The following is a 144,179-nucleotide window of genomic DNA, read 5'->3' as shown; positions in this document are numbered from 1 at the left end:
ATCCCACCCACTCGCAGCCCTGTGCTGAGGCTGCTGGCGGCCTAGGCTTGCTCAGGCCTGACAGCCTGTCCTCAACAGCCTGTTCCTGAGGCCAGCAGCAGGCGCACTGGGCTGGATGTCCGAGCTGGGTCCTTCTGGGAAGCCCAGGCACTGAGGCTGAGCTGCTGCCCCTGGCCCTAAACCTCGGTGGCAGGAAGGTGAGCCATCCAAGTATTCAGCACTGGGTCACTGCACACACTGGCCTGCAGGTATCCCCACCATAGGACATCTGTCTCCTGCAACAAGGACATCCAGCAGAGAAGTAGGGCTTGAAGAGGGAGGGGGCGGGCGGCAGAGGACGGCACAGGCCTGGGGCTGGCAGTCTCTGGAGGGCCCTGCTGGGAGAGGGAGCCCTACTCCCAGAGAGAGGTCCCACCCAGGAGATTTCCCGAAGGGTCAGGCGTGTGCTCCTGACTTGTAGCTGGAACAAAGGGCGTGGGCTGTTAAAGAGTAAATATTTTTTTTACTGTGGTGTTGATTAAAGATAGGATAAAGTTTTGTGTTCTGAAAATGTACCTGATGTTTGCACTCATGCTCTAATGGCCTTGTGCCCGCCCCTGGCTGGTCAGTCTGGCCATGTGGCTCAGCCATGACTGCATGGCCATCCAGTGGGTCCTGGTGACCCCTGGGTGGACTTTGTAGGAGACAGTGACCTGGCTGGGTGGCTCTACTTTCTAGGGCCTGGGAGACTAGAAAAATGAAGTGCCCACAAGTAGCCCCTGGCCTCCCCACGGTCCCCGTGCCTCTTCCTCTCCCGAGGAGGCCTTCCCTGCAGGTCTGAGCAGAGTCGAAGACAGCCCTGCCTCCGCTCCTCCAGGTGCTTCCAGCCTCCCCAGAGGCTTGCACGGCCAGGGGCCCACTGTGGCATCTGCCGGCTTTGCAAGGTGAGATGATGGTTAGAACTACCTGGACTTCTCCAGCAGACGGTTTCTGGCTCTAGGATGACCATCACTGGAGTCTGGTAAGTATCCCCTGGACCTGGCCTTTGTTCTGCCAGCCAGAGGACACTTTCTGAGAGCATCGTTCATAGGAGGCTCACATTTAGGTGTGCAGGTATGAACTTGCATGTCCCCTTTGCACTTGTGGAAAGCTACAGAAAGTTCTTTATAATCCTTGCCTGGAAAAGTACATTGTTCATTGACCTAAACCATTGCACTTGAGTTTTTGTTTCCCCTTTAAAATAATACCCCAGTGTGTAAATCCCTCAGCTCTACAACGGATTAAAAGCCATGGTATTCTTAGTTTTTCTGGATAGCTGATTTATAACAAAATCCATTTTCTCAAAGTATAACTTTTTCTGTTTTTAGTACATGCAAATATTTATACTGTAATGTTTAACTCTACTAAATAAAATTGGAATTATTTCCCTTTTCCTTGTCCATTGAAGTCCAAACCAAAAATAGCAGCCAACCTATTCAAAAGAATTTACAAACAGAAAAACTGAAGCAACCTTTTCCAAATTTCATGTTTGTTTTGTCATGATAGAACTAAAAAGGCTTAACTGTATCTTTCATTATAGAAAAACCCTGAAATGAAGGAAGGAGTCTAATCCTTTTTTTTCTGGAAGGCACTTCTTGACTTATGTACTTTATCTCATCGTCATGACAAGGAGAAGAATGAGATGAAAGATTATAATGAGACCCATTTCCTTGTTGAAACAACAGAGGGATAAAGCCAGGAGGAACCCGGAAGACCGAAGAGTCTCGCAGAGCCGGTGAGGCCAGAATGAGGAGCGTGGGAGCAGGGGGCACTCATAGCGTCTCCCAGGTCCCAAGGCAGGGATTCTGCACCCCAAAAAACACAACGTGATCACCACAGCAACCACGGCTCTGTGGGATTCTTACATTTTCCTGGTCTTGCCATATAGTTTGTTAGACATTACACAGTTATTTCTTTCCTTAGCTGTGAATGGGAAGTGATCGCGGATGATCTTCAACTTTCATCAGGAAACGGTAAGAAAACAAAAAACAAAAGCGGAGCCCCTGGCTGCCCGGCAGGCCCTCCCTGGGGCCTCTGCCGCCTGCTTCCCACCTGCCTTTGGTGGAGTCCACAACCATCCCCTTCGATCACCTTGAACGAAATATTATGCACAAAATTTAATAGCTTCAGGACAGGTCCTTTCATATATGCCTTGAAATTCTTCTTTCATTTTCTGCATCAGTATATTTCCTTAAAAGCCATGTCGGCAGAAACGAACTGAAATATGAAAAAAAACCAAACCACATACACGCATCTATTTTGCTGTTAACAACAAGGTAAGATTATCAGTTTCTTTTCTATTTAGAAAATGGATTTTATTTAACATATAAATATTTAGAATGCCCTTGGTTTAGTTCATTTAAGGAACAGCTAAATATATATATATATATTTTTTATTTGTCATGTATTTTAATCTTTGTTTTGTTTCCTTCTTTATGCGTATGTGAAGTGTATCTCACTATATTACACAGTATTACTGTATAGCATAATATTACTCTATTATTTACAATGTAGGTACATGTCACTGCAATTCTGCTTCTTTGTCAGTGTGCTCAGCTGTACTAGGACAAAAATCTCATTGTACCAAAAAGCTTACACTGTTCCAAGAAGATCTGCTGGAAATTTTATTTTTTCAGATGTGCCCCCCAATTCTCATCCCAGTTGTAGTTTTTGGCTTACACCTCCCCACCGCCATTTAACTTCTCTGGGAACCCCATTACTTTTGTCCAAACTCACGCTATGACCTGTGCTACTCAGAAATTTTTGAGATGAAGTCATTGCTGGTTTGAGTTACTGGAGAGACTTTAATTCGTCCAGCTGGGCTGGCTCAAGGCAGTCCCAGTGTTAGGCCCTGACAGCCACCCTCAGTGAGAAATCTGAGCAGGGACGGGAAGGAAGGGGCATGCAGAAAGATGCGTACTAGACGGGTGAATGTTGCAGAAACAGTGGATGCAAGTGCGGCCAGGAGGAATGAGATAAACTCATTAGCCTGGCAAGATCTTTGTGAAAAACACCTTTCTTTTAGCCTAGTGTTTTAATGAGAAATCCTGGGAGACGATCGTTTACTATAGTACCAAACGGATAACATAGATGTGTTAGTATATATGTATGTTTTAAGGGCTTGTCACTTTAAGACGGGTAAGGCATTTTCTTTGATAAAAGAGTGGCCTGGGTATATATTGTTTCATTGTTGGACTATGGGAATCCACACACCCTCAAATTTGTGGAGCACTTTATACGTTACAAAGCAGTTTCTGTGCATGAATTCCCACGAGTCTGCAGGCCTGTACCCTAGAGGGGGGAGGCGGAGGGGAGGAGGAGGAGGTGTGACCCCTCCCCACCCCCAGGTTCTAACATGCCTGTGACCCACACACTTTACAACATAACATCCAGATGTCCAAAAACATTTTTTGTTAACTCTATGAAATTTGATAGAATGTGAAACGTGATAGTACATGAACTCAGTGACATAAATTGTAAAACAGAGCCCCAAGTTCTATATGTAAAAATGCAGCCGTTTTTCCTGAAGGCTGAAACCCCCAACAAAGACCTGAGGGGTCTGGCGTGGGGTCTACACCGCCACCTCCCGGCTCTCCTCTCCTTTCCTCACCTGAGGGGTCTGGCGTGGGGTCTACACCGCCACCTCCCGGCTCTCCTCTCCTTTCCTCACCTGAGGGGTCTGGCGGGGGGTCTACACCGCCACCTCCCGGCTCTCCTCTCCTTTCCTCACCTGAGGGGTCTGGCATGGGGGTCTACACCGCCACCTCCCGGCTCTCCTCTCCTTTCCTCACCTGAGGGGTCCGGCGGGGGGTCTACACCGCCACCTCCCGGCTCTCCTCTCCTTTCCTCACCTGAGGGGTCTGGCGGGGGGTCTACACCGCCACCTCCCGGCTCTCCTCTCCTTTCCTCACCTGAGGGGTCTGGCGGGGGGTCTACACCGCCACCTCCCGGCTCTCCTCTCCTTTCCTCACCTGAGGGGTCTGGCATGGGGGTCTACACCGCCACCTCCCGGCTCTCCTCTCCTTTCCTCACCTGAGGGGTCCGGCGGGGGGTCTACACCGCCACCTCCCGGCTCTCCTCTCCTTTCCTCACCTGAGGGGTCTGGCGGGGGGTCTACACCGCCACCTCCCGGCTCTCCTCTCCTTTCCTCACCTGAGGGGTCTGGCGGGGGGTCTACACCTCCACCTCCTGGCTCTCCTCTCCTTTGCTCAAAGCATTCCCCCACCCAGGAGGCGCCTTTCTCCCCAAACTTCGTATTACTCACCATGAAAATCGAGGTTCCTATGACTCTTTCACGGGCACAGAATTCATAAGTGATAGAATGCTCTCGCAAACGCATGTCTTCTGCTGTTTAAAACAAGTGCTTTTTCTGCTACGTGACAGGAAGAAGCGTCCCTGTGGCCCACACCTGGCCAGACTCACCTGAACTCCCCCTCCGCGGCTCAGGGGGGAAGGCAGGGAGAGGTTGGAGGTGGGAGGCTATTTGTTGCACTCCCTGTACCCACAGGCTGGGAGCTGCTGGTGGGTAGGTCTAAGCTGGGTAACCTCTGTGTGTCTCTTACTGGAGGCTGTGTTCATTTTTGCTGAAAAGCTACAGCTGTTCATACTCTGTAAAGTGTACAAATCCAGAGGAATGCAGAAGTTTGGGTGATAGTACCAATGAAACTCTCTCCTGTGAGACGATAGGGGATACGGACGCCTGTGCTCCTGAGAGACGGCGGGGTTTGGGGAGAGGGAAGGCCAGGCCTCAGGGTCTCTTGCGCTGGTATTTGATGACAGAGCCAAAGCACAGGACCCAGGAGCAGCCAGCGGGAGCGTGCTTCTTTTCCTCACCAGACTGGGCAAAGTTGCAGAGGCCAGCCAGGCTTGCACCAAAGTGACGGCTGTGAACACGGAGGCCTGGCTCCACCTTGTACCTCGGTTTTCTCACCAGGGACAGGGGAGAGCTAAACGAAGGCAGCCCTTTCCAGTCTAACAGCCCCTGATGTTCGCCCGGCTCATGAGAGAAAACGGAGAGGGTTTGCTGGCAGCTTAGCAGCATCACTGCGACGGGGCTTTTCCCGCCCTGTTCCACTAAAAAATGGCTTCCAAAATAACATCAAAATCAAAACCACAATGAGATACCATCTCACACCAGTTAGAATGGCGATCATTAAAAAGTCAGGAAACAACAGGTGCTGGAGAGGATGTGGAGAAATAGGAACACTTTTACACTGTTGGTGGGATTGTAAACTAGTTCAACCATTATGGAAAATAGTATGGCGATTCCTCAAGGATCTAGAACTAGATGTACCATATGACCCAGCCATCCCATTACTGGGTATATACCCAAAGGATTATAAATTATGCTGCTATAAAGACACATGCACACATATGTTCATTGCAGCACTATTCACAATAGCAAAGACTTGGAATCAACCCAAATGTCCATCAGTGACAGATTGGATTAAGAAAATGTGGCACATATACACCATGGAATACTATGCAGCCATCAAAAAGGATGAATTTGTGTCCTTTGTAGGGACATGGATGCAGCTGGAAACCATCATTCTTAGCAAACTATCACAAGAACAGAAAACCAAACACCGCATGTTCTCACTCATAGGTGGGAACTGAACAATGAGATCACTTGGACTCAGGAAGGGGAACATCACACACCGGGGCCTATCATGGGGAGGGGGGAGGGGGGAGGGGGGAGGGATTGCATTGGGAGTTATACCTGATGTAAATGACGAGTTGATGGGTGCAGCACACCAACATGGCACAAGTATACATATGTAACAAACCTGCACGTTGTGCACATGTACCCTACAACTTAAAGTATAATAAATAATAAATAAATAAATAAAAAGAAAACTTGGCAAATAAAGCTTTGGACTGGAATTGGCCAAAAAAAAAAAAAAATTACAAGACTAGTACGTGCCCATGACAGAACTTTTTAAAAATGTAGAAAATTATCAGAAACATTATAATCGGCCATAAACTCACCTCCTTTTGTTAATGTTTTGGTAAAGTAGCCTTTTTCATCTGGACGTTGAATTATTGACACTATTCTGCACATAGGCTTTTGTGCGCTGTCTTTTTCGCTTAATATTCAGTCACAGCTCTTCCCTATTTTGTGTAAAAACATCCTTTGCAAATGGCAAGTACTATGGCAAATGCATTGAACATAATTTGTTAAGCTGATTGGATATTTTGCTTATTTGGCTCTTAGATACACCCCTGCAGGGAGCCTCTCTGTGTGAGCAGCGTACCTCATATTTATGACTGTTTATTTGGGGTAGAGTTCAAAAAAGTAGAATTTCTGTGGAGGAGGTTTGGAAGCATTGCTTTCCAAAAGAATCTGCCTGATTCATCTCCCACCAAAGCCTGGGAGAAGGCGAGCCTCACGTTCAGTGTGGAGAATTTCTTTTATTTTTCTTCTTATCTATCAAGAATAGCAGATACTTGAAAATAATATTTGTTGTTGAACTTACAATCTTTTTGTTAGTTGTGGCATCAGACTTTTTTTTTTTAACATATGTGAATCATTTGTTTTTCTTTCAGGATTTGGTATACATGCTTCTATTTCAGAATGTATCACTTGCTACGTTCTTCTAACGGTCAGCTGTTACTATTAAATAGAGTTGCAAAAGTTCCCGCTTGAGAGCCCCACAGAAGTTAGAATTTGGCAAACGTTTTCCCTTTTCTTCCTGCTTTTTGTTTCCACTAAATTGCTTCCATCTCTTCTGCTTATGAAAAAGGCATTAAGAATGCACCATCACCCTTACGATTACAAGCTGAATAAAGAGAAACAATATTCAGTCTCACCAAATATTCCCATTTTTCCACAGTAGACTAGCCTAATTATTACCATTTATATGTTAACATCATTAACCACTTCACTGCCAAACCCCATTGAGGTAATATTCTAAACTTCGTTATTTTAGCTACCATGTTCTCTGTCACTTAAAAATGGTGTAACACAGAAACACACCTTAAATTCTGAGCTGTGACGATGGTCAGTTGAAGAATTAAGACACTTCTGAGGATGCTTAAAAATAAAGGTGAAAGTGTTATTTGTCATGTTGCCAGTTAGAAGTGTTAGTCTTCTATAATGGGATTTGTGGAACTTGTTGGGTTTCTATAAAATGTTATAATGGTGACAGACTCTGAAAATCTGATCTTGGCAGTAACTATGTTCGGTGCCCATGTTATCATCCTAGGATATGAAATATAAAACAGCAGAACTAAGAAGATTGAAAAAAAGTTTCCTCCCACTGCTGCCCAGACCTTCCTTTTCTCAGCAGTGAGTAAATATGGGTTTCAAACTGGATTTTTCAGCTCATGAACGAGACCTACCTAAGTTACCATTACTGTTCACTGTCAGATTCACTATTTTTCTATGATGAAGATATTTAACTAAGGAATTAAGGTACAACCATGTCTGAATTAAGAACATAAATAACCTTTCATCCATAGCAGTCACAGCGTTTCAGAAGACATTGCAGATGAACTAGCCTCTGCCTCGCTCCGCAGTGGAGAGCGGGTTAAAGGCTTGGAACTCAAGCTTTGGTGGTCAAGAATCATTTTCATTTTCACTCTTTGTTGATATTTTGTGTCCTTCCCAGACCAAGAGATTAAGAATAATGGGAAGAGCCAGGAGAGCAGGTGACAAATGCCAATTAACTTCATATATACAGATTCCAAACGTGAAATTCTCAGAGATAGCAGCTCACATGGTTAATACATCTTATTGGGTCCCAGAATATCCAAATTGACATCTATAAAGGAAAAAATTTCTGTTTTTATATGATCCCATCCTAAGCAACATTCAATTATTGTCATTTTAATTTGGAGTTTTGGACATAAGTCTGTGAGGTGTTTCACATAGACGAAGTTTGCAGCTGAATAATAAATAAATGAGTTGCCAATAACTTCGAAACGATGCAACGACACCTCTTTTCTATTGTCAATCATCTTTAGCACAAACTTCTGTGGTTCGAATCTCATAATGAGAACATTCTGACTGTGTGGAGAGCTTGAAGTTCTTGTAGTGAAGCCTTAAATGAGAAGATGCCCATTTCAGGAGTTATGTTGAAGGACTCTGAGCTTAGCAGACTTCTAGTTGTCATATGGCACTCAATACAAGCACACACACAAGCACACGTACACCTCACACACATATACCGCAACCGAAGGAAGAAAAGCAACTACAAAGCAACCTGTGAAATCCGTGATGACCCAAACAATAATGCTTTAAAAATCTCTTATTTTATACATATTTATATGTAAGTTTTAAAGAAAATTTTCTCCACATTGGCTTTACAGCCCTTATTGAAATCGTGGCCTTGATTAAAATTACGGTGTTAATTTGAAGCCTTTACAATTACATTTTAATATATAAGTGACAAGTGAAGGCTCACCCCTTTCCCACTCACTCCCCGCAAGTTTTTTTCTTATGAATTTAAGAAAAGCATTATTTTCCAATATTCCTCCAGCTGTCTTTCTTTCTTGTTATGAGTCTCTAGTTCTGTTTTGATTATGGAACTGCAAATTATTTACTCTAATTTTACATTAAAGAAGCAGACAAGTAATCTGGTGTAAAAAGCACAGTTCCAACTTCAGGAGAAAAAATGAGTATGTGTTTAATTTCTCTTTAGGCACAGTGCTGCACAGCCCCTGTGTAATGGAAGGGTTGAGATAGAGTGGCCCCCTCCACCTTGCCGCTGTGTAATGCAATTTAGCTTCATTAAATTACTGGAGGGCCAGTTACTTAAGCAGAATATTGATTTTCAGTCTGGCCTGTGTTTAACATAATTCTGCGTAGGCAACAGCTAATTCTGCATTTGAATCTAACACCCTAATAGAATTACAAGATGCCGCTTGACCACAGGCGACCACTCAGCTGTCTCAGGCTACATCTCTTAGCAGCCTCTTTTATACCCAGGGGCTGACTTTACCTGAACCCCTCCCTGAGATTTGGGTCTCTTTGCTTCCAGGGTCCCCCAATGCAACTGCTATATTTTTGCCAAGAAAATGGTTTGGGGGACTAGAAAGTATCTTCAGTGGCATCGTTTTTAAAGCAGCTTCTACCTCTTGACCTTAATAGATACTTACAGATAAGACTTAGACTTAACTAGCTTTTTTCCTGCTTACAAAATATAAAAATGAGGTAAGTCTTCAAGTTCAATCTTGCTTCAAACAGGCTTTAGACTTCCATATTTGGATGACAAATTTTAGGTGAAAATCAAACATTGCTTAGCTACATAAGATATTTATTGGTCATGATGAAGAGATACTTTTTTTAATGTAAACATTTAAGTACATATTTTATTTTTGGTGAATCACAGTTTCAAAACTGAATTTTTTAAAATAAGGAAACAAAAATACACAGGATTTTTGGTTGTCCTTTCAGCCTAGGAGACACTTACTAGCTGAAAGGACTTCCATCCAATGCAGGCTGCATTACCTGTTCAGGAGGTAAGTGATCGCACAGGACAAGGATAAAAGAGAGAGACCAAGGGGCCAGGATCATCTGACAGGCAGCCTCAGCAGAAGCTGGTTGTCCCTGCTCTCATTTCAAGAAAGGGACAATCCTTGGGTCAGAGACTGCACCAGGACCCCCCACATCACCCTTTACTGACACACCTTGGCCGTAAAGAGGATTGGCACACTCACGTCTGACTTTGGTAGACTTCTCTCCAACCAAATCTCTACCTACCATACAGGACTTGTGGCAGTACTGGCAAGAAAGCTAAACAGGCTCTTCAGGTGACTGTGGGGAGTGAGGGCCGGGTCACCTGTATCCCCAGAGTCTATATGGGACCTGGGCTATGGCCATGCTTGAACAGCAGGGATGAGAGGCAGAGGTCCCAGGAGAGATGCCTAGTGCTGCAGAAGAGTTATGTTCAAACAACGTCATCTGCACCTGATCAGAGGTCACCAGAACTTCTTTCTCCCAGTTTTTGTTAAGCTTAACCCGACCTGGAGTTTTTCCACAAGTATCTGTGGCTCTCTACATCTTCCCTGTCTTAGCATGAAAATATACAAAATGACAAATCATGGGGCTGAAAATTTCAGATGTCCACCTGGTTCTTTACCACATGTGGAGAGACTTAAGTGCTCAGTGGAGTAATGCAAGGCACATGGCCCCATATAGTGGACCTTGGGTGGTTTTGTACAGCCCTGTGATTCTGGGTGAGCTCTGAAGCCCATGACCCCACCTTACTTTCCATAGGCTGGCCAATCAGATTATCCCTCCTCTTGGGCTGACCAATCAGATCTTCCTGGGCTGGCCAATCAGACGACCTCACTCATGGACGCCAGTACTGGTTTGCCTGGCTGGGTTCCACACTCCGCTGGGTGGGAGATCTACTCTGAGGTTGGCCGGAAGGCCACAGCAGGACAGAAGGCCACAGTAGGACAGGTCTCTTCCATTTCTTTGGGACCTAACCTTGCAGCAACTGCAGCCCACCTGAGGGTGGACCTAACCTGAGAAAAACAGTTTCTAAGATACGCACAAAGAAAAAAAGAGCCATTCTTTCTCAGATTTCTCGGGTCTGGGCCATAATAAATCTACCTCTTTGCTTGAATTAAGGTTGTGTTTTCGTACTTAAAATTAACTAATCCCTGGCGGAAATGCCTCCCATCTGCCTCTCAGGATGAATTAAGTTTTTCACATGAAACTTTATTCTTTCTCCCTGGATCCATATCAGGTCAGCACTGCACTTCAGGCTAAAGAATCAGACTGAAGCTTGAAAGAGAAAGCAATGATAAAACAAACACACCCAAATGCAGACGCAAACACACACACAAGCACACTACCAAACACACAAGCAGACACACATGCAAACACGCAAACACACACACACATACACACAAGCACACTACAAACCATACAAGCAAACACAGACACACAGGCAAACACACAGGCAAGCACACTACAAAACACATAAGCAGACACACACATAAGCACACTACAAAACACAAACACACAAGCAGACACACATACACACACTCAAAGAAACATACATGTAAACATACAACAAAACAGGCAAACACACACAAACATATACATACAAGCACACTCCAAAACACACACACAAACACACAGACAAACTACGAAACTAAATACTGAGGGCAACAATTAACAAATGCCTTCATGTTTATGTCTATGGAAAGCATCCCTTTGTAATTAAGGATGTTTGTGTAGAGCTTGTTGATTGAATTTATTTCCTAACTTTATTCCTAAAACAACTTTTGCTATGCATTCGATTCCTATTCTTATTATACGGGTGATAGGATTGCAGTGCTAAGAGAGTGACACAACACATCAGAGCAGAGCTGGGATTTGAACTGGAGTTCTCTGTTAGTGAAATAAATTCTTTCTTTCTTTCTTTCTTTCTTTCTTTCTTTCTTTCTTTCTTTCTTTCTTTCTTTCTTTCTTTCTTTCTTATACTTTAAGTTCTAGGGTACATGTGCACAACGTGCAGGTTTGATACATAGGTATACATGTGCCATGTTGGTTTGCTGCACCCATCAACTCATCATTTACATTAGGTATTTCTGCTAATGCTATCCCTCCTCCAGCCCCCACCCACTGACAGGCCCCAGTGTGTGATGTTCCCCACCCTGTGTCCAAGTGATCTCATTGTTTAGTTCCCACCTATGAGTGAAAACATGTGGTGTTCGGTTTTCTGTACTTGTGATAGTTTGCTGAGAATGATGGTTTCCAGCTTTATCCACATCCTTGCAAGGGACGTGAACTCATCCTTTTTTTATGGCTGCATAGTATTCCATGGTGTATATGTGCCACATTTTCTTTATCCAGTCTATCATTGATGGACATTTGGGTTGGTTCCAAGTCTTTGCTATTGTCAGTAGTGCCACAATAAACATACGTGTGCATGTGTCTTTATAGTAGCATAATTTCTAATCCTTTCGGTACATACCCAATAATAGGATTGCTGGGTCAAATGGTAATTCTAGCGCTAGATCCTTGAGGAATCACCACACTGTCTTCCACAATGGTTGAACTAATTTACACTCCCACCAACAGTAAAAGCATTCCTATTTTCCACATCCTCTCCAGCATCTGTTGTTTCCTGACTTTTTAATGATTGCCATTCTAACTGGTGTGAGATGGTATCTCACTGTAGTTTTGATTTGCATTTCTCTGATGACAAGTGATGATGAGCATTTTGTCTGTTGGCTGCATAGATGTCTTTTTTTGAGAAGTGTCTGTTCATATCCTTTATCCACTTTTTAATGAGGTTGTTTGTTTTTTCCTTGTGTATTTGTTTGAGTTCTTTGTAGATTCTGGATTTTAGCCCTTTGTCAGATGGGTAGATTGCAAAAATTTTCTCCCATTCTGTAGGTTGCCTGTTCACTCTGATGGTAGTTTCTTTTGCTGTGCAGAAGCTCTTTAGTTTAATTAGATCCCATTTGTCCATTTTGGCTTTTGTTGCCATTGCTTTTGGTGTTTTAGTCATGAAGTCCTTGTTGCTTCAAGCTTTGTCTTTCCTTACGGAGTACCATGTATTCCTGTTTTGGATGTTTTAACTGTGATCCAGATGAGTGGTAAGTTTTACCTTCTTTAAGTCATTTTTCAATCGGGATCACAAATCCATGGACATTTTAATTAATACAACGTAGCTTCTTACCAGCAGTGACTGTGCTCCATTATTCATTAGAAAGCATGTTTCTGTAAGTGAGGAGGAGTGAGTGGTTGGTGAGGAGGTGGAGACAGGGGCAGAAGACTTGAGTTTGCTTGTTTACAGGAGAAGAGAGAGAAGGCAGGAGTAGGAAGGGGGGTAGACTGAGGAAGGAGTTTTTTAGGAACAGGGAGATGTGACCACAATGATGAGAGAGAAGTGGTAACAGTCTAGAAAGACAATTCTAAAAGACTAGGAGAAATTACAAAAATGTAGGCTGCTGCCACACTTGGGGAGACTTGCACAGAATATTTACAAGTAATTGTGAACTTGAACTGGAAATTGTAGGCAGCATATTGAGAAGCAATTAACAGAAGAAAGATCAGATGAGAGGGCCTCGGTTCTGTAGGCCCACCCTCAAAGATCAAGTAGAGAAATGGCAATTAAAACAAAACAGTTAGGTTACATGTATATGCATGTATGTGTATGTGTGTGTGTGTATATATACACACATATACAAGTAAGTGCATATTTACTGTATCATAATATATGCTAATTTTACAAATAATACTTATTATGATAAATACTTAATCCTCACTTTAACTGTCTCTGTTGATCAACCAGCCGATATCCATTCTGGGGTGCACTGGCTTGGGGAGTGGGGACTGTCTACTAAACTACTGCAAGTTGTAGAAGGCAATCAGGGGAGGGCTACTTGAGGGAATGGCTCTTTCCTCCAAGGGGCTGGGGCAGAGGACACTGATTGGAGGGTCCATGGCACCCTCAATGGCTGGACTCAGGAAGGAGGCCATGGTAGTTAGTTGCTTTATGGTTGTCTGGGGACTTTGGCTGACTCCTAAGCCAGAAGATTCAGGCCTTCTGCATGGCCCAGCCTGGTCTACCACTATCTTTCAAGGAGCTCAGTCTCTGAACTCCTGGGACCTGCATCCAGCCAGCTGCCTGCTCACTGCCACCACCACGGCCCAGGCCATGTGGACGGTGGGCCGTCACCAGCAGGGCTGAATCTCCCTGCAGTTCAGGTCTGCAAACCTCTTGCTTCACTGTGAGTCCAGACACCCTGCAGCCTCTGGGGCTTTCTCTGCAGGTCCAGTCTGGTGTTGGAGAGCAGCAGGCTGGAGGTCTCCCTTGAGCACCATCCAATGAGCATGGCCAGGTGTTTCAAGGTCTGGAGTTGACCCTTTGGGCAGCGCTCAGCTGGGATGGTTTGTCTTTGCTCCACATGGTGTGGGCTGGACTCCTTTCTGTGTTGACAGCAGTTAGTGAGTCAGATTGAGGCTGTCTGGTCCTGGAAGACCTCACTTATGGACTGAGCTCTGGGACAGCTGGGCCCATCTCCCTCCACATGGTTTCCATCCCCAGGCTCTTTATGGGGCATGGCCTTCCAGGAGGGATAGAGCAGAAGCTGCAAGATCTCTGGAGGCTGAGGCGTGGAAGCTACACAGCACCACCTCTAGTGGGATTACCCAGCAGTCCCAGATTTGAGGGGAGGGTAGGCTTTGTGGCCATAGTTAACTTATGACACAAGGCAGTTGTCTCAGGCCCGAGGTACTGGGGAGGAGACCAAGTCATGGGGGCTCCTGATGCCTGGCAAAGAGGGCACCTGGAAAGCAGGGATGCGGGGGCAAGGGCAGCATTCTAGATGAGGGTGTGAGGAGAGGTTCCTCTGGCAACCCCCATGCTCTTGCCCCAGAGGTGGGATTTTCCTGATCCCCAAGGTCCTTCTCTTCTGTGCTTAGAGGAGTAAAGCTGGATAATGCATTTGAGTAAATGCTCAAAATCCTGGTATTAATTTTCCATCTTCTTCCTCTGCCAACTCTCCATTTCCCAATGAGAACAGGCCTTTTCAGAAGAGAGTACAATTTATGGAGGAAAAATCAGGTAAACACCTTTTGAATGTATATTTAGATACAACCCATTTTCACCACACTGTTTGCCACTTCATGGCTATCTTTTTTATTCCTAAGTATTTAGGCATCATGCTGGATGTTCTTAGTCCATTCTCAATTTATTTATTTGTTAAATTGATGGAAAAACCTATATATTGACTATATGACTATGTCTTTCTGTGTGTTTAGAATGAACAAAAGACCTTAGATCAGCTATAGTTAAAAATACAGTTTAAAAAAAAAAATCCCCTGTGGGAGATTAACTTCAAGGAAGTTTTATTTGATATTTGGAAAATATCCTAGAGAGTTCACACTAGGAACCAGTATAAATGTTTATCTTAAATGTCACAACATTAAATATCACTGAATGATAGATGTGTAAGATTCATAGTATGTCAATATGACACTAAACATCAAAATAACAACAGTTTTCATTTTTCTCTTTTGCTTTCTATGAAACCTATTTTACATAGAGGAAGGCACAAAGGCCAATGTGCCTCATTTTATTCTTTTCCAGAATACTGTTTCCAAACTACCTATGGGGGCAGTGCCACGGCCAGCACAGGCTGACCCCGTTGAATACCCCCAGGGTCTCTGTCTGCTGCGCTGGGGTGGAGAGAGCATCTTGAAGTTGTCCCCTTTGGAAAAGTCCTGCACCCTCTTCACTGGGGGCCTTCTGGTGATTCAGGGCTTTAGGGCTGAGTTTAAAGGAATCAGTGTAGCTGGGGCCGTGTTCTCAGATGACCACACTTGGCTGAATGTAGACATCAACACTTTGATTGAGGGCAACGTAGGAATGAAGTAAAGAGTAAGTAGCCACCCAGACAGGGACATGGCAGTCTGAACACCAGCTCATGACATAAAAAGTAAAGTCTAGCCCCTCACTGTGTTCACTGGGTTCCCCTTATGCGGGGCATGGGGTGTATATCTGGGGCCAGACAGGCCTTTCTCCCTGGGGACAGTGGGCTCTGGCCTCACGAGTTAACACTGAGAGTCATCTTAGTTAGCTGGGAGAGGATTCTTCTGTGACCCGTGCTTTGGTTCTGTGCACAGGTGACTAGTCAGTCACTAAAGTCGGCCTTCCCTTCTTCCTGGTCTCACGTTTCATTTCACTTCCATTTTCCTACTTCCCTTGCAGTTGGAGGTGGCCAAGGCCTTTCTGGTAGAGGCTGACATGAGTGATGTGTGGCATTTCCGGGCCAAAGCCATGCCCTCCTTCCATCACAGAGGCTGAGGAATGGTAGGGTGCACCATGCAGGAGTCGCCATCCTTCCATCCCCATGTGGAGGATCCATCCATACCTAGCTTGGTCAGAGTGGTCATGACCATGTTGTGGGTCTGTGGGAATCCCTGGGGACAATGGTTAAAAATAAGGAGTCCCCTGGGAAGTTTGATTCACTTGGTCTGAATTGGGCGTGGCCTAGTCATTCTTTATCTCCTGGTAGTTGACTCAGTTCAGGAGCACGGCTATCAGTCATCCTTCTCTTTTAAAGGAAAATAGGAAACAAAGACCATACAGACTTTGATGGGAGCAGAAATTATGGAGCCAGTTATTCGAAGTTCAGGTTTGGATATGGCATTAAAATCAGACCTTTTAGACTGTTGTTTATTTCCTTTTATAAATTACAACATTTCTTTTACAAAAGATAATTTCTAAACTCTTTTTGGAAAAGGATATTACTAATGTGACAGGGACTAAAAAAATCACAATCTGGATAGTTTCGTAATGAAAAGAACTTCTCCCGCTGCTTTCCTTCCCTCTTGTCCCTACTCCTACAGTCCGTGGGGACTCACTCTTAATTTTTTGTAAATTTTGTTTTTGCTTCATAGATATAAGCTGCACACATCTATTTTTATTTCGGGATTTTCCAGTTTTAAATGCTGCTTTTAAAATGATAGCTCTGGAAGAAGAAGATTTAGCTAAATTTTTTCCGACATCTCTTTCTTCCAAGTTGGTTAATTCACAATTTTATGTTCCTCAACTGGTGATTTTTGAAAATTCAAATAACATGATTAACTTTTTTTCCCATTGAAAGTCCTACTTACTGAGTACCCACTTAACCTTCCCTCAACCCTTTCATCCACTCATCCACCTCTCTTTTCTCCTACTTCTCAATTTAGTCATCTGTCCTTTTCTTTTATATTATCAAGGTTCTAGCTTTTATATTCTTATATGTATTCAGTTAGTCTTTAGTGAATGTCATCTAAAAGTTTGTTTCAAGGTTTCAAAACCAATGAATACCATTTACATTGCTATGATTTTGGAAATAATGTTCACTGCAGAAATAAGTGCTCTGCTGTAATTGCATTTTCTTTTCTGAATTGGCCCTGAGCAGCTGTGTAAAATATTCCTGACATTAAGTTAAAATTGATTCTCCTCTTATACCCTGCATAAATTCTCAACTTTTATCCAAGCTCTCGATTACATCATCTTGCCTATAGATTTTGTTTTTTCATGGAGACCTCCTAAAGCCCTCTTTCTAACCTGCACTGTTTGATCTTTAGACCTATTATGCAGCTGTCATTTTTGAATTTTGCTTTATTCTCTCCTGGATTTAATCTAATGATTTTTGGTCTCAGGGTCTCTCCTTTTTGTGGTTCATTTCCTTATTACATAACTGAACAAATCCTTAAAAACTGACTTGGGAGCCAGGATTTCTATATTCTTGCACGCCTCAAGACGTTCTTATTCTGCATTCCTGTTGACTGATAGTTTGACTGGGTATAGAATTGAAGGTTTAAAATACAACAAAACTTTGAAGGTGGCTGGACAAGGTGGTTCATGCCTGTAATCCCAGCACTTTGGGAGGCCGAGGAGGGTGAATCACTTGAGGCTAGGAGTTCAAGAGCCAACGTGGCCAACATGGCGAAACCTTGTCTCTTCTAAAAATACAAAAATTAGCTGGGCATGGTGGCACACGCCTATAATCCCAGCTACTCAGGAGGCTGATACATGAGAACTGCTTGAGCCTGGGAGGCAGAGGTTGCAGTGAGATCACACCACTGTACTCCAGCTTTGGCAAGAGAGGGAGACTCTGTTTAAAAGCAAGCAAGCAAGCAAACAAACAAACAAACAAACAAAAAACTTTTGAAGATATTGTTCCATTGGCTTCTAACAAGCAACATAGCTTTGAAAATCTTGTGCCTGATCAAAGACCTCAGAGATGACACAAATTGAAAAATACCTCATGCTCATAGATAGAAGAATCAATATTAGTAAAATGGCCATATTGTCCAAAGCAATTTATAGATTCAATGCTATTACCATCAAACTACCAATGACGTTCTTCACAGAATTAGAAAAAGCTATTTTAAAATTCGTATGGACCCAAAAAACAGCCCAAATAGCCAAGGCAATCCTAAGCAAAAAGAACAAAGCTGGAGGCATCACATTACTTGACTTTAAACTATACTACAAGGCTACAGTAACCAAAACAGTCAGCATAGTATTGGTACAAAAACAGACATATATCACCGTTGAATAGAATAGAGAGCCCAGAAATAATGCCACACACCTACAACCATCTGATCTTCGACAAAGCTGACAAAAACAAGCAATGGAGAAAGGACTCCCTATTCAGTAAATGGTGCTGGGGTAGCTGGCTAACCATAAGCAGAAGATTGAAACTGGACCCCTTCTTCATAACATATACAAAAACAAACTCAAGATGAATTAAAGACATAAATGTAAAACCTAAAACTATGAAAACCCTGGAAGATAACCTAGGAAATACCATTCCTACACATAGAAACTAGCAAAGATATTATGACAAAGATGCCAAAAGCAATTGCAACAAAAACAGAAAGTGATAAATGAGGCCTCATTAAACTAAAGAGTTTCTGCACAGCAAAATGAACTGTCAACAAAATAAACAGACAACCTACAGAACAGGAGAAAAATTTTGCAAACTATGCATCTAACAAAGATCTAATATCCAGAATCGTTAAGGAACTTAAGCAAATTTATAAGCAAAAAACAAACAATCTCATTAAAAAGTGGGCAAAGGGTATGAACAGACACTTTTCAAAAGAAGAAATTCATGTGGGTAACAAGTGTATGAAAACATGCTCAACATCACTGATCATTAGAGAAATGAAAATCAAAACCACAATGAGATATCATCTCACACCAGTCAGAATGGCCATTATTAAAAAGTCAAAAAAATAACAGATGCTGGTGAGGTTGCTGAGAAAAGAGAATGCTTATACCCTGTTGGTGGGAGTGTAAATTAGTTCAGCCATGGTGGAAAGCAGTGTTGTGATTCCTCAAATAACTTAAAACAGAGTTAACATTTGACCCAGCCATTCCATTACTGGGTATATACCCAAAGGATTATAAATAGTTCTACCATAAAGACACATTGCAGGACTATTCACAATAGCAAAGACATGGAATCAACCTCAATGTCCATTTCTGATAGATTGGATAAAGAACATGTGGTACATATACACTATGAAATACTATGCAGCCATAAAAAAGAATGAGATAATATCCTTTGCAGCAACATGGATGGAGCTGGAGCAAACTAATGCAGGAATAGAAAACCAAATATCACATGTTCTCACTTATAAGAGGAAGCTAAATGATGAGAACACATGGACACGTAGAGGGGAACAGCAGACATTGGGGCCTCCTTGAGGATGGAGGGTGGGAGGAAGGAAAGGATCATAAAAATACGTATTGGATACTATACTTATTACCTGGGTGATGAAATATTCTGTACACCAAACCCCTATGACACGCAGTTTACCTATATAACAAACCTGCACATATACCCCTGAACATAAAATAAAAGTAAAAAAAAAAATTTGATGTCAATCTGATTTTTTTCCTTTGTAGGCAACCTAAATGTTTTCCCTTTTATAGCCATTAATATCTTTTCTTCATTATTGTTGTTCTGATTTCATGATGATGATTTTTGTATTTGATGACAATAGTTGTGGTTGACACACTTTCAATCTTAAGATGCGTCTTTAGTTTTGGAGAATTCCTTCCATTATTTCTTTCCTTTCCTCTGTTTTCTATGTTCTTCTTTCCTGAAACTCTTGTTAGAAGGAAGCCTAATTTTATATTATTCTTGTATTTTGGCCTTATTTCCTTTCTCTGTCATTTTTTTTTCTTGGAAAAAATATTTACCTTTACATTCCAATAAATTTATTTTTTATTTATTAAATATGGTTTAAATGTTCTAGAAATGTCTTTTTTATTGTCCCTTTCCCTTCCTACCCTGTCCTTGCTTTGTAGATGCAAGCTATCTCTCTGAGAATATTGATTAATACCTATACCTGACTTTATTTTACAGGAAATATTTATGCTTTTTCTGGAATCATGGTTTCTGTTTATCTGGTCCTTCATCTTTGTATTGTACTGCAGGATTTCCTGTGGTGATTGTGTTTGTTATGCTGAATGATAGAATGATCTTTCTGGCAGTTCTGGGTTGTCTAATCATATTTAAGGGCAGGATGCAGCAAGGCTGACCAGGAGCTCATTGCTTGGTGTCTGGCAGACTTGTTGAATGTTAATTGGGTGGCAGGTCAGATACTGACTGAAGAATCTATCCAGAATTTTAAGGTTTTGGGGGGATCTCTAATATCTGCATAATTGCCTAGTTCTCGCTAGGTTCATTTTCATTCTTGAGAGAAATATCCTCAGGTGTCAGTAGATAAATGCCTGCTGCTAGCTCTGCTCTTCAAGGTGAGTATTTGGAAACTAATCCTCTTGTTTTCAAGCCCAAGGGTCATTCATGCCTTTTGTTGCCTGTGTTGTCTCAGGGCCCCCTTCCGGTACCCTGGTCCCCTTGGGGCTGATTCTCTCTGCGGGTGCCCTCTCAGCTTTGGTTTGGCTCTGTTTTCCCAGTGACCATGTCTTGTTTCACCTTTTGTCTTCCAGAAACTTTGTTGAAATATTTTCTTGCTGATGGCCCCCTACATGTCTTCTCGTTGTTGAGCTTTATAAAATTATTAACAATTAGCACTTTCTCAGGAGGAAGAGATGTACATGCCACCATTTGGAATGGGAAGCTCTCAGTTCTTCTTCTTCTTCTTTTTTTTTTTTTTTCAGATGAAGTCTTACTCTGTCGCCCAGGCTGGAATGCAGTGGCGCCATCTTGGCTCACTGCAACCTCCACCTCCCAGGTTCAAGCGATTCTCCTGCCTCAGCCTCCCGAGTAGCTGGGACTACAGGCATGTGCCACCATGCCCCACTACTTTTTTGTATTTTTAGTAGAGATGGGGTTTAACCATGTTAGCCAGGACGGTCTCAATCTCCTGACCTCATGATCTGCCTGCCTTGGCCTCCCAAAGTGCTAGGATTACAGGTGTGAGCCACTGCACCCAGCCTCAGTTCTTTTTACATGATCTCTTTATTTATGCCATATTTTCAGTGTTGTTGGTTTGCAATTATGAGTGGCAACAAGTCAAAAATATATCATCAGACACTGTGTGTTTATTTTGGAAGAATTTGTCTGACTAGCTAAATGGGAGGTATACCACAGTGAATCCCAAACATAAAAATTGCTACTGTCCATTTTGAGCTAGGGCTCAGGCTTGGGAGACCTGAGCTCAGTTCTGGAATGCAGAGTCCTCTCGAGAGGGCAGAGCATCGACCCTGCTTCTTGGCTCGCAGTCATGACCTGAGGATTAGGGTTCTCCTGGGAGACAGCTGGACTCAGAGGGGAGTGTTATCTTTACTTCAGGTGATTGGGAGAAACACAGCTTTGCTGGGTTCGTGTCCAGACTCACAGGCCCAGCCTGTTTCCTGCCTGACACCTGACATGTGGGTGTGAAGAAAGGGAAGTCCTCATCGCTCTGGGAGCAGTTTCAAAGCAGCCAAGTGACAGGTCTCACTGCTTTGTCCTGTGTGCTTGGTGTGTCGCCCCTGACTGAAGCCTCACGCTCTGTCTCTATTTCCCGGCGTTCCACTTTCCTAGGTCATTTGTCTGGTGTCTGTAATCTTGGGCAGCCACAGACGGTCAATTGACCCAGTTTAATGGACCAGAAAGAAGGGTGGGAGTCTTTCCCCTTCTTCAGAACGCTTGTGTGTTCACTGGGGATCAGTAAGTTTCGTTTCCTCCAGTTTGTATTCTGCATGGGGGAGGGTGTCCATACCGGACAGGGAGGACGGGGAGGACGATGGCCTCTGCTTCTGTCCTCAGGAGGCGGGCAGCTCACGACTGCATGTTTGGTGATGTCAGCCCTTCAGCTCTCTGCTTCATGCCTTCCCTTTACACATCTCCTCTGAGATCAAACCATGTTGTTTAAAATGCCACAGAGGTTCAGTCGATTAGCAGAAATGCAATATGCAGAGCGGACGTGTCATTGGCAATCAATGAATGGCTTCAGGTGCCTCCCGCAGCATGCTGTCAGGTCTCCTGTGTTGGGTGATTGATAGCTGGGTGCATTCTCGAGACGCTGAACATAACTTGTCTCCTACCATGTTGGTAGCACTTGGGCCGGGGCCCTTTATCATTTAGGGAACATGGCTTTGATTTTCTAGAATCGTCTTGGGATAATAACCTCATTTGTAGAATAGTGCAAATCTCAGAAATACTACACAACCTAAACTGTGAGGGTTTGAGGAGAAGATTCAGCGTACCTCTTGATAGATAGAAATTTAGAAACTAGCTAAAGTTCTTTTTAAAGTTGCACATCTTTGTCATCTTTTAATTAAATAATTACATTTGTACATAATTTTATGCCTTAAATTATTCAATAATTGTGAAGTTGTAGGTCCAAGAAGAAAAAACACAGAGACATTATGTGAGTGAAATTAATTATATTAATTACGCCTACAACAGTCAATGTGAACCATGAGAAATGATTAAGTCCAGAGTCATGTGAGGAGATTTGCACTCTGTGGAGCCAACTAGGAAATACTTGGCATTTGTTTACAACACTGACGACATGGTTGCCTTGCAAAATATCATAGAATGAATGAGCCTACAGATCCTGATATTTAAATAAATAAAAATAAATATGTTCAAATAAATGTAAATGGTGATATCTAGAAATAAGCTGAAATCAGATCAGCTGACAGGTGAACAGCACCTTGAAGGGCTGTTGGATTTGAAAATTATGCTTTTAATATCAATTGTCTGTATGTAATATAGCTATCAGCCAAGTTAGCCGTGGGATACTGTGGGCCATTCACAAAGGTGACCTATGACTGGAGAAAATGAACCCAAAGACAGTGCCTTCGTGAGGGTGATGAGGACCCTAGAGTGAGCTTATAGGCTGGAACATTCTGGAATGAAGGAGAGGAGTGTCTGGGAGCTGCCTGTGCACTTGTCTTGTTGAAGAGAGTTGGTGCGGACAGCATGGGTTAGGCTCAGGTGTCTGCCACTCTATTGGTTTCCTTGAGCACAAACTTCAGATAGAATGAGGGAAGGCTGGTGATGAGATGGAGCCTGAGGTCTAAGCAGACATAGCAGGAAGGAGGTGTGGGCACTCAGCCTTATTGCAAATCATCGAATTCTCCTCAAGACCTCAGAAGACTAGCCTTGGAGCCTGAAAGGGATTTATCCACCCCAGAGTGCAGTCCCCCTTTTAGTGTCCCGCTTGCTCTCAACTGTCGCAACCAAGGGGCTGGGCTTGAATGCCGCCCTCCAGTCCCAGGATGATCACTCTTGATCAAGAAGGCCCATTGACTGTTTAGTCAGCACTATCACTATTGGCTCTAGCCCCCTTGGCATTGTCCCCAAGCATCCCTGAGTAGGCCAGTGTGACATGCCAGGGCAAGTCAGCTGGGAGGGTCCCCAGTAAGGGACAAGAAGAGCCCAAAAAAGAGGCAAAGACACTCCTGCCCATGGGACAATCAGCAGCAAAGCACCAGCCTCTGCTGTTAGGGGAGTCTTCTTTTTAGAAAGGAAATTAAGTAAGGTTTTGTTAACAAACTAATACTGTTTGACCCAAAGTCAGGATGGAGGTTGAGAACCTTGAAACTAAAGAATCTGGAGCAACGCATTAAAATTACACTTGGAAACGGAGCTTTCTTTGTTTTTGCTTTTGTTTTTGTTTTACTTAGAGACGGAGTCTCGATTCTAGCTCACTGCAGACTCAAACTCCTGGACTCAAATCATCCTCACGCCTCAGCCTCCGAAAGTACTCGGATTACAGGTGTGAGTCACTGAACTCCGCCAGATATGGGGGTCTTCAAAATGCAACGTGGAAATAGGCCTGTTGTCTGTCAATAACAGCGTGCTGTCATTTGATGGCCAATGCCTATCTTCTATGTCAAGCTCCTTTTGCTGATCTAAAATTCTGTTAGATGTTCCAGCTTGCTGCTGTGATCATCATCCAAACACACTATACAGGGACCTGAGTTCAACACCTCCAGTCTCATTAAAGGAACGCCTGCACATGTTAGCAACTAGATACGTGTTTTTTTCTTTTCTTCCTTTTTGTATTTCATCCTCTTTTGGTTGTGATCCATTGTCTACTTCTCTCTTTCTGTGTAGTGACCGTGCCTCACCCCCTGCTGCAGTGGACTTCATTGCTTTGCCTTAGAACTGGCTGATATCTGATATTTAGAAATACAACAGAATGAGAGGAACTATTCTGTACAAATATATAAGACATCGCAGGCTCGAAAGAACAGATTTGAGCTATCTCAGCAGTGATGACCTACATTGCTTGTCTAACTTCAACTTCCTATTTCCAAGACCTCAGGCAGGGACAGTTCATTGGGTCACCACTCCCGTTACTTCAGAACACTTCAGGCTAATTCTGGTTGAGATGCTGCTCCATGGTGGGGCACAACATTGACCACAAAAGCTTAACAAATACAATTGTGGCTCAAGATGACAAATGTCAGGGGCATGCACAGTAGGCTGAACTGCAACGAGAGCACTTGGCAATCTGTCACGTGATATGTGGCAAGGACACAGTCAGGTGGCTCAGTGTCTGTCCTGCCAGGTCAACAGAGGGCCTTTCCGGTTCCTGTGCAGGGCATGTCTTTCTGTGATGATAACTCAAAACACATCGTGCCTCTAAGAATTAGACACGCTTTAAAATTGAAGTCTTGTTATCTGTGCTAAAAAGAAAGATTATTACCTGAATAGAAACTTAGAGCCACTGAACGCTATCAAGACTTTTCCATGTATATAAACCTTAATTTATGATGGTGTAATGTAGCTGATGATTGTAAATTACAAGGAATTAGAATAAACATTTGATTGCATGAATACTGAGGGTAATCTATGTGCCTGTTAATGTGCCAGGCACTTGGGCTACAGGGTGAATGGAGAGAGCTCGTCGTCCTCTAGAGTTTGAGTCTATTGGGGAGATCTGTGCAAACGCCTGGACAGGCTCCAGGGGGGCAGAAATGGGGGGCAGTCCTGCAGGTCAGGCTCTTCTTGGAGAGCTGCTTCTAAGTCTTTGGGCTGAAAGAAGACTTGGAACAGTACACTTCCCAAGAACAAAGCCTTCATCTCTTGTGTATTCATGTTTCAATAATAAAAACTATTAAACCAAAAATCTACATAATTCTGCACTTTTTTTGAGGGAGGGTCTCACTCTGTGGAGTGCAGTGACATGATCATGGGTCACTGCCGCTCAGTGACCCGGGCTCAGGTGACCCTTCTACCTCAGTGTCCCAAGTAGCTGGGATGACAGGTGCATGCCACCATGCCTGGATATTTTTTGTAGTTTTTGTAGAGACAGGGTCTCACTGTGTTGCCCAGGCTGGCCTCAAACTCCTTCGCTCAAGTGATTCTTCTGCCTTGGCCTCCCAAAGTGCGGAGATGACAGGTGTGAACCACTGTGCCCGGCCCAATTCTGCATTTTTATATTGTCTGCCTAGCAGCCCTTCATTCTGTTAGTTATAATATCAATTCTTATTTTTTTGGATTGGGGTCTTCTCATACCTCTTTCCTCCTTCCCTCGACCTGACACCACTGTCTGGCCTTTTGCTTTGAGGACAGGAACTACCACATCCTTCCAAGACCCCTGGAATTGGTCTGTGGATCTGCAGATGCGGGTGCTGGGTTTTTGTTGTTGTTGTTGTTGTTGTGTGTTTGCATGCTTTTTGTCTGCTCATCTCTTCTCACTTTATGTAAGCTCCTTCAGAGTAAGATCTGTCTGCTCACTCCATGTCCCTCATACCTGGAATGTGTCTGGCATGTTGGGGATGATCAGTCAATATTTGTTCTAATAAATGGCTGGTTTGACTTACTGATTGAACGAATGAATAGATATGTGGCCCAAACTGAGAACTTCCCTGAGGCTGTTCGGATAGCCTTGGTGTGAGAGACCTCTCTTCTATTGGTAGAGTTGGAAGGAGGATAGCACTGAGCTTCCGGTGGCCACACATCCTGCCAAAACCAAGATGGAGGGGGGAAAGTCAGAACACAGAGAGAGAGCAGCTGTCCCCGTCCAGGGTGATGACCAGGGTCCTGCAGGCAGGGTGGAGGTGCACGGGGGCATTGGGGGTTCTCCATGAGAATTCAACCCGTGAAGTCAGGAACAAAAAGGATCTATCTATGGTGACATATACTCAGGGTTTTGTTTTGTTTTTTTTTAAATCTGCAAACTCTTTTTTTTTTTTCTGGTTTATTTATTTATTTATTTATTTATTATTATTATACTTTAAGTTCTAGGGTACATGTGCATAACGTGCAGGTTTGTTACATATGTGTACTTGTGCCATGTTGCTGTGCTGCACCCATCAACTCGTCGGCACCCAACAACTCATCATTTACATCAGGTATAACTCCCAATGCAATCCCTCCCTGCTCCCCCCTCCCCATGATAGGCCCCGGTGTGTGATGTCCCCCTTCCCGAGTTCAAGTGATCTCATTGTTCTACTGGGGATATACCCAAAGGATTATAAATCTGCAAACTCTTTAGAGGTATGTGAGTGTAGATTCCTACTCTGTGACCTTAGAACATCACTCAGGTTTCATCTGTATGTAACTTTTCATCTGTGAAACGGGAACAACTTGAACAAATGGGTGCTTTGGCCATCTGAGGCCTTTGCCCTCTTCCCCTGTAACTTCCCCACTTTTTCTTTTAGAGGTCCCCATCTTCTCACATCAATGCTATCTCCAGTCACTGAACAGGGGTCTGGCACTTACTCTGCCTTCTCTCCCCGTGTGTTAGTCCATTCTCACATGATATAAAGGCATATCTGAGACTGGGGAATTCACAAAGGAAAGAGGTTTAATTGACTCATAGTTCAGCATGGCTGGGGAGGCCTCAGAAAACTTACAATCATGGTGGGAGGGGAAGCAGGCACGTCTTACATGGCAGCAGGTGAGAGAGAGAAAGTGCAAGAGAGCAGTGAACAGTGCCTTATAAAATCATCAGATCTTGTGAGAACTCACTGTCATGAGAACAGCATGGGAGAAACTACCCCCATGATCCAATCACCTCCCACCAGGCCTCTCCCTCAACACCCCAGGATTACAATTCAAGACGAGATTTGGGTGGGGACACAAAGCCTGCCCATGTCATCCCATTTGTCCTGCCTTGATTCCATGCCATCCTTGCTCCTGCTGGATCTTGGATGGTCTCTTGGCCTTGATCATTCCTTCCCAGGGCCCAGAGTCACAGATACTTGTCCATGGCCTCTGTCCAGCCCTCCTGATGTAGGAACCTCATTAAGTCTCTCCCAGTCTCCATATAACCTTCTTTGTATCCTGCTTTCTTCTCTAGTGACCACTGTTTTATTTCTTTTTACCAGCCAACTTCCTCACTTTCATTCTTCCTCTTCTCTTCCCACCTTGCGCTGTTGCAGTCAGACTTCCACCCCTACAGCACCACCAGGACCTAAAAGAATGCCAGTGGTCTGCTAATAGACAGTACGTGTGCATTGGCGTATGTGTGCAAGTATGTTTGTGTGCATGTGTTTAGGGATATGTCTGTGTGCTTGTGCCTGTCACTGCTACTGGCTCCGTCACACACACCCTTCCATGCTGAGCTGGGTTCTGCCATCTCTGTGGGGTCCCCATTGCCCACCCAGGCCCCTGACCTCCCCTCCTCCAGCCCTCCACTTACCCGTGGGTTCCTTACTCAGACACACTTCTGCCCTTGTTAGTTCTCCATTGGTCCTGTATACTTGGCTCTTCACATGTAATGTTTAATGCCTGAAACCAGGCTTCTGAGAAGCAGCTTAAAAACAAATGCTCACTTTGTGTTTACCCTGTCCTCAGGCCGTGTTGATGTCTTGCATTTTCACGAAGCTTTAGCACTTGCAGCTGAGGCATCCAGGAAAATGTTTCCTTCTTTCCATCAAAACCAGAGAAATAACTGGCCTAGCTGATCCCCTTCCCAGGAGGCTCACACAAGGGCCTCGATGTTAATTGCATTTAACCTACTGGAGTCCCTCGTTTTTTTTCTTTCTGCAATAACTAATATGTAAACTATGATTGCACTTGGAAATTACTTTCACTTAAATTCTATTATTGAGGCCCAGCACGTGAGAGAGCTATAACCCATTTCATTAAAAGACCAATCACGCCAGGTGTTGGCCTGGCCGGTTCTTTTCTGTGAGTCACACTGGCAAATGTGACATATTATCGGCTGGTTTTGAGGCACATGATAAGAACAATGGTGAGTATATAATTAGATGGAAATTCAATTCTGGTCCAATGGAGAAGAGTAGAACTTTTAAACTATAATAATAAAAATTTACCTACCTATAAAATTTACCCCCGATTAATCTTGTACAATGGCACCGATGTCTGTGCAAGTACACACTGGTATGGGGTAATGACTTTGTTTTTTCTGGAGGGATTTTGACACGTGTCTGCTCAAGTTCATTAACGTTTCTATCTCTATGGACTCATTTGACAGCACAACAAGGACAAAGGTCAGTGCTGGATGCTAACTCGTGTGGGTTAGCCCTGCTCGGCGCTTGTGTTGTTGCACTAACGAGCCTGGAGTAGAGGCCAGCTATTCTCTGTCTTTTAAGAAGAAGCCAGCTTTCCCATAGTGACTTCCTTGACCTATACCTGACACCATGGAATTGCAACAACAGAAAGAAGAGCAGCTCAGAGACAACGGTGTGCCGGGTTCCAGGAGAACTTCAGGGCTGGAGAAGAGGCCTGGCCTGACCTACCCACACACAGAAAATGCCGGCCCCTCACCACCCAAAGCCCTGCTCTGTAGCTCTGTAGGCAGGGCCAACTCAGCATCTCTGGTGGGGCCACAGACCTTCTGCATGGCTGACCAGCCTTCTGCTGAGCAGGACACGCTTGGGAAAGGCATCTGCTTCTGTGGCCCTTCCCTTCCTACATCACTTCCAGCTCCACTTCCAAATCCACTGCCTGCCCCTGGACACACTCACATATTCAGCGTCCCCTCCTTACCTGTTCCCAGGCTTCGGGGAGGCAGACAGTAACCCTCCCATAGCTGCCCTATATGCAGTTCCTTGGATAAGGGCTCCTGGGCAATGTTGGGCTGTTTGATTGCTGTGGTTTCATGGCTCAAGAACTGGTCCTAAGGATGGGGATATCCTTTGCCCTCTCTGAGTCCCTGAGAAAGGGGGTGCCCTTTGCCCTCCCTGAGTCTCTAAGGAAAGGAGTGCCTTTTGCTCTCCCTGAATCCCTAAGGATGGGGATACGCTTTGTCTTCCCCAAGTCCCTAAGGATGGAGGTGCCCTTTGCCCTCCCCGAGTCCCTAAGGATGGGAGTACCTTTTGCCCTCCCGGAGTCCCTAAAGATAGGGGTGCCCTTTGCCTTCCCTGAGTCCTAACGATGGGGGTAACTTTGCCCTCCCCAAGTCCCTAAAGATGGGGATGCCCTTTGCCCTCCCTGAGTCCCTAAGTTCCTTTGCAGGCCCTGATCCTGGCTTCTGTCACGGGAGCTCCAACTTCCAGGCAGCTGAGGTGGGGCCACCTCCTCCTTGGCTTTTTAAGGTTCAAGGTTGGGAGAGTGGTGACCCCATGGGGGACGCTGAGCTGCTGCCAGATTCCAGCGTGGAACCTGAGAGGAGCAGAGAGATGACCTTCCTCTCTGCAGGCTTATCCTCCCAAGGCTGGGACTTGCTGGCGGCGTCTCCATCACTCACCATAGAGGCCAAGGTCGGGAAGCTTCTGGTCTTGCCCTGACCCACTCTAGCATGGAGGGGTGAAATGTTGAGATTCAAGTCAGACATGGAGCTCTGGCTCAGGAACTATCCTGGGAGCCGAATCTGGAGGAAGAGACCTATTTAATCAGCCACCCATGGCACCCCAGCCTTCTCTACTCACTGACAGCAGACACAGGAGGATGGGGATGGGGCATGCGGCTGAGACAGCGCCCAGGTGGGGGTGCCCGGAAACAGTGCCTCCCCCGTGAAGCCCCTCCAATTGCTCGCAGCTTGGGCCGTCCAATGGCCGCTGCAACTCTTGACACTAATTCCACACCTCAATGCGATCCTTGAGCTGCGTGTGCCTGATGTCTTTGCGAGCACGGGTGGTATCTAATGGGCTTTCCTAGAAGGCCTGTGCCGACTTGGTGGCCCTGCACTGTTGAAGAACGCGGGGTCACGGGCTTTGTAGTCACCCATTGTTGGACTTGAATTTAGCTCTCCCAGGAAGTAGTTCTGTAAACAGCTTCATCTCTCCGAGCCAGTTTCCTTCTCTGCAGAGTGCCATGTCAGCCCTGGCGCCTCAGGGATGTTGTCGGAATGTCCCCATGCACCACCATGACAGCACCAACATCCCCAGGCATGCCAGAGCTTCCAGTTCAATGCCGTGCCCCTGCCATGAATTGGAAGAGGCTGGGGTTCCTGGGCTGGGTCCCCAGGCTGGCTGGCTGAGAGCAGCTTGAACCAGTAAGTAGTGTGTCCAGAGAGGAGGCTCTCTGCTGCTCCCCACACTGTCTGCCTGGGCCCTGGGCCTCCAGCCTGTGTCCTGCAGGAGGCCCATTATAAATGTGCTTTGCTCTGGGGAGGGGCCATCCTGGGGACAACAAAGAAACTGACCCTGCTGTGCATGGCTTGCCTTTCCCGAAGGCACTGGAGCCCACAGAGGAAGCCAGAGGTGGTGGATAGGGGCTCTTCTGGCCTCCAGGATGGCCTGCAGCAGGTCAGGGCATCCTGACTTTTCCGTCATTCCCAGGTTCCAGGACGACTCTCAGCAGCCCACAGTCCTTCAGCCGTCTATGGGTCTCCGTCTTTCTTATCAGCCTTCCCATTTTCCAGATGGGAACACTGAGGCCCAGGAGGGTAGCAGCAATATCTCAGATCCGGCAGGAGGAGGGTGGGAGGCTGAGGCAAGCTTGGCTCTTGTCACCAGGCCATGTGGCTACCTTCCACTTGGCATACTTGGCTGAGGACGTGCCTGCGGCAGAAGAGATTCTGTCCTCCGAGGTAACCGCGGGGTAGGGTGCCAGCCGTGGTTAGATTGGGAAAATGTGGTGGGAGAAGACAGGGAGTCTTATCATTCCTTAGCTGTGTGACCTCAGGAAGTCACTTCCCACATTAAGACCTCAGAAGCATAGTTTTTGTTTCCTATTTTATAGGTAAAATGAATACATTGGAGCTATTACTTTATAATAGTCTTTATGACTAAAATTAAAAGACCTATTAGTGTTTCCCTGAGTAGTGTTTCATTACGGTCCCTCTGGGATTGTGAAGGTATGGGTGTTCACCCCAGGTCCTGAAACCCAACTTTGTTGGGCTGGTCTCCTGGGCCCATTGGATCACCCACTCCTGTCTCTTTGGGGGGTCAAAGCTGTTCTCTGTAGCCCAAGGAGAGACCTGGTATCACTGGGGAGGCCAGCCCAGTGCAACATCTGTGTCCCCACAGCCACCTTTCCTGGAGGGCTCTGCAGACACAGCTAGCTTGCTCTTCTTTCTCTTTTCATTTCTTTCATTTCTTTCCCTTCTTTCCCTCCCTCCCTCCCTCCCTCCCTCCCTTCCTTCTTTCCTTCTTTCCTTTCTCTTTCCCGCTCTCCCTCTCCTTCCTTCTGTCCTTCCTTCCTTCCTTCCTCTCTGTCTCTCTTTCTTTTCTCTCTCTCTTTCTCTCTCTCTTTCTTTTCTTTTTTCTCCCTCTCCCTCTCCTTCCTTCCTTCCTTCTTCCTCCCACCCTCCCTCTCTCCTCCTCTCTCTCCCTTCCTCCCTCTATTCTTTCCTTCCATTTTTCTTTCCCTTCCTTTTTGTTCTTTCCCTCCCTCCCTTCTGTGCTTCCTCTCTCCTTCCCTCCTTCTTTTTTTCCTCCTTTCCCTCCTTCTTTCCTTCCTCTTGTCTCCTTCTTTCCTTTCTCCTGTGCCTCCTCCTGCTTCTGAAGGAGCTTGTAGAAATGCTTAAATTCATCCCCTTCAATTGTAAACGCCCTGCTGGGTCCCAGGACTGGAGCTTCAAGTGCAGAAATGTGGCTCCTGGTGAGGGAGTGGAGAGAAGGGGTTGGTCTTCTAGAGTCTTTTTCTGGGTTGATCATGGTAGGTTCAATACAAGTGGACTCCCTCTTTGTATCCCCTGAAGGATAAGGAAGAGAGATCAGGATTGGCACAGGTGGTCAAGGATGCCTCCCAGGGGCAAGCTCCTCCACCCAGATCCTAGAGCTTCCCGGTGGGAAGGCTGCACCCTCTCCGCCCAGCCATGCTGCACAGATGTCGAGCTCTCCTGCTTATTGCATCCCAGGCGCAACACCAGCACCCTTGAACTTGGTTTAGAAATAAAATGCTTCAGCCCGTCAATATTCTTCAAGAGCTCTTCAAAAGATGTGATCAAAGGGTCAGTGGCCTGCTCCCTGCCGGGGCCCTTACACATCTGGGGAGACCCCTCGGCTCGCCTGCTTTGACCCCCTCCGTCTCCCTTGCTCCCAGAGCTGCCACCTGACAATTACTTATTACAATCGAGTGTTTTCAATTGTGCATGTGGGGGAGGGCATCAAAACAGAGGAGCTAAAAATAGGATGTCTTACAGAAACCACTGTTAAGCCAGATTCTCCTAATCTGAGTTTAAAGAAAATAGTCAAGATTTGAATTTTTTCCAAACATAATGATGCAGATAGATGACCAAGACACATCCCTGGGCAGGTTAAACCCGCCACCCTGGGCAGAGTGGCCAATGGATCAGCTTCACTCAGTGGAGCAAGCCTCGCTGGATCCAGAGGGGCTGGAGCAGGCTGCCCCGCCCCCACACATGTAAGCAAAGACAGGAACAGACCAGCCCTGTAGCCACAGGGCTCCTCCCTCCCAGGCCTACATGCAAATGGAAGGTTTACCTTCCAGGCATCTCTTCCTTCCATGGCCTCCAGGCTCCTCGGAGATGGTCTAGGTGAGAGCCCCTCCCAACCTGTTCCTGGCTCCCGTTCTCTCATTTTATTGTCCCTCTGTCCTGCAGAGGCCGCTCAAACTTCTGTGTCTTTGCACACTCGGAGCGCCTTGCCAGCAATGCCCACTCACCATGCCCTCCTGCACCCCCTCCCCAGCTAAGCCTGCTTGCCTGGAATGTACTCTGCTCTGCCCTGGTATTTTCTTCTCCCAGAAGCATTTCTAAGCCCTTCTGTCTCACAGTTAGATGACTGCCTTCACTGGCCCCATAAGATACCCTTCGGATATATTCTTCTACCCTTGAACTTGACCGTGAGTTCTTCGGTAGGGACTGTGACTTGTTCATCTCTGAATCTGTCGGTGTAGAGACAGGCACAGATTAAGGCTCCATCTGTGTTTGCTCTCAGCATTTGTGGGCCACAGACTTATTCTTCGAAGGGGGCTTCCATGTTCCAGGTTCTTTGTCTCTGCAGGCTCTTGATTCCCCTGCAGCCAAGAGCTGACTGGGGGCTGCCAACTGGACTGTGCTTCCTAACAAGTGTTGAAGTGGGATCAGCAGCTCCAGGTCAGGCTCGCCTTGGTCTGGAATCCACTGGTGGGATCAGCAGCTCCCTGGCTGAGAGCACAGGGTGACCCTGTCCCAGTCGGGCATCTCAGGAGAGGAGCATGACTGCAGTTGGAGGGGCCACATTCCCGCTTAACAATGAATAGTTCCCATGGCCAGGGCTTTTATCTGCAGAAACAAAATCTTGTGTGTGATTTTCTTCTTTGAGAAAGTGGATAAGAGCTGGTTGTCCTGTTTATTCCCTTGGACAAACCATGCAAAAATCCCTAAACTCACAATGGAGCAACTTCCATTTCAGATCAGTTTCTCCTCCTCTAACATGGTCTATTTATTTTTATTGGTTTGTTTCTCATTAAATCCTTCAATTACTCTGCAGTGTAAAACGGTGAAATTATTGGCATGTGCCACCTTCATCATGTATCTGAGTTTGCTTATTACACTTGCAGAAAATGCCTGAGTGGTGTTTGGTTCTGTTGTGAATTGAGACAGAGTTCATAAATATTATTTGGTGTTTTTTTCCCTGAGAAGCACTGCTTTTCTTGATTGTTTTTTACAGTTGGATTGGGAATATTGATTTATTCACCACTGTTACAATAATTGTATACAAGGAACAAAAAATGCAGAGGTAACATTTCATCAGCTCCAGTAGATTAATTAGTTGTAGTAGATTAGGCACAGTGTTACAGGGAAAATTTGCATTTAGAGAAAGAAAAAGTTTCTTCTTCTTTTTTCCTATCTTAAAAAAGCCAAGAGAATTTAATAGAGATGTTTTACCCTAAGCTGCTTCACTCATTAGTCAATCAGTCTTTCCAGATGAAGCCTCAAGGATAAGCGTAAAATAAAATATTGGATGAAATTATTGGGGGAAATGTCTAAGGAACTTGGAGAGAGTAGAGTAATTCTCTCTTAAAGGAGAAGTTTAAGAAAACTGAGAGAATTTGAATATGCGGATGTTCAAACAAAAGTTTCTTCCACGGATTTCAGGAGGGCTCGTGCACTCAAGAACTATTAGGTCTCCTTTCGTATTTTTATAATCAAAGCATACGCATTGTGGTTTTGTTTGCATTTATTCTGTTACCAGAATGTAAAACAGCTTGAAGAGCAGAAGAGTCACTTTCTTTTTCAGTTGGGCCACGTGACGGGAAAATATTTAAGCCCCCTAAACACAAATATTGTACAGTTTTTCCCGGGTAAGACCAGGCACGACTGAGCAACGTGCAGACGGCTAGGCGCGTCGTTCATGTTTGCTGATCCAGGCTAATCCAACTGAACAAGAGATCGGACTTGAGGTATTGAAAGAAATGCCACACCTCTTTCCTCCCCCGCCTCTAAACAGAAGGCAATACTCTTTTCTCGAACCGCTTCAGGACTCCCACATGGCTGCACTACCCAGTGTCACTGTTTGGTGGGATTTTTGTTGTTATTGTTGTTACTAAGGGTTTGGGCCATTGCAGGATGCATGAGAAATTAGAAGCTGTTTTGGCTCTAATATACATGGGAAAGTGTTGCAAAGGTGACAACTGCAAAATTAGATGAGGGAAAAGCTCAGGGAATAAAAGCTAAAGTGAGGAAAAAGAGGCAGGATGAGCAAATGGAAGGGAGGTAGGCCCAGACTGTGCAAATGCAGAGAGGAGAATATTCTTCTAGGGTCACCGGGAACCCGCAGACAGGGATCCAAAGCTTTCTTTGTGACCAGGCTGCTAGGTTCCAAGCGTGGAACCGGAGGGATCTACAGGTAAATTAGACCCAGTCCCAGCTCTCACGCTGCAGACTCTGAGGGCATGGGCCTCTGCTGTGCTGCCCGCAGGAGGAGCTCTGGGCTGCCCAGGCTTGCTTGGTGGCGTGTGGGAATGCAGGGTGACTGACACTCAGCCATGATCTCTGGTCTCCACTCGTGGGGTGCACACTCCTCTCACTCTTTGTATGAGCTCATATGGGAGTTCAAGCCTGGTGGGAAGCAGTGGGTGAATTTGGAATCATAAAGGAAACCACTTATCAAATTGCCTTGGTTATTTTAACCTGGCTCTCCAGCCTCGGTATTTCCCCAAGATTAAAAAAAAACAGTGTCTTAGTGTCTGACTTGTTTATTCTTCCTGTATGTATGTTAGTTTATTGGGTTTTATTTAGCTCCATGCTGAATATGTGGTGAGGATATTTTATTTATTTTATTTTTTTACACTTATTTTATTTTTTACATGTATCTTGATTTTTTCAGCTTTATTGAGGTATGCTTGACAAATACAATTGTATACATTTAAAGTGCACAACCTGATGGTTTGATACATGCATACACTGTCAAAATCATGACACCAATCAAGTTAATTTACATGGCCATCACCTCATCTAGTTACTGTATTGTTTTTTTTTCTTTTATCTTTTTTGGTGAGAATGTTTAGGATCCACTCTCGCAGCAAATTTTGAATGAACACTAGAGTAGTAGTATCTAGAGTTCCTTCCCATGTTGCTTATAAGATTTCCAGAACTTATTCATTTCATAAATAAACACTTTACCCTTTGACCAACACTTCCTGATTTATTTTCTTTGTTTTTTTTTTTTTTTTTTTTTTTGAGACCAAGTCTCACTCTGTTGCCCAGGCAGGAGTGCAGAGCCGTGATTTCAGCTCACTGCAACCTCTGTCTCCCGGGTTCAAGCAATTCTCGTGTCTCAGCCTCCTGAGTAGCTAGGACTACAGGCATGAGCCTCCAGGTCTGGCTAATTTTTTTTTTCAGTAGAAACGGGGTTCACCTTGTTAGCCAGGATGATCTTGATCTCCTGACCTCATGATCTGCCCACCTCGCCCTCCCAAAGCGCTGGGATTACAGGTGTGAGCCACTGCGCCCGGCCAACATTTCCTGATTTCCCCCCAAGCACAACCCCGGTCACCATCCTTCTAGTCTACACCCTGTTTCTGAGTTTACTTTTCTGCTTTTTGTTTTTAGATTATACATATAAGTGGTAGCATAGGTTTTTTTTAAACTAAGTTTGTGAAGAGCATATAGTTATATCTAGGCAAATTAATAGGGTGACTTTCTTCCTCATTGGCAAATTTCTGAAGAAATAGGTTCACAAATACATGAGATGTCCCCACTCTGCATTTTCCCTGTTCACTGCAGACACTGCTAATTTCTAATTTGCTCTTTATTCTTGAGTTTTTCAGTCTGACTTTGTAGACAGTCATTATCATTGTAATCACAGTCAACAAGACAGGTGCAATCGGTTACCATCCTGTTTTATTTTTAATGTTTATTTTTTATTGCAGATCCTCAAGGTGTACAACATCATGCCTTGATATATCACAGTGAAATGATTGCTTCAATCAAACAGATTAACATACCCCACATACCCATCTTCTCACACAGCTGCCTTTGGTGTGCTTGTGGTAAGAGAATCTAAGATCTAAAAACAAAATTTAGAGTTGGAAAGTTTATAAGCACGGGTTGTAAAGTTCTGTTCTGTGTTTGTGACCTTGGTAATGTTACCCTGAGAGTCTGGAGCTTCCTAGGGCTCTGCTAGGCCACTGTACAACTGCTGGTGTCTTCAGGAAGATCACCTGGGCTGCTGGGAATCTTGTCGTGCTGTCCTAGAATGATGTCAAATGTGATTAAGGTCAGTCAGGATGGAAAGTGGCCATCCCAGCACATTTCAGGTGCTACTGGGAAAAGGACACATGGTCATCTACTGAGTAGCTCATTTTTTGTTTTGTTGTTTTTGGGTTTTTGAGATGGAGTTTCTGTCTTGTCGCTCAGGCTGGAGTGCAGTGGCACCATATCAGCTCGTTGCAACTTCCACCTCCTGGGTTCAAGCAATCCTCCTGCCTCAGCCTCCTGAGTAGCTGGGATTACAGGCATGTGCCACCATGCCCAGGTAACTTTTGCAATTTTAGTAGCGACATGGTTTCGCCATGTTGGCCAGGCTGGTCTCGAACTCCAAACCTCAGGTGATCCTCCCACCTTGGCCTCCCAAAGTGCTGGGATTACAGACATGAGCCACGGTGCCCAGCCTGACTAGCCCAATTTGAAGACACCTGAAGAGGAGCGAGAACCTTGATTCCTAAATGTGACCACTTGACACAGTACAGCTTTCCTTTGAACCAATTGGTCACTCCAAAGTTTTCTTCTAATTCTCAATTGTATAACTTTCTCCAACTTTTTATTTAAAAAAATTTCAAACCCACAGGAAACATTAAAGAATAGAACAGTGTACAGCCTTTTCCTCTGTCTTCTATTTTGGTGTGTGGCTCTGTATGTGAGCTTTGCGAACCATTTAAAGTAAGTGGCAAATATGTTGCTTCACCACTAAAGACTTGACCTTACATCTCCTGACAGGAAGGACACTTTCCTACATAAGCATAATACCATTATCTAACTCAAGAAATTTAACATTGGTATAATAGTATCTAAGATCCCGTTGATATTCAGCTTTCCCCAGTTGACCCACTAATGTGATTTATAGAACCAGCTATCCCCATATTTCATGAAGGTAAACAGTGCATGTCCTTGTTTTACAAATTTTATAATTTTTAAAGAAATAAACATCTTGTTACATTTAATTATAAACTATAACTAGCTAATGTTTAATAGGTATTTCCAGGTTGGTTATCACTTAATGCTTACATATAATATATTTGTCCTTCACTTTTCCCCTTTGAGACTATTTTGGGGCAGCTTTATGTCATAAGTGGGTTAAATCTATTCTGCAAGCCTATTCACATGGTGCTATGGTTTAAATGTGTTTCCCAAAGTTCGTGTGTTGGGAACTGAATTGCCAACGCAACAGTATTGAGAGATAATTAGGACATGAGGGCTCTGCTCTCATGAATGCATTAATGTTACTGAGGCAGGGGGTTAGTTATCAGGAGAATGGGCTTGTTATAGTAGCAAGTTTGTCCATCTCTTGCTTCTTGCTCTCTCACATGCACCCTCTTGCTGCCCCACCTTCTTCCGTGGGATGATGCAGCATGAGGACCCATACCAGATGCCAGCACCATGTTCTTGAACTTCCCTGCCTCCAGAACTGTGAGCCAAATCAATTCCTGTTTATCATAAATTACCCAGTCTGTGGTATTCTATTATAGCAACATAAAATGGACTAAAACACAAAGCCCCTATGGAGAAAAAGGGTCCAGTTGTCATACAAACTTGGGAAGATAGTTTATTATGCTTCCCTCTTGGAGATAGAAACATTATCGTATCAAAGGTAATGAAAAGTGAGGCAGGAAAGAAACCTCTTGTACCCTGGCCAGCTTGTCTTCCCACACTCATTCCATAATGGAACCCCTTTACTTTGCAATCTCTCTAGTTCAAAGAGACACAGTTGCTGAATGAATTTGTACCTTGTGCAGTGCAAAACTGAGGGTTATCTCAGAGCACTTTCCCATAACTTTGCTAGAATGATGCAACAGGAGGGCTAACACCTAGGAATTTCTCTAGTTAATCCAAAGATCCCCATGGCTGGGACATTGTGGGATCTCTTCAGGAATGGCTTTATTTTGGAACTGTATGTATGCTCCGGAGTGTGGGGTATGCGTGGCCTGGGCTTGCAACCGAGTCATGGGTGGGAGCTAGGTCATGGGAATACTGCAACTGGAAGAGTTAGCCAAGGCAATCTGACCTTGGATTTTGTGCTAATAAATGTTGTGAATTAATTCTTGTGCATGTGTCCAAAAGTTTTCACAATGGCCATGAAGAACAGAATACAAGGTCAAACAAATTCCACTGTGGAAAAAAAAACAGACCCTATTTCACCAGGCAGATCTTTCCAGTGCATTTCATTTATTGATGCCAATTGACATCCTTCCTCTTCTGTCATATACTTGCATACATAAAATATTTGGAAATCCTCTATCATATATACAGATTCAATGTGTTACAAAACACAAAGGAATGCATCCCGCATAAAAGCAAGCTGGTGGTCTGTTCACTGTGCTGTCATCCAGAAGAGGAGCATGAAGCAGAAGGAATGGAGGCCAGCTCTGCTAGACGGGCTGTGGTCGGGGGACCATTGATTGCACCATGACTTGGTGCAGGCTTGTTGCTAGGCAGCCTCACCACTTGCTCACCATTGTGACCTTGAACAAGAAACTTGGCTTCTTAGAGGCTACATTTCTTCAAAACAGAGAAAAACGGCCTGGTGCGGTGGCTCACACCTGTAATTCCAGCACTTTGGGAGGCTGAAGCAGGTGGATCATGAGGTCAGGAGATGGAGACCATCCTGGCCAAGACGGTGAAACCCTATCTCTACTAAAATACAAACAATTAGCTGGGTGTGGTAGCGTGCACCTGTAGTCCCAGCTACTCAGGAGGCTGAGGTAAGGGAATTGCTTGAGCCTGGTGGGGAGAGGTTGCAGTGAGCCAAGACCATGCCACTGCACTCCAGTCTGGTGACAGAGTGAGACTCCGTTTCGAAAAATAAAAATAAAAAAAGTAAAAAAAATACTATCTCAGTGTTGCCAAAATTTAGGCATATATGCAATGATCTTAGCATTGCAGCTGGCTGCCAAGGCCTTAATTCACAGCTGCCACACACCCAGGCTAGTGGTCAGAATAATCTGGCCAGGATATTGCAGGCCTGGGTTATGGCGGAGGGTCCCTTGCTGATCACTGATCATGCTTCTCTCTGGGTTCAGTGCCCCTCGGAGTTGTTAAGGGCCCCCTTGGCGTTGTTATTCTACACAATTCTATGAAAAGTGGCTTGAGGACAATGTTGACTCTTGTGTGCATTGGTTTTCATGTGAGAACACCAGCAATGACTGTGCACACGGACCTTTCAGCTGCCACTGATCAGCCCAGCTCAGGGCTGATAGCTGGCGGGGCAGGGCCTGCCTAGTGTTGTGGCTGCACTCCCGACACATTCAGTTTCCCTCTGGAAGTTCTGAACCATCTCAGAGCTTAACAGTTTTTGGATTTAGAGCTTTCTTCTGGACAATGGAATAAAGAATGCCCAAATATCTTTCTGATGCTTTGGGTAAAATGAACAGGGCTGATTAAAGCATTCTTTGCTGACATGAAGAGTCGCTTGCATACACCCTGTACCTCTCTGCAGAGCCAAATAAAATAATTCCAGATCTCCCTCACACAGAAGAGAATGTTCAGTGTCTTCCTTTAGGAAAAGCCCTCTGGAAAGCATTGCCTCTCCCCCCACTTCAGCCACACAGTGCATCCTCGTGTGAGGCTGCCTGTAGGAGGCTACCACAATGTCCTGCCCAACAAAGCAGCCTCCCAATCATCTTTGACAACTTGGTCAATACATCAGTGGTCATCAATAGTCATCCAGTGCTCTATGGATTGGGCCTCTTAATCTAGACCTTGGGGGAGGGCGTGTTGGTTTATTAATGTAAATGTGTAGGGCTCTCTGCTGGGTGCTGTGGTGAGGAATGGGTGAGATCTCTGATCACATCTCTATGGTTTGTCTACCATTATCTGTGACAGCAAGCCAGGAAGGGTAGGGTCTTTGGAGCTACATAGCCCAGGGCTTCAATCCTGGCTGCAGCCACTTGGTAGCATTGAATTTTTGCTAAAATTTTTCTTCGGTAACTCTCAGTGTTCTCATGTGTTAAATGGGAAGAAACCAATCCTTACAAAACTACGATTGGTTTAAGTGAAATTATGTAAAGTTCTTGGCTATTACTTGTAGCTCGAATGCTCATGGATTAGAGGGAGCCAGTGTGAGAGGACATTCTTCCCCTGAATGAGTCGTGGATCCCACAGCCCTAGGGTTGGCTGACACCTCTGGCAAAGGGCACAGAGCCTCAGCCCTGGCTAGAAAATCCAGCCCTGGTGCCTGCCCTCCCATCAGGATTGGCCTATGCAGAGTGACTCAGAGAAGCCACTGTCTCCCTGTGGGCTGAGCACATTGTCTTCACTTCTTATTTGCAGAGGGGACACTGCCAATCTCTGTCCTTGGGATTCCTACATGGCTCCCCACTTCCCAGGATGATTTGGGAGCCCTTCTGCTCAGTGGCAGAAAGAGTAGGAGTCCTCTCATAACTCCTCAGTTTCACAGAGGGTCTGGAGTGCACTGTTAGTCTGTTTTGTGTTGCTGTAAAGGAATACCTGAGTCTGGGCAATTTATGGAGAAAAGAGGTTTATTTGGGCTCATGGTTCTGCAGGCTATACAGGAAGCATGGCACCAGCATCTGCCTCTGAAGAAGCCTCAGGAAGCTTCCACTCATGGCAAAAGGCAAAGTGGGAGCAGGTGTCATGTGGCAAGAGAGGAGCAAGAGAGATGACAAACTCTTTTCAACAACCAGCTCTTGCGTGAACTAATAGAGCAAGAACTAACTCATTCCCAAGGAGAGGGCACGAAACTCTTCATGAGACATCCGCCCCCGTGACCCAAACACCTTCACTTAGGCCCTACCTCCGACACTGGGGATCACTTTCAACATGAGATTTCGAGAGGACAAATATTTAAACTATATCAAGTGCTTGAGTACATACCTCAGCCAGGGGCTGCTCTGTGGGCACATGCAGGAAGAAGGGATAAGCATGAATCCGGGGAGCCCCTTACCCACAGCCCCAGTGCAGCCAAGTTGGAGCCTACATGGGGCCTGTCCAGCTGGGGAAGTGCGGTTTTGAGAAGCTGCGGTAAGGGGCCCACCCCAGAAAGGGATTTAAATTCAAATTTCCTGCCAGGTTTCGAAGCACTGGTTAATTTCCTTTCCTTGCTATTTGGTACTAAATTCAGAGTCTTTGCTAGCACGAGGTGTGCATGGATGCTGTCGAGGATTCGGCGATCGATGATCTAATGGGGAACTTCACAGCGTATTTCCGATGAAGTAAAACCCATTTTGACAGAGCCAGATGGGGACTGGAGGGAGGAAGCTTAGAGAAAACATTCTGGAAAGTAGCTGTGGTAGAATCACATTCTGCCTCTAATTGATCTTCTGCTTTGTCAAGGAAGGAAATTAACATCCAGTATGTGGTTTTCCTAAGAAAACCCATGATTTCCCACTCAGATGCTGTGTGTGAAGATCAGCAGACCCTGGGCTTGCACTCAGTGAAAGACCCACTGACGTTTAATGGCAGTGGATTTCCAAAAGAACACCTGTACCTGTAGAACTGCCTTGGAGGTGCTAGGAATGCAGCCCTGCAAGTCTCTGGCCTCCCTTTTACTCAGAGAGGCCAGTTTGCTCCGGAGAGTGGGGCCCTGTCCACTGGCAGCACAGGAGCCCCCAGCACGGTGGACTAAGGGGAAGACCTCTGGACAGCAAGGAGACTGAAGCCACAGGCTCGATTTGGACCTGTAGAATCCGCAGCACCGCCCTAGTCCTGGGGCCTTCCACTATGCATAAACACAAAGTGAATTGTTTAAAAATATATATGCGTGCTGAAATTAAGCTGTATATTTTCTGACAGAAGCTTCTAGACCAGTCCTCGTGTGTGTGTATGTGTGTATGTGTGTGTACATGCATGTACACATGCTCACTACAGCTTTTCTGAGCATATGGTCCATGCACCTGTTTATTGACCTGTGCTGTGAAGATGGGGCCTGGGGGCTTCGGGGAAGGGGCTGCTGACATAGAACTTGCTGGAACTCTGGATAAGGAGATTAAAAGCTCTCCAGCGCATTCCCAGGCAGGAGCTAAATACACTTCTGATAAGTAAATGTATGAAGACCTCACCACTCCGAAGGCCCTGGTGATGGCAGTAGGTGGCCGAGCATCCTTGCTGCTGTGGGAGAAGATCGACCCGGACTGCTGAGGCTTGGAACTCCTGGCATGAACAGTGTGTACTTGTTCCTTGCAGTGGTCCTGAGAGGGCTGTCATCAGCCTCAATTTTCAGATGCAGAGGCTGGAGGGGCACAGACCTGGGTGGGAGCACAGCCCCGAGTCACACAGCCCACCCCACCTCTCGGAGCCTTCCTTTTCCCACCTGTGAAATGGAGATAAAGCAAGAACCCCCCCCACACACACATCACGGGGTTATCGGGTGAAATTGGACCTGGGGCAGAGCCCACAATATATGCACACGAGCTGCTGTTGCTTTTGTCTTTGGGAAGGTTGCTAGACGATTTGACAGAAGCACCGGTGTCAGTCCACATGACTCGATTCAAGGTCATCATGTTCTGACATAGCCACACGTAGCACTGAGGACCAGAGGGAGAAGTGGCAGGTTGGGGAGAAGATTCTGAGGGCTGCCCAGGTGCCCAGAAGGAGCCAGACTCAATGAGCACACCCTGCCCAGTCTGCCTGTCTCAGCCTGGGCATCCAGAGCCATCCTCTGGGAAGGCAGCCAAGGATCCCAGGTGCCTGCTATTTCTGTTGTGCAGTTGGTGGCCTCCATGGGACTGCCAGGCATGACATCCAGCATCAAGGGGTCATGGCTGAGGCAGAGACCAGGGCACTAGGAGGTGTCATCAGTCTCAGCCTTTCTTGGGAAGCTACTCTTTACTCACTCTTCCTTGCAACTGCAGTTTAGCAAAAGGTGAGGCTCTCTTGTCCAACAGATGGGAAACTACAGGTACTGGAGGAGCGAGAGGCCCTGCAGGGCACAGCCTCTGTCTGGAAGCCTCTGTAGTTTGGAAGAGTCAAGGGCTCTAGTGAGACTTGCAGGCAGTGCTCCCCCCACCTTCAGGTCACAGGAGCAGCCCAGCTGCAGAGCAAGGCACCCCCTGGCCCACAGAAGGCCTGTAGTGACTGCTGTGACACCGGGCCTGCACCATGGTTGTGTCCATCTGTCCGTCTCCTGTGCTGCAGGACCCAGCTGCCTTTGGGATCTGATTTGCTAATAGCTTCGAGCTTCCCTTTCTTGCTGATAGATGGGAAAATGGGGTCTTAAAAGATACTTAAATCTACAGGAAGAATCTGAGGGAAACAAAATGGGCTGGGGAGAGGATAAACAGGAACCGACAAATCCTACATTTCATGTAACTGTCATGAAAAGGGTGTTAAAAATGTAGGAATTTTGGACAGCTGTGTTGGGGAGAAGTGTACGTTCAGCAGAACTCAGCAATGCTGCCGTGGAATAGTTTTAAATGTCTTTTCCCTCATAACTAGATTATTCAGTACAATGTCATTTGCCGCCACTGACATTTTCTTTAAAGTCATAAAGGCCTGCATGGTAATAAAAGGGCTCGGAATAAAATTAGGAATATCATGTATAAATTATCTTTAACCTTAGCTTCATTTGGACTGTGACTTTTTAGACCTGATCAATTTTCATGAAACTATCCACATAAAACTGTGAAAAAATATTTGATCCCTGGCTCTCGTAAAGGCAGCAGGAACAGGCAGCGACTTTACCTCCACTTAACAGTGCTGTTGGTGCCAGTCTCTGTGGGCAACACGGGAAAGCAGGGGATCATTTGGAAATTTAATGTAATTTCCCAGAGCATTGTTAGGGAAAACATCTTTGCTGATGTGCATATTTTACAGAAGTGCTGTGGAGTCAAGGACAGTCAGCCACTCACTACATTTTCTGCTTAGTTGGAAAGGCATTCACTCACACAACGTGAGCATTTCCCCCGCTTTGCAAGAGGAAATTGATTGGGTGCAGTTGTCACACTTTTTCTTCTTAGATGATTTGCATCGTGGGCTTCCCTGTAAATGTGGAAGGGAGCACCCCCATCCCATCCGCGTGAGCCTGGGGAGGAGCCGGGAAGCAGGGCCAGAAGTTCCTCCTAGGGGAGTGGGGCAGGGCCTGGGCTGGCCCGGTGTGGACAGGTGGAGAATGCAGCGGCCATGCATGAGGTCCTGGGAACCTCCAGCGGGCTCCTGAAGGCATCTCGGTTCCTAGAGCAAAGCTGGCTAAAGTGCCTTCTCAACTCTGGTTGGAAATACCAGCTTAGAAAAACTCCCAGGCGGGGAGGAAGTGCTCCTGAGCCCACAGAGAAGAGCTTGTTTGATGGTTAATTCCTTGATTTCTGGAGGGTGACTTGGCCCTTCCAGGACTCTTTCTTCGTGTTCCAGAATTGGGTAAGTCCTCTGTCTCATTCCAGAGCTTCCTTCTGCACTTGGGGGACTTTGCAGTGCTGGGGACCCCGGTAGTAAAATCCGTGCAGCTCCCCTACCTTCCACCCCTGGAGGCTGCAGCCTGCACACAGCAGTGGTACCTGATGCTGGTAGATCTCATTCATCCCCTCCCCAGATAAGACGGTGACTGGAGCCAGGGGAGTCCGAGGTCAGTGGGTATGAAGCGGACAGAATATCAGCCTTTACTCCCCTCGTAATCCGGACATTACGTTTACAGACCTTTCCTCCCAATGATTCCTAAAGGGCATTTGCAAATTTAACAAACTGTGGCCGAGAAGTCCAGCAGCCCCTCAGGTGTAGCATCGTAACTGCTGAGCCACGTAACCTCCCAAGACCCCGCATAAGACGCTGAAGCCCAAGTTCAACGTGGGGTCTCCCACCAGCCAGCGGCATCTGGCACTCACTGGTGTTCTTCCCAAAGGACCAGCCTGAGCCCGCTGCAGGTGCAGCCTTGCTGCTGTCACCAGTCAGCCCCTTTGCCTACTACGGAGCCACTGTCCTGCTTATCCGTGGTGTGAAAGCAGAGTGGAGTCCACCCGCTCCAGGCAGTTCAGCCACGTGTCCACCCCCGCTGGGCATGGGTGCTCTCCTCTGTGCCCATGTCTCTCCTGTGGTACCTATCCGGCCTGATTCCAGTGTGCCCCCCCACTGCAGAGTGTGGGCAGGTACCACGTTCCTCTGTGGCTACGAACATTGCTTAACATGATGGGCGACCCCCTCCCCTAAGTGGAACTAGCCTATAGGGCGACATGTGTTCACCTGCCCTGAGAAGACAGGTACACCGGAAGAACGTCCCAGGCTGTGAATGCTGTGTGCGCCACGCTCAGAGTGCGGGAGGAGGGGTGGCTGGAAGACCACTGGTGACTGTCCTCAGCACCCTGTCTCCCCAAGTCTGCTTGGATCTTTTGTGGCTGGGTGTTTTCTCCGGGACTCCCCACTGAATCCACAGAACTCTGGTGGGGGCTCTTCATCAAAAGATACCAGAGTGCAGAAACCAACAACTTACCCCACCCTTGGGTGCCGAGAGGACACCCACCGGCCACGCTCCAATCCACAGGGAGGAGATGGGCCCCGGGCTCCCCTCCCCCTTCCCTGCTGTTCTCTGGGGCTGAGATGCTATTGCCTCCACCTGACTTCATTGTCTCAGCCTATACAAGGCCCTGCAGAACACTCAGGCCCCGCCCCCTGCGCAGCTGACACCCCCATTACTGGAAGTCCCGACAGAAGAGCTGGCATACACTGAGCAGAAATATCATCATGCAAGTCCACGGAAGGGGTCAGTCCCTGGACCAAAAGCCCAGAGGACAGTGAGATGAGGCCTCCAGGCCTGGACCATGCCAGGGCTGGGAGTCTTTCCTCCAGGCATGTCCCAGGCTGGATGGCTCATTCCCAAGAAGCGCCCAGACACAGGCCCCTGAAGACGCCCCAGGGTTGGCTGCACAGCTCACCTCTAGCACCGACCTGCAGCCTGGCAGAAGGTTGGCTATGGCCTGGGAGTTGGCAGCTGGCTGGGCCCTGAACCCTTAAAACCCTATTTTGTCCTGGTAACGGTGAAGGAAACTGAGGCCAGAGGGGGTGTGGTTTCCAAGGACCTGGAGTTTCCAGGGTGGGGAGGGCAGCACAGGGTTTGGAGTTCAATGCGTTTCTCAAGGCAGTAGCCCACATGGAGTGTGGGGAGGGGCCACCACCCCATAGCCAGAACCGCCCATGGCGCGGGCACCCTTCCAGTGGAGTCCTCTGGAATACCGCCTGCAAGGCAGGCCTGCTCTCTGCAGGGGCTTCCCCTCATCCAGCTGTGCTGTACAGCTCCTGTGAGATGCGGGCCCAGCAGATGCAGTTATGGGAATCCAACCAGGCCTCCATGCGCCCCACCTTTGTCTCTGATCACACGACTAAGATCCAAGGACTCCACCTCCTTATGAAACGGAAAGACAGTTTTTCCTGGGACCTTGCGTGAATCAACAGCACAGGCAACAGGGGGTCATCACAGCAACAATTTCCGCTCGCGGGGTTACTCAGGCAGGTCACTGACTCATTCATTGCAACTTCCCATTTGACAAACGAATCTGATCATTGCTGCCCAGTGGGGACAGGGACCACACTGGGGCACCCCTGTCCTGGGACAGGTGCAGGGAGGGCTGGGTGTTGGCTGCCATGCTGGACGGTGCCGAACAGAAGTCTGCAGATGGCTTCAGCTGGATGCAGGCTCCTGGAATGCCAGAGGGCGCAAGCGACCTGGGTGGTGGTTTACTTTCTGGATTTCATTGTCCTTGAAATTGTTACATTCTGGGGAGGCATTTCTCTAGATTTGGGCTGTCCTTGAAAGGGGACCCCCACAACTCCACATCTCTGTGATTAATAAAAGATGCGGCCCTCTGCAGAAATCCCTGTGCCTCCACATGCTGCAGACCTAGTCTTATGAGAGAGAGGAAGCCATCAGCCTAGATGCTGCCTCCTCCCGGCTCTGAGTTCTTTCTTCTCTCCCCAGTGATTGGTCAAACCTCCAGGAGCCCAGGTGCACTGTCCCCCGTGGGCCCACAGTAGCCTGTGGATGTCCTTCGCTCCAAAGCCACATCAAGCCCACTGCCTTTGCCACTCACTGCGCTCCCACTTTGCCTGGGCTCCCTCTTCTCCAAGCAGGAAGCCTCAGGCTGGGTGCCCTGGACTCTGTGGCCCTCTAGTTAGGAGGCCAGACCAGTAGGCCAGGGCTTGAGGGCTTGAGTGGATGACGAGGAGCATGTTTGAGGATGCAAGCTCACCTCCTGCTCCAGCGGGGCCTGGGGACTCTGTGCTCTCTGGCAATGGCGGCTTCTCTTACTGCTAATTCCACTGGAAGCTCCCAGCTGGCTGCCCCATCTCCACGCCTGCCTTCTCTGTTCATTCCTTTGTTTGCTCAGACACAGCCTGTCCCTATGTATCAGTGAAGACTGGCCAGACCCTTCCAGGGGTCTGGATAGTGGGACAGCTCCAGGGGGACTCTGCCTGCACGCAGATGGGGTCGGTATCTAAGACATGGGGAGGTCAGTGTGTGACAGGCTGGTAAGGGAGGAGTTACCTGGAAGCAGGGACCTGAAGCTGCATAGGGTTGGCCTGGCAGGTTGGGGGTGAGTGAGGATGGCATGGTCAAGGTATAGGGAGAGTGATCTGGCAGAGTCTCCAGACATCTAAGGAGAGAAAACACAGCAGGTCTAGGGAGCGGCAAAGGGGTCAGAGGTGGGACCTGGCATGGCGGGGAGTGGAGACTGAGGAGGTGGAAACAGCAGCCACTGGGCCAGGGAGGGCTTTCCTGCGAGGTAAAAAGGTTGGTTTTTGTCCATGGAACGTGGGCTCCCTCCAGAATCTTCCCTGGATTTTCTTCCTTTCCTTCTTGAGTCCTGCAGCTGCAGACTCCTCCACTAGGCCCTGCCTTCCCTTCCTGATCAGCAGAAGACCCTCTCCTTCTCCCCACAGGCCCATGGCCTTAATAACCATGGCAGGAGACCTCGAGTCGCCCACTCTTGCAGTCAGCTTCCCACGGCCCGTGGCCCCTCCACACTGTGCCCCCTGCTTGGGGCTGGGAGCGACTGGCTCTGGCAGTTCTGCTCAGGTGCAGCGTCTGTCCTGGACTTTGCCTCCACTTATTTCCCATCGTCATCCAGAGAGGGCCACCAATCAGCATCCACTAAGTGCACGTGAAGTCTGATAAGCTGTGTATGGAATGTGCCGGAAACAGATAGTGACAAATCCCGCCACAGATTAGAAATATTTGATTTGGTGCTTTTGAAAAATGCAAATGTCCTGGCCACATCTTGGACTCCAGGCTGAGATTTAAGGCTGTTTTGTGAGAGAATCATGCTAACTTGGTTTAGAAAGAGTTTCCATTATTGTCACCCAACTATATCTCCTTCCTTCCTTCCTTCCTTCCTTCCTTCCTTCCTTCCTTCCTTCCTTCCTTCCTTCCTTCCTTCCTTCCTTCCTTCCTTTCTCTCTCTCTCCCTTTCTTTCTTTTCCTTCCCTTCCCTCCCTCCTTCCCTCCCTCCCTCCCTCCTTCCTTCCTTCCTTCCTTTCTCTCTCTCTCCCTTTCTTTCTTTTCCTTCCCTTCCCTCCCTCCTTCCCTCCCTCCCTCCCTCCTTCCTTCCTTCCTTTCTCTCTCTCTCCCTTTCTTTCTTTTCCTTCCCTTCCCTCCCTCCCTCCCTCCCTCCCTCCCTCCCTCCCTCCCTCCCTCCCTCCCTCCCTCCTTCCTTCCTTCCTTCCTTCCTTCCTTCCTTCCTTCCTTCCTTCCTTCCTTCCTTCCTTCCTTCCTTTTTCTTTCAAGACAGAGTCTAGCTCTGTCACCAGGCTGGAGTTCAGTGGCATGATCTCGGCTCACTGCTACCTCTGCCTCCCAGGTTCGAGCGATTCTCCTCCTGTCTCAGCCTCCCAAGTAGCCGGGACTACAGGCACATGCCACTACGCCCAGCTAATTTTTGTATTTTTAGTTCAGGCGGGGTTTCACCATCTTGGCCAGGATAGTCTCAATCTCTTGACCTTGTGATCTACCCGCCTCGGCCTCCCAAAGTGCTGTGATTACAGGGGTGAGCCACTGCGCCTGGCCCCAACTATTTCTTTGAGACAGGATAATTCCTTTAGGGTAGGAGGAACCATGTATGAGCAAATACAGTAATGTTGATTTCTCCCTAGTGCCTAGACTCTAAATGCCAGCCATTGGCCAATGATGTTGCTGGGAGACACAGTGACATCATCAGTGATGATGGTGTTATAGCAAAGAAATAAAAGCCATGTTAATTTCAAGGTCCATTAAAACTCCAGTTTAAAAAAAAATCAATATTTCCTGAACATAAATGGGAAAAAATTGGTAGAAGACGAAATTCTATTTCAAGCTTTTAAGTCTATGACCAGCAAGGGATGAAAATATTGGGGAAAAAAAAGAAAACTTGGAGTATTTGATCATCTCCCACAGAAATGCTATGTACAAGTGCAGCTTATTTAAGATAATTGTTTGTAGAAGAAAATTGATGTCACGGGCATTGGATTTTGACGGAAAGTCAACTTTTGCCAGTGGAAATGTCTAATATTATAGAAACTGTAAGCAAATTAGGAGACGTTATCTCTGCTGGCTTAACCTGTTCTTTAGAGAGGAGAAAATGGTCTTCTGCCCAAGTACCTCGTTTGAGCTTTGCTGTTCTTCCCACAGCAGTCAAATAACACCATCTTCAGTGGGTAGGAAAATCAATGAGGGACCAGAAAAAAAGAGTTTGGTGTCCTAGAGGATTTCATCTTTATAGATGAAAACTGTTGTAAAACTCTTCTGAACTGTTTGAAAAGTATGTTATTGCATCCCTTGGTTGGTTATTGGAGGTTTTCCTTGTGTGACACCAGCATGAGGCTGTGTACAGGACCGTGCATTATTTTGGTGGGGGGACAGAGCACTTAGGTCTGGATTGGGTCGCACATATGCACAACGGACAGGCCATGTACATCTCTGGGCAGGTCATCCATCTCCACAAAGCCATTGGACCTACAGATAAGCTGAGTCTCTCCTTTACGGAGGCAGCCCAGCCTGAATCCCCAGAGACCAGGTAAGAACTCAGTCCAGACTCAGCCATGCGTTAGTGTTGGCAAACAAAGGAAATATTAACTTCTCTGTACTGTCCACAACTAAGAGTTAAGAGTTGGGGCTCAAAATCCCTCCCGGAAAAAAAAAAAAGAAAAGAAATTAAAAGAAAAAAAACCTCTTTTTCATCATCCAAATTTTCTTCCCTTGTGAAATGGAAGCAGACATGCTTACTTAAATAAATCTAAAAGCTCACATAGGTGTTTAGCAATTTAGATAATTAATACGCAATCTTAAAGTGATTCTTTTTTTTTTTTTTTTTTTTTTTTGAGACGGAGTCTCGCTCTGTCGCCCAGACTGGAGTACAGTGGCCGGATCTCAGCTCACTGCAAGCTCCGCCTCCCGGGTTTACGCCATTCTCCTGCCTCAGCCTCCCGAGTAGCTGGGACTACAGGCGCCCGCCACCTCGCCCGGCTAGTTTTTTGTATTTTTTAGTAGAGACGGGGTTTCACCGTGTTAGCCAGGATGGTCTCGATCTCCTGACCTCGTGATCCGCCCGTCTCGGCCTCCCAAAGTGCTGGGATTACAGGCGTGAGCCACCGCGCCCGGCCTAAAGTGATTCTTAAAGTATGTCCCGGCAGTGGCCACATTGTGTCAGTGGAATGAAGAGACAGCAGTGCCAAGGAAGGTTGACTTCGTCCTTGTTGGTCACATGGGGCTTGGGCTTGTTAGGCGTGGGCTTGTTGAACCCTTGCAGTGTTCAGACGTCAAAAAGCCCTTTCTGGTGTCTGAGTTTGCAGCTGACTCCAGGAGTCTCCATCCTCTGATAGGGGACCTGCCATGAGAAACTGGTCTGCTTTCAACAAACCATCCTACCACTTCTGAGACTAGACTTTTCCTTTTTCTAAAGAGACTCAGCTTCATGCAATTTGCCTCCAGAAGACTGAACCACCAATTTCTTGCCAATCTGGGGGCAAGCATTGCCATGTCTTTTGAGTACCTTTTCCTTCCTTTGTTTTGGCACACATCTTGTTGTCATGTGCCGTGGGAAGTCCTTCCGGGACCTAATGGATTTAGGCTGAGTTGCCCAGGTAGGTACTCAGGCTTAGGGAGGCCTGGCTTCACTGGCTGCTCTTGTCTTTCTTGAGAAAAGCACCTCTGCTGAGATGGAAATTCCTTTGGCAGCTATTGGTGAGCCCTGACCTTCTTGTCTCTTAAAGGGATGCCAGGTCCAGACCCTCAGTCATGACTGACATGTGATCTGGTAGAAATGGGCTCATTCTCCTTCTTTGAATCTCCTGCCTTTTCTGCCAGGGTCAGTCTGGCTTTCCTTTTCCACTGATTATTCCCGTCTCCAAGTCCCGAGGCAGATGCCTGATTCCTCTGTGTCTGTTTCAGTTGCTATTGCCTCTTTAAATAGCATTTGCACAGGTCAGAACTCGAAACCTTTAGCGAGTCGCCCACACATCTTTTCAATCAGAAGAATTTGATTTGGTTTTCTTTGGAATTTTGTGTTTGTCACCAACAGTTTCAACAGCCGAACGTCCAAGGCGAGGCTGGGCTGTGTCAGCCCTGGTGCTGGGGATGGTTGCCGACAACAGGCAAGAGACAGACAAGCCTAATTGATCCAATCCCTCTCCAGCTCCCCCACCATCAAGGAAAGAGACGTCTCCCCATTTTCTTAAGTTTTGTGAAAGGCTTGCCTTAGAAATTCTGGGAAAGGGAAATTTTAGCAATGCTTGTGTTTTGAAGAGCAGATGTTTTTGAACAATTCCCTCCAAATGGTAATCCTGAACTTTGATAATTAGGTGCAGATGATAAAATTCGGCATAAGAAACCCGTATATTTTGCTATCCTTGGATTTCGGTGAGGGCTAATCCTTGCATTTCTCTACCAGATTGTCTCTGAAGTCACTGGCACAACAGAGGCAACAGAGAAGAGAATAAAGATACAAAGAAAAGGTCAATTTCAAAGCTGTTCTATGTCTGTGTCTATGGAACACAAACCAAAGTTTGGAGAGAAAATAAGGAGTGTGTGTGGGTGTGGACGGGATTTTCTTAATCTGGGAAACCGGTTCAGGCCCATGAAACATTTCATCAAACGTTAATGTGAAACCGATGTGCTCATCAATATTTATGAGCGGTTCTCTGACCAAATCCTCCCAACTGACTGTGGTTCCCTCTCCTCTCTCCCTTCTCTCACCAGTGCAGTCAGATAATACAGCAAAGGAAAATAGTGGAGCCAAGTAATACAGGATGACTTAGACCTGTTTTTTTTTTTTTTTTCCTCTGTAAACCTGCTTTCTATCTTCATTTTCTCTATTTATTTTTCACTTGAAAGATTTGCATTCTCCCAAAACCTGGAAACACTTAGCAAATATTTACAATTCGTGTTACAGCCCATCCATGTTCCCTATCCCCCAAGTGAACGAAGTTCAGAAGAAGGAAATTCGGAAGAGACAGAGAGTGCTGTGTTCCACGCACCTTCTCTAATGTCACAACTACCTTGAGAGGTGGGTAGGATGCCGACAGTTGTCCTTTCACAAACACGGAAGTGCAGGTTTTGAGAGCAGCAGTAATTCTTGTAGTAACTGGCAGAGCCAGATCTGGACTCGGGTTGGAAGCCATCAGAGCCTTATTTAACCCCAGACCAGCTTGTTCACGGTAGGACTGTGCTGATCTTGGGTGGCTCAGCCTGCCTGACTGCAGAGAACACAATTCCTCTCTCTTTTAGTCCATAGTGGCTAGAAACCTCCTGGAGGCATGGGAGTTTTCTCACACTGCGCAGAATAAACGGGGTTATTTAGGCATCTTCCCTGGAGATCTTATGTCCCCAGAGAGCAGAGTGGAGTTGGGTCTGAGAGGTAACTATGCCTGGATATTTTCTCTCTTTCCCAACACAGAGGAGTCACTTGGAAAATGTTAACTGCCTGGATAAGGGCCATGGAGAGGAGCAAAGCAGCAGCAAGACCCCCACCCTCCTCACTCCAGCCCCACCCTCCCGTCCCTCCCAGCGACAGTGCTGAGGCAGGCCCAGAGCATGTGCAGCTCAGGTGCCCCGAGTCAATGACTTCTTGCACACGAGCAGGAGTCAGATGTCTGTGTTGTCCTGAGTATGTCCCCAGGAGTGAACTGCTGCCTTGGAAGTCAGTGCCTGCACCTCGTTTTATACCATCTCTGTGATCCCAGAACTTCTGAACTTGATTTTATAAACCTGGTAGAGGAGGAGGGAAGCACAGCCAAACCTGAGGCTCATTACTCATAAAAACTAATTTTTAAATACACAATTCTAGCATAAATTTACATATAAAGAAGGATCTTGGTTGGAAAAAAATTCCTGTTATCATAACATTGTGGTTGTCATACAAAACCACAGGAGGCACATATGCAAAAGTTATGGTTGCTCAGCAACCATAATTGCCCAGTTTAATGCCTAAGCAGATAGACTGATGGTTGGAATAAAGTGTGGGGAAGATCCCACGTCTCCTACCAACAGAGTGGATAGGTGATCGCTCAGCCCTCCCAGACAACACACACAAGGAAGATAATTATTAAATGGATGAAAATATATTCTGAGCTCTCTAACTCTGCACTGCACTTGTGGCAGTTATTTGTGCCCTAAATAAGGATGTTTCCATCTTGCCCACCCTTGTTATGATACATGTTAACTCAGAAGCATCAACGCACACAATGCTTGTATAGCCCTAAGTGCGGGGGGCAGGACAGGGGGCTGCGACTCTCTGACAGCCACTATGGTGTGCGCTGTCATGTCTCTGGCAGGAAGGCCAAGAAGGTCTCTCTGACAAGGTTACTGGGATGAGACGAGGAGAATGGCCTTCATTATCTGTTGGGGACAAACTCTGGGAAGCAGGGACCAGCAAAACTAGCAATTGATACCAGGGAAAAAAAAAAAAAGAGAGAGAAAACCCAGTATTTACCCCATCAGTCCTCCCCACATGCCCTCTCATTCAAAGTTCTTCAGGCGTTCCTTAAGCCTTGGAGATAAAATCTGAAAAACACTCAACACTTTGACCATCTATTCCTGAAAGGACGCTGTAGGTGAGGAGTGGCACATGTTAATGACTGCACTCTTCCTCGTGGACTTGACAAACTGCCTCTGCTCTCCTGCTATGTGTGATTTCCTGGGACAGTGTCCAAATAACCCCTTCATTACAGGGAAGTGTGAGAAGCTGCTGCTGGTCTCCAGGGCATTTCCAGTCCCCATGCACTGGAAGGGAGAGAGAAGGGGTGTGTCCCCTGCACTTCAGGTGGGCAAAGTCACCTAAGATCAGCACAGTCTTGCCAGGAACTAGCTGGAGGCCTAAGGTTAAGGGTAGGCCTCTGACGTTCCTCCAATTCAAGTTGAGATCTGACTCTGCTAGTTAGTAGGAGAATTATTGATGCTCTTGGAAGATGCTCTTCCTCATCTATGTTTGAACATCTCCTACTAAGGATCAAGCACAGAAGATGAAGAATGGGGAAAAAACAGAGAAATGTAAAGAGAAGTCTTGCTTCAGTATGCTTATATACAAACTAATACACATCCTGAACTTCACCGGTAAAGATGATAATGTTTCATTTCTAATTCCATCCTTGGATTTCTGCAGGGCTTCCCCAAAATAAGTGCCACAAAAGACAGATGGCTTCATCTTGGGGAGTATTGATCAGTGGTTGCACCACTCTCTATCTTTCCCGTGGCTGGCCCTTGTGACCGGGTGGTGTGGTCTGTGTTTATTATGACATTTACTCACTTCCACCTTCTTTTGCTACAGAAGGTATTTCCTGCTGGGGAGGAAAGGCAACCGAGGGCTTTGTCTCATCCTGAATGTGGCTGAGATAGAATAAATGGAATAAGCTATGCAATTTGACTCACCACAGTGCAAAGTAGCGGCACCATTGTGCAATGGGTCAAGGTGGATGTGGAGGCTGTATAGGAAACTGCTGTGTTCTTGCTATCCACCCTACCCTTAAAAACAGCGCTGCTTTTGGCGGCAGGTGGACTGCTCCGTAGACAGCATATCTTGGAAAGGAACTAGTAGAGCATCCTTGAAGAATCATTTCCATGCTTAGGTAATGGAAACTTTATTTGTAATAGGCAGACTCTTAAAAATTAAACCCAATATCTGATTGGGTTCCCTATTAGGAATGAGGAAGGATCCCTGAAGTATTGCATTTACCAGGGGGGACTTTAATGTTCTCAGACAGAATGAACAGCTCCTTTCTTAGCTTCACTAAAACACTCCGTTCATGTGTTTTTTTAATAGACAGCCTATCACATTATACTGTTAAATGGATTTTTTTCTAGGTCTGAAATAATGGAACATTTTAGAAAGTCTAAAAAAGTGAAAAGAAATGAATTTAAATCACCCACTAACATTGTACTTCCGAAATTCAGTTATAACACTATAATACTTGCCAACGTGGATTTTTCATCATATACTTTAAAAATGTGCCTTTTTTGTGTGTGACACACGAAATGTTGTAATGGCACAGGCCTTCTCTGTATAGATGTTCAGTAAATAAATACTCTGTTAGAGGAATCTTATTTAACATAAATATTATGTTAGAGGAATGAGTGAAGGTACCCATTAGTTTTTATCAGTGATCTCTTCCATTCTTTTGCTAAGATTTTCAGTATTTCAGCTTTAGAAAAACACACATAGCTACGATGTCAGTCAGGAATCATACATTGATATGCTTCTCATAACCAGAGTGATAAGTATTATCTAAATAGTGTGCTTAGCTTACTGGACACATTACTTTTCTTCTTTTATGTCAAAGAAACTTAGTATGCAGCCCAAGTTGAAGTCCACTTATCAGCAGCGCTGCTCCGTCACCCCATGGAATGGTTACATTTATTATGAAAACATTGTTCAACTTTATCACAAGTTAAAATTCATGTACATTCCGCCCAGAGGGTGCAGGCAGAAAAGCGGACGATTTCCCCTATCACAACTCTCTCACTATGTAGGAGCGTATTTTGATAACTTTGCATTTGAGCGTCGTCCCTGGTCCTGTGAGTTTGAGGTTCTCAAATTCCTTCTTGAAATGAGATGGAATACAAATGAAGAGATGCATAAACAGCCTTGGAAGCATTTTCCCTCCAATTTGATGAGGGTTGCCACAAAAACCGCTGGTCTAACGCACTCCTATTTACATGCCTTTGTTGTGGAACAATTACAAGTAAAGCATCCATGATTGATGTAATGAATCCTATGGCGGTTGCTTCCAATGTTCACATCTTGTATCTCCCTTTCAAATCTGCACTCATCATGGAGATAGAAATGAGCCCACATGATCGTGCTCCCCTCCTCGATGAAGAAATGTAGGCCGTGTGGGTAATGCTGACTTCGTGGAAATCCCTGGCATCCTGGACAAATGACTTCCCCATTGTCTGCTCCATCTGTCCTGGGCCACTGTTAGACTACGGGTGCTTGCCGCCTTTGCTTCCCTACCTCCTTCCTGACATTCTTTTCCTTCTGGTTGATCGCCGAGTCTCACCTGTGCTGCCTCCCCCAACTTTCCTGCACCGCCCCTCCCGCACAAGGCTGCAGGAGAGGGTGGATATCAGTGCACTCTCTGGGGAGCGGGGCTGCCTCTCTCTTTGCTCAGGCTGGCTGTAGAGGTACTCATGCCTCTCCTCTGCCCCCCTTCTTTTGTAAATCAGAATCCCCAGGACTTTAACTCACCAGGACCCTTAGAGACTAGCCAGGAGCTTCTGCATTTTTCAGAAGAGAAAATTGTCAGTCCATTGGTTCATTCATAAGCATTTACTGAGTGTGTACCACGTGCTAAGACTAGTTCCAAAATCTATCTGGATAAACTAAATATAACAACTGATGGGGTGAAAGCTGGTGGGAGAGGATTAGACCTATTTGTTGAGGTCCATCCAGGAGTCTGTCACAAATATCTACTTTTGCATAAGTGAGTTTACTTTCCTTTATCTTCACATACAAGACTTGTGTCCATGAAGATCCATCCAGGGATGCTTATCCCTAACATGAGACTTCTACCTTCCCCCAGCTTATAGATCTGTTCCTGACTGCTTCAGTCTCCAAGGCCAGCTGCCTCAAGAAATAATATCCATTTCCCTGTGGACCTCATAAGTCATACTCAGGGAAGAGGTGAGTCATTTAAATATGTTTTCTTCTGAATTTTAAGTTTTCCTATTGCTTTTGAAGAATGCAAAAAGAGCCAGGAGGTAGGTAGAAAGCGTGCGGGTTGCATCAAATCCAAATTCGTCCAGCAGCTATGGTTCAAAGCGGAGACTATCTGGGTTGGGAGAGAAAATAAAAGGAAACTTATGAGATAATGCTTGAGACAGATCGTCAATAGTCTGTGGAAAGGCCACTTCACTTGATCAGCTGGGCCATTTGGAGCAGAATTTTTATTAAAGAAGACATTTCGGCCAGGGCTGGTGCGGACAGGCCGTCTGTACAACACATTGCTCAAAATGAATAAATGTGAGTCTCAGTGTCTGAGGCTGGCGATGAAGTGGAGCTGTCAGGCGGAGGGAGAGCCATGCTTTCTCCCTGCTAGACCAGCCCCCTGGTTTATCTGGACTTGCATATCCCAAGTGATCAACAGAGCCTACCAATGCAGGGAAAAACACAAAACTTGGCCAATCTCATGACACGGGAAAGCCTCGGGTCAGAGACCGAGGCTGCCTCCCTTCGACCACCCCGGGCTGGTACTGATGCCCTCGCCATGTCACCATGATGGTCTTCCCAGGCGCTGGGACCAGCTGTGCCAGGGATGTGGGGCTGGCTGTTCTCCTCAGACCCCTCCCATTGCCAGCTGACTCCCAAACACAGACAACTGAAGAACTCCAATGGAAGAAATGTTTGCACATATTTGAGTCAGAAAACCATGACTTTTGATACTATGATATGAAAACTTTTAGAAAAAAATATCTTCTAGGGTCTGGGTTCAGGAAAGATTAGCTGATGCAGATTCCATTCTCCCTGTGGCCTACTGCACTCTGGAAAATGGAAGTCGCCTCTGTAAAGGGATGCAGCCCTCATCACAGGTAATCCCTCCCCACGCAGGTGCACCTGTGATGAGAGCTACTTGTTCCTCCCAGCTTCTCACTGAGACCCCCGTAGCCCCTCTCACTGTCCCTCTCCCAGAAATTTCCCTTGCTCCTTGTTGTCTTACCCAAGAAGATAAACATTTCAAAAACCATCTATGTAAAGAGATATGCTGAGAAATCCCTTGACTTGGAACCCTGTTGCAACTGCCTGGGCAGCCTGCATTAGCCACAGGCTGGATTTGGGGCTTGTGGCTTTCTGCATGGGAAGAGCATTTGCATCCATGAACAAAGGCTGCTGTTTGCTGGGGAGGCTCTGGATGGCCCCTACTGAACACAGCAGTGGCACCTCATGGTGATGAAGACTAGACTCTCCAGTCTGCAACCTGCAGGCTGTGTTGGGTGGGCAGCCTGGCTGAACCGCTGGGTCATGACTTTCAGTAACTAGACGGCTTCTCACTGGGTGTGGCTGTACTGGGGTATGGGTCTGGGTGGAGCAATGCCTTTTCATGGTCCCTGACTTGTGCCACATCCTGGCTCACCGCAGGTCAGTCTTCACCTTTCTTTTGTCCCCCACAATTCCTATCAAAGCTTGCTCACTCTCTGTTCTTCCTCTGGGCTAGCTCGGGTAGCAGGTAAGGAACCTGGGGCTAATTCATTCTCTGGAGGCACAAAGGGGTCATTGCATTGATCTCTCCAGGGATGTCCTTGCCCTTTACCCAGAACCCCCTAGAGAACCATCCAAGGGGAACAGGCATCATGGGCATTTCTAGAAGATGCACGCAGTGGTGGCTTTAGAGTGCCTTCAGAATGACGCTGCTAAAACTGACTGATGCTCTGAAGATGTTGGAGCTTACAAGGAAACAGCAAGGCAGGTCTCGGTTTATTTCTGCCCACAATGATCCTGGCCCTGTGTCTGATGGGGCTTAGCTGTGTGACCCAAGAACCCAGCTTTGTGTTTTGGGGCAGGCATTCAATAAGAACTTGCAGGTTCAAGATTTTTCTTGGGATGACCTTCCAAAGGGCCAGGTGCATGTGTGGATTATGGCTCAAAGGAGTCTTCAGGCAGCGAAAGAGATGCTGCCTCCTGGCTTGGGCACTCCAGGGCATGCTGGGCCTATGTAAGTCCCATTCACGGCCCTGGTCCCAAGTCTCCTTTATCAGCTCTCCCACCCACCAACCACCAGCAGCCCCCTCAGAAGTATACACCTTGGCTGAAGAATGCTAACACAGCTGCTGGAGCCCACGGGGCACCACTGGAAACGTTTCCTCCAAGTGCGTCTGGGGGCTCACTCAGTGCCTGGGCAACAGACTGACCCCAGTGGGGTCGCTGGGAGGGAAGGCAAGAGGCAGCCACTTCTGGGGCCAGGAAGGAAAACTAGGACAATTTATTATTTCCCTGTTGCACTGAGTAAATAGACTTCAAGATAAATTATTGGTGCCTGCAGCCTCCTTGATGCAAAACCCTTAAGTGAAAGCAGACTTTAATGAACATATGCTAGCTTGCCCTCCCCTTCTCACTTCAAGTCTGCTATTAACTTCCTACGCACTTGGGAACCTTTGGCTCTTGGCCCAAATAATAGAAGAATAATTAGAATAATTACTGGAGAAGGCCGGGTCAAATTTCCAAGGATCTTCTCTTAACTACTTGGTTATCCTTATTTTATTTGCTTTTAAGAAATTCATAAAGCTGACCAAACATTGTTACTTTGCACCTAGAGGATTTATTTTATATAAAATAAAATCATTGCTTTGTATTGTGACTCTGTCATTGAAACTAATCACAGTAATTAGTGACTTCTGTGCTAATCCAAGTGTAGATGAAGTTTTCATGCCAATTTTTATATTTCGTGTTTCTAAGTCAGGCTTCTATGGAATTACCTGGAAGAGGAACTCAGATTAATCCAACTCACCTGAGCAGCTCGTGAGGCCATAGGAATTTTCGCCACTTTTGCTGTTCTTCACTTAGTTGTTTTTAAAGGAGAGAAGCAAGAAAAACTCAAAACCAGATGGAAGCTCCCTCATTGAGCCCATGTTCCATGGCAAGGGCCACAGGTGGGGATACAAGTATGGGAGTGATATGGTTTGGCTGTGTCCTCACCCAAATCTCATCTTGAACTCCCACATATTATGGGAGGGACCTAGCGGGAGGTGACTGATTCATGGGGGCAGGTCTTTCCCATGCTGCTCTCATGATAGTGAGTGAGTCTCATGAGATCTGATGGTTATTATAAGGAGGAGTTTTCTTTTACAAGCTCTCTCTTTGCCTGCTGCCATCCATGTAAGACGTGACTTGCTCCTCCTTGCCTTCTGCCATGATTGTGAGGCTTCCCCAGCGATGTGGAACTGTAAGTCCAATTAAACCTTTCCTTTGTAAATTGCCCAGTCTCGGGTATGTCTTTATCAGCAGTGTGAAAATGGACTAATACAAGGAGTCATCGCACCAGCCCTAAGTTCCTCTCGCCATGAGCTGACCTTCTGTGCCATATGTGGTAAAGGAGCTTCTTGGATGCTGCCCTGAACACACATAACGTTGTCATTCTCATGCAGTTTCCTAAGTGCCACTAAAACCTCTAATGTTTCCATTCCAGCGTCTCTTCCCTGAGACCCCATGGCTGCACAGAAAGAACCCAGGTCTTGGCAGAGTCAGGGCTGGGCTCAAATCCCAGCTCTAGACTTATTAAGGCTGATACCTTGGGCCTAGGCATCACTTGACTTCTTGGTGACTCTGTTTCCTTCTGCACAGAATGGTAATAATAATAGCACTCACTTCATGCAGGGTTCCAGGAGACAACGTATTTACTAATGCACCCTGTGTTGTTTTGATGCCATCTCTTCATATCACAACTATTAAACAAAAGCAAAACAAAACAAAAACTGGACAGGGCATCTATGCGCCTCACCAGTGCGACCCTTTGTCTCTCATTGCACCCTGGCATGATGGCGTGATGGCGTGTACCCAAGGCTGTATCTATTTCCTCCCAGTCCAAGTTTAAATATCTGAAGATAATTCTGTTAACAGCAGATATAGGAGGGGAGGGAAGACGGTGATTGCAAATGCCCTAAAACAAGGCAGGCTTATTGAAAGCAGCCATTTGAAGATCAACGTTGTATCAAATCAACAGATATCCTGATACACATCTGAGCCCCAGAAAGGGGCCACAGACAGGTCCCTCTGTGCTTGTCCTCAAGAAGTCAGACTCTGGGAGAGACACAGAAACTATGGGAGAACCATGGGTGGCAGGTGTTCAGGCCAGAAGGTTACAGAGCCCAGTGTGAGCAGAAGGTTCCAGACCAGAGGGAGCTCTCTGCACACCTCTACCCAACTGGCCACGTTGCCATCAGCATAGTCTGTGGTTGAGGGTCACCCTGTAGCTGAGGGTGAGGGGGTGGTGCTCAGAGGGGCTCCTTGATGGCTAATGCTGGGGTTCTGGAGGAGCAGCCATCCCTGTGGATAGAGGAGCCCCAGGGCTTCCTTCCAATGCCAAAGTGCCACACGGAATGAGACTCCGGCTCCCCTGTGTGCTCAGGAGTGAGTGACGGCTAATGGAACCTGCTTCAGCACAACCAGGCACTCATCCAGCATGTCACTGCGGATTTTAAATATTCCTCCTCCCTCATTTTTTGATGATTAATAATATGCATCAATAATGCCAAGCTCCAAACCTGAATCGACTATAAACTTGACAGACTCCCACGGTCTCCCTGTTGAGTTTGTTTCTACCTTAAAAACACCCGGGACCCTGGCAAAGCGCTGCTCCCAGGAAAAGGATCACCCACGAGGCTTTAGCTGCATGGTGGGCACCAGACCAGCTAAACTGGTGTGGTTTCATCCTTCTGGTCACAGAGCTAGGGCAGGCAAGAGCAGCTCACACATGCCTTCCCCACCGTTGCAGATGGGATGCATCTTCATGTCTCACTAAGATGCTGATTAGTTTTCAAGGTTAATAAAATTATGGGTTTCGAGTCTGAAATCTTCATGTGCAGTTCCCCCAAATTCCTTTCTCGAGACCTGCTTACTCATGCAGATGGCAGTGCAACTCCAGAATCACGGCGCGCAAGCCGTCCCTGCGCCTCCCGAGTGCGAGAGATTCCTAAATGAGAACTTATTACCAACCTGTCATTCTTCCGTAATTATCCACAGCCAGGATGCTTTCCGTTGTTTCCATATCATTTGGAATGACACAGAGAAGATATTACCCTTGTCTGTGTATCGCACACAGCAAGCTTTGCAGCCGGCACTCAGCCATTTGCATTTCGAAAGAGGCAGAGGTCTGACAGAGATCTTTTTGAGCTATTATGAAGCACTTATTAGTAGAAATTGAACCAATCCACCCGCCCCCCCATCACTTCCTTCCTCATAATCATTATTTCTACAAATTCTCTGCACTTTCCAAAAATTCTAGGGCACGCTGTCTAAAAAGATCACCTGCCACTGAAAGCACTATTCATTTGGGTTAATATAGCTCCAAATGCAAATAGTTCCTTCCTTCCTATTTTCCATAGATCATGGAAGGATCACCTAGAGGGAAAATCACTCTATATGTTGTTAAAAGGTATACTCACGTATGTATATATGTGTGTGTGTAAGTGGTGCACACGTAAAATGGAAAAGATTATGTGTCTGCACACACAAAACAAATGATACGTTTATGTATGAACGTGCTTCTGTGTGTACGTATACGTGCACAGGTGTGTGTAGTTTTGTTTATACGTCTATGTTAAACAATTAGGCAGGGAGTCAGGGAAGGCCTGCTGTTCATCCTGGGTTTAAACGTGCCTTCTAAAGAAAATTACGTACTAAAAAAGGCTCAATTGTGGTCACAGAAAATGTCGGGTTTGGAATGTTCTCTGCTACTCTATACTAAAACCCTTGCACTTATAATGCGTCATTTTGGTGCTGTTTAAAAATACCTCAGTGTCAGCTGGAGGAGCAGATTCTCCACTCACTCTCAGAGCAGGGATAGCACAAAGAGTGGCTTTGTGCAGTGTCCCCGGCCCCTCATTTTGGCTTCATTCCAGTCCACTTAGCTGTCCTGCCTCTCCCATTTTCCCCGGGTCCCGTCTCCTCCTGTGGGGACACATGGCTGTTTCCAAGCTCACCCTGGCAGACCCAGATGGGCCTGGCTGCAGTGGCTTTCTTTGGTTTTCCCCAGGCCCCTGAGCGGCCCCATCTCCTCTGAGGGTCCCATCTGGTTTGGCTCCAGGGACACGCACGAGGTCTGGAAATGTCCACCTTCAAGTTGGAAGCAATTCCTAGCTGTCTCCCTGCACCTCGACTCAGACTCCTCGTTCCCCGCCTGTCTCTGGAGTTCTCCCTGCATGGGGCAGCTCCCGCCCCGCCCTGCTGCACTGGCTATTGGCACAGGCTCCTTTCCACATGGGGCCCTGGGAGGTCTGGGGCTGCCCCTCCTGTCCTGTTCCCTCACCAGGGACAGCGCAGAGGACAGAGGCTGCTCAGCAGTGGAGTGGTCCCTGTGGCATTGCCTTCTGCGGGCCTCCCGGTGGAGCAGGCATGGCTGGCCAGTGATACAAACGTTCCTGCTTCCCCACCGGATAAAAGCAGCGGGCGCAGGGACTCATAAGGATGTTTCCAGCGATGCCCTGGGGAACTTCCCATGGAACATGGAATTAAATTTGAGTATCCTCATTATTATCAATTATTATTTATTGCATGCCCACCAGTGGCCCTGGCACGCTCCGGGCTTAATGTTTCACTAAGACCTTATTTGTACAGTTTCCACCAGGGCCCCGAATTTCAGTCCTCATCCCAATTACCTTCTATGTGACGCTTTAGTGATTTTTAGATTCTCAGATGAAACCTTTCTCGTCTCTCATCTTCCTGTCTTTGTACTTCTCCTGCAGGTGATCTCAGTATCTTTTGACCTTTTTATGCAATGCCCACCATGTTTGGGGCTTCTTCGCTTTCTCACATTTCTTCTTCTGCGCTGCCCATCCCCTCCTCTAGTGGGTTAAATTCAGAGCCTTTCTTCTGCTCTATGCAATCCTTGTGGCTGAAAATTTGTCTCCACCTCCACACAGGTGCTGGTGGCCTGGGTCCTGCCTTGGCGAGAGTCCTGCTGGGCTTCCTTGGTATTCCGAGGAGTGTCTCTGGGCTGTGAGGAGCCGGGCTTGGGAAAAAGCAGCAGAGGCTGGGATGAGAGTGAGCAGAGCTTCAGGGAAGCCACCCAGGGCAGTGCTGCCTACACAGACAGAAGGGCTCCCGGCCACCCTTGACTCCGGCTTACCCTCTAGCTTCCTGGGCATCACTTTCTGATACCACGTGCAAAATTTTGCATTGAATTTAAGCAAATTAGACTTAATGTGGATCAATAACCATTTCCAAGTTCATTAACGAGTTCCCAGGCCCTGTTTTATGAACCTTTATTGTTTAAGGGAATCCTGACTGTCTCTCTCTGAGGGGTCCGGAAATATGCATGCTTTTAACAGTAAGACCCAAATGTGCACATTTATTCGAGTTTAGCTGTGGACTAGTGCTGCGATGTGTTTTTAGACAGAGTTTCTTCATTATTAAAAACAAAAAAAACCTGGCATTGGAAAAGGAGAGTGTGGAGCTCCAGCCCCATCCTTCAGCTTCTGTCTTTGGAAAACTTAGTCTAAATCAACTAAAGACAAGCTGACTGCAAATTACGCTGAGCTGCAGTGAGGTAAGGTCGGCACAGCCCCGTTCCAAGGACCGTTTATCAAACACCACAGACTGACATCCGCTTTCTTCAGATCTAATAGATCACACGAGATAAGCAGGAAGAAAAGTGGCATCAAACAAACACCCCCCCCCCCCATCACTTTTTGGAATGAAATGCAGAAGAGGAACCCTTCTCTGCCCTAGTTCTCTAATCCCCCTAAACTACAGCCGCCCTTGGGAGCAGAACACTCCGGCTTCAGAGAAAAAGAATTAGTGTTTCATTTTCCAAGGCTGTCACGCCCCTACCTTAATGAGCACTTAAAAGAGATGAATGTGCTGGGAATGAAAAGATTTATTTGAGATATTTAAATAATCTCTCTCAGCTATAACTAAGCTGACACCCTGGGCTCTCACAATGATCTTTTTCTGTTATTTTTGATACTATCCAATAGAAGTTTGTTGCCTGCCTTTGTGTGGAGCGTATCTTGTGTGTCGGAACTTACAAGGAAACTGACCGAAATAATGCGACTCGAGATGCTTTTACTCTGTCATGACAATCAGGCCAATTAAGATACGTCATTACATTTCCCAAAGTAAACAGCTAAATAAATAACTCGTTAATTTTTGTTAAAAAAATTAATCGTGCAACAGATCTTCCATACTTTACAGCACACTAAAATTCCTTTGGAGAGTTATGGTGCCGTCCGTTACAATCAGCCATGAAGTACATTACAAAGGTAATGTGGGTTTAAGAAGGAACTACTGCAGAATGTATATTTTCATTATCAAAAACGTTAAGCCATTTATCCTGAGGAGTCAGAATAATCATTAATGGCTGGGAATTTATGGTGCCAGATCTTAAACTAATGTGAATGATTCCAGGTGTTACTAATGGCTTCAGTGAAATGTGCCAGTATCTAAGACTTCTACTAAATCTGAGGTAATAGTCGGACGCTTAATCTCGACAGATGAGTAGCAATTTAACTGACACATTGATTGGATTCTGTAGGCTTAAATGGCACCCATTGTGAAGGTGCACGGTCACACAGAAATCCGGAGGGCGACTTAGAAGTCATTCTCTCTCTAGGTACCCCGGCCCCAGAGCTGCAAAGGTCTCATTACTCCTACTTGCAAACAGTGATATTTTTATATGTGTGGTTATTTTTTTGTGGTGAATGTGATAACAAAGTTTAAGACTCTCCCGCCAGCTTTTAACCCTTCTCTGTAATATTTGCAGATAATTCTTTGAGGCAGTGGCACGGACAGTGTAGGAGCAAGTGGCTATGTAGAAGATGTCAAGCCAGGTAAAGATTTTAATCAGACCCAACCCGCACTAGTTTAGTGCAGCCACATGAAGCTCTGGGCCCCGATATGTGCAGCACAGCTTGCACCATCCCTGCCCTCTGGGTGACACCTGCCCACATCCTGGGGGATGTTTCAGGTGAGTGGCTTTAGCTGAGTCTGAGTCAGAATCTCATGGACGGAACCAGATCTTGCTGGTACTGGGCCCAGGCTGCACGCGCGGGTCTGGAGGCCCGTGGAGCTGGACACCCTTGCAGCCGCCACCCCTCCTGCTCATTAACGGTGACCGCTGGCGCTGCGAGACCCACTCCCCTGAACACGGACGTTCCTGACTGTTGTCAACATCCTTTGAAAGCACATAAAAATAAATTATCCATAGGTTTACCTGTCGGGAAGATAGATTTGGTGCATCCGACTGTTGCAGGCATTTCAAATGACAGGGGTGCCTATCATGTTCCTGTAATAGGGTCAAACAGCTGGACGGGGATTTAACGCTCAGCAAGGCCAGAAGGGCCGAGCACTTGTAGGGGAGGATGAATGGAGTGAGAGGAGGCAGCGGGGCCTGTTTATTACGGCGTTTTTCTGCTTCACTGCAGACCTGTAATGATCGCCGCGGCGCTGGATTGACGGTTGCCCTCTCTTGTCTGGCGCTGCGTGGAAAGCGGGTGAAGGCAGAGAAGCCTGCCTGCTGACCCATCGCTCTGCCCCATCAGGAGTTCAATTTACTTCTCCTGACACGCGGCGATGAGGCGGTGTGGGTTGCATTTGATTGGTCCATGTAGGTTAAATAAAAATTGGTTTAATGAATATTTCAAAATGCCTTGTCTGGATCAGATATTTTAATTAAGGGACTTGCATTCCGTATGTGTGCGGGGCCCCCTCTCCTCCAGTGCCTTTCACGGGTGTCTATAGGGTCTTCAGCTTCAGTGGAAAACAGGAATGTAAAATGGGCCAGGTGTCGATGTTTGTGTGGGTTCTGAAAAGCTGTGATCTTGGTACTGCCAAGAAGGAGAAATGTGGTCGGGAAGCAGGGCTGCCTGCAGAGAATGATGTCTGGACGTCAACGCCTCCCGTCTGGGGCACACGGGAATCACGTGTGGCCACTCAGGGGCGCCTTCTTTCTCCAGCCTGAGGAGCACCCTGGCCAGGCCACCATTCAGCGGTCCTAAGGGGCTGACTCGCACGCTCTGAGAAGGGCATGGGATTTGCTATAGGCCCTCGACAAGTGCTCGAAGTGGACAGAGGCTGGCGTGAGCGGGAATTGGCCTGTTGTCCCTTCACTGCCTGAATGTAAACCCCCAGAGACCACAGACTAGTTCTGATTTATGCCTGCACTTCTGTAATGTCGTGTTTGGCACTGTTTTGTTCCGCTCCACGAACATATGTAGTCCATCTCTTGTATCCAGAACAGAGGATCCACAGAAGAACCAGGCCAGGCGCTGCCCTCATGGAGCTTACAAACCCACGGGTGAGGCCGGTGGAAAACAAGCTGTGTCCAGTTGGACGTGTTGGGCAGTGATGGCAAGAAGAGCAAGGCCCCATGTGTGCTCTCCTCACTCGCCGTTCTGTGGTTGTGGTGCTGACACCTTGATGCTTGTAGCCTTGCCTCAGTTTCCTTCTTGGGAAGTGGCTTCCCAGAGACCACACAGATAAACTGTGAAAGGTGTCACCAGCTCAGAAACAAAGCTGGGGGAGAGCTCCACCACCTGGCCTTAAATCCCCCGGGAGTGCAACCTGAGGCTCCCCACAGAGCCACACACCCTCGAGATTGGACAGTCTTCCTTTCCTCTGCTGTGGGAAAATATGAGATGCGCCCTAGAGCACTGGTCAGAGAGTCCGACACATTCAAAGCCAAGGAGAAGGTGGGCATTGAACCTTCATGTTGCAGGCAGAAAGGGGATCGTACAGTGCAGGGGAATCATATTATTTATATGGCAAAGAACTAGAATTATATTTTCAAGTAATAAAATAGTTCATTTTCAGCCTTTATTGCAAATGCTTAATTTTTTCTGTGCCCTCATCCTCTGTTATTGCTAACATCAACATAAACAGGTGCTGATTGAAATGGGATGTTGCAAAAACCACACATGAAAGGCCCCCAAATGCTTTTACCCTGGGGGAAGAATTTTCTGAATCTGGACTTTTCAGGCAGGGAGCCCAGGAGTTGCTGGAAAATCCTCTTGTTACCTCAAGGCATAGTGCTGGGAGCAAGTCCCTTCCAACATCGCCCATGCTGAGCCCCTGTAGGCTTCAGAGGCACTGGGTTGCAACCACTGCCTAAGATGGTGGAGATCTTGTCCCTCTGAACATGGAGGCCCCCAGACTGGTGGTCTTCCTTAGTTCCCAAAAGTGACAGATTCCTTGGCCAAATCCAATGGCTCAGATTTTATATGAAATTATAAGTCACGTTCTCCAGCCAGTACTAAATGCTGTTCATAAATTGAACTCCCCGAACCCTCATGTATCCTTGGTAGAAGTTTAAATTAGTGCAAATATTCAGGGGGGTGAAGTAACAATATTTAGGGAAATTAGATGTGTGTATCTTATGGCTTAATATTGCCCCATTTGCAATAATGGTACACATTTCTTGCAGGCTATTTGCTATAGCAAGAGTGCAGGTCAGACAAGCATTGCTAGGATGAATGCCACCTGGCTTAGGCACACAAGGGTATTCTGTTCTGCAGATGAAAGGAGTGGACAGATTCACAAAGAGAAAACATGGACAAATCTTTAAAATGCACCACTCAGTGGAAAATGTAAGATGTAGGCTGCAATTTATTATACAATACTGCATATGTAAGTTAAAAGCATTTTTTTCTGGGCCAGACATGGTGCCACCCACCCGTAATCCTAGTACTTTGGGAGGCTTAGGTGGAAGAATCCCTTGAGGCCAGGTGTTTGAGACCAGCCTGGGCAACATAGTGAGATCCCCTGTCTCTACAAAATAAACAAACAAATAAATAAATAAATAAATAAATAGCTGGGCTTGTAGGTGCATGCCTGTAGTCCCAACTACTTGAGAGCTGAGGCAGGAAAATCACGGGAGCCGACGAGTTGGAGGCTGCAGTGAGCTATGATTGTGTCACTGGAATGCAGCCTGGGTGACAGAGGATGACCCCATCTCTAAAAAAATAAAAAATACAAAAGCATATCCCCACATAAGACAATGTTTAAAGATATTAAGGATATGTACTTATGTGATATTCATAGATGCATTACGCAGAATGGGCACTTCTGGGACTGGGGGCACCACAGAAGTAGAAATGAAAGAAAAAGAGACAAACTGTTAATTACTATGACATAAAAATGGGGTTTTGAACAATGGTGATATTGTGCACGAACTGAGTGATGTGATTAACTCAATTCTACCCAGCTGAGGAATAAAATAAAGACAAGTGAATACATGGGGGCGTGAAGGTTCCCACCCGTTGTTTTCGGTACCGGAGAGGCCAGGCGGAGCTGGCGCTCCTGTTTCTGCAGGAGCGTCGGCGTCACACGGAGCTGAGGCTTCTTGTTTGTTGGTTTGTTTGTTTGTTTGTTTTTGAGACGGAGTCTCCCTCTGTCACCCAGGCCGGAGTGCAGTGGCGCGATCTTGGCTCACTGCAAGCTCCGCCTCCCGGGTTCACATCATTTTCCTGGGAGCCGAGGCTTCTTAAGGACGGGCCCCATCTGCCTCCCTTGCTGCGGTTTCAGGATCCTAACATACTGCTCGGTACCTAGTTAAAGTCCAGTCAACATTTTCAAATGAATGATATCTAATTGCTTACTTATGATGTATTCTTTCTCTTTATTAGTATAAAAATAAATATATTGGGTAAAACCTTTCAAATATTGTGAACGAATATACCATGCGGGTTGTCCAACTCCTATCCCCCAGAGGCTTCCCCAGAATTCACCACCACCACAAGTTTTGCATTTGCTTTCAAAAATTTCCATATGCACCCGTGCAGGATGACATCATCCTAATAATAGCTGCAAACTGATTATTAGCAATTTACCTTTGGGCAGCACTGGGTCCAATCATCCCTTACTATCTGTGGTGGATGCTTCCAGGAGCCCCCGATGAATAGCAAATTCTGTGAATGTTCAAGTCCGTGATATGAAATGGCGTAGTATTTGCACATAACCTATGCACATCTTCCTATGTGCTTTAAGTCATCTCTAGATTACTTAAATGACTTAACAGAATGCCTACGCATCACTTCACTCACGTGGATTCAATGTCATGTGGCAAATTGACATTTCATTTTTTGGAACTTTGTGGAATATTTTTTCCAAATATTTTCGATCTTTGGTTGGTTGAATCCATGGGTGTGGGAGTGTAGGACCGACTGTGATTGGTAGAGAATGTTCCCTCCACAGTGCTGTAAGCGGGACGGAGGTCGTTCTTTAATTTTATGCCCAAAGATGCTGTGACTCAGAGATTAAGCATCATGCATCCTGAAGGGCAAGGCCCAGTCCTCAGCGTGACGCTTGGCCCAGAATGTAACCGTGTCCAAGGCCTCCCAGAGGCAGTGTCAGCAAGTTTCAGGGGATGTCTGCTCTGTCTAGAGGCAGCGCTTGTCCTGAAGGGTCAGGCTTCCCTCCCTCCTTCCCGTTCCCAAGCTGCAGCTCTCAGTTTCTTCATCTTTCAAAGAAATTAATTGGAACAGATGATGCCTACGTCTGCCATCCTGTGATCAGGGTGTAGGTCCAAGATGTCAAGCAGGCTTTTGCAAGGGCTCCATGTTTCCCAGTGAACACAGAGAGTGCCTTCAGGAGGCCGGTGTGGTTATTCCAAATGTAATGTGGTTACAAAGAAAAGATGTGAAATCAACTTTTCCGACTTGATGCTTTGAGATGATAGCGCCATGTGACAACCCCTGGGCCAGTCATGTCCAAACACGTTATGATTCAACAGCACAAGCAAAACTATTTTAGGTGTGCACCCGTTCATCCCGTTCATCCTGCACAGAGCTCCATTACACATCAATGCATCCGTTATCTCTCCGTGAGTACTAATGGTGTACTACCCTTTATAAAACAAACGGAAAAACACAAATTCAAACAGATGACCCCAAAAAACTACCATGTCAAAGGGAAACAGGCACGAATGAAAGAGCTCTCAGAGGCCAAAGCTACAAAATAAATACAGTTGTATCCGATCATAATCAAAGTATAAAGTAAATACCCATGGGAGTCCATACTGATGTAAATAAATAATGAAAGAATAAACAAAGAGGGTAGGACAGACAAAATTTCCAATGAGAACAACTCCAAATGATCTATGTAGCTGTTCCACCTTCAAGTATAACTCCTCATCCTTCAGCCTGGGCTACTACACACAGTGACTTCCAAAAATTACAGTACGGTAAAGGGAGAGAAAGAGTCATTTTAGTAATTTTACAGTTGAGACACCTGTCAAATCCACCTCCGCTGGGCCATTGAGGTCAACATGAACCATGCTAAGACACGCTGATGGCATGTAGCATTGATATGAAGTCAGGAGAAGGGCACTTTACGTCTGTGGCCTTTCCCTCCAAAACACGTAACTGCAGTTTAATCATGAGAAGAAATCAGACAGATTTCAACTGAGGGACCGTCTACACCATATCCAACCAGCTTTCCTCCACACTGTCAAGGTCATCCCAACAAGGGACGTCTGAGAAACCGCTGCAGCCGAGAGGAATCTCCGGAGACATAGGAACTAAATGTGATGTGGCTCACCTGGGACGGAAAAAGGACCTTCAGTCACCACTACGGAAATCTGAGTATACTATGGACTTCAGTTAATAATAATGGGTCTAGGACACTGGTTCATGCATGAGCTGTAACAAATGCACCATCCCATTGGGAAATGCTAATAATAGGGGAGTGGATGTGGGGCTTATGGAAACCATACAGTCTACCTAATTTTTCTGTGATTCTAAGGCGGTTCTAAAGTTTTAAAAAAATGAATAAAATGAAAAAGATCCCGCTCCAATGGAAGTCCTAACAGTTCCTTCACATAATGCAGTGAAGTGCCTCACACACCTTGTGCTATGTGTACAACAGCATGAAAGCCTCTTCTTTAAGCAGGTAAGAAAACTAGCTGTTTTGGGGCTGGGTGTGGCGGCTCACACCTGTAATCCTGGCACATTGGGAGGCCAAGGCAGGAGGACAGCTTGAGCCAGACCAGTCTGGGCAACATAGTGAGACAGACATTGACCAGATAGTATAATTTTTAATGCAAAAAAAAATTTTAAAATGCCCAATGTGGTGGCACGTGTCTATAGTCCCAGCTACTCAGGAGGCTGAGGTGGGAGGATCCCTTGAGCCCTGGAAGTTAAAGCTACAGTGATCTGTGATGACCCTACTGCACTCCAGCCTGGGCAGCAGTGTGAGGCCTTGTCTCAATAGAGAAAGAAAAAAGACAAAGAAAATGAATTGTTCTCAGGAAGGTTCAGATGAGGTTTTAGAAGACCCAGCCTTACGTTCCTCACAGCGAGAATGAATCTTCTCATTGCCCTGGCTGGGTCCACTCAGTACACTGAGTTCATCCCCAGGCCAGCACAGGTCACTTCAGGGACTAAAGGTTTAAAGACTTTAGGATGTTATAAAGAAAAATATCACTTTCTTTTTGTACAGACGAAGAGCCTGAGACTCAATGTATAAATTACTTTTCCAAGACCTCTGTAATGAAATGCCAGAAACTAGTGGCTTAAAACCAGAGATATTTGCTCTGTCACAATTCTGGAGGCTGGAAGTCTGAGGTCCAGGTGTCTGCAGAGCCGTCCTCCTTCTAAGCCTGTAGGGAGACTCTCCTTTGCTTCTTCCTGCTCTGGGGTTGCCGGTAATCATTGGAGTTCCTTAGCTGGCAGCCTCCCGGCTCCGTTCCCTCCCTCCACCATCACAGGCCATCTTTCTTCGCCCGTGTCTGTCTTCATGTAGCATTTTCCCCTGTGTGTCTCTTTCCTTCTTCTCAGAAGGAAACCAGTCGGATTGGATTGGGGCCCGCCCTGATAACTTTGTCTTAAGCTGATTACATCTGCAAAGACCGTATTTCCAAGTGAGGCCACATTCACAGATACTGGGGTACAGGACTTCAACATACTCTTTGGGGAGACACAGTTCAACCCACAACAGAAGAAGGCCTTCCCTCTGAGGCTGCTGGTCAGAAGACAGTGGGTGAGTGACAGCCATAGTCGTCAGAGTGTGCTGAGCTTTTTTGACTCTGTTCTCCGTGAGCCTACACCAGGAGCACTGGCTGTGGTCTGGCACTCATGGAGAATGTGGCGCTGGGTGTCCAACCGCCCACTGCTTATGTCGTCTTATCAGTATCATCAGAGGAAATGTTAAGGGGGGAAACAAAGCGCCCAAACTAAAACACCTGATTTCATGTTTCCATTTACAATCCAGTATTTTTTCCTAATCAGAAGAAACCTAAACCTAAATGTGTACATTTTTAAATACATTCAGGTGTAATTGGCTCATCCAGTCTCCATAACTATAGATTTAAAGGCTAAGCACTATGTATTGATTTACTATCCTTTGTTGGACATTAAGATTTTCAAATTTATTGCTATTGCAGATAATGTTGCAAGGAATAAGCATGTAACAGCATGATTTCTTTAACTTTTTTAGGATGAACATGCAAAGTTGGAATTCCTAGGTCAAAGGACGTAACAATTTTCAGTATTTTAGATATTATCATAGAATATTCCAGAAGGGTTTGGCCAATTTACAATGCTGTGTACCATGGGGAAGTGAGTCATTTGTCACATTCTATCCAACATCAGATGCTCCCACTTATTTGGTTAATTTAACAAAAACAAACTAAGACCACATAGTTCAAGCTTTAAATTTTTTTTTAATACGATGCTATCACACTGGACAATAAATTTCACTAGCAGAGAAGAGGTGAGGTTTTTGGCCACTGTTAATGTTTGTTAACTAAATAAATGACAGGAACAAATGAACGGAGGTAGGCTTTGACCCCAGGCAGCTTGCAGCAGGCATACTGGGTACACTGTGCACAGAGAGGGGCTACGCCCCGTGAAGATGCCAGAAGCAGAAATAGTGAGTGTCTCTTGTGCGCTCACTGTGAAGGGGGGTCCCTGCCAGCCCCATGAGGTCAGCTCCGTGATTACCCCACTTTACAGGTGAAAATACTGAGCCCCAGGTCAAAGAGCTGACTGGTGGTGGAGCCGATGTCTGACTGCAGAACTGGTGCCTCGGTCATCCTGCACCTGCTTCTCTGGCCACAGGAACTGACCTCTAATCTGGGAGCCAGAATGATCCCCATGGTAACTGCAAGGAAGCTCTGCCTGCAGGTGTCTATAAGCCCGTTATTCAGGAGGCAGGCCTCCTCTCTGGGGGATCCCTGGAGTTCACCCTCCACCTGGGGTCCTCCTCTGACTGGTGGTGAGCCCTGGAACAGCTGAGAGTTCCTTGGGTGAGGAGTGGCCAAGAGTAGAGGAGGTTTTCTCATTAATCGGCCTGGAGAGTTGTTGCCCACAGTGAAGCGTGGATAATTGCCATTTGTAATGGGGTTGATTTAGCAGCAACAATTTTGCAATTTTCTCTTTTCCCTGGGGCTGTCACCTGGGCCCCTGCACACCTGGGAAAGATGGTGGGCTGCTGGGGTTGGTCTAGCTACCCCTTGGGGCTCGGCCAGCTTCAGGGCAGGGCACGTGCTCCTCAGACCACCTGGGGACTTAATTAGCCCCCAGCAGCCGGGCCCTAAGTGCTGTGAAGGGCAACTGAAGTCAGCTCTCTCCCAGGGAGCCAGGTTCTCCTCTATGACGTGGCAATTCCTCACTGCCACAGCCTGTGTGCACTGTCCTAGCCCTGCGGGGAAGGGGAAGGCCGAGCCAGAGGGTGCCGGTGTGCCCTCTGTGGGAAGCGTTCAGCGGATGTTGCCTGTGTCCTTGCATGGCCTCAGGAGGCTTTGGGAGGCAGGAAACAGCACGGTGGGCTGACCTGCTGGGACCCGCTGGACGTCTCTCCACTTTACATATTAAATATTTTAATAATCATTTCAGTGTTAGAGAAAGGGTTACTCAGTGAGAATTGAAGCCACAATTCAGGATTGAAGCCACACAGGACGCTGTATGAGGATTCAATGGACTGTTCTGGAATGGTGTCTGAGTGAGTAGGAGGAGCCTTCTTTGCTGCAGGGAAGGGAGCTGCCCACCCACCATGTCCTTGAGGTTAGAGTGAAGTGGCCAAGTGGGGCATTGTCCCTCCCCAGGCCCAGATCAAGGTGTGGGTTCCTTCTCTCTTGGTGACCCTCAGGCTCAGCCAGTACACAGCGGCTTCCCCCTCCTCCTCCTTCTTCTTCGGGACTCCACCCAGTGCCCCTGGGGGCCCAGGTCTGCAGCTCTATGCCAAGCCCTGCCTGCCCTCCTGGTACCTCCAGGGTACCCACACCTCCTGTGGCTTCAATGGGGGTCTTCCCGTGGCCCTAAGGAGCTTGCAGTGTCCAGGGCCTCTGCTGCAGACACCTGCCTCAGGCCTCCCAGGCCTCACCTGGGGGTCACTGATGCAAAAGGTGGCTCCCCCTTTCTGTGGTCCCTCCATAGCCTCAGGCAGCTTCTGAGGACACTTGATGGGTCCATGAGGGCTCTTCAGGCCTTCAGAAAGAAATTCAGGCTGGATGCGGCCATGGCTGTGCACTGGGGGATGGTGGCTTTCCAATTGCACCCTGTTCAGGCAGGTGCCAAGTGGACTGTGCTAGGGATGCATTCACCTGAGCGCTATCCACTGATCCAAAGAGAATTTTCCATTATCTGATGGGACAAAAAGACGAGCCTCAGACTGGAGCCACACCTGCTGCCGGTCCAGGACCCGCCCTCATGCAGTGGAGTGGCTCCAGACAGGGGTGTCAGAGCAGGTGAGGACGACTGAGCCAACTGAGGGTGCGCTGACCAGGGTAACAAGCATGTCTCCATGCTCTGGACTGCCCACTGCGCTCTTCCGGGCGTCTACTCTGTAGGCCGCACAGGGCGTCCCTCCAACTGGACTGTACCCTTCGACTCAGGCCGTGTCGTTCTGACTGGACTGTGTCTCTCTTACTGGGCTGTGTGTCCCTCCAATGATGCTGTGTCCCTGTAGCCTCTGAGGAAAGAGGGGGGCAGAGGGCTTCTCCTGTGTTCTGACCTCCGGGAGCTCCCGCTCTGCAGAGAAGCCTCATTGCGCTGAGCTTCTTTGCCTTCACCCTGGCAGCCCTATGGGGCTCTGCAGGGACTAGCCAGGTTCTTTTTATCTGCAGTACTACTCGCTAGCTAGGACACTTGTTTAGGTCGGAGCAGACAAGCTCTCCCCCTGCCCCTGGGGCTTGTCTTTTATATTACAACAGCTCCATTTGTATTTCACAGATATCCACATCCTGGCACCCAAGGCAATCTGTGGAAAGCATTTGATGGGAGGAGGCTGAGTCCTCCTCAGTTTGACGCTGTGGGTGTTGAACTACTCGGCTGAAGAACTGGTAACCTGGAGCCCTCCTGGTCCTGCTGCTGAAGTGCTCTTTCTACCGTGGGCCGTGGCAGCAAGGTGGGCTCCGCTGCCTGGCATGGCCCTGGTACAATAGCCTGGTTATCAGTCCACTCAGTGGTCCTGCTCACAGCCTGGAGAGAAGACTTCCCACGGGCCTTCTCCCACTGGGATCCACATTCCGCTCGGGAGGGTTGGGGGCGGGGGCAGGTGGGAGCACAAAGCTTGGTCCTTGGGGGCACAGATCAGGTGCTGGGCATCGAGTCCTAGCCCTGAGTTCTTGAGAAGCCATCGGTCACTTTGCCTGGGAGGAAACCAGGAAGCCTGGAGGCCTCACAAGGCAGGTCGAGTCTGGAACCCTCCACAGCCACTGGCAGGTGACACTTTCCTCTGCCAAGGAAGAGAAGAGAGCTGTGTCTTTGCAGGCAGATGGCAAAATCTCAGGGTGGATGGCTCCATCAAGTCAGTGGTCCCTTCAGACCTTCCTCCTGGGCCATGCTCACTGCAGACAGCCAGCCCCTCATCCCAGGGCCTTGCTGTGACACTGTGATGGGAGTAGCTATACACTGTCACCCATTCTGTGTGTACATTTTCAAAAGGACATGTTGACTGTAATTCTGAAAACACACTCTGCTGGTGTGCAGGCTTCCCTGCTCTTGTCCTCTGCTATAGGACAGCCAGGGTCTGTTCCGGTGAAATCAGAGACAAGCCGTGAGAACAGAGGTGAACCACCAGAGACTCTCTCCATGCTCTTGTGTTTGCATTAGCAAGAGCTTGTGTGTCTTGAAGTTCTGACTTTTGGATTCCATCAGAGTTTCTCATGAGTGGGTCGTACTCCTTCCCTTTTTAGTGCCAGCTCCCTCATGCCTTTGCATCTTGTCACCTGGTCTCTGGAATAGAAGATGGCACAGTTGTCCTCTGCTGGTTAATGCTACAATGTGGAGGTGATGGCAGGTGACGGTAGTCCAGAGACCTGGAAGGCAAAACAAGAGACCCATCTTATTCTGAATCCAGTGTGGCAGGAATCCTCTGGATCCTGCAGACCCAGTGAGACCTTGTACAACCCTCCTTGCACCCACTGGAAGCGTGTCATCTTCTCTTACAGACTATGTAAACCACCAATAATCAAATCCAATTAAGAGGAGATTATCTAACTTTAAACAAATAGTGAACCAACAGAGCATCCTCTGGTGAGCTACAAATTTTATGCCTTGGCACTTTCAGATGCTGTTAGGCCGAGCACATACCGAACTTGGAACCAAATACACTAATGCCGAAAATTAGTTTCAAAGCACATGAGAGACTGGGAAAAAGAGAATGATATTTAGGACTTGAGAGTTTAAAGGCCCAGTTCACTCTATAGGAATATGAGCAGACATATCCTACTGGCAACAGTACTGATTACCTTTTCATTTCATAGTTAAAATATTCCAGGAGTTTGAATTTACAGGACATTAACTCTTTTTTAGCAGACCTTATACCATTTGCCCTTCCTTTGCCCCAGTTAAGAAAAAAATGTCTCCATGGAGACAGTCAATGTTTTTAATAAAAAGTTGATAATCCATTTTCCCATATGTTAAAAGTAAAACTCAAGTTAGAACTCATGATTCTGTGATTCTATGTGCTCCATGTGGAGTTTTTCCTTTCTTGCAGTCTGAGCCAGAGAAGTAAAGACGATTTACAGAATATAGGGAAATGGCATCATACTGGCCTGTTTGAAGCATCACTTCATAGTATAGCATGCTGAAAGATGACTCTGGTATCCAGGGAGCAAACAAGATGTGTCCTTGGACCATGGGTTGGCGTTCCAGGCATGGAGCACATAGAGCTGGTGTGTGGGACCCAAAATGACCTCTACTCCATTGAAAAATGTCAATTGTGGTGTAAACCGTATGCATTTCTATGTTCTTCAGTGAGCAAACAGTTAAACAAACTGTGGTACATCTAGGCCAGGGAATAATACTCTGTAATGAAAAAGGAATACATCATTGATACTCAACAGCTGCTCGAATGTATCTCCAGTGAATTTTGTTGAGTGGACAAAAATGCCAGTCTCAAAAGATTATGTACTGTATGACTGCACTTACATATTAACAACACTCTTGAAATGATAAAATTATAGAAATGAAGAACAGACTAGTGGCTGGCCATGAGGAAGAAGGGGGAGTTTGCAGGGCAGCCTTGGGAGGGAGGTTACAAAGGGGCCACATGAGGACTCTCTATGGTGACTGTGGTGGTGAACATAGGAACCTACCCATGTGATAAAATTGTGTAGAACTAAATGTACTCATGTGCAACTAATGAGTACAAGCAAAAACTGGGGAAATATGAGTAACATTGGTGGGATATGTTCATGGCAGTTTCCTGGTTGTAGCATTGTTTTGTAAGACATGATAGTTTTGCAAGATGTTGCCACTGAGGGAAACTGAGTAAAGGATACCTGGGATTTTATGATTTCTTACAACTGCATATGAATCTTTGATGATCTCAAACACACACACATACGTATGTGTGTGTGTGTGTGTGTGTGTGTATATATACATATATATGTATACTTTTTTTTTTTTCTGAGACAGTGTCTTGCTGTGTCACCCAGGCTGGATGGAGTACAGTGGTGCAATCTTGGCTCACTGCATACTCTGCCTCCCAGGCTAAATTGATTCTCCCACCTCAGCCTCTGGAGTAGCAGGGACTACAGGCATGTGCTACCATGACCAGCTAATTTTTGTACTTTTTGCAGAGATGAGATTTCACCATGTTGCCCAGGCTGGTCTTGAATTTCTGGACTCGGGCAATCCTCCTGCCTTGACCTCTCAAAGTGTTGGTATTACAGGTGTGAGCCACTGTGCCCAGCTAAAAAAAATTAAGAGAAAACATAAGTGCAGATGGCCCCAGAATTTACTTGTGTACATGTCCTTAACATCAGGACATTACCATAACATGTTGCTCTTTTTCACGGTGTCCCTACGCTGCTTTCCTATGACCATCTGAGTCACCAGACACTGGGTCATTTCTGATCTTGACATAGGCAGTTCAGTTTGGGGGGCAGTCAAGGTGGGCTTCCTGTCATCCCCCAGAGGGCTCGAGGGGAGCCCCGAGATGGGCAGATGGAATAGAATGGATCTGGAAGTCTGGCAGGAGGGCTTGGAGTGGGGTAGGGTAGGCAGGCTTCCTCTTGCCTGGACACAGGACAGCCTGGAGCTCCCTGGAGCCCCTGGGGTTAATTTCAATCAACCAAGAGGTGTGTATTGTGGCAGAAGGAACTGGACTCAGGGTTCCAGAGAATCAGGCCCTACTTGTGTGCTGCCTGGGAGGAGCCCCTGAGCATGGCCCTGAAGGTCTCTGCTCAGAGCCTCGTTTTCCTCACTGAAATGAGAGTAACAGTAAGTTGAATTCAAGGGTGTCTCATGAGGCTCGTGTAAGATGCCATAAGTGAATGTCCTTGAATGTCTCTACAGCCTTGCCTATTTTTATTCCCTGAGGCCCCAGGGCGCAGTCAGCACTGCAAAGTCAAGGCTGCCGGGATTGAGGGTAAGGGTAACGCTGTGCATGTGCAGAGCCCACCCCATCCAGGCACTGTGCCCAGCGTCATCACTTGGGCTTCTATAGGGGAGGCATTGAGGGAGGCCCCGGGTCTCTGCTCGGGGCGCTGTGTGGGTGGTCATTCCTTGTTCTGAGAGAGGACACGGCCGATGTGCAGGGAGAAGGTGCAGAGGCCTGAGGTTGCTGCATCCGTAGGCAGACCTGTAGTACCCAGCGGGCAGGAGGTGTTCCTACCTGGGGTTTGGGAGGAGATGGGAATGAATACGAATCTGGGAGTCATCGGGAGGCAGATAGCTGGGGGATCTTGAGCCCAGATGGGGTCACTCAGATGCCGGGGATCCCAGGGATCATGTGGAGAGAAGGTTAGCACCAGGGCTGGGACCCTGGGAAGCCCTAGGGTGCAGTCCACCTGGCTGCAGTCAGGCGACAGGTGCTGGCAGCTGAGGACTGTGGGTCAGAGGGCAGCAGAGCCTCAGAAGTGGACAAGCTACTGCTCCCATGTCTAGAGCCCAGATGGGGAGCTGGCACCCCAAGATCCAAACCCAGCTGTGCTGTTTGTTCTGTGGTTTTAGGAGGACAAGCTTTCCCCATTCTCAGCCTCTTTTTCCTGATTATTAAGATGAAGGGGTGGCTGAATCAGGGATTTGCTAGTTGTCCCGCAGGGTCCTTAGGGGGCCCACAGACCCTGCCATGGGCCACAGACCCTGCCTGCCTTGAGCCACAGGAGGTGGGGTGGGGCCCATCCCAGGCTTTATGTTGCTTTGGATATGTGTACATCCGTGTGTGTGTGTACCTGTGTTAGTATACCTGTATGTATGCATGCGTGTGTGTACCTATGTGAGTGTATCTTAATGCATGTGTGTGTACCTATGTGAGTGTACCTGCATGTATGCATGTGTGTGCCTGTGTGAGTGTACCTGTATGCATGCATGTGTGTGTAACTATGTGAGTGTACCTACATGCATGCATGTGTACCTGTATGAGTGTACCTGTATGCATACATGTGCATGTGTGTGTGAGTGTACCTGCATGCATGCATGTGTGTGTGCCTGTACCTGTGTGTGTGTACCTGTATGCATGCATATGTGTGTATAACTGTCTGTGTACCTGTATGCATGCGTGTGTGTTTACCTGTGTGAGTGTACTTGTATGCATGCATATGTATCTGTGAGTGTACCTGTATGCATGCATGCATGTGTGTCCCTGTGTGAGTGTACCTTTATGCATGTGTGTGTGTACCTGTGAGAGTGTACCTGTATGCATGAGTGTACGTGTGTGTGCTTGTGCATATGTTGTATTTGATAAGTCTCCCTTTATATAAGACTTTGAGCAAAGGGATTGCATGTCTCACAAAAATTGGAAAATAAACAGGGTAAATCGATAAAATTTGAGGGCCATTTTTACTCAAACATCCTGCAAATACATTGTTAAAAAGGAGACATGAGTTGTGAGGGGCAAATGCTCTCTCTAAACCGTGTAAATCGTTTCTACTGCTGACAAGGAGACATAAAGCTATGCCTCCAACCCAGCCCTCCTACCCACTTCCCTTCCTCAGCAAATGTGTCTTGTTCTGTTCACTATGAGATTCTTGCCTGGGACAGCTTAAATCAAAGAAGAAATTCCAAAAGATGTAAATTAGGGAGAATGTATAGTGAGTGTTACCCATGACTACATCTGTTTGCAAGGTTTAGAATTTGCTGGGAACCTCCACTTTTTTTAAATAGCTGCCCACCTGAAAAGAATGTTTGTGATGACAAATGGAGCACATGTCAGCTCCTGGGGCAGAGTGAAGGGAACGCAGGCAGGTGCTGCATCCAGGCCCTTCCTGCCTTCCCGCTCCATCTCTGCAGGCTGTGTGCAGTGCTAGAGCTCGTCAGCAACTAAAGAGGCTCATTTGCAGAACAGACATATTTGGGTCAGCCATGTGCAAGTCCGCATAGAAACTCTCTTTCTGCAGAACAGTCCACCTTGGACCTGGAAGGTTGAGCCCATGCTGGGAGTGGTTGGAAGAGAGCAGCGTGACATGAGCAGTCTACTAGGGAGGGAGGCGGTGAGGCCAGCTTCTTGCCAGTGAGAAGCTTGGAGGCCCCTGCCACTATCCAGGGGATATTTCTACCAGTACTGAGACTCACAGATTGACAGAGATTTGACTCTGAATTGACTAATGACCATTGTTTATTTTTGAAGCACTTCGTCATTTTTTTTTTTTTTTTTTTTTTGAGACAGGGTCTCACTCTGTTGCCCAGGCTGGAGTGCAATGGCATGATCATGGCTCACTACAACCTCAACTTCCTGGGCTCAAGAGATCCTCCTGCCTCAACCTCTTGAGTAGTTCAGACTTATAAGCGCAGGCCCCCACACCTGGGTAATTTTGTTTGTTTTTTGCAGAGACAGGGTCTCCCAATGTTGCCCATGCTGGACTCAAACTCCCGGACTCAAACGATCCTCCTGCCTCGGCCTCCCAAAGTGTTGCTAGGATTTCAGATGTGAGCCGCTGTACCTAGCCACTTCTCCTTTTTATAGGGTTTTCACTTTAAATTCAAAGTAGCCTTGCCTTGCCTGCCCAGTGTGGGCACCCAATGAATGTTTATACACTCCGTGGAAGAACGGATGAATGGAAGTGTGAACACGTCTGCCTCCTCAACGCAGGGAACATCCCGCAGCTGCCATCCTGGACACGTGCGCTGCACTAGACACTCTGTTCTCCACTGTAGTGACAGCAGTTTAGCGTCTAAAAGCTTGGTGTTGGGAGCAAGGCTGTTTTCCACACCCTTGCATCCTGCTTCCTATAGCGTCCTAGGGCGGGCCTTAAGCTCTCCCCACATCTTGGTCTCACGAGCTTAAAATCACCTTCCCTGCAGGCTTGCTCTGAGAAGTCAATGGGCTGCTTCTTACAAAACACCATGCCTGGCCCCCCGGGGGATGCTGGACACCTATTCACAGGCAGTGGTGACTCTCACTGTCACTGCGCATTCTTCAGAAGGTCACTTTGCTTCTTTGATGAATATCTTTCCTAGTGCTACCCAAGGTCAGGGTCAAGGATTTCTGTTTTTGTGGTGGTTTTTTTTTTTTTTAATTAATTAATTAATTTTTTTCAGAATCTTGCTCTGTCACCCAGGCTTGAGTGTAGTGGTGTGATCCCGGCTCACCTCCCAGGTTCAAGCAATCCTCCCACCTCAGCTTCCTGACTAGCTGGACCCACAGGCGCACACCACCAGGCCTGGCTAATTTTTGTATTTCTAATAGAGACGGAGTTTCTCTGTGTTGGACAGGCTGGTCTCGAACTTTGACGTCCGGTGATCTGCCCGCCTCGGCCTCCGAAAGGGCTGGGATTACAGGCGTGAGCCACAGCGTCCGGTCTGCCCGCCTCGGCCTCCGAAAGGGCTGGGATTACAGGCGTGAGCCACAGCGCCCGCCTGCCTCGGCCTCCGCCGAAAGGGCTGGAATTACAGGCGTGAGCCGCAGCGCCCGGTCTGCCCGCCTCGGCCTCCGAAAGCGCTGGGATTACAGGCGTGAGCCACAGTGCCCGGTCTTCTGCTTGTTTTGAAAACCTTTGAGCAACCAGTGCCCAGAAAGAAGTCCCCTGTAGCCTGGGCTGAGCAGTTATCTAGTGGTTTGTAATAATTAGTCATCGCCATCCTAGGGGTTGATTAGCTGGAGTCAACTGAGCATTTTGTATTTCTTTGCCGTAAGGCTTTTCAGAGGTAATTCCACCCATCATTAGAAAGGCGAATTTGGCCTTTCACCAGGAACCTCTGCCAAAGCCATCTTTCCCATCAGGAGATGTTGAGTGAGGCTGCGCTGCTGTCTCCTGGGGGGCGACAAGAAATCCCTTTGTGGGTCTCAACTTGGGGTGAAGACTTGCTAAAATGTGTGTGTGTGTGTGTGTGTGTGTGTGACAGAGAGAGAGAGCTATGAAGAGAAGAGACAGAGAGAGAGAGGGAGAGACAGAGAGAGATGGAGAGATAGAAAGAGACAGAGAGAGATATAAAGAGACAGGCCAGATGCAGTGGCTCATGCCTGTAATCGCAGCACTTTCAGAGGCCGAGGTGGGCAGATTGGCTGAGATCAGGAGTTCGAGACCAGCCTGGCCAACATGGTGAAACCCCATCTCTGTTAAAAATACCAAAATTAGCTACTGGCAGGTGCCTCTAGTCCCAGCTACTTGGGAGGGTTAGGTAGGAGAATCACTTGAGCCTGAGAGGTGGAGGTTGCAGTGAGCCCAGACCACAATCAATACACTCCAGCCTGTGCAACAGAGCGAGCCTCTGTCTCAAAGAGACACAGACAGACAGAGACAGAGAGATATGGAGAGAGAGAGAGACAGAGACAGAAATGGGGAGATGGAGAGACAGAGGGATAAAGAGACAGATAGACATTGACAGATATGTGATCCTTCAGTCCTCATAGTAACCAAGGCGAGAGTGTGGCTTTGTTCTGTTTGGAAACTCAGTGATGTTGTATTCTGGAAACTTCCCCATGGTGGGCATTTGAGGCCCTTGTGGAGAAGAAGGAAGTGTCCTCAGGGCTAGGCCCTGGCTCACTGGGGACCATCCTTCCCCCAGGAAACTGGGCCTCTTTCTCTTTAACACACAGCAGACTTTTCTTCTGATGCCTGGGTCTGTGTCTTTACGACAATAATTGCTGAATTGAAATTTGAGACTGTTATCTTAATAACCAATTACTCAAATAACTTTGAAATTGGCTTAAATTGGCTCGTCATGCTACATTTACCTGAATCTTTTTATGGGAAAGTTAGGAACAAGAAAAAAAAACCTTGGCAGTCTGATTTGTTTGGTATTGCTAAAGGGCCTTGCTTACAACGAGCAGGTGGCTCTGGGTCCTCTCGGCACAGACCCTGCCTCCTGTGTTGGAAGGAGTCGTGGGGTCAGTTCTGCTCAGCTGTGCCCACTGAACGCCACAACCTGTGTGCTTCTTGGAGCCCTTACTAAAATAAAGTGCGGCATGAGCCATATTCGCCAGCAAGTATTTCTATGTGTCGGGCTCATCAAATAAAATTTCCTCTTCTTTGCAAAAGATTCCAATCTCACTTATGTTTTTTCCTTTTGGAAAGTAACAGATGAGGTCATGTAGCTTTAATTTTTCTCTCTTCCAACAGTTATGAAAACTTAAAGGTGAGAGTCACAAGCTTTAAACTAGAAGAATCCACCATTTATTAGCGGTTTGAACAGAGGAGGGTGAGTAGCTGGGAGTGGTGTACTTGGATTTTATGCCTGGCTATAAACCCAGTAATAGAATATTACATCTTTTTCTCAAATAGAGTCTTATATCCCCTCATTTTTCTCATAGTCTAAACTAAAGTCATGGGAGTTCTTAGCACTTGTCATGGTCATATTACCTTTTACCTTGCACTGTTCAAAAATGTTGTTTTTGCAAACATTTTACTGATTTTGTGAAGACCTGATTTACTTTATTTTAGAAACAAGAGTAGGATGCTGAGGTCCTTACTGAACAGCTGTCATTCTGTGATGAGAAAACGCAGCGTGAGAAGGAGAACAGAGCAGGCACAAACCGTCAGAGCATCCCCGAGGACCCAACCCATCACACAGTCTTGACTGTCCTCTGCTGTTGTTTCTCTCTCCTGCCTGGAGCCTTGCAGGCTGCGTGGAAATTTGGAGTCCTCTGTCACGGGTATGCGTGGCCTGATCTGGCTCCAAGGAGGGCCGCTTTTGTTTCCAAGTTGCCATTCCATTCAGAAGGTGTTTAAACTTAGGATGTGCGCCCACTGACCAAAGAGAGGCTGGAAATTGCATCGCTAAAGTCATATCCTAGATGTGCTTCTATTTTCAGGCATTGGAGGAAACACAGGAAAAGAATGAAGATGACTTCCAGGTTGGATATCGATCCCCAACCCCAGTAAAACAAATGACTCTTTCCAGACACACAACTGTGCTCTGGGGAGGGAGCTGTCTGACCTTTGGGGAGTGGCAGGTAGCTGACAGTCAGGTCAGTATTGCTCTGTGAGCCCACCAGCCACTGGATGTGCTGGGGGCTCCTGGGCCCTAGCATCGTTATGTGCAACGTGAGGTGCATTAGGTGAGGATCATTAAACTTGCTTCCCCAGTGAGAACTGTGGAGACACGAGCTGGGAGGTTGGGGGTGCTAGTGGGAAGAGCAGTGACCCCAGAAACAGAAGTCCTCTCCCTCTGGGATCCTGGCCAGGCACCTGGCTGTTGTGAGTTCCAGTTTCTTATCTACTGAGCAAAGAAAGATGATGTTTCCTGCCTCCCCTCAAGTGTTTGGGAGGGTGAAATGAGCAAAGGGATGCAATGGAGTTTGAACATTGTAAAGTACTATATATGAATATGAAATATTAGAGCTTTCATGACGCAACAAGATTTTCAACCTCATAATTTACCTCAAACTCCAGGAGGAAATCACCTTGTCATAAAAACATCTTGGAATGGCAATCCTTTATGCTTTTACACTGGGAGAAAATGCAGAGAGGTTTCCAAAAGAAAGGGATTATAAAACGGTAAAAGAATCTAAGTTCAAAAGCCCTTGAAAACTGCTGGACCGAGCCTTAATAATTCAAACAATTCAGCCAAAGTTTTTCTTTCTTGTGTAATAAAACATGTGTTTTGGACAAACCAGATAATGTGTCATAGAAAGCCCAGGCAGGATCCAGAAACCACGGATTGTGAGTCTTCTCCCACTCTCAAGAGTCCTGTCGGACGCCCCACTTCCTGGGTTTCCCAGATGGTGACCAGAACTGGTGAGCTCAGGACTTTCCTTGGCTTCTCCTTGCTTCCACATCTCTCCTTCCTTTCAGCCCCTTTCCGACCACTTCCGTCTTTCCCCGTTCTTCCTCTTCTCTAGCCAAAGTCAGGGTTGTCCCATGACCTCATCCTAAAGAGGCATTTCTGCTCTCTGCAGCCCATTTCTCCCTGCTCAGAGCCTGGGCTGTAGGCATCAGCCATGTGGAAAGACATCTCTGGGTGGCCTTGGCCCTAGTAGGGTCAGGAACTGAGGAGGAACAGAGTTCAGGGCTCTGGAGGATGGGGGAGGAAGGAGAGAAGTGTGCTGGGAAAGTATTTCTGGCCTTCTCTAGATGATTCTAACGATGTTGGCAATGCCACAGCGGCTTAAGATTTGCAAGAACACGTATTTTTTTTCCTGGTAACTTTTTAATATTAAAAAACACATTTCCAATTCTATCTGTAATTCAAAGGAAAAACCTAAGACTCTAAGCCATTGAGGATAGGTCCAAAGCATTTAGATAAATACAGTCTTTAGTATAACAATATTATAATTTTTGTTTCTATCCACAGGGCAACAATGATATTGAAACACACTCATATTTATTAAAGTTTGTAGTTTTTGCTTTAGATTTAACTAGGGAAAGTTGATCAAGTGGAATAAAATCCTCAGACATCATTTGAGGGAACCCTGAGTGGCCGTTATAAAATTAGTCCAGGAAGTGATATTCCATCAGGAGGAGTTCAGAACAAGAGCAAACATTCGGGGCTGAGTAATATTTGATAGCTGGGAATAGTTAAGCAACTTTAGCTGGCCTCAGACATGGAGTTGGCACTGCCAGTCCTCAAGCAGTAGAAGTCCCAGGGCCAGCTGTGGCTTCCTGGACCCTGGAGTCCCACAGACTGGCTTGACGATGGCCCAAACCAGAGAGGCAAGACCTGAGGCTGAATGGTGCAGGGGTGCGGGGTACACACAGCCTCTCAGTGCCTCTCACTGCGTGTCCTGTAGATCCTGTGATGCTTAGTTTTATGGGTCAACTTGACTGCACTAAGGAATATCTGAAGAACTGGCAGGGCCTGATTTTGGGGTATATCTGTGAGGGTGTTTCCAGAGGAGACTGGCATTGAAGATAGGGTGGGCAGGCACTGTCCGGTTGGCTGAGTGCCCAGACAGAACAAAAAGAGAGAGGCAAGATTTCCTGCTCCCCACCCCCTTCTCTCAGCGCTGAGACATACTGTCCTGACTTTGGAGACCAGGACTTACACCTTCTCTCAGAGCAGAGACACACCCTCCTGCCTTTGGACTCCAGGACTTACATCAGTGGCCCCCCAGGATCTCAGGCCTGTGATCGCAGTCTGAGACTTACACCATGGACTTCCCTAGTCCTGAGGTTTTAGGATGTGGACTGAGCCATGCTACATACATCCCCAGTCTGCAGAGTGCCTGTTGTGGGACTTCTCAGCCTCCGTAATTGCAAAAACTAATTCTCCTATTAAAACCTATCTCATATAGACATATGAGATAGACACATGCATATATTTGTGTATGCATGTACTATATATATGCATATATATAGATATGAATGTGTGTACCCTGTCTCTCTGGAGAACACCTACTACAGTGTTCCCAGTGGTTACAAAATTGTGGTTTCTGAAGAAAAAAGCAATCAGTCACACTATTTTATTTGTGTCCATTTCACAAACGTAAACTGTTAGAATAGTTTGGACTTTATGGTAATCCCTTTGTGTTCTTGGAGTTTGCACAGTGCTGCAAGGATACAGTCCGTCTTGATAACATTCACTTCACGTAGTTTGTTTTCTCCTCCATAACTTCATGTGAGAAGTTAGCATTTATGTTGGTCAGGCTGGCATGTGTGTGCTACTACTGTGTGGAAGTAAAATCGTTTTTAAAAAGTGAATCAAAAGGTGTTTCACTGAAGTCTAAAACTAAATCTAAAACTAAAACCTAAGGAAACAGCATAAAAGACGACGTTAAAGAGTGGAAATACAGAAAGTAGAGCCAGGTGGGGCTATCAGGTAGTGATCACTACTGAAGAATATAGTCATCAGTGGCAGGTGTGCCGGAACCGTCCTCAAAACTGGATGTCCTGGCCTGGAGGAAGTCACCCTCATGGGCTCTCTACTCCATGGCTGGTTAGGAAATGGCAAAGTGAGCACAGAGATGATTCTCATCAATAGACAGTGGCCTCGCCAGTAAATACCTTGAGTTTTTTGAGGCGAAGTTCAAATTAGACAGAATATGAGAACAAACAGTACAAAACTGATGACTTTGTTGTTAAAGGAAGAAGGGAAAACAAAACCCGCCTTCAAATCACACCCTGCAAGTTGGAAATAAAAGAAAGGAAAGAATCCCAGGCACCACATTCTACAGAAGCACATGGATAAGCAGCCAGGAAGGTCATAACAGGGGAAGTAGAAGGCGGGGTGGGCACCATTTGTCACCAATGGGGTGGCTGCGCATGGCGTGGAACTGAAGGCAGCCTGGGTCAGGGAAGCTTCCCGGGTGTGTGCAGGTGTGTGTTCATGGGTGTGTGCACTTGTGCTGTGTCTCTGCTTTGCAGGTGGATGAAACCATGGAGAGCAGGAATGTGTGGTTCAATACACATGAGAAGTGTTCACGGCCTTCAGATAGTTGAACACTATCACAGCAAACCTAAGCTATGAGATAGGATAGTTTTAATTTAGACAATAATTATGTTGAGAACTGTGATGAGGTTGAAAAGTGTATTTTGCAAGGAGATTTGTGGTCTCACTGCACCTGAGCATAGCTGGGCTGCACCTGACACCAGTTCAGACCTGGGTCATTCATGGAGGCCCCTCAATCAACCATGTGCTAGTGACCCCAGGACTGTGCGCTGTGAGTGTGCCCAGGGCAGTGGGTGCACAGCACCCTTTGAGCAACGCATGCATAAGGTAAAGCTTTAGCACAGGAACATTATCTGAAGAACAGGGGGAGAGGCTAAGGAACTACTGGGACATGGGAGGCATTAAAATACATCTGCAGGCCTTGATGGTGCTTGAAGTCTCTGAGCAGCTTACTCCAGGGGCATAGCTCAGCAAAATATTGGGTTTCTTGAATTGCCTGAACCTGGCATTTTAGGGTTGAAATATGTGTTTGAATTTGCAAGCTCGAGTAAGAGTGATTTTTTTTTTTTAAAGATCAAACTGTGACCCAAACACATTAATCACTGGAGTTTACCTTTTCTAATACTTGATAATTTTATCACACACTGAAAAAAGAAATTGATTATATGGTATCGAGAATCCTTCAGAACTTCAGCCAAATGCTGAAAAAGAGCATAAGAAAGTTTTGGTCAGATTCAAACGCAACCAAACAATGGATTAAGATTCTGTTCCCTGCTATCTCTCAAACTGAAAGATAATTCTGTCTTCTAGCTGTTGAGTCAAATACATACATCAAAAGTCACTGGCAGAGCAACTGTGGTCTTCGGCGAGAAATCTTTCCATTATTTTGGGGTCCACATTCCAACTAAATTTTCAGAGTCATAAAAAGTTTGATAGTTCCCAACAATATATGGTAAACAATCAGAATTTTCTAACTTGGTAGTTCTAAAAATAATAAGAAATGGACTGAATCAAGGCTGAAGCTCTATCGTGTGCTGCCTAGAAGTATCTTTGTAGGAGACTGTGAACAATAACTGACACTCACAGATCCAAAGTCATTCTTTTAACTGTTAATTTAAATGGAGTTTGTGTTCAAATGAATGTATCAAAACCGGGATCTCAAAACAGAAAATGATGAAACAGAAAAAAAATTGTTACTTGGTACCTCTTGCAACATGTCGTTAAATGTAAAGGAATATGGGAAAGTTGTCTGGAAGCCCACAAGCTTCTGAAAACAGAAGGGACATCGTGCAAAACAATTCCTTAAAATAAACTCAAAATAAAGTAATAAGGCACCGCAGCAAACCTAGGAGTGACTGTGGGCCGTGGAGGGGGAACTAAGTCATTCCCAGGGCCTCATCTGGGGAAAAGAGGGCAGCAAAAACAATTGAGGGTTAGCAGGCAGAAACGGAGGAATAGAATACCTTTTGGGAGAAGGATTTAGACTCTGTTTTGACATCCTCTAAGAGAAATACTTGTCCGATGATGGTTTCCAAAGAAGGGAAGCTTTCTCAGCCAGCGTCAGCAGGAGTCACGGGGCACAGACCAAGTGGGAACTTTGACAATCATTTATCAAGAGACAAGCAAGGACCCTGCAGCGCCCCGGAGATCAGTAACTTGGAGGCTGCTCCCTGGCCCAGGCCCAAAAGAGGAGGTGGCAGGGCTTGCCGGAAAAAGAGTCGGAAAAAGTTAGGAGAGCAGGGTCATCAGCCTGTGCCCGGGCCTTCCCGGCAGCAGCTGAGATCTTTCCTCAAAGGATTCAAATGGCACTGGGGAGCTGAAGGTGGGAAGTGGTGGCCTCATGCCCACTCTCCAGCTGGTGCTCCCACTGCCCGAAGCCAACCAGTGGTAAAGAAACAATTACTCAATGACACTTGTTAAAGGACAAGAGACTCTATTCAGGACCATCTCCATAGGTACAGGGAACAAGGCAATGGGATTTTGCAGCGCCTGGGCTCAGCTCTGAATAAAGCATGGGTGAGTGGGCATCCATAGCCAAGGGCAGGATGAGGGTCAGTGAATGGAAACTGACTAAAGAGGAGACATCAGGGATACAGGAAATTCTGGCTAGGGATTCAGATATCATCGAGACCGATCAGATGCCTGAGGATTGGGGTTTCTTGATAAACTGACTTAGTCGTGTTCTTTGCAACAACTAGATTACACAAGGAAATACATGGATGGGCCTAGGAGAAGCTTCAAGAGCATGACTAAAGTTTGGCCAAGCAAAGAAATTTTGTCACCAGAAGGCCTGGAACAAAGAAGCCTGATGATGTGATTGACTTAGCTCAGGCCCTGGCCCAGGGCGGCTGATGGGAGTAGAGGCTGGGACGGGAGGTGCCCAAGAATGGAACCAAAATGCACAGTGAGAGGCCCAACTAACAAGAGGGACAGAAGTGACTAGTAATTGATTAAACCAGCAAAAATAAAGGAAAAAGAAGAAAGAACAATGTTTAAAAAAAGCAAGCAATACATCCAAGTAAATTGTGTTATGTAATATGCTAATAAAATGAATGCTTTCATTAAATTTAAGAAAACCCATGTTTTTCAGAGGCAGCCAGAGGGAACCTCTCCTTGAATGCCTTTCTCCCTCCCTAAACCATGATCTTCTCAGGCCTTGGTAGCTTTGCTTTTCCTCTGTGCCCCTCATGGTGCCCGGCCACAGAGGTTTCCATGCACATTTAAATTAAATGCCCCATTTTCATAGCTTTGGTCATGCAGGGGAGCCCCTGCCTTGACTGTCACCACCAAAAACACTTGTACCCACGCATTCCATGGGTGCTGGCTTTGTTCATAAGGTAGCCCCCTTTCATTTTGGCCAATTTTATACCATCAGTGGGAAAACATAGTGAACAATCCCAGAGTTTGCTTGACTGTGAAGTTTTCTGAGAATTTGACAAATTATCTCGTGTGAAGAGAAACATAAAATCCTTTTCTCTTTTCACTAATCCAGCTTTGCTCATTGCCACCTGCCTATTGATTGGTAGGGAAAAAGACTTAGCTAAATAAGTCTGGCCTTCAGCTTATTCAGACCTGGTGATTGGAAGGATCTCTGTAGGTGGTTCTAGTTCTCTTGGAGAATGGTCCAGGTGCCCCCCACCTCTGCCTCTTCCTCCTTTCCAGGGCCCTGCAGATAGGGGAGGTAGGAAGACTGGGGGCATTGGGCATATCCCCCGCAATGGCTGTGGCCTCCAGGGCATTGTGCCTTCTTTGCCTGTGAGCCAGCTCCGTTGGCTGCCTGGAGTCTGGTGCTGGAAGCCAGTGGATATGCCAGGCTGTCCCCCGCAGCTGCCTCCCAGGGTCTCCAACAGAGCGGAGAGCAGAACCCCACCTTTGAGGTCCCTGAACTTTTCCCAGTAATTAAGACAAAGATCTGCTCAACCTCCTCTCTGGCCTCCTCTTCCGATCTGAGCCTCAGAGCCGGAGAAAGGGCAGCATCTCCTTCTTCTCACCCTTTGCTCTCTTCTCTCCTGCCACAGGGATGGTTCGGCCTGGTCGCGAGCAGGTGGGCCACTGCCCTCACAGCCAAGATGAGGCCCCCGAGCTCTGTTTGAATGGCTAATGGGAAGCAACAACACATCCTTTCCCTTAGCCCTCCTCTGGCAAAGTGTTTGCCTGGCCGCCTTGTCTCCTGTGTGCGCAGCCAGAACTGGACATTACCCAGCTCTGCCTTTCTACTCCTGGGCGACAAACCCCACTGGCCCTACAGGCAGTTGGGAGCACTAAGCAGCTATGGCAAGGGACAAGAAAAAGGCACAGGAGTCGTTTTCAAGAGGCGCCTCCATTGCAAGCTGGAAGCATGCCTGCCTCCTCTGTCTCGTCGCTCCACTGCTTGTCTTGAAGAATTGTGGTTTGCAGGCAGGTGCTGGTTCATCCCTGAAGCTCTGGCTCCTAGCACAGGCCCAGCAGAGAGCAGGACTTGGGAATCGAGTGAGGATCAAGTGTGCAAACTTGTGATGTCCCCACCCCTGCCCCCTACACACATTCTCATCTCCCCAGCCCCAAGCTCCTTGGAGTAGTTCCTTTAAGGTAAAGAACTTAAATCTCGGAGAGATTTCTGTACCCCCATGTTCATTTCAGCATCAATCACAGTAGCCAAGATATAGGAACAACTAGGATCTGTGGATGAGTGAAAGGAGAAATCAAATGTGGTTCATCCATACAATGGACTATGATTCAGCCTGAAAAAAGAAGGAGACTGTGCATTTGCAGTAACATGGGCAGACCTGGGGGACATTACGCCTGGTGAAATAGGCCAGGCACAGAAGAACAAATACTGCAGGATCCCACTTTTACGTAGAATCCAAAATAGTCAAAATCATCAAATCAGAGAGTAGAATAGTGTTTACCAGATGCTGGGGGAGGGGAAAATGGGGAGAGGTTGGTCCAAGGCTTCCAAGTTTAGTTATGCAGGATGAAAAAGTCCTAAGATCTCCTGTACAACCCAGGGTCTATAGGTAACGATATTATACTGTACACTCAAAATTTTGCTAAGGTGGTAGACCTTGTACTCAATGTCCTTACCACAGAATTTTTTAAAAATTAAAGAATTAAAACATAAAAATAAAGGAAGCAGGAAGAAACTTCCTCCAGTGGTGAAAGGTAAGTTGTGGCCTTGATTGTGATGAGGGTTTCACGGCTATGTTGGGATAAGATCCCAAACACACCACACTTTATACATTAAATATCTGCAACTTTTTATGTGACATTCATATTTTAATAAAGTAGTTTTAAAAATAAATAAAATAAAGTCCAGGGGAAGTAGCTAACCTATCCTGGCAGAGAGTTCAAGCACGCCCTTCCAGCCTGCAGACACTGAGCAAAGTGACTTCGAAACAGAGGCTGGAACTGGAGCCCAGCAGGGACACAGGAGGCCGACGGTTCAGAAATTCAAACAGGCGATAGTCTAGACAAGGGGAGGCTTTTTGTGTGTTCATTGGTAAGCAATGAACAGAAGATTTTGTTATTGATTTAAAGAAAAAGTAAAGAAAAAACAAGATGAAGGTTTACAATGGAGACAGGGAAGTTGTCTCCATGAAACCAAGTAGTGGCTAATAATGAGGCGAGTGGCATGTGGTGACCACACAGCAGCTCCTATTTACTGGGGACTCTGATCCCCGCTTTGGCTTCGGTTTTTTTTTTTTTGTAAGCAATGTGGCTTCCACTCTCTGTTCCTCAGCAGCATCCCTCATTGCCATAAGAGGCATAATTGTCTCTTCACAGAACTGTTAGCATCACAGAAATTAGCATTAAGTGACACAACATGACATAAATAATACCGATGCCAATATCCACAAGAGATTAGCTCTATTAACCTTTCAGTTTAGCTGGAAGCATTGCAACTTTTTGACTCTCGCTCCCCCACCCCCCCAAAAAAGCTAGTGATGTTTGCTTTCAAATACCCAAACTCAAAGCACCTGCATTTAATTTTCATCAGGAGCAGCGTTTTCATTTCTGAGCTGCAAAACTTCCGTGCTCCTGGCCCCTACTATGTCAAAAATGCACAGTGGCAGATTGGCATATTGAGCTATTAATAATTTGCTATATGTGTTACAGATGTTGCATAAATGAACAGTGTTCTATCACTATTTCTTGACATTGGGGCCCTTGGGGTGGCAGGCTAAGACCCAGATCTGTCTACAACCTGCCTGTTCTGGAAAGAAAGGGAAAAAAAAGTGGCCCCTTAGAGCAGAATCACATTCCAGCTTGCAGAGCCAATTTTTCAGATGTTCGCTCTTTCCTGTTCCTTGTTCCTCCACTCAGACCTCATCTGGCCACGATGAAAAATGATGTGATGCAATTTTTTATTCTACGCTTGACACTCTTATGGAAGGCAATGTGGTTCATTGATTCCAAACTCCGAAAAGGTCAAGAAATGAGGAACAAAATTTTTTGGAAGCAGCCCAGCAAAAACTTTCAACTTGGACCGCGTATACCCAGGAAAACAAAACTGCTAATTGTTACCCCTTCTGTTGCTATTAAGCTTCAGAGGAGCCCTGAGCATATGTTTCATGAGCATGTACTTTTATATTAAAACATTATTGAGCCACCAGGTGAAATGTGTATTAAGTGTCTAGCTGAGAATGGACAGTAGGTTTAAATTTTGACAGCAAACAGCTGTAGGATTTCTTAAACTTAATTCAAATAATGAAATCAATAGGTTATGCTACAGTTTCAAGTTTCCCCAAACAAATTTATATGAAAAATGATATTAATTTATTTGAGATTACTCCAGCCAAGAAATAGATTTTTCTCTGTCACTTCTGAAGGGTAGTGGGGGAGAAAAAAATCTGAACTATTACAAAAAATGTAGCTTGGATGGTTTAGAGATCTAATAAACAAAATGTGGCTTTTCAGTTTAGATTCATCACAATTGCCTTGTTTACCCATTCTGCGGCGGTGATGATTTTTGAAATGCTAATAAATTAGGTCTCCTTTGTATCCCCCAAGTTGGGAGAATAGCCCTTTCCAAACATAATGCATGTGTCGGCAGCATGCCCAAGTTTTTCTCTTTTCTTATACACTTTAAAAAAAATGCCACACAGCAGTGAGTCCCCTGTTGAATAATTCCAGTATGAGTAAATCCTGAAGGTTAGCAATCCAAGTTTAAGCCAAATGGTGCCAGATAAAAATTCCAATTTAGACACGGTTCCAATTCACACTGCTTTCAGCCTGTAACCTTCCCCGAACAGTGCAGCCAAAAGATTTAATAGTGTCACCAGTAGGGCACGCATAAATAGCAACTTTTATTGGTCACTATTTTGGAAATGTCAGGAGGGCTACAATATGGTTCTGGTTTGCATTCAGCCTTCACTTTGCTCACCTAGCTGAATCTTGGAAAACGTTTTTTCACTGTGACATATTGTAATTCCATGTGAAAAAGCGTTTTCACCCACGAGACTTCTGATGTGGGACTTGGCAATATATTTTCGGGAAGTGGCAAGGAATCCACACCCTCTCATTGAATCTTCTGTAGGGATAACGTCTGTCCTGGTGGCCGTGGGACCCATGCGATCTTGCTCTCTCTAGAGGCTCATGGCCTAGCAGAGAGGAGAGATTTGTACCTGGAAGAGTTAATACGGTGCCCACTGTAGGAGCTGGGTATTGGGGTTCAAGGGGACAAGAGAAGACCCATTTGGGACATGAGACAGACTGAAGGCGGAGGGCCTGGCAGATGGTGGAAGAGGGAAGGGCATCTGTGTGAGATGGGGCCAGCACGGGCCAGAGTCTGAGGAGGGGTGGGGCGGGGGAGTGGGCGTTCTGTTCAACACATTGGTGCAGAACTCAAAAGCAGTGTTTCAAAGGAAGTCCTCAGTCCTTGCAGTGTGTGGGCCGCACGCAGGAGCAAGACGGTGCCATCCCGCGGTGACGTTTCGCTCAGTTCATGCATGTCCTCGGAGATGCCATGTGTCTGTTCCACCTTGTGCAGTGAAGGGAGAGCTGCTCACCTCCAGGCACCTTCCCGGGGTCCGAGACTTGGTGCGCGGTGCGTGCTCATTTGTCATGGCTGATACTTTCTTCAAAGAGCATTTCAGGGCAGCACGCCTCCCGGTGATGGGGCCTCCGGCCTGCACTTTCTGAGAACCCAGGGCCCTCTTAGAGGGGGCAGGCCCTGCGGAGTCCAGAAAGAGGCCAGGGTTTTACCCCAGACTCATGATTTCAATACCATGTTGGAAGTGCTCCTCACTCAAAGATTCCTGTCCCCACCGCTCGGCAGCTCACTCAGTCACCTTCACCGTGCAAAGGCTCTGGAGCCTGGATACCTGTGGGCACAGGTGAGGAGCCGGTGGCACTGCCATATGTGCCGCCCAGCTGGCCTGGGGGCGCCGCACTCCCCGGCTGAGTTTGCCTCCGAGGGCTGGGCTGAAAGCGGTCCTCAGCTGTCTAACCTCGGGGCAGCTGGGCCGTGCTTGAGCGTGGAGGATGGAAGTGGAAAAACCCTTCAGCCCTGGACAGAAACAATCCCCTAAAGACAAGCCCAACTACAAAACCAATCTAGAAGGAAAACCCGTCTTGTTTAAGGAAACTTGAGAGCTTTTTCCTATTGCAAAGCCAGCTCGATTCCCTCTCCTTTTCATTTATTGGTGACTTTAACAAATGTTTTAAACCAAATTTAGAACAGCTGGTTTTCCAGAAACTGCTGGAACATAAAGAAAATGCTTCGTTTGGTGCCATACCCAAATAAACAGGGGTTTAAACCTCAAGCTCTGACGAAGTCTGGCCTCTGGTGGCTCTGGTTACTGAAAAATTGGCCTTTGTTCAAGGTGGATGGTGTATACCTCGCCAGATTGAAATACCTCTTGTGTATTTCGCAATGAGTGCGATTGAATTAATAGATGCTGCCTCTGTAAGACTCGGGTGATTTTCCTGTACTGTGCACAGGGACAGAGGAATTAAAAACACCATGGGTGGAAAGTCTGTGTCACTTGTCCAGGCTTTCAGACAAGGGCAGACCACTTACACGTTCTTCTTAAAAAAAAAAAAAAAAAAAAAAAACAAAAAAAACTCCCCTTCCTACACGGTATAATGACGGGCTTGGTTTTTAAAATCTGTGTCTGGTATATATGTTCTTTTTTGTCTTTCTGCCCTATCCTATTTGCTTTCTTCCTCATCATCTGAAACTGGCTTCCAGAATTAAAACAAACAAACAAAAGCTTCCCAGATTGTCAACATTTTAACTCTGGAGGCGAACCCCATGGGTCTGAAGCACCCCCTTCTTAGCGCTGGAGAAGGTGGAGCTATTCATCACTTCTGTTTTTTATTGAAATAAAATAAAAAACATGCTAGCCTGCAATCAGAAGAGGGAAAGGATTTCCCCCCAAATACGACTCTGATGGTATAATTCTGGTTTCTATTCCCCTAGCAGCACTTACTTGTTAATATGCCAGATATCAGGGAGCAGGGATCACTGAAAACATGTTTATGAACGTATTAAACTCCGCGTCAGGACCCAGGGCCAACGATCCCCTGGACGGCAGGACCCAGGCTGCTAAATGAAGTCTACAGGCCGCAGGCCAGGCCCACCCCACAGCATCACAGAGCAGGGCCTGGAGGTAAAGCATGAGTCAGAAGCCCAGCAGAGGCATTTCAAATGCCCACTTAAAATCAACACCGGAGTGTGATCTCATGGAGCCCAGAGTCCCTGGCTTAGAAAATATAGACCTTGTGATGCAGCCTGGTGTAGGGACGCAGGGTTGCTTGTGTTGGGCCACATCCGTGGCTAGAGAGGTACCTGAGCAAAACTCAGAAACTGCCACCAGAATGCTGGCTTTGACTGCAGGGGACTGAAATTACTGCAGAAAGGTGAGATTTCCCTGAGAAGTGTTGTCCTTTTACTGAAACATAAAAGAAAATCTCTGAAACCAAATCCCTTGCATATTAGTCCCTTCTCATGCTGCTAATAAAGACATATCCCAGACTGGGTAATTTATAAACGGAAAGAGGTTTAAGGGGCTCACAGTTCCACATGGCTGGGGAGACCTCATAGTCATGGTGGAAGGCAAAAGGGACGCCTTACATGGCGACAGACAAGACAGAATGAGAGCCAAGCAAAAGGGGAAATTCCTTATAAAACCATCAGCTCTTGTGAGACTTATTCATGACCATGAGAACAGTATGGGGCAAACCACTCCCATTATTCGATTATCTCTCACTGGGTCTCTCCCCCAACACGAGGGAATTCTGAGAGCTGCAATTCAAGATGAGATTTGGGTGAGGACACAGCCAAACCATATCAGTTTGACTTTGCAAAGATTCAACTACTTTGACATTTTAGCTTTCCTTAAGGAGCAACAATTTTGCTTGGCTAACAGATCTCTTTCACAGTGTGGTATGGACTCCAATTTTGAACAGAGCCAGACAGGCCATTTGCAAACAGAACCATCTGCAAATGGGCCCAGGTTACTCCCAGCACAAGTAAGCGGTTTACCTTGGTGGCTTGTACAGTCTCCTCTAAGTCAGAGGCTCTGGCACATCTATAGTTTATGCTTATTCACCTGCCTTAATCAGTTTATTGCTCCCAAATGCCCCAGTTCAGAAGATCAGTCATAAGGCCACCCTGGCCATGAGGCATCTCCATGTGTGCAAAAACTCTTGAGCACTGGCTCACCTGCTGGGCTGGCTCTGGGCTGGGGACATGAACGTGAGGACTGAATGTAAGGGAGAAACACTGGTGACTGTCCCTGGCGATTCCCACTGGCTGTGGGAATGCAAAGCACTGAGCACCTCAAGGTCCTTAGCCCTCTCAACTTCTGTTGCTGGTGGAGTCTGAGGCGGCCAAAGTTTTTAACCGGAAAATTGCATAAGCCACTTTAAAAGGCCTTGAGTCAAATGTGGAAACCTAGACTCAAGATATGCTTTGAGTCTAACTGCTTTGTCCTCAGGACCCTTACTGGAGCCAAGGAATGTGTGAGAAGTGCCTCTGGACCCAGCCAGAAGGAAGGTATGGAATCTGAGTTGTGTCTTCCTGAAAATAACCTGTTCCTGGCCTCTGAGTTCTGCCTGCTGCGGGGCTATGACATGCTGTATCCAGGAACCAGTGGAAGGCAGCTGGGCTGGAAAGCCAACACTGATGGGTGAGCAGCCTCCCCCAGCTATTCCTGCAGGCAACACCCAGGCCAGGCAAGGGCAATGATCTGGACACAGAGAGAGTCCAAGGGCTTCAGTGTCTGACAAGCAACCAGCTGGGGGCACCTCCTCTCCTTGGCTGGGGAATTATCGTGACCACATGAAATAGAAGTGTATTGGGATGCTTATAGATGAGATGAGATTCAGAAGCAGTCGTACGTCCTCTGTGCAAACCAGTTGGCTCTATGGAACGTCCAGCTGCCTTCCATCCTTCTAGACATGGTCAGCAGCAGCAACTGGCATGTCCCCAGTTCTAGGCACCCAACTCTGGAGAAACAGATTTCAATACTAAACAACAGGGGACAGGTTTGATAGTAATTTCAAATCCACCCACCCACAACAAACAGGTGACACTGGTCATCAAACACTTCGGTCTCACTTCTGTTAGCCAAATATTGCCCCCAGTGTGAGTATATGGATGTGCTTTTAAGTACATAGATTATAGATAGATAGATAGATAGATAGATAGATAGATAGATAGATAGATACATAGATAGATACATAGATAGATACATAGATACATAGATAGATATTAGTGGGTACGTGTTGTATGGTATGCTTTATAAAGCATACACAAAATACAAATTCTAAAACCATGAGCTGCAAAAGTTATAAATAGAAATTTTAATGTTTTCTTCCCATTGAATCTTCTTCACACCCCACTTGGAGACTGCTGTTCCAGAGCACAGAGGTCTGAGTTCTGAGCTGGTCATACCACTCTCAGTGTGACATTGGGAAGCTGCTGGTGCCCCTTCTCTGTCTCTGGGCCTCTGTTTCCCTGTCAGTAAATCGAAATGATTAAGGAAAGGGTAGATCTGATGTGCCATGGGAATCTAGAGACTGAGATAGACATGGAGATAGAATAAAAGAGGGAGGGAGAATGGAAGATGGAGAGAAGACAGAGGGAGATCAAAGAGAGCGGAGAGGGACAAAAGAGAGAGGGAGATAGAAGCAAAGATAAAGAGAGTGAAAGGAGGACTGCATAGATAAGACAGCTAGTTAAAGACAGATAGATAGATAGATAGATAGATAGTTAGATAGATAGATAGACTGACTCTAATTTTCAGGAACTAAGCTAACCAGCCAGCTCCATGTAGCACTGCCCAGCCATCATCAAAGATGCTGCTACCCCGACATTCTTTGCTGTCTGTGACCACTGGGCCCCTGGTTGGGGGTGTGGGGGACTTTCCTTCTTCCTTAGGCTCAGGGTTCTTGACTGAAACTGACTAAGAGAATGAGCTTTTGTCATCTCATGAAATTGTTCCTCAGACTCCTGGAGACTCAATAAGCGGCTGCTGCTGCATGCCCCAGAGTGGCCTTGGGGCGTTTACATATGAGAACACTTAATACTTGCTCAAGAGGTAGGTGTGATACTTCACCATTTCTGTTTCACAGACAAGGACATGAGCTTCTGTGGGGTTAGATGACTTGCCCAAGGCCACGTGCCCAGCAGGAGAAGGTGCCACCCGTCCACCTCTTCCACACTGTCCCTCAGGTCTCTCTCTTTCTAGCTGCGGGTCAGGAGTGGGTGCACGGACACTACATTCATTCCTGCACTGCATATTGAAATGGCCTCAGGGAATGCTCAGTTCTGTTGGTGTTTGTGCCTTCCTCTAGACTGTCAGCACTGTAGAGCAAAGCCTCCATCCAGTCCCATTTGGGTCCCTGCCCCACTGCATGCTGGAGAGATGGGATCACAGGTTTCGCAAGGGACTGGTAAAGGTCAACACTCTCTGTTGGATCTTGCAAATGGTCTCCAGTCCAAGTTTCTTAAATTTCCAACTGGCTTGGAGCAGGTCAGTCATTGAAGGTCTGAAATGGCTGAAGCATCCAGCTCCCTGCCGCCTTAGTCTGAAGCAGTTCTTACTGCAGTTCATGCAGGAGGAAGTGTGTTCCTACACTGCTGCCACCCAGAGGCACCGCCCCGAGGAATCTGGGAGGCCCCATGCTTACCTGGGGCGGGGGCTGACTCTTACCTCACCTTGAAAACCTGGATGGAGCCTAGGGTAGTGCCTTTCGCAAAATAAACAAATCAACACACAGTATTACAAAAGTCTAAAAGTAATACGAATGTTTTCCTTCAGTTTTACAGCTGAAATAAATATGAAATTCTTTCAATTACATTTGGCATTTTAGACATTGCAATTTTATGAAATGTTGCTGCCATGTCTTAAAACGTTCCAGCTCTATAACAAAACATGCTTAAGCTTTTGGAACAACTGGAAAGTAACAGCCAGGTCACAGGAACATAAAATACAAACACTGACATATGTAAGCTATACTTGGAGAATACAGTGATTCTGGGAACACATTGCCCAACTATGATTTCTTAACACATAATATTCAGAGAGCAGATGACCCGCTGGGGCAGCCGCAGTCCCAACACTGACCTCGAGTTGCATCAAGAGAGTGAGCTGGCAAGCCCATCTGCCTGCAGAGAGCATCTACATCTTCAAAAGATGGAGAAAGGGCCCCAGAGACTGTTTTTCCCCCAAAGCCTCTGAAACAGACTGGGTGTCACTGGTCAATAAAGTTTCACGTGGCTGAGGCACTCACAGGGTGTTTGAGTTAACTCTGGACCAGCAAGGGCTGCTCTTGTGTCTGGTTCTGTCATAACGTGGCCAGTGCTTAGTGCAGAATGTTCTAGATGCTCCATGTGGAAGGGACTCTGAGGCATCAGAAATCTGGGGGTTTGCCTGCAAAGGCCTCTTGGAAAAGATTAGTTTTCCCCTCTCTTCATCTGTTTCATCACCAAATAATTTTGGTAAAGGATATTGAATGAGATAATAAACTCTTCTCCAGTCAGCTTAAATTTGATAAAAGTCAATGTCAAAGTGAGTGTGGGGCAGATTGGGGTGTGTAGAACTCACAAAGGAAGTGGCTAAGAACAGATCCCACAAGTCTCAGACCTCCAGCTAGATTAAGGACAGAGAGGTCGTTAATGGAGATATAGCCAGGTACCCACGCTGTGCAGGCACCCTGTGGGTGCTCTGCCCTCTGCTCCCCCAAGGTGGGAAGGGGTGCCCAGTGAGAGGAGGCATCCCCATGGACTGCATGGACTCTGCAGCTGCAGGAGGTGGACAGCTGCCCTGTCCTGCCTGGGAGAGCTCAGGGGCCACTGAGCCACAGGGTAGGCTGTGACTGAGAGCACAAGTTGCTGCTGCCCAGCTGGGGAATAATGGCTCCCATTGTAGTCAAAATCTGGGAGTTAACACCAGACACAGAATCCTGGGAAAGAGGGGAGGGATTTTGGCCTGGGGTCCGAGAACATCAGGAGCTCTATTCTGACAGGGAGCAAAAGTCTGCAGTGGATGGACAACCAGAAAGTTGCAGGCTAAGCAGGGACTAGGAGCACGGAACTCTGGTGAAACAGGTACTGCGCAGTAAGAACCCTATCCATCTGCACTTCGGAAACCAAGACCTCATGGTGGGCTCTTTGTGTGTGTGTACAGATGCAGACATATTACATGTGCCATCTGTATCTATGTCACATGGTGATATCCATACACATCTTGATAGAAAGCCAAAAGAGTATGCTTATGTGTGAATTGTGTGCATACATGTATACATGTATATAATCAATAAATATGCATTATACATATCCATGCCCCATAAGGATACTATAGGATATAGTTTGGCTCTGTGTCCCCACTCAAATCTCATGTCGAATTGTAATCCCCACATGTTGAAGGAGGGGCCTGTTGGGAGGTGATTGGATCATGAGGGCAGGCTCCCCCCTTGCTGTTCTCATGATGATGAGTGAGTGCTCATGAAATCTGGTTGTTTAAAAGTGTGTGGCACTTTCAGCTTTGCTCTCTTCCTTCTGCTCCAGAAATGTAGGACACGCCAGCTTCCCCTTTGCCTTCCACCATGATTGTAAGTGTCCTGAGGACCCCCCAGCCATGCTTCCTGTACAGCCTACGGAACTGTGAGTCAAGTAAACCAGTCTCAGGTAGTTCTTTATAGCAGTGTGAGAACGGATTCATACACTTTACATATCTTTATATATAGGCACCATAGCATGCATGTATGTGTATATACCTATATATTTGTGTGTGCGTGCTCACACACATGTGCAGACACACACACAAACTTTCAGATTTGCAATGCAGCTTGAGAGTATTTAGACCTTCTGGCACCCATCCCTCTTATGGCAACTGAATCCCAATTACCCACATATTCCCATCAAAGATATGGCTGCCTGAGGGAAGCTGTGATTCAATTATAATGTGACACATGCTGTATGACATATGATCAATATATGATGTGTAATATATATGCATACAAATATATTTATATAATTCTCTTTAATATATAATTGATATATGATTAATATATATAATTCTCATCAAAATGCATGCACCAGAGGAATGAAATTTGAGCTGAATTTCTAAGGAGAGGAGTTGATATTATGCCTGAGAAGGGGAATTAATATTCTTTAAATGAGGAAAACGGCATATGTAAAACCACAGGGATTCAAAGGAATTTGCTAGATTTGGAAAATGGCAAATATTATCAATGTAAAAACAATCCTTATTAATTATCAAGGTTGAGTTTGGGAGTGAGCCAAGATGAGTCAGGCCAGAGGATTTTTGAGCTAAGAGTAAGTCACGTCTACTGTAAATCCTGGGCTTGTGGGCACATTACATTGCATTTAACTATTTATTTTGAAAGAGTAATAGATTCACAGGAAGTTGGGAAGATAATTTAGAGAGATGCCTATATCCTTCACACAGTTTTGCCAATGGTAAAAGCTTACGTAATTATAGTACAGAATGAAAACCGGAAAATTAACATTGGTACAATTGAGATTTTGCCAGTTTTACATGCACTCGTGTGTGTGTGTGTGTGTGTGTGTGTGTATTTAGTTCTATGCAATTTTAGCACATGTGTCCATTGGTGGAATCATCGAGTAAAGGAATAGGATTGCCCTGTCATCACAGGCGTCCCCTTTGTGCTATCACTTTGCAGTCACCCATTTCCCTTCTCCTCCTCCATCCCCAAACTTGTATCACTAATCATCTTCCATCTCTATCATTGTTAGTTTAAGAATGTTCCAGAGAGGGAACCATACAGTATACAACTTTCTGATATTGGCTTTTTTATTCAGCATAATGTCATGGAGAGCCACCCAGTTGTGTACAGTGATAATTTGCTCGTTTATTGCCAAGTTGTATTCTGTTATATGGACATGCAGCAATTTGTTCAGCCATTCATTCATTGAAGTTGTTGATTTGGGTTGTTTTCAGTTCAGATGTTTGTTTGATATCAGTTTTCATTTCTCTGGGCTATATGACCAAGAATGTAACTGATGAGTGGTATTCTATGTGCCTGCTTGGCTTTTTAAGACTGCCAAATGATTTTCCAGAGTGTTTGTACCATTGGCATCCCCTAGGCAACATATAAAGGATCCAGTTTCTCTGTATCCTTGATAGTACTTGGTATTATTACACTTTATTTTTTATTTTAGCAGTTCTGGTAGGTGTGCAATTATATCTCACTGTGATTCTAATTTGCATTTCCTTAATGGGTAATAATCTTGAATATATTTTAATATGTTTGTTTGCCATCCATATATCCTCTGGTAAATGGTGTATCTTTTGTCCAGTTTCTAATTGAGTTGTTGGTATTTACTGTTGAATTTTGATCATTTTTTTCTATGCATCTTTCTGTCAGATATGCGGCTTGCAAGTATTTTCTCCCAGTATGTAGCTTGATTTTTGTTTGTTTGTTTCTGTTTTCATTCTCTTAACAGGGTCATTTGCAGAGCAAAAGTTTTAAATTTTGATGTAGTTTGATTTCTCAAAGTTTTCATTTATGGATCATGTTTTTGCTCTAATGTCTAAGATTATTTTTTTCCCTAGTCCTGTTCTTTAGTCTACAGAGTTTCAGTTTTTCTTTGGTCTTTTTTTTGGTCTGCGTCTGTTGACATTTCTGATTTGCACACTTCTGCAGTGTCTCAGTCCAGATATAAAGGAGGCAAAAGAGAAGCCCAGGGGACTTGCCACTATGCTGTTTCTCAAGGCCCAGGTCCCCTAGCTCATTGCATTCTTCCTTTCACCATTCAGAATTGTATGTTTATTTTATATATGAGGTCTGTGATTGTTAGCTACTCTTAGTAGGGGAATTAGGGAGAAATTTGTCTATTCCATCTTGTCTGGAACCATAGAAGTTGGTCCATAGCATTTTGAGTCTGCTGTTTTTTTCCACATATTTTTCATTGTGGGAATCCTTTGATAATAGCTTATGAATGTAAATATTTGAAAAAATAATACCAACATTGGGTTTTTGTGAATAAAGTATTTTCTGGAGCAAATCCAATTAAATCCATTTCAAATAAAAATAGAAACACTTGAAATATTTAGCTGCCGTATAGAAAGTTGGTCAATGAATTATTTTACCAAAACTATTTTCATCAAGACCAATTTTCTCCCAAATACATTTTGCAGTCAAGTTTTGATTCATAGATCAGTATTTTGTCTACACATATCATTTACTCATTTTAGTCTTTGCCAATTTTATACTTTCTATTGTGGTCATAGTAGTTTTTAACTCTAATATTTTCTAGATCAGTTTTTACAGATCCTGATGTACCAAGAAATTTTGATTATTCTGACAGCTTTACAGCAAGCATTTCGGCTATTGTTGCTTTTATTTTGTACTGATTTGTTTTTGCTATAATAAATTATTATGAATAGAATAAAGTATTGGTTTCTGGTGTTCATTCCTTAGCAAATCCTTAAGAAAAACAATTCCTCCTCTATTATCCAACATGGCTGCATTGTTGAGGACTGGACAGCCTTTCTCTCAGGATGTACATAAAAAGAAACTGAACCTGTATCCTTAGCAACCACCAGAAGTTCTGTCTCCTCCCCAGCACTCCTGGGCACCTTCTGGAGGGTCTACACAGGTCTGAGTGTGGGAGGAGCTGAAGGCTCAAGGAGGAACCGGCTGCAAAGATGCTGCTGCCAGTGCCTGAGTGCAAGGAGGCAGTGAAGGCAGGAGAGGGCTGGTCTGGAAGTCAGCTGGGAAGGAGCTAGCCCTGGTGGCTATGGTGCAGAAGTCAGGGGGAGGAGGTGAGTGGATGCACCGAGGGGCCAGCATGATGGAGACTCCTTTAATCACATGAGGAAATCCAAGTTTGTGCAGCCACTTTTCCTTAATCCCCGTCTCCTCCCTCTAGCATCTCAGTAAGTTTCACAGGAGCCTTCCACATTGCCACACCTGTTCTTGCCCCGTGGCACTGTCGGAGTGTGCTGCTCACTTCCTTCCCATCCTGGCAATGCCTTCAACCAGGAGGCAAATCAGCAGTGACACGGCAGCTTCAAGAGGAACAGACTGCAGAGGCAGAGCCAGGCACTTTCCTGGGCTCCCCTCGTCCCTCGCTCACTCAGGGGTGGAGATTTCTATCCACCTGCAACATTGTCACCTAACATTTTTCTGGTGGAGACACGGCGATGGTCAGCAGAGCTCCCAGGACTCCTCTGGAGTCAGGCTGGACTGAGGTGTCTCTTTCAGGATGACCGGGGCAGAGGAAGACAAGAGCATGCTGCAGAACAGAGGACAGACACAACCAGCAGCACTCACGGTTTGCAGGGGCACTTCTAGAAAGCTCTCTCACCAAAGCAGCACCGCCTGTGACCCTGCTCTCCAGGCGGCCGGGTCGGGAGCATGCCCAACCAAGCTGCCAGACCAGAAACCTCTAACACCCTCTGCCTACACCCCTTCCCTGATCAATGTCCAAGTCTATGGATTCCTGAGACTTCTCAGGATGGTGTCCTCCTGCTCTGTCCTGCAGCCTCCCAGATTCAGTGACTTGCCACTTTCTCACTGGGTTTTCTCTTCCTTCTGGGCCTTTTTCCTGCGACCTCACCTGTTTCTCCCTTTTCCCTCTGCCGGTGGAGAGACCCCAGACAGAAATCGGATCTGCTACGGCCGTAGATCAGCAGCCCGGGTGGCTCCCCATTGCCCAGAGGGGGAACTCAGAAGGTGAAGTTCAAACTGCTAAGACTGACTAAGGTCACCCAAAGGTCCCCAGATGTCCAGCTTCCTGGAGTCTCCCTTTGCTTTAAGAAAAAAAAATTGGACTGAAATGTTGCGGAAAATCCAGTTTCCTTCCTGAGGACTCCTAGGGGTCGCCAGGGAAGCTGACATTTCCTGTCCATCTCTCACTCTTCACGGCTGTTCCGGACCTTGCAACATGGTCCTTCTTGCTGCTGAAGGCTATGGGCCTATGTCCAGCCACTAAATGCACACAAACATTGGGATGCAGCATTTAACACACTTGATTGAATATTTAGGGATGAGGTAAAGGAATGGTAATTCTGAAAGGGGGAAAAAACAGACTTAAAATTATACATCTGATTCCAGAACCATAAGATTCTCTGTCCATCTGTGCCCTTTTCTGGACAGTCTCGTGCCTGGAAGGGACAGATGATGAGGTGGTGGCAGCAATTTGGGATCCTGTGTTGGCAGAGGCAATGTAACTGTTTATTGGGGGTGATATGAGGCTGACTTCAGGGTGGAGAGGCTGGAGAGTGGAGAAAGGCTGTGCTGGAAATCAGAACCCTGAGGTCAAGTTCCAGGTGCTAAGGTGTATGGCAATGTGCCTCATTCATGTTTCTCTAACCTCCATTTCCTTATCTGAGAAATGGGAATAATAACTCTGGCCTTCCTTACTTCCCAGAGTTATGAGAATCAAATGAGAAAATACAGGCAGCTGTAAAAATAGAAAAGTAGAGTATCTACATTCACCAATTCCTTAAGGAAACGGGGGCAGAGTTGAAGGGCAGGCCAGACCCCTGTCCACGCAGACTTCACAATTCAATCCCAAGACCACAATGTGTGTAAAACATTATGAATTTAGGAAATGCCTTTTCAATATGGTGAAGAAAATAGGAGGGCCCTGGCGGTGGTAAAGTCCAGAAGACCCGCAGCCGCTTCCGAGGAAAAGCAAACCATCGGAGAGCGGCCTGTGGCGGCCCTGACTTTGGAAACAGCCACAGCACAGAAGATGACAGCTGCCTGGACTTTCACAGCTTGGGGGAATTGGAAGGCTTTATTAGGACCTAGAAAACCTACTTCATCTGGAGCACAAAGCATGGTTGGGTGGGTAACCGGGAAGGAATCTCTCCTCGCTCCTCTGTGGCCTGCCAGGGAGGCTCCCCATAAGGATAGACACACCCAGAAACCTTCTCAGGAGAGGAGCTGTAGAGGGTCAGTGAGTCCCACGTTTTCGAAGTGACCCCTAGACCTGTGGCTGGTGACGCCAGAGACCCGCTGGCTGGCTGCAGCAGCCCTGCGACAAAAACCAATGCCACCCAGCCACAGCCACACCCAGCAAACGGGAGCAGCGAGAGGCTGAAGAGCTGGAGCCAGAGGCTGCTCCCAAGGGACAGGGACAAGCCCCACAGTCACTGTGCGACCGAGGCCCAGGTGCCTGCCACTGCCCCCAAAACAGCTGAGCTACAAAGCATGTCTTTGAAAGGAGCCCTTCCTGGAGAGAGGAGAGGCTTGCATCCTTCCCTGCTCACCAGTGTGTTCAAGGTACCCCATACCTCTTTTTCCTAGGACTCCATGTCAACGAAGAATGTTGACCTGCTGCCAAGGCCCACAGGAACATTCTCCACCAGATCGAACAACAGGGAGGCCAACTTGAACCCCGACAACTTCATAAGAGTTTCTTACAGACACACATCCCGGTTCCCGATAAGGTCTTCCTACTGGAAATATTTATTAGCGACCTGCCAAGGAACTGGAGATTGTTTCTTAGAGAGGAACTCGGGGTGTCTTGGGGTGTGTCTCTGTTCCAGTCCAGAAACACCTCCAGGTGGGGACGATGATGCCACCAAGCTGGTCATCTGTAGAAGCCTCCCCACCTCCTGAGACTGTGAGTGGAGCCTGTGCCGGGCTGTCTCTCTGTGCTGCTGTGCCAGCCACCGCCTGCTGCTCCGGGAGATGACAGTGGCAAAGATGAACGGGGGATAAAAATAGCAGGCTCGGGAATAGACTTCATTAAGCATTCGATTGTCTTTGCCCCAGATGATATTCCTGGGAATTTTGCTTCAAATTATTTTGCACTATATTTTAAAGCAAAAACAAAAACAAACCTGAAACTCATCCCAACCGATGGCTACTGGCAGATGTCTGTTTTTTAAATTCTGTTTCGAATGAAAGGGCTTGAATTCTAAATGGGTTTGCAGTCGGGTTTATTTACAAATCAATTTTAAAATGTGGATGTTTTGTTCCCAAATATGAATGAACTAGTTAGAGCCTGAAAAATCAGAAACAAAAACCTCTTAGCTGGTGATATTCATTGTGTAAGTCCAGCATGATGGTCGTATAAGTTGACTTTAAATTCAAGGAAAATGTGCTCCAATTAGGATCAGTCATACGCGTCTTTTAGGGTCGTTTTGCTTTTCTTTAAACTTTGCACTATTCCCTGCCCTCTTGTTCTTACACCCACTCAACTTCCCGTCTCCATATTAAAATGAGACTTTCAGAAACTGGTCCAGAAGTAGCTTTTCCTGTAGAAACCATCAGCCTCTTTGCTTTTGTGAAGGCCACCCACATTGTTTTGGGACAGAGAACCCGGAAGTCCCCATGGCTTGTCTCTAAGACAGCATCCACTTGCCCCATTCTCCCCCTACTCTTGGATGGTCTGCCTATGGGAACTGCTGTATTCTGCCTCCAACCTGTCCTCCTCCGAGAGGGCTTCTCTTTCGTCATCCTTTTCTGTCTTCGTGCTTTTGCCACAGGCTGGCCTTGTAGTCTCTCTCCAGCCTGGAGTGCAGGTTCAAAGACTTTCTCTTTACATTTCACTTAGCAAGAATGCGTCTTAAAAGTTTAACACACACTCACGCCTCCCCAGAACAATTAAATTTGCTGTGGGCAGTGTCCCCCACAAGCTAGAAGGGACCAAGATTCAAGTTAAAACTTATACACTTCTCCTAGCAATTAAATGGGATAACTGAGAACTGGGTGGGTGTTTTTCCTTTCAAATCGAGAGGGTGCTGAACCCAAGGCTGACCTGGGAATAACTGGAGGTCTGGGCACATGAGCCTCTTGTGATGCACTACCATTGAGCTTCTTTGAACCTCTGTCTCCTCATCTTTAGAAGAGGTATAGATATACCCATCAGCCCCTCTCTCAAGCCAGTTACAAGGACTGAAATGGCCTCATCTTTCTCACTGCCCCTATTCTTCACAACATTATTGGAAATGATCTGAAGTCAAATGGGAAATTTACTGATAGTGGTTTCCTATGAAACCAAATAAAGACGGTCAAAACAACCACCTCTCTGCAACATCTGAGCAAAGACCTCGTGCTGTCATCACTCCTGCAAGCTTCTTTCTATAGACAGGGCAGCCCCAACCTAACCTTGTAGGATATTTTCGCTGTATCCACTACAAGAGAAGGCCTCAACCCCAGCAGTCATTCATCGGAACTTCCGTCATTCTGTTGCACAGCTGAAGCGATGCCTTCATTTCTAAAGACGTGCATAGTCTGAAGCCCAGAGAGTGGGTGCAGCTCACCCAAAGTCATGCAGCCAGTCAGTTGCAGGGGAGGGAGTTACAAGAGGTCAGTCCAGTTCATGTGAACCTCTCACAGGCGGAAGATCATATCCCAGCATTGAGGCTGGGCGTGGAGGTCCCTGATTGACATGTTACAAGGACAGGTGTGAGGGTCTGAGTCCCATCACCTGTCAGGGAGCAGAACGAGGGTCCTGTCCTCCTCTTTCCTAATTTGTTTTATTCTCACTGTCACCTTCTGGGGAGAGCCCGAACTTCCCCAGCACCCTCCCGCCTTCCGCTTGGCTTTTAAGACTCTTTTAGGTTGGAGCATCTTCTGCTGTTCAACGACTGGGAATAAGTATGAGCATTCCAAGGGAGTGGTTTCCATGGCAACAACAACCTCATGGAAGGTTTCAGAACTTTTACCTCCTACTCATAGTACTGCAGAAATTCAGAAAGCATAAGGCATAAAGATGAGTGCTAATTATCTGACCTGAATTTGCTGTGGTGGGCAGAAGAAAGACAAGTGCAATGCAGTCTGGCAGGCATTCCTCATTGGCACAGATTCAAATTACTTTCTGGAAGTGAATCATTGTCATATTATTATAATTTTCTGTTAGAGGTGGCACCAGGTATCAAACAGAGGTGCACTGTGGAGGGCTCTGCCTCGTGACTTTCAGGTTGTAGAGTTGTTGTCTGACACTGCGTTTTGGTCAACCTGGCAGAGATAATGATCACGTTGGTTAGGCTGTCTCTATCCCTGTGTTGTCTGTGGAGTAGCAGAATAGCACGTGATAATTAGTTAGAATTGAAACATAGATCACTGAAGTCCTAAACACTTGGTCTTACATTTCTGAGTGCTGAGGCTGACTAGGTGGATGGACTTTATCTCATGAGATGAAGAGCCCATTAGTCCACTTCTAGGATAACGGAGTACAGATTCGAAATGAGCATCAGAGTGGCTGTGAAAAGCCATATCCAGAGATTCTCTCTTATTCAAGACACTGCTGGGAAACACTACCTAAGAAAACAAATTATCCTCTTTCATGTCTTTGGGGCCCATAGGGTGATCATCTCCTTTACCCAGTACCAAAGCCAAGTGCTGTTTGAGCTGAAACATAGACTGGAAGCTACGGGCACAGACTCTAGAGCCAGAGGACTCCCGCAGAGCATCCTTGAACAAGGTGCCCAACCTAAATTTCCTTACCTGCAAAATGAAGATAATAATATGACCCTTCTAGTAAAATTTCAAAGAAAATCACATATAATTTTTCAACCTATAATAACTGTAGAAAATCTTGTGTTTTATAAGCATTAATTTTTTAAAAATGACACAGGCCAAATGTGGTGGCTCAGATCTATAATCTCAGCACTTTGGGAGGCCAAGGCAGGAGGATTGCTTGAGGTCAGGGTTTCAAGACCAGCCTGGGCAACATAGTGAGACCCCATCTCTACAAATAATTTAAAAATTAGCTGGACATGGTAGTACATGCCTGTGGTCCCAGCTACTCAAGAGGCCAAGGCAAGAGGACCCTCTGAGCCCAGGAGGTCAAGGCTACAGAGAGCTATGATTGTGCCACTGCACTCCAGCCTGGGCAACAGAGTGAGACACTATTTCAAAAAAAGAAAAACAAAAATTGACAAAAATTGACATGGAGGTTCAAGGAGTAGCACTATTTTGGTAGACAAAGAATTGCAGTTTGGGTACACTGAATCAGGCCAGCCCCAAAGAGTGTCCCATAAGGCAAGCACAGGGGAAGTTTCTTACTTCCCCTGTGATTTCTGTAAAAAGTTGTTTCTGGAGGTAGTTCATTGGCTGAGCAGAAATCCTAAATGGCAAACCCATTCTGATTGTTAATTAGGGTACACCCAGCTGAGAGATGTTGAAGGCCAGGGGATACCGACTTCCATTGTTTTTTCAAGTGTACTCGAACATTCTGTGGTTTGACCACAGAATGTGAGTGCACTCCTCCTGCAATCTCTGACTCCATTTTAGGAAACTTTAGCCTTAGTTACTTCATTTTCTTTCACATAAGCCATATCTTTAATCTATACTTTTTAGCTTGAAATTTCACATTTGAAATAATTTATAATCAAAAAGTGAGTGTGAAGACAGACCGTGGTTTCATTTATGTGTTTAGACTCCACTCTAAAAAGCTGTAGCATCAGTTACATGCGTTCTTGCAGGCTATGTTGCCATCACAGCGTATTTACTATAACATGAATTGTGACACATTCACCATAAAAGGGCACTTGTACAAAATAATTTGGGTTAAAACCAAGTGTTTGGAATGGCGGCAACATGTCTACCTTCCCTGGACCCTTCCTCACCAAACTTTCATTCTTGCCTGAGGATGTCCGTTCACTTTGGCCTTTAAATGGTCTCTCATTGCTTCCTAATTCTATCTTTTCCAGTAAGACATGAGAATCATCGAAGGCATGGATTATCACTGATTTGCCTTTTATGCCACTTTCATTTATTCAACAGATATCATTGTCAGACCCAGCATTTGTGCCTTCTCAAATTCTCTTGTCCATCCCTTGTGACCCAGGACTTTGGGCTACTTCCTGACCCTCATCATTCCCAGGGTCACGTGGGTTTTGCAGGCAATGTTGTTCAGCCATCTGGGACTGACGCATCCAGCGGACAAGCCTTGAACTTCAGGGTTTGCAATCTGACTTCCTCAAATGATGAAACCCAGAAGTAAAGAGGTGTTAATTTCATGCCGGGAGTCTTTTGACCTATGGGAGAAGTAGACAGGGGATGGGGAGTGTACTAGTTCATTCTCAGACTGCTATAAAGATACTACCTGGGACTGGGTAATTTATAAAGAAAGGAGGTTTAATTGACTCACAGTTCTTTAAGGCTGGAAGGCCTCAGGAAACTTACAATCATGGCAGAAGGTGAAGGGGAACCAAGGCATGTCTTACATGGTGGCAGGAGAGAGAGAGAAGGGGAAAGTGCCAGACACTTATCAAACAACCAGATCTTGTGAGAACTCCCTCACTATCATGGGAACAGCATGAGAGAAACCACCCCCATGATCCAATCACCTACCACCGGGTCCCCCCTCCACACGTGGGGATTACAATTTGAGACAGATTTGGGTGGGAACACAGAGCCAAACCATATTAGAGAAAGAAGTCCCTCTCCATTGCTCCATTCAGGGGATTACTCTATGCATAGCTTTTCCATACAAGCTGTCCAGTGACATCCACCTGTCCTGGAGAGTCATCTGTCAAGTGATGGCCGGGTAGCTGAGCGTTCACTGAAAGCAGGCCAGAGGTGTAATACATCATCTTGGTTTTGCTTACCACTTACCTCTAATTTAATTCTCTCTTCCCTCACTCTTGCTGCCCTGGGATTTCACTTTTCTGTGAAACATTGGCACTCGTGCCTTGCTTCAACCATTTTCTAGGGAATCTGAGCTAAAACAAGAACATACATATCTTGCAGGAGCTGTAAGCCTTGGGGTAAATGGGTCAACAGGAAAGGCAGGTCCTGTGCTCCGGTGAGCCCTACATCTTAGAGGGTAGATAGCAGACTTTCTTGAGTGAATGCAAGCTGGCATGTATTACAGCTAATGCAAAGGGAGAGCTGATTTTAAGTAGTTGAAGAGAAATGAAGAAACAAAAGAGAGTGTCAGGTTTCTAGTATTTTGACAACTGATTTTCAGCATCAAGTAATCAGGTTATGTAGTGAAGTGATGGATGGGGCCAAGGAAACCACAGCAGGCTCCTGACTGGCCTCCTACAAGGGAGGAGGCTGCATGTCTCATTGTGGCTGCGGGAAGATGCCCTGGGATGACCCAAATGGGACTTAGGGGCAAATTTTTGAGCTAACTCAGAGGTTATTTGGAAAGCTGAGATGGAGCTATCTGTGCCCCTCCCCCAACTCCCATAACATGTACACATGTGCACAGACACACCCAAGCACACACACAGCACAGGCACTTGATTTCATGTATTCATCTAGTGCTATGGGTGGCCTGTCGACCACTGCACTATGAGTCATCTTCATGACCGCAATCCTTTGTAGACACAATAACCAGGGAAAGGGGGCTGCATACTGGATGGAGCTTCAAGTTCCAGGCCACCCTCAGCCTACTGAGAGCAGAGGGCTTGGATCACCAGGGCATTTATCTGCAGGCATGTGGAGGACCTGCCCTCATGGCCTTGGCTAGCTAAGCCAGCTTCTCATCCATCAATAGCATGCAGGAGCACTCCAGGGCCTTCTCACCCAGTACACAACTCAGTCTCAGCACCCACAACTATGGAAGCTTGTTTCCAGGGATGCTTGGGTGGGGGTGGAGAGACAGAAACCTTCAGTAATTTCTCCACTGTTGATAAACACACAGCTTGAAGTTATTTCAGACCCTGCCTAGTAGTACCCTTCTGTGATATTGCAGTCCAAGAGCCCTACTCTACCCAGAGAAACCACTAGGCAGGCGAGCTCGCAGGAGCAACTACTGCTTTACCAATTAGCGTGACTGTGCAGACCCAACAAATCATGAGGTAGAAATGCCTGCATGGTAAGGTCCTAACCTTTTAGGTTGACATTAAATTGGAAGAAACTGCTCGCGTTAGAAATAATTACTGCTGATAATGAATACAATTAAGCATAAAAGAATCTTTATAACTCTGGTACCATTTGTGCACTTAGAAATCGGCTCATATTTTTCCCTTCACAGATGTTACAATAATGGTGTCAACACTTTTATTTCTTTGTCCATAAGCTGAAAATTATGGCTGTTTCATAAATTGCTAACGTGCTCGGAAGATGGAGGCCCAGCTGCAGGGCACATGAGTTCAGCCTTCTGCTCGAGCCTCATGTTTCACGATGACCTCAGTTTCCTGTGCTGAATGGGAACCGATGCGAGTAAGTACTTGTAAAACTGTTTTTGAAGAGTGAAGTTATGAAGAGGTGCTGCGTGTCAAACATCTGCTTCATCCATTACACTCAACTAGGAGCTGGGAATGTACAGTAGGGGCAAGACGCATCAATAAATTAAAATTCTCCCGTGAGCACACTTTCTAAGTGTGTGCCAATTTGAGCCATGAAAAAAAAAAAGATGCTAAACAAGAAAAGGGAAGTTTTTTTGCTCACTTTACCAGAGCTGGCTTGGGCGACAATCACTATAATCTGAGTTTCTTTTTGTAACGGATGGGTTTCTTTGTCAAATCATACACAGAGTTCCATGGTTGATGTGTATAATTTAGAGGCTACATAAAACAATGAGGCTCCCATACCTTCGAAAAGCCACGTTCATCTTCCTCAATGATACAATCATTAAAATACTTTGATGATATAACCCTCAAAAGACTAGAAATATGGAAGAAAATAAATAAAGTGTCATTACAGCTAAGTGTGTAGGTTACAGATGGCATGAATACTCCAATAGTTATTTATTATCTGGAATTCAATACTGTTAATTATGTTAGGTTACGTCACCGTACCTGGAACGTGAAATTTCTCAAAACTGACGTATCCATAATGAAAGAACAATATGTAGAAATGCAATGGGGTTTTGAAGTTTTTAAGTGGGTTGCTGCAGGTTCCTCCTCTAAATAAGTGACTTAGAGAGAGGGCATTCCCCACCCCTTCTCACACACATGAGCCACCACTGCGGCCGATCTGAAGCCAGGCACGTCCACGTGGCAGGACGATGGAGTCAGGAAATTGGAAATGGAATGCTCAGTAATCCTCGCAGCCTTTCCCCTTGTCCCGGCATCTTCCCCTTCACATCATATATCAGAGACAGTGCAGACTGTTTATAACCCCACATCATTCCTGGTACCAGAGGCCAGGTCTCTGTGCTGGGTGGGGTTTGGCCCAGCAATGCGAACCACGTGCAAGGCTGTATGTGCAGCTAGGAGCAGGCAGGGAGTGTGCAGCTTACAAATGGGGAATTCAGAGTGTGCCCTGCAGAATCACACCTAAGCTGCCTCTGGGACAGGCCAGGTGCCTGGCTCATCCTTGCCAGAGTGTGCGGAGAGGATGAAAGACACAGCCACACTTCCTCCTGGGTGGCACTTGGGGCGCTCCTATCCTAGAGCACGCACCATCCTCAACCCACAATCCTGGGAAAAGTAAACATAAATACTTCATGGGCCAAAGACTCTGATTTCCCCTAAATAAATGAGCGACTGTGGATAAATTATGTCTCGTCACCTCAGTTTCTCTTATGTATAAAATGAGTCACGTAATGCTGCTCAACAAGAACAGAATTCAATCTTTGCATCCCCTTTTAAAAATTCTGATACTAATCTGCGATGATAAATTAGAAAGCTTATTCACATTATGCAAAATTATTCAAAACAGATGGTGAAGCCAATTTAAAGGCTACTTTTTTTTTTTTCTGTTTCTAAGAACAAATGCTGTTACAGAGAAGGCAAAAGAGTAGATTTTTAATCTGTTTGCCCTTTGAAATGACCATCCGCAACCTCCCTCCAATTACCTATCCCCTCTGATTGGGGTCCTGGGAGCTGGCTTTATGAGTTAGAGGCTGTTTGCATTGTCACCAGACTATGCGAAAGCCACTGCTGGCCCACGTGCCTTTCTAGTTTCTAATTGGCTTGTTAAGCAAAGTGAGTGTTCAATAAATATTTGGCTTCAAAGTCATTGTTCTTAACCACCACACGCAAGTGAGGTTTGCTCATTCAGGCAAACCTGGATTTGAACCTCAACACTACCATTTACTAGCTAGATGACCTGGTCAAGCAAAGTAGAACATCCTCACACCTCATATTCTTCATCCCTAAAACAAGGGTAATTGTGCCTAGAGGGCTGTTGGGAGGATGAATGAGTCAATGCAGAGTTATTAGCACAGTGCCTGGAATGTAGGAGGCAGTACCTATTACTATTACTGTTATTATTCATATTTTAATGATGAAATAATAAAAGATTTTCTGCCATTTCTCACTCTCTCCTTTATCCACCTAACTTGGTGTAATTATAGTTAAACCAGTTTGCCACAAATAAAGACAGCTATGAAGCTTACCCAATGAGAGCTGTGTGGTGCTGTGATTTTATCTGAGTCACTGCTGTGTGTTTTTATTAATTACTCTAAAGTGATTAATATCAGACTCATTCACTGCATTCCATTTAACCAGTAGTTACTGAAGTTTTGGTGCACAGAGCAAAGTTTACAAACACAACACTTCATAAGGAAAGTTGGATGAATTCTTGTGAATTAATAAGGAAGAAAATGCACAAGGAAGCTGAATTGAGTCAATTTCTTCCAAAGTTACAAAGGTGCAGAAAAAAACTAGAATAGCCAGAGATGCTCAAAAAGTGACTGGATAATCCCTGATGTTTGCCCACCTGAAACCCTGTGCCTCTGCTATGACGTGCATTGGAATCTCACACACACATCCAAAGACTCACATACAGAAAATCCGAGTTCCTGGGAAGGCAGCATAAATGGGTACTCTTTAATAATACTGTGAAGTTTAAATCTCTAACCATAATTGTGAATTTGTTCATTTTCCTTTTAGTTTTGACTGGTTTTGTTTATGCATTTTGCAGCTCCATTATTAAGCTTATACACATTTTTTAAAGTTATGTCTTCTTGATGAAGTCTCCTCTTTTTTATTGTTTAATGCCTATATTTGTCTCTGGTAATATTCCACACCAAAGTCTACTTTGTCTGATATTAATATAGCCCCTCCAACTTCGTTTTAAAAATTAGTGTTTCTTGGTGTATCTTTTTTCATTCTTTTACTTTTAATAGATATGTGTCTTATTTAAAGTAGGTTTCTTGCAGATAGGGTATGATTTGGTCTGGCTTTTATGTCTAATCTGATTATGTCTTTTACTTGGGGTGTACAAATCATTTATATTTAATGTAATTTCTGATGTGGTGGGTTTCAATGTATCATGTTGCTATTGATTTTCTGTTTGTCCCACCTATCCGTGTTCCTCTTTTCTTCATATCCTGTCTTTTTTGGATTAATTGCCTTCATATTTTTATTTTATCATCAGAGTTAGCTTATGAGTTATACTACTTTTTTACTTTTTATGATTGTTCTAGGATTTGTAATATACATCTTTAACTTCTCAAAGTCATCTTCAAATACTACTATGCCACTTTAAGTATCGTATGCTAACCTTCTAACAGTAAACTTCCATCTCCTCTGTCCCCTCCTTTTGTTGTCATACGTTTTATTCTATGTTATAAACCCACAATACATTTTACTGTTTTTTCTTTAAAGACTCAAATATTCTTAAAATAAAATAAATTTTAAAATTATTTTATATTTACCATCGTTTTAAAATTTCTGAAGGTCTGCATTCCTTTGCCTAGAACCAAATTTCCAACTGGTATCATCCTGCTTCTATCTGAAGAACCTCCTTTAATGCTTTCTGTCATGCAGCTTTGACAATGAATTGGCTTAGCTTTTGCTTGTATGAAAGAGTCTTTGTTTTACCTTCCTTTTAAAAGATATCTTCTCTGGCTATAAAATTTTCATTTGGCATATTTTCTCCAGTACTCTAAAGGTGTCACTCTATTATTTTCTGGCTTTCAAAGTGTCTGACAGGAAGTTTCCTGTACTTCTTACCTTTGTTTCTTTGTATGTAATGTTTTATTTCTGCGGTTGTCTTCAGGATTTTCTCCTTGTTTTTTTCTCGTGGTTTTAACTGGCATGTGTTAAAGTGTGTGTGTGCATGCCTGTATGTGTGTGTGTGTGTGTGTGTGTGTGTGTGTGTTGTTTAATCTACCCTTCTCAAAGTTCTTTGAGCTTCTTGGATTTGTAGTTGGCTGTCTTCCATTAATTTCAGAAAATGCTTATTATCTCTTCTGTGTTTTTTCTGCGTCTTTCCCTCTTTCCTCCTTCTGGAACTATATTTACAAGTATATTAGACCATCTGATACTGTCTCATATCTCTTGGGTATTCTGCTCCATATGCCCCACTTCCACTCTTTTTCCTTTTTGTTTTATAGATTGGGTAATTTCAATGTATTTAGCTTCAAATTTACTATTTTTTTCTTGCCTTGTCTAGTCTGCTAACTTGTCAGTTGAAGGAATTTTTCATCTGTGATACTGTATTTTCTATTGCCAGCATTTCTATTTGGCTCTGTTTTATAGTCTCCATCACTTATCTGGGGTTCCCTCATTTCCTTATGCAAAATGTCCACTTTTCCAATAGATCCTTTAACATATTGATTAGAATTATTTCGAAGTCCTACTCTGTTAGTTTTAACAGTTGAGTCATCTCTGGCTCTGTTTCTGTTCACTATCTTACTCCTGAAGGCTTTTTTCCCCCTTGCTTTTGGGCGCATGTGTGCACGTGCGCACGTGCGCGTGTGTGTGTGTAATAATTTTTGATTGACTGAAGGACATCGTGGGTAGAAGTATAGCGGATACTGAGGCAAAGAATATTGGTACTGTAAATGGGCTTGCTTCTTCCTATGCCAGGTCATTATTTTGGAATGTTGGGTCAATCTAGGTGTTAGCTGAGTTGCATTTGGGTTTTGTTGTTGCTACAGTATACTTAGTGTACCACAGACTTAAAATTCCTCCAGCTATGAGCTGCTGCTAGCTTGTCTAGGCTGCTTGGTGGTGTTTTAATGTTTTTGCTTCATCTTAAGCTGTCAACAGACTTTGCACAGATATGGACAGTGGGGGTCTCTCTCTATGATGTGTACTCTCCAGTGCTTGACTACTTTCTTGTACTTGGTGCAAGGCTCAGAGTGGGATTAGGAGACAATTCTCAGCAATCTTGGCTAGCCACAGCCCTAGGCAGGCCCTGCGTGTCTGTAAATGAGGGTGGAGTTTTCTTAGTGTTCTCGTCCCTTAAGAGTGCTCCAGGTTTTGCCACACATGTAGAAGACAGACTTTGGTGGGAGAAAGTTTCCCATTTCTCTCCCAGGAACAGACGTCAAAGCTCTTGTCTGAGGCAGGGATATTTTCTGGTTCTTCCTCAGGAAGGGGTAGGTTTTGTTTCTACCTATTCTACAGGAGAAGTGGATCTTCACCTGTGTCCTGGGGTTGGGAGGAGGTTTCCTGGACCTTCCCCAGTGGTTTAAGACTTTTCCTTAATGTGAAAGAAGATTCTAGGAAGTAGGGTTTTGTGCATATATGTCAATGGGGGAATTCCATCAATCCGCTGTCTGTCCCAGCCTTTCTTGTAAGCACCTAGCAGTGGCCTGAGAAAAAGAGCCTGTGAAGGATTGTGGATGCTCCCTCTTTGTCTGGGACACCCAGGGAACCCACTTATGCCCAGATTTCCATTATTGGAATGCTAAGCTTGTGGGAGTTATTTATATCCTACTACTCAAGGTCATCACTAAGGTCTGATCTTTCACACACAAAAAAATGTGCAGCCTCCAACATAAATGGGTTAAAATTCTCATTGAATCCCATACTCAGCCTTCAAGAGTTTTTAGAACTTTAGTTTTTTTCTCCTTACTTGTTCTCATGGTTTCTGCTTCCTTTCCCCACATCCTGCCAAAAGAAATGAAGCCATTAGTGTGTCTTATATCTCCTAGAAGAGGCTTGTCACCATTCAGATTTCAGTTTACCTTGCTGCCTTATGATCTCACCTCAAGAAAATGTAAGATTTATAGATTATCCAACATTTTTTTTTCTTATTGTAGGGTGGGAGCAATGTTATTGTGAGGATTTCTATATCCTAAATGGAAGCCAAGCTCAGAGGCAGAGGAAATTAGTAAAATGATTTCTGAAGCCTTTTCTCAAGCTCGAAAGGGAAAGAATGGCAATGACTTGGTTGGAGCCTTGAAGTTATGCCTTCAGTAAACGACTTCTGTTTTGTCTTTTCTGTGCTTCTCCAAATCTAGCTTCTTCTTTGCCCTCGTATTTACTATGCCTTTCATTCCCAGGGTCCTTTGGAAATGGGAGGGTGTTAGTAGAAATGGTGTCCCCAGGCAAATCAACAGCAGTAGAGTGAGGTTTTCAATAGTTTTATTTCAAATTAGAAAATTCAAATTCTATACTACAAATTCTTGTCAACTTTTTTTTGTTGTTCTTGTTTGTTTGATGGTAGTACTTGCTTTGTTGTTGACTTGAGTGGAACAAATATTTGGCTTGGCTTTTGGGCAGAACAGAGAATTGTCATAAAATCTACTCTATTAATTTACTAAAAGAACTGAAAGGTTTGCTTAACAAACACATAGTGGTTTTCAATGTTGTTATTATTCCAGAAAATAGACGAGTAATAGCATTACGCAATAGTTGTTGGATAATTATTTGCAGATAAACCATCTTTCCATCTCTGGAAGACATTATTATACTCAGAAAAATTTTGGACTATTTGTACTTACTAGTTGTGTAAGTTTTGTGCTTTCTGTTACATTATTTCACATCAACAAGATGGAAAAACACAGAGATATAGAGATGAAAATTGGAACTTCCATGAGGAGACTGAACGGAATCCAGTTTCCCTCAAAGATTGGTGAAATAGCCCTACCAGACACCCATGTAGTAAAATTATCATTAGTCTCACTGTTAAGTGAATTTAGCTGATCCAGTTGGTCTTCTAGCAGTGCGATCTCATTATATATTTTGGAGAAGTTGGAGGTGGGTTCATGTGTATAGATAAAGGTTGGCATATATACATATTTAAATTTAACAATGAATACTTTAACATTTTAATAGTAAAGGTATTATTGAAGGTATTCAACACAGACACGCCAATGGTAACAATAGCATGAAAGGCATTGCCCTGTCTGAGCTGAGGTGGTGGAGAGTGCACCAGCCCACCCCAGAGCTTGATGATAACTCTCTCAAGTCCCTCCTCCTACCCTGGATCTCACCTCATCATCCCCTCCTTCAGTTGTTTTTCGTCCTTGGTTCCCCATCCAGATCAGTGACACCTCTGTCCTCCAGGCCCCAACCAGGAGGCTGAGAAGTGTCTCCTGCTCTTATTTACCTCACTCCTCAACAGTGGCCAGTCCCTACTGATTCTCTGTTCCCTCTCCTCTCCAGTCCACAGTGCAGCCCGCCTTCGGATTGGTCTCCTTTCCTGAAGTCTCAGACCTTTCCTAACTGCAAAGCTGATCATGATGCTTCTTACCGAATTCTTTGGTATTCCCCCTTGATTACAAGATGGGGTCCAAATTCCTTCTTCTGGCGTAAACGGGCTCCATGACCCATCCCCGAGCACATCCCTAAACTCTCCCTTGCCCCACGCCCTCACCCAGCTAGGCCCAGCTGCAGGAGCCTCTCAGCGTTGGTCCTGCTGCCCCTGAGCTGCTCTCACTCCTTTAACCTGAATGGAGTAAACACACTCATACAATGATCAATCCACATTGAGTAATCTAAGATGCCACTGGAAATACTGGAATAATTCCGAGGAATAACTGAGGCCTGGAGAGGGAAATGTGGGATTGGCGGGTAGGTCAAGCATGGCTGAAACTCTTGTAAAGACTGAGATGGCTCAGGCACATTTCATAAAGGAAAGGAGCAGAGCAGATGGAGTTAAAGGAGTAAGAGCAGCCCATGGGTAGCAGGAATTCCTACCTCCAGGAATCAGCTCAAGTTTTCCTTCCTCTGGGAAGCCCTCCCTGTTTTCTTCTCTTTGTCTCTCATCCTGTACCCTTAAAAATCTCTCCTACGAGTCACCAAAGTAATCAGCAAATGCTCACTTTCACCAATGACCCATAAAAATTGATTGCCTTTATTGATTGAGGTCTGTGATCTCAGCCTGGCATGTACACACCCTTTGTCCCTTTGTCGGGGATGGGCGAGTAGGGCTGGGGTCAGGGGCTGCATCTTATTGCATTTTATATTCATACCTTGTCATAATACTTCATGCACATAAAGTCAGAAGGTAAGTCTATTACATGAATGTAGATTGTCTGAATAAATGCATTTTTCTGAGATGCCTTCTTGTGCTTTTGAGTAGCAGAGGACAGAGAAGTGGCACTTTGCAAGGTTTTGGATGAGTCCAGAAGCAGATGGGGTATATATAAACTGGTGGAGCTTTCACACAGCATTGCAGGGGAAGGGTGAAAACCAGTAGTTAGGATTTGAGAGTCCTTGGAGTGAAAGGTGCTGCTACTGTCCCTAAGCCCCTCTTGACCTCATCTACTCTGCCCCTTTCCTTTATGAAATGTGCCTGGGCCATCTCAGTCTTTTCAAGACTTTAAGCCATACTTAACCTACCCACCAATTTCACATTTCTCACTCCAGACCCCAGTTCTTCCTCAGAATCACTCTAGTATTTTCAGTGGCATCCTAGATTACTCAATGCTGATCTTTGTATTAGTCTGTTTCACACTGCTATAGAGACATACCTAAGACTAGGCAATTTATAAAGAAAAAAGGCTTAATCAGCTCATGGTTCTGTGGGCTGTACAGGCTTCTGCTTCTGGGATGGCCTCAGGAAACATATATGCTGGCAGGTGAAGGGGAAGCAAGTGCATCTTCACATGGCTGGCAGGAGAGAGAGAGCAAAGGAGAAGGTGCCACACGCTTTACAACAACCAGATCTCCTGAGACCTCTATCATGAGAATAGCAAGGGAGAAATCCATCCCTATGATTCAGTTCCCTCCTACCAGGTCCCTCCTCTAACACCAGGAATTACAATTTGACGCGAGATTTGGGTGGGGACACAGAACCAAACCGTATCAATCATACAGGTGCCTTGACTCAGAACATCCCAAACTTAAGTCAGTTTCTCTTCTATTCTCATCTCCTTCCTCAAATGGTTTCCCCACACTTTTTGCCTATGGGTGGATGCCCTAATCACTAACTTTCTGATATCTTCTAGGCCTCTCAGTCAAAATGGACTCTTGTCTTTAAGACATTTTCCACCCTCAGCTGGTGCCCAAGTTATGCCCATCACCTGAGAAGCCTCGTGGATCTCTCCCGTCCTTGCTGGAATGTTGCAGTATCTTCCTAGCAGGCACTCTCACACCTGCTCCTCCCATATCTTGGGCCACCTTCCAACCTTCCCGCAGCACCATGCAAGATACACAAAATTCAGGCCCTTGGTTGTGGTCTGTGAGGCCCTTCACAGGAGGCCTCGTAGGATTTGTTTTCCTCTCCTCTGCACAGCAGACCACGAGCTGCAGCCTGGAAGGACCCTTTGTTTCTTCTGAGCACAGCACAAGCTGCCAGGACCTGTTCTCTGCACTTGCTGCAGTGTTCATGTTCCTGGAACACTTTCTTCTCATTTCTCTGCCTTGAAAACTCTGACCTAGTATTTAATATCCTGTCAAAATATCTCCCCTCACCCTGATGTCATCTTCGACTTCCCCCATCCAAGTCAGTGCTTTCCTCCTCTAGGTGCCAGGTAACTTGAGCAAATACCTCCGGTGAGAATTTATCACACAGGATTGCAATTTCTCTCGCTGGCTCAGGAGGTGCCTGGAGACAGGGAGTGTGTCTTACTCACCTAGGTGCTCTCAGTGCCTTGCACACAGCCTGAAAATCACAGGTACTCAAATAACAGAACTCAAGTGTGAATTAGAAAGATCAGAGCCCTGTGGGGTTGGCGGCTGCAGAGAGAAAGAGGAGCTGGCGGTTAGAAGAGAAAGCACAAGAACAGATGAGGCAGAACTTGAGTGGTAGTGTTTATTTGTTTTTGATACTAAAACTTTGGGAGAAGGGGTGAAAAAGAAACATGGTCCTTAACTATTTGCCTTTTTCTAGTATTCCTCTTCCTGGAAAAGGAGCCAAGACGTATTTAGAGGGGTCTAAAATTTCTAGGTAAAGTTTATGATTCTAGCACAAATCAAGAAGTTGTGTGTATTGCATGCATTTGTTTTTTCTGGCACATGGCTTAATCGTTACACTCTGCGAGTTCTCAAGGACCCTGGCAGTTTCAACGTTTTGCGAGATATTCTCAAGTAAGTCTTTGAAATAGGAAAGTACAGGACAAGATGTCGCTTTTCAAGGTGTAAAGGAATCCATACAAATGCATCCTGCACCCATTATGCCTGGACCGCTCCCTGCACACCCGCTGCTGGCTGATAAACTCCATTCATGGCACCAGAATCAGGTGGGGAAGGAAGGCAGAGCCAAGTGGGGCAGGCTGTGGGGCCGGAATCAAAGTCAGCAGCAGAAGAAAGATCTGAAAAGAATGACATTCCAGCTCATCATTTCCTTTCCTTTCAGGCTTTATGGCACCTTGGAAGAAACAAAAGCTTTACAGAGAAAAGGCTGGCTTGGCAGAGGGGCCAGTTCCCTCCTCAACTTACGGTTCTATGTTCCGGTGCTTTGCTTTTTTTAAGCAGACAAAACACTTAAAGATGCTATATTGAGGTTTCCTCTCGACTTTTCTCTCCTCCTCCATTTCTTTAATAATTCTGGAAAAAGGAGTAGTTACAAAGTTACAAAGGCAATTTGCTGTGCTAGGTGCTTCCTTATGCCCTCCCTCCCTCCTCTTCCTTCTCCTCCTCCTCCCCCTATTCCTCCTCCTCCTCCTGTTCTCTCTCTTACTCTCTCTCTCTCTCACTCACTCACTCACTCTCTCTCCCTCTCCACCCACCTTTATCCCTGATGTAATGTCTCTGAGTTTGTCTGGCTCCAGCTGTCCTCTCCTTGAAGCAGAAAGAAAGTGTGTGTGGGGGAGAGTTTGGGAAGACAATCTCGAAGTTATTCATAAGGCCACATTTCGTTCCAGAAGCTTTGTTGGATCCACAGTCGTGCAAACCTTCCACTCTTTCCCTCTCTTGGAGGATCACATTTACAGTTTTCTTCTGGCTGTTCTTCATGGTGAGATATTTGAAATCCACAGGCAGACCCAACCAATTGGGCAGAAAGTTTAGAATTCTAAAACACGGAGGGATTAAGTCAGGGACCAGCGTATCTAATTTGCTGATTTACTCAACTTGACCTAAATGAATTTCTGTGTAAACAAAATTTATAAAGAAGCCGTTGAATAATTCTATTAAATAAAATGCTGGGGTTTTATTTCCCATTTTATGACATTTTCTGAACACTGTGTATTCCAATCATATTGAAACATTTTGTTTTCAGGCTCTGTAGAAAGTGCTGATGGTTGAACCTCAAAAGAATTGAAGGGTTAGTTCATAAATGAATAAAAAGCCAGCGGCATTTATCCAAAGTTTGTTTAACTATCCTAACCTCATGGGCCTGTAAAAATTCAACTGAAAATCATTGAGAAGAGCTTCTCCCATGAGATTCCTTGGCACTTTCTGCTTCCGCTTGGATCAGAAATACCATGAGAGTATTTTTTTTTTCCTTGCAACATTTCAACACTCCTAGTTTCATTTGCAGATGGAGAAGAGCAAAGGCAAAGGCAAAGAAATTGGAGAAAAACATGGTTGAACTTTTCTTAACCCAGAAGTTATTGCAGCTTTTACATGAAATTTCAAGCCAGAATTTCCCTGGGCGAGGCCTACTGCCTATGCCCAGGAAAGCTCCCCGGACAGGAGTCTCCTCCACTGAGGTTCTGGTGGAAGGTGGCCATTTCAAATGATGTCCAGGAAATCTGACATTGGGGCTCAGACTCTGGCCTCAGCACCCCATTAATTAGCCTAACTTTCACGGGTGTGACAGAGGCAGAATATAAATCATGTCTTCTAATAGACCAGTGTTCTGCTGTTCTTGGAATAGCATTTTTCATGGCGGTTTTGGGGAAGGAGATATGTGGAAGACCCATTGCAAAAATAGCTACAGTCCTCAAATCCATAGAGTTGGAAAGCAGATTAGTGGTTGCCTTGGACTGGGGGTGTGGAGAAAATTGGAGGGAAATAGGAAGTGATTGCTAATGGGTATGGAGTTTCTTTCTGGGGTTAAAAAAATATTCTAAAATTGATCGTGGTGATGGTTGCACAACTCTGTGAATATACCAAAAACCATTAAATTGTACCCTTTAAATGGGGGAATTGTATGGTATGTGAATTATATCCCAATTTAAGCTGTTATATTGAAAAAAATAACCACAATCCTTCAGTCTTTTCTGTGTCTGTGCCTTTGCAATGTGACTTTGCAGTTCTTCCCATCTACTTTCCCACCTGTTGACTCTGGAATACCTGATGACTTTTTTTGGCCCATGGGGTATGACAAAAGTGACCATATGCCAGTTTGGAACCTTAGTTCTTCAGAGGCCTTGCATGCTCTTGCTAGCTGTCTTATTTTGCTGTCGTTGCTCTGAAAACTAGCCTGGGCTAGCCTGCTGGAAGGTGAGAGACCTGTGTAGCAAAGCTGAGTCATCCAAGCTTGTCCACTAGAGCCCACCTGTTAATTGCCTTCAGATAAAAGAGTGAGCCCAGCTAAGATCAGCCCAGCACAGCCAAAGCAGCCGAACCACTTATCTAAACCATAGACTCATGAGAAATAAAAAATGGTTGCTGTTTTATGCTAAGCACTGGGGCTATTCCTTCTGCAGCAGTGGCTGACTGATACATATGGCACTCGAGATTCTAGAAGTGTGGGAGAAGAGCATGTGCACAACTTACTCTGGTTACCCACAAGGCCAATAATTTTGCTCTTATTTTCAGTCTCTGACCAGAATTTCCAATGCTTTCATTTTTCCTACAAAACCTTCTTTCCTCTCCATAATAGTAGTAGTAAAATTCTTAGTTAGCTAAGAGCCAGTGAACGCTATACATTTGCCTCATATGGCTTGAGCCTACACTGTTTCAGGACCTTCTTGAACATGGTGTGTGGGGAGGAGCACCTGGCCTTCTCTGTTAACCAGAGAGGGGCTGTGAAGCAGCCTCATCCCATGAGTAGGACTAGCTGTTATTTGTCACACATGTGTCACACCTATAGAGTCCTGAAGTGTCTGATGAGGCTCACTCTTGGATACAGTGGGGAAACAAGCTTGCTTAAATATAAATAGGATTAAAGATCCCCACAAGGAAAATGTTTTGCAAAAGGCCCTGGGGAGGCTGGGAAAGTAGAGGAGGAGGCTGCTTTCAGGGATGGTGTGTCCTGGCAAGAGCAGGGCCTTGGAACAGATGGGGATGGGAAAGCCAGCATCTACCCAGAGAAACCGGAGAGTGCTTCCCTGGGTGCTAGGGTGTGAGGCGTGCTTCTAAGGAGCTAAATGCCCTTCACATTTTTAGCTTTTGTGGGGAGTGATGTGGAAATGATGTGAGCCAAGGTCCAGGGACAGGTAACAGAGGAACACACAAATGTATGAGATGTCCCACATCAATGCTGCCCCAAGGGACCTTCTGCCATGGTGTCTGGTTACTGAGTCCTGGGAGTGTGACTGGTGTGACTGAGGAACCCAATTTTCTATGTTATTTACTTTGAACTAATTTGAACTTAAGCTTAAGTAGCCACATACAACCAATGATTGGCAGAAGGGACAGTGCAGCCCTATGCAGTGTGTATAGATGCCCGTACTTCTATTGTTACAACGCAAATTGTAAAGTCACTTATTTTTTCAGATAAACACTGGGCAACAATTTAGTCGTGACAAACTTCCATATCCTCAACCTCTCAAATTTATTTAATCTAGAAGAGAGAACCTTCCTTCTTTTCAGTGAGAGCCTGCATCCACATGTTCAACAAATATATATCTTTATTTAATGCCCAATGTGTGTAAGGAAACCTGCTTGGCAAAATCGAACTAAAGCAAGAGAAAATAGTCTTGTAGTCTCTTTGACAGAGCTCAGCTGTTCACCACTTAAACAAATGCAAGGGGGGCTTTGACAACATTTTGGAATAAAATTATCTAAATTTGAAAAGTATAAATTTACAACAATGAGTAAATTGTGCATTTAGAGAAGACTCCTCTTAATTCTATATGATGGCAAGTTTGATTTCTATTGTTACTGAAGATGATGTAATTGTGGCTTAATAAGAAAAATTATTAAAGGGTTTATGAGCTTTCATTTGTAAAACCCAGGCAGAAAAAGTCAATAAGGATTTCCCCCCTTCTACAAATCTCTAAAGTATTTGAATTTAAAATGAATCTTATTCTACAAGGAAAAATGTAAAATCAGAATGACAGAAACAATCCCCCCCCAAAAACAAGAGGGAAAAGCCTTAATTTATATTGACTTCACTATTCTCTAGATTAAAAGCAACTTGACATAAAATGAGGACTTTGAGTTCAAACTTTTAAGGAATTCACATATTTGCATCAATTTTTAAAAGGTTTTATAACTAATGAACTTGGATTTCTTTTGGCATGGCATAAAATCCATTTGTACAGTTTTTAATTAAGAATGCAGCCGATGCAATTAAAATTAAGGGTAGGGACCTCATCTGATGTCCTATGAGAACTCCAGTCGAAAAAATTATGGTAATGCTGTGTGTCCTAAAACCTTCTCTGAGTGTCACAAACACACGGAGAGGAATTACCCCTGCTGCACAGTGAGGATTCGTTTAAAGTTGATAATTAGGAACATTTAATTTTGATGTGTTAGGACCTTGTTTACCACTAATCTCCCTGGCATTTGCTGGGGGCTTGGTAGCCAGCAGTAGGATCATCTAAGATTGAGTTCAGAAAGTAGTGACTGGGTCAAATTCACAATCCATAATGCAAATACTGCAGTTTCTACATAGGCAGGGGAATTCCTAATGTGGATTTTAATATTTAAAGTTACCAGTGCCATTATTGAGAATATTAAGATGCTTTCATGTTGAAGTGATTAAAATTACATTTGGAATAATGAATGACATGCAATGTACAAATACCCACCCACCCCCACTTTTATTTTTCTTTTTTTTAAGTATGAAAAGTATAAACAACTGTAATGGAAAGTCTCCCGAGGTACTGGGGGAGACTCGGAGCCAGGCTGGGAAATCCAGGGCACCTAAGCCTATGAGGGGTCTGTTAGAAGCCCGTATCCACTATTTGCCCGGAAGGAACCCCTTGCCCTCGAGAACATTAAAGAGAAGTTCAACTCCCCTGGAACTTTCTTTTTAATCACTGGAAGACTGAAGATGTCTATTAAAATCAATCTTTTTTTCTGGCTAGGGAGATCCCCAGGTTGAGTGATTTAGAGCCCTGCTCATTTCTTTAAACATTTAAGGTGAAGTTCCCCAGGTGTGGTGTGTGCTGTCTCCCTTGCCAAAGCAGCTTCAGGCCTCTCTCCACACCATCTTAGTCCATTCTCCCAGAAGAAGGTCACACACGAGGCGGCACTTCTGGTTTTTGTCCTCAGAATACCACATGCCACCCTCCCCAGGCAGCCCTCATGGAGAGAAGGTTAGCCAAGACCCAAGCCTTGGCAAGGAGCCCAGCCCTTGTACGGGCAGCTCAAGCATCTTCCTTGAGTGTCATGCAAACAGCTTGTCAACTACACCTCAGTTTCCCAGGCCATGCACCTGGAAGAGCCTGTGGGCTCCTTCCCTGCCATCTCATGCACCCCTAAGCAGTGGGACAGACTGTGGTCTCTGGGCAAAGGGCTAGATTAGCCTAGAGGGACTCTGGCATAAGAGATGGAAATGCTGCCTGATGCTCCTTCAGCCTCTCCTTTGCCACCAGAATGACTTTTTTCCCCATGTTCACTTTAGATTCAAGGAGTCCACGTGCAAGTTTGTTACCTAGGTAGATTGCATGATGCTGACGTTTGGGATCCAAGTGATCCCGTCACCCAGGTACTGAGCATAGCACCCAGTAGTTAGTTTTTCCTTCCCTTCCACCTCTAGGGGCCCCCAGTGTCTGTTGTTCTCAGGTTGATGTCCATGAGTAGCTAAAGTTTAGCTCCCACTTATAAGTGAGTACATGTGGTATTTGCTTTCCTGTTCCTGCGTTGACTCACTTAGAATCACGGCCACCAGCTGCATGTATGTTACCACAAAGAACATGGTTTCATTCTTTTTTATGGCTGCATAGTAGAATCATCTTTTAAGAATTATTCATAGATTTTTTTTTTAGAAGAGGTTAAGGTTTACAGAAAAATGATTGGGAAATAAGGAGTTCTCTTACACTCCCTCAGCCTCTCCCAGCCCCCAAGTTTCACCTGTTATTAACATCTTGCATTAGCATAGGGACATACTTTACAACCAGTGGACCGGTACTGATACATTAACTAAGTCCAAAGCTTACTTCTTTGTGTTGTACATTCTGTGGGTTTTGACAAAGGCGTAATGGAATATATCCATCATCACAGCATCATCCAGAATAGTTTCCCGGCCCTAAAAATCTCTCGTGCTCTACCTATGTATTCCTTCCTCCCTTAAAACCAAAAATAAGATCATGTTATTCCCCCGTTTACAGCCATTAAATTCAAATGGCTCCCCGGCACCCCCCACCCACCCTGCTACCACACGTGAGCCTATTAATCTGCTCCATTCCTCCTTCATTTCGCAGAACTATTAAATAAAGCCCAGACTCCTTAGCTGGGAGCACTAAAAACCTTCATGCTCTGTCTGGGCCCTGCCTCCCTGTCTGGCCCCATCAATTGCCACATCCTTATATCGAATGAAGCATCCCAGATAAGGGCAATAGCTTCATACTTGGACGCACCTGGGCTGGAGCCTACCTCCTCCACTCTGAAGCTGCTTGGCCTTGAAAGAATTAACCCTGTCAACCACACTGAGCAAGATGAACCACACTGGGAAAATATTTGCAAAAAAAATAGCAAATATATCCTAATCATATGAATAGTTTGACACATTTCTTTAATTTGTTTAGCAAGCATTTGTTAAGTGGACTACTAGGTACCAGGACATAACTGCCTAAGCTTTCAGATGTCCTGAGACAAGATTGTATTCCTTGACTCAGAAATTCTACATTCCCATTAACACACGGAAATTAATACACACACACACACACACACACACACACACACACACACACACACACGCTGCTTTCCAGAAAAATCATATCAATTTAAGGGCCTACACAGACAGAACAAAACTACAGTGTCATCACAGGAACCAGCACTGGTTTTCATTGTTTAAATATTTGCCAGTGTCATAAGCGAGGTAGTGTTTTGTTTGGATTCACATTTATGAGGTTGTATTAGTCTGTTCTCACTCTGCTAATAAAGACATACCCAAGACTGCATAATTTATAAAGAAAAAGAGGTTTAATGGACTCAGTTCCACATGGCAGGGGAGGTCTCACAATCATGGCAGAGGGCAAAGGGGAAGCAAGACACTTCTTACATGGAGACAGGCAAGAGAGCGTGTGGAGGTGAACTGCCCTTTATAAAACCATCAGATCTCATGAGACTTATTCACTACCATGAGAACAGTATAAGGGAAACTGCCCTCATGATTCAGTTATCTCCACCTGGCCCCACCCTTGACACATGGGGATTATTACAATTCAAGGTGAGATTTGGGTGGGGACACAGAGCCAAACCATAGCATAGGTTATAGATGATTTCTCATGAGTATTGCCCATTGGTTGTTCTCCCATGAGTTGCCGTTCCGTGTGCATAATACTGTCTGCAAATAATGGCCTTGTGACTATTCCTTACATTTAAAAACTCCATTTTATTATCTTATTGCATTGACTTAGGCCCCAGCTCAGTGCTGAAGATCTTGGGGTGTCCCTCCTTTGTAACTATGAAGAAACATGTACAGTATGTGGCCATTAAGAATCACGCTGGCTTTGCGTTTGGGGACGACACACTCTTTCACTGGGTTAAGAACGTTTCCTTCTATTTCTCCTCAGTTAAGAGTTGTTTATTTGCTTAACATGAGTAGAGATTTATTCTATGTTTTTCTGAACTCACCGTAATGATCACATGTAAAATGCCCTTTTCCTGTTAATATGTTAATGAGGTATATGACGTTTATGGACATGGTGCCATTTTGGCATTCCTAGAGAAAATCTGAGTTGCAGTGATGTTCAATTATTTTCTAGACTTTTATGACTACATAAAATGAGAATCATCTGTTCTCAGAGATTTGAAAACTTTACCTGTAAGATTATCTTTGCCTCTAATGTTATTTTGGGTATTAAATTCTGACTAATAATTCAATTTATTTAGTGATTATAAGTGTATTTAGACTTTTGGTATTTTATTAATAAGATATTTTTAGTAATATATTGGTAATATTGTCTGGAAACTTGTACCCTTAGTTTGACTTTTCATGGTACTGACATTAAGTTGTTAAGAATATTTTGGATCTGTAATTAAGCCTCTTTTCATTCTCAATATCCTCATATTGTGCACTTTTTCTATTCTTTTTTCTCTTGCTTATACTTGGAATTTTATTGTTGTTGTTGTTTTCTATTAATTTTTTTTTAAAGAACCATCTTTAGGTCTCTATTTTATTTCAGTTGCTTTTGCTCTTAACATTGCTGTTCTTTTCTTCTATTCCTTTTTTATTTACTTCAACATTTTTTTCTTTTAACAAGTGTATTAAAGGCTATAAATTTACCTCCAAGTACAGCTTTAGATACATCCTACAAGTATTTGTAGGCACTAATGTCATGGTTTCTCATTTTAAATATTTTATAATTTCATTGCTGCACTATGATTTCCTCTTTAAACTGTGGTTTGTTTAGTAATTGTCTTAGTTTTCAAAATTTGTTATTACTGTTTTCCAATTGGAATGACTGCAACGTCTTCTTGAGGGATTGCTCTTGTAATGTAAGGTCTCTTAACATCAATATTTATATTTTCTATATCAATATTACTACAGCAATTTTCTTTTGGTTAATATTTCTCTGATATGTTTTTCTATCTATTTGAAAACATTCTTGATTCATTTTATCCAAGTCTATTTACTAGAAGAAGCATTTAGCTTTTTGTTGATGTTGTTAAATATAGCTGATTTTCTAATTTTAATTTATAAGTTTAACTTATTACATGCATTGCAATAATGGACAAATTTAGAACTTTGAATATCTTACATTCTAGGCCCTGTTTATCAATATATACCTTTGTGTCTTTTCTCCTATCTTCTCTGAGGGATTTAACAAGTTTTCCATATCCATCGTGTTGTTTTTTCTCTGATGGTTTGGAAGTTGTAGATTATACTCCCATTCTCGTGGTTACCTTTTGCTATTTAAATTTTGTTAACAGTGATTTTAAATATGTATTGCAGAATCAATCCATATTTACATCTAACCCCTGGACAAGGCTAGCAATTTATCACATTCCAATGCCCAGTTAACTAACTTCCTGCCTCATTCTCATCCTTCTTTTTACTGTTGACTAAGGTTACATTCACTACAAAACACACATAATTAATTATTATCATTGTCAATAATTAATTAAACTTGCCAGTGTACTTTATCAATATTTCTTGCACCCACTTCTTCCCTCTGGGTTTGCTTTTATTCTTGCTGAAGTAAGACTTCTGGTAGTTCTTTCAATGATGGTCTTTGAGTGGTGAATTTTTAAACTCTGTTCATCTGAAAATTTATGTATTTTTCTTCCACTCCTGAATCATATCTACCTGGGTACAGAATTCAAGGTTGACAAGTGTTGTGTGTTTTTTGTTTGTTTGTTTGTTTGTGCAGCACTTTGAGGATAGTCCTCTCTCATATTCCGGCTTGTTTTGTTGCTATTGAGAAGTCTTCTGTCCAATTTTCTTCTCTTTCCAAAAAGTTTCCTTTCTGGAAACTTTTTAGATAATTTGACATCCCTGATCATCTGCAGATTTCCTACAGTGTACCGTGTTTTTATATCCTGATAGATACTAAAACTATACTTTAAACCACTTTATGCCGTGTGAAGTAATTGAGGCTACTGCAGATTCAGTCTCTGCCCTCCCGGAAGGTGAGCTTAGTCCTGGGTACAAGATGATGCCAGATTTTCCTTCCCCTTCAGACTGTGGCTTCCCAGGAGATGCAGCCATGAACAGTTAGCAGCAGCAGCTTGGCAGCCTCGTTTCATCAGTGGAACCCCCTTCCAGCCCTGGTTCCCGGCAGTGGCCTCTGCAGCCCGTGGAGCCTGGTTAGCCAGTCACCAACTGCCAGTCCCCAGCACAGGGGTCTTAAGCCTAAACCCAGTTGCCCACTTGCTGTCACTGTTCCCTTGGGTCCAAGGAGGCATGGGCTTTGTTTTTCTGTGTGCCTGTGTCTTTTTGATATTTCCTTCCTTGTATTTTTATCTGTCATTAGTAGGTATTTGTAATGGGGGTGCTGAAATGGTGAAGTAGCAGTGCTCTGGTGCAAAATCACAATTTCTAATGACTGCAAAATATTGTTATACTTTAACTCTTATTTACTTAACTATCATTCTCTCACTTAATCTTTTCCATTATAAACAACTATATATTGATTACATTTTATTTAAACTTTTATGTATGCTCTATGATGGTTTCTTACAAGAAGGTATACCACATCAACAACAACAACATCTGCATATTTTAAGTAACTTTAGTACACTGTCAGGTTTTTCCTCAAAAAGATACTTGGTGTGAGTTGGGTGTGTGGGTGTGGATACAAGTGTGGGCACAGATGTGAGTGTGGGTAAAGGTGTGAGCACATGTGTGGGGTGAATATGGTTGTGGGTGTGGGAACAGGTGTAAGTGTGAGCACAGGTGTGGGGTGGATGTAGGTGTGGGTGTGAGTACACGTGTGAGTATGGGCACAGGTGTGGGGTGGATGTGGGTGTGAGTGTGGGTGAAAGTGTGAGCACAGGTTGGAATGGATGTAGTTGTGGGTGTGGGATGGACGTAGGTGTGAGTGTGAGCACAGGTGTGGGGTGGATGTAGGTGTGGGTATGGGTACACGTGTGAGTATGGGCACAGGTGTGGGGTGGATGTGGGTGTGATTGTGGGTAAAGGTGTGAGCACAGGTTGGAATGGATGTAGTTGTGGGTGTGGGATGGACGTAGGTGTGAGTGTGAGCACAGGTGTGGGGTAGATGTAGGTGTGGGTGTGGGGTGGATACAGTTGTGGGTGTGGGTACTGGTGTGGGGTGGAAGTAGGTGTGGGTGTGGGTACAGATGTGAGTGTGAGCACAGTTGTGGGGTGGATATAGGTGTGAGTGTGGGTAAAGGTGTGAGCACAGGTGTGGGGTGAATATAGTTGTAGGTGTGGGTGCAGGTGTGAGCACAGGTGTAGGTGTGGGATACAGTAGGTGTGAGTGTGGGCACAGGTGTGAGTTTGAGGACAGGTATGAGGTGGAGTGCAGGTACGCGTGTGCACACGGGCTTGGGCGTGGGTGGAGGTGTGGGCGATAGAGGAGCGTGGGTAATCATAAGGGAGTGAGGACACGCTCAATACATCAGCCATGGGAAATTAGAAAGGCATAGCATAGAATTTTCTTAAGTGCTTATTTTCTTTAAAATTTTAATATTTTCTTTAGATCACAAGAATAGCATATGATTATTATAAAATATTTGAAAGGTATAGAAATGCATACAGAAACTTTAAAAAATTGTATTTTGTCCTCTCTTTTGATATTTATGTGCTGGTATCCAAGACACTCTGTTTTAAGTTTCATATTCATGCCTAGTGATATATATTTACTGAATTAAAATTTACATTTGAATTTATTTAATAAATGGTAGGCTGTAGGTATTTAGTATTTTGTTTGCTTTTATTTTTCTCAACATGATAAGATCAGCTTCCCATCATTAAATCTTCTCTGAAAAGAACGTCTACCCATGCTTATTATCCCATTATACAGTGGCTGTCACTTAACCATCGTCTCACTGTCGGCTCTTTAGGTCACGTTGTTTTGAGATCCCATATGCTGCACTGAACACACGTGAGGTCCCTGTGGGCGCCCTGGCCGTCCAGCGGTATCTGCCCCATTTATTCACAGCCTGAGCGCCCCTGCATGACACACTGGGCAGTGCCGGGTGTCGGGCCTGCAGCAAGGCACAGTCAGTCAGGCCTTGGAGTCCATGGAGAGTGAGGACTGCGTGGACCGGTCAGTGACCGCCAGGTGAAGGCACCAAGGGCTGCAAGGTCATATTTGGGAGGAGCCCCGGGAACCAAAGACCGGGTGCCTTAAGCATGGATGGGGAGCTTGAGCTGGTTGACAGAGCCTGGAGGCTTCACTGTCTACTCCTGGAGCTGCTCGTCAGCAGAGCAGAGAAAAGATTAGCAGGAAAACGGAAGGGCCTGTGTGTACATGTGTGAGTATGTATGTGTGTGCCTGTGTGAATAAGTGTGTGTGCCTGTGTGTGCATGTGTGAATATGCATGTGTGTGCCTGTGTGTGCCTGTGTGAATACGTGTGTGCATGTGTGTGCCTGTGTTAATGTGTGTGTGTGTCCGTGTGAATATGTGTGTATGCCTGTGTGAATATACATGTGTGCCTGTGTTAATGTGTGTGTGTGCACATGCATGTGTGTGCATGTGTGAATGTGTCTGCCTGTGTGTGCCTGTGTGTGTCTGTGTGAATATGCATGTGTGTGCCTGTGTGTGTCTGTGTGAATATGTGTGAATATGTGTGTGTGCCTGTGTTGTGTGTGTGTGAATATACATGTGAGTATCTGTGTGTGCATGTGTGAATATGTGTGTGCCTGCATGTGCCCATGTCATATGTGTGTGTGTGCCTGTGTGTGCCTGTGTGAATGTGTGTGTCTGCATGTGTGTGCCTGTGTGAATATGTGTGTGTGCCTGTGTGAATATGTGTGTGTGCCTGTGTGAATTTGCATGTGTGCGCCTGTGTGAATGTGTGTGCCTGTGTGTGAATGTGTGAATGTGTGTGTCTGCATGTGTGTGCCTGTGTGAATGTGTGTGCCTATGTGTGAATGTGTGTGCATGTGTGTGCCTTTGTGAATACACCTGTGTGTGCCTGTGTGAATATGCATGTGTGCTTGTGTGAATATATGTGTGTGAATATGCATGTGTGCCTGTGTGAATATGTGTGTCTGTGTGAATATGCATGTGTGTGCCTGTGTGAATGTGTGAATATGTGTGTGTGCATGTGTGAATGTGTGCATGTATGTGCCTGTGTGAATTTGTGTGTGTGCCCGTATGAATATATGTGTGCCTGTGTGTGCATGTGTGAATATGTGTGTGCCTGTGTGAATGTGTGAATATGCATGTGCCTGTGTGAATGTGTGAATATCTGTGTGTGCAGAATAAGTGTGTGCATGTATGTGCCTGTGTGAATTTGTGTGTGTGCCTGTATGAATATACGTGTGAATATGTGTGTGTGCATGTGTGACTATGTGTGTGAATATGTGTGTGAATATGCATGTGTGCCTGTGTGTGCCTGTGTGTGCCTGTGTTCATGTGCATGTGTGCATGTAGGTTTTCCAGGCTGAAAAAGTCACTGGCAAGAAGGGATCAAGCACCAGGAAGGAACCCACAGAGGCCCCCTATGGCTGGGGCTGTGTGGGAAGAAGTGCTCATGGCTTGGGAAAAGCAATACAACATTTATTGGTTCAATGGGGTAAGAGGCATCTGATGGGAGATGAATCAGACACACAGACCTGGGCTACCCTGCAGGACATTGCAAGGCACACTAAGTGTAACATGCAGAGGAATTGGTGTGTCCCGGAAGGGTTTAAAGGTGCAGCAGGACAGTCTCTGTTCTGCATTTTTGAAACCTAATTTGAGTTGCTCTGTGGAGGCAAGGCTGGAAGGAGGGAGGATGGACCATAGAGGTTCTGGGAGAGGGAGGTGGGAGGCCCTGGCAGCCACCATGTGTTCCACCGGGTGGAGAGAGGTGAAGACATTCAGAGACTTTGGGGAGCCAGTTTTCCAGGACGTGTTTGCTTGAGCGGAGGCAGCAGAGAAGAGGGGGACGGTGAGGATGGGGAGAGTGTCTGCGGGTTATCTGCAGGGTCAGGGACATGGCGGGAGAGACAGGTTCTGGTGGGGGATGGTGAGTTCTGTTTGGGACATTTGAGGCTTAAGATGAAGGGAAATACTGAGTAGTGTTGAATTCCATGAGTTCAGAAGAGCAACCTGAGTTGGGGACATCAGTGACTTCTAAGGCCACATGCCGAAAGTCTGCGGACTGGAGAGTTGTGATGAGGGAGGAGGAAGAAGTCTAGGTAAAGCCCTGAGGAACCCATGTTGAGGAGGAGGGTCCGCCCAGCACGGAGGTGTGACCAGGTCACAGTCTGCTGGGAGTTCAGCAGCATCAGGCTAAAGGAGTGTGCACTGGCCATCAGGGCCCAAATGTTGGCGGTGACCTCAGCAATATCAGCCTTGGAAGAGTGGACACTGGATGGAAGTGGGCCAGAAGGAGTATGAATGTGAAGAGGCAGGGAAAGGGGGGGTCGAAAAGTCTCCTGAAACCTGTCTGTGAAGGGCAAAATAGGAGGTGAAATCAAACGAAGAGCCCCTGGCCTCTGGGTCCACATGTCTCCCCACCCTAAGCACACCCCATTTCCCACAGCTGTAGCCACAGAAGCCACCGCGTGGAACAAGGCAGGAGCTGGGAACGCCTGTGTGGCCCAGGCCTCAGGGACTTCCGGGTGCAGGAGAGAAGAGGTCAGCTCAACAAAATCATGTACACATTGCAAGCCTTCATCCCAACCGCCGCCAAGGACAGTGACATTGACACCATCCAGTTTGCCCCTCGTTAGTGAAGCAGGAAGAAGGACTGAGTTATAGCAGCTCTTATCCTTCGAGAGCCTGCATACCTCTCAGAGGTAAACACAGTGGAGCCAGGAGGAACTGCTTGCAGGCAGTGAGGCCAGCTGGCAGCCGGCAGTGTGTGCCACCCGTGCTGGGCGGCAGCTGGAGGACAGGGCCCAGGCTTCCCGCTGTGCCTTCGTGCTGGGAGCCCTGGACATGGATACAAAGGAATGCAAATTAGTGGCAGCGTAAAAACGACGGGGACCCAGCACATGCCCGGTGTCCTTGTGAGCAGGACGAGGTTCCTTTGCTGGGGCTGCCGTTTCCCTCATGGCCTTCCTTGCACTGCAGAAAATGATGGGAGTACAGGGCTCTGCAGCCAAGAAATAGATGTAAACTGTAAATCAAAGGCATCAAATGTATGAATGGAGAGAAGATCCACTTTGGCTGTAAGATGAGACATCTGTTGGGCTCCATATAATATAATTAACAACTGGAACCAAGCTGGAGGGAAGGACGGCTGGAGCCCCTTTGGGAAAATGCCCCATGTGTATCAGGCTGACCTCATGATGCCTTAGGAAGATATTTACAGGGTGACCCGAGACCACCAGGAAGGAAGAGGTTCATGCTTGTGGGAGGTGATGTGCAGTATTCAAAAATGTTCGGTTTGTCACAGATAAATGAGAAAGGGCCGGGGTTAGTTTCTTACACAGAGGAGCGGATCTTTTCTACTCAGTTATCCTCTTTCCATGATGGAATTCTGCACGAACCCTTCCTCATTGTGCTTTCCAGATACCTTCAGTTTCCTGATTTATTTGTCCTTTCACCAAAGGTTTGCTGCTCTGAGCCGGGTATGCTGTGGGTCCTTGCCTTCCATCAGATTAGACCAGGGTCCCCCAGGCAGGCTGCAATGGGTCCTCTGCCCACACCAGGGACCAAGCCCAGAGTCCCTCACCTTCCCAGTGCAGCCCTCAAATAGAAGGGCCCTCAGTTCATCCAGGGGTCCTTCTTGAAGATGAGAGGTTCATACTGCTGTCTTAAGGAAGCCTACTGATTTCAGACTTAGGGCTAATTTTGAGTCAAAGGACCATACTTTATAGGTAATGTTACAGAGTTAATGTGAGTTTTATGGCAATCCGGGGAAATGGCCTTCATTTAATTGAAATTGCCATGGTGTGCTCTTAAAAAATAAACACAAACATGCAAACAAATGTAATGTATATATTTGCCTGGGTGTTTTGGAGGAATATCTCTAGTGGGGAAAGGAGGTGTTGTGAGCAATGGCCCACCAGTCTCCATGCTGCTTCTCTCCCATCAATGGCCCACCATCAATGACCCGCTCACATGGTGAACCAGAAGTCAGCGTTTCGGGTGCGTTTCTGACTTTTCATTCTCCAATCTCCTTGAGAGGCTTTGGTAATATTTGCACATACTTGTGTATTCCTGACCTAATGATTGGCCCACATCAGGGTGGCACTGGATGTTAAAGCACAAATATATGGACATAGAAGTGTGGAAAACATATAGGAAATTTTCATTATTTTTATAATCTCAGCCTTTTATACCTGTAGCTTGAATGCAGTTGTAGACTGACATAATAGGCTGACAATATTTTAAATGTCCTTTAGGTTTTTTTTTTTTTTTTTTTTTTTGAGACGGAGTCTTGCTCTGCCGCCCAGGCTGGGGTGCAGTGGCCGGATCTCAGCTCACTGCAAGCTCCGCCTCCCAGGTTTACGCCATTCTCCTGCCTCAGCCTCCCGAGTAGCTGGGACTACAGGCGCCCACCACCTCACCTGGCTACTTTTTTGTATTTTTTAGTAGAGACGGGGTTTCACCGTGTTAGCCAGGATGGTCTCGATCTCCTGACCTCGTGATCCGCCCGTCTCGGCCTCCCAAAGTGCTGGGATTACAGGCTTGAGCCACCGCGCCCGGCCTAAATGTCCTTTAGTTTCATGATGTGGTTCCTTGAATTTCTATAGTGCCTGGCTATCACGTGACCATCAACAGATATTTCTTCCACCCCTAAAATTTAGGGCAGGTTATGCTCCTTCCCTCTTCCCATCATCGAGCTAATCTTTTCCCTTGGCTTCAGCAATTCCTTGCTGGAGCCTTAAAAATCTCTACTTGCCAAGCTCCTGATTCTGTCCTTTGGTGGTCAGACAGACATCTCCAGCTGAGGACGCTGTGCACACCTTACTTGCACCTGCTCGCATTCCAAGCTGGACCTGTGCTTCCCACTCCATAGCTACGGCTCCTCTTCTGCACATGTGTTGATTCTTGGCACCATTTTCTACCTAGTCCCTAACTCAGAAGCTTGGGAGACACTCTAGCCTCCACCGACTTTTTTTTGACTCTCTCTATTTTATTGGTCAACAAATATCCACTTGAGTAGTACCCTCTAGGTAGGTCATTTATCCAAGTGTTGGGCCCCTCACCCCCCTTCATAGCCCTGCTCTCTTGGTTAGAATCACCGTGCACCCATCCCCCAAGTTAGGAGTCTGAGAAGCATTCTTGACATCTATCCTTCCTTAAATCCCAACTTCAGTTGCCTCCAATTTTACTTCCAAAACTATAA

Source organism: Macaca mulatta, chromosome 9 (assembly GCF_049350105.2).
Source record: "Macaca mulatta isolate MMU2019108-1 chromosome 9, T2T-MMU8v2.0, whole genome shotgun sequence".
Classification (NCBI taxonomy): Eukaryota; Metazoa; Chordata; class Mammalia; order Primates; family Cercopithecidae; genus Macaca; species Macaca mulatta.
The sequence above is the reverse complement of the archived record's forward strand: the minus strand, read 5'-3'. Positions refer to the sequence as shown.